At 41.0% G+C, this 144,179-nt stretch overlaps 1 protein-coding gene across 2 annotated transcripts; it reads right to left on the reverse strand.

The window, feature by feature from the left end:
• Window positions 1-42,330: 42,330 nt before the first annotated feature.
• On the reverse strand, window positions 42,331-110,564 carry ctif (CBP80/20-dependent translation initiation factor). 2 transcript variants are annotated; one of them, XM_053478650.1, is made up of 14 exons: window positions 110,427-110,564; window positions 95,449-95,667; window positions 93,764-93,835; window positions 90,799-90,921; window positions 90,637-90,710; window positions 90,154-90,258; window positions 82,899-82,974; window positions 72,899-72,975; window positions 65,364-65,432; window positions 58,728-59,223; window positions 58,335-58,634; window positions 55,348-55,503; window positions 48,170-48,223; window positions 42,331-44,103 (listed from the first exon to the last, which is right to left on the reverse strand). In XM_053478650.1, the coding sequence occupies exons 2-14, from the start codon at window positions 95,629-95,631 to the stop codon at window positions 43,888-43,890; spliced, it is 2,001 nt and encodes a 666-aa protein (XP_053334625.1). In that variant the 5' UTR covers window positions 95,632-95,667; window positions 110,427-110,564; the 3' UTR covers window positions 42,331-43,887. The 2 variants fall into 2 exon arrangements, with proteins under 2 accessions (XP_053334625.1, XP_053334626.1); XM_053478651.1 differs by lacking the exon at window positions 65,364-65,432.
• Between the last annotated feature and the right edge of the window lie 33,615 nt (window positions 110,565-144,179).

Raw genomic sequence — 144,179 nt, forward strand, 5'->3', positions numbered from 1 at the left:
AAGTTTTACTGCGGCTAAGAGTCTCATCACAGTACTGTGTTTGAAATCCTTTGCAAATATCAATTGCTGCAGTTTTCACATTTTTGTTACAGTGGAAACCATAATCCACAAATGGACGAGTGTGTAAATTCTGTCCTTGCTTTTATTAACTTGTCTGCCAGAATATACTTTGAACATAAAAGACGTTAAGCAATTTCAGACATTTTGACCTTGCTGTGACCTTCATACTTCATTTAAAAAAAAAAAATCAATTTCTTTCATTTTTGTGAAGCTGCTTCGAGACAATGACCATTGTTAAAAGCGCTATATAAATAAAATTGAATTGAATTGAATACTGAATAAATCAATTTCAAAATATAAGCAGTTCATCTGCTGGTCAGGATGATAATTCCATATAAATCTTATAAAAATCTTATAAATCATATTAACACTAGCTTGAGTATGGAGTCCTAGTGGTGGTCTCTTAATTTGTTTCTAGTTCCTTCAAACAAATTCATTAGAAAAACATACACAAGACATACATAAGCCATGCACACAACATACTCAAACTCAAACATGCATCTTCTGTGCATGATTTTCAGGATCTCTATACACACTTGTCTTACACACAGAAATTAACCACTTGTATCTTGCGTGCACACAATAACATTTCAATCGCTTAATGTGTCTGAAATTGAGATATAGAAAATAACAAAGAAGCTTAGACAAACAGATGGATGGATGGATGGATGGATGGATGGATGCACTGCAAAGTAATGTTAAAAATCATAGCCAGTGAGAAAAATGGGTGTGGAGTTCCTGACCGTGAAGGTGTGCATAACCTCTTTGTTTTCATGTTAGATCTTTGACATTTGCTGTAGCCTTGACGCCATATGGATTCAATTCCCAATTGTGATCCAGTCATTAAAAGAAAACCAGAGAAACAGAAATCAAATAAAATGAAACGATCAGTTTGCGAGCAAAACAGGAAGAATATATGAGAGAAAGAAAAACGCAGAACAGTAGTGATTATTGAAGTGTGTTGATTTTATTTGACGTTGCCAGATGTTAGACAGACAATAGCAATGCCAGATTATAGAAATTGACTCAGTGCTCCTTCATTTTGTTCCTGTAAAGTGAATAAATAGAGCAGCAGCTCCTACGTTCATCAAACCTCCCTATTACTCAACTGGCTCTCAAGCACACTAGAGCTAACTAACACACTATAAACCCACTCGACTCCTCAGCAATTATGATGCTATTCCTGTACTATAGAACGCAACTATATAGTAATCATGTGTGATGATTATGGCTACAGAAGTGTGAGGGAGAACATATGTGTAGGCTTCGATGTTCCTCCTCTTCTACAAGCCGTGTGGAAGTTCTCCCAGGGTTTCGCCATCTGCCTGATGGAACCTCGCTGGAAAATTTTCACAACCCAACGATCACATGCTCACAGAGAGAGAGAGAGAGAGAGAGAGAGAGATGGCACGGATTACATGCACATTTGTCTGTTTGATGGTGTAGGTGGAAGCTTCGGCTCTATTTTTATATTTAAAGATTAAAAACGATGTGGTGGAGTTGTAATCGCCGGAGCAGCACGATGAGTGAGGGGTTGATCTCAGACACGGTTTAAGACAGGAAAAAAGGAAAGGAATTACATTTTTAACAAGTAGGGGTCCAATTATTACAGTTTCCAGAGCTATTAAACAACATAAAGCAAAACACATTGAAAACAGAGGTACTGTAACCACCCCATTGTTGATTATATTCCCAAAATAAAGTCTCCCAAAGTCTTTTATTTCCTCCACCACAATGATTATCCAGTACATTTTGACATTTAATTATTTATTAATTCATTCATTCTTTATACCACTGATCCTGTACAGGGCTGCGGGGGCCTGGAGCCGATCCCAGAAGACTTTGGGCACGAGGCAGGGTACATCCTGGACTAGATACCAAACCATTGCAGGATTTACACACAAACACAAACACACACACACACAATGCCAATTAGCCTGATCTGCATGTATTTAGACTGTGAAAGGAAACCAAAATACCCCGAGGAAACCCATCAAGCGCAGGGAAGAACATGCACACTCCAGACACACAGACTCGAGGCGGGAACCGAACCTTCGACCCTGGAGGTGCATGGCGACAGTGCATTTTTTTTCTTCTTCTTCTTCATTATATAATAACAAATCATTTAAGCCCATTTAAACGTTCTGGACAAACACTAGTTAATAAAACAACAACAAATTTATAATTTAAGTTTCCGTCATCTTACCCAGAAAGACTGTTAAAAAAGTTACAGCTTTATCTCTAATACTGGAGACTCCTTCCAAAAATGCACCATAGAGTCAATTAGAACATACAAACAAACACGCACGAGTCCCCTGCAGAAGTTCCACTGTAAGTCGTTGCTATGGAAACCATTCCAATATTAAAATCATGACATTATTATAAACCTGAGATATTTCGTGTACCTGAACTACGGTTATAGGAAATTAACCGACAGTTTAAAAAGCTATAAGTTCCCCAAGCCTAAATGCATTACTTTTTGCAAATCTATCCAGCCCTTTTTGATTTCTTCATCGCTATTTTAAGTATAACCATTCCCCTGTACCTCATCAGAACCTGCTGACTTATCACGCAAAAAAAAAAAAAAAAAAGATAGGAGAAGCCGCTCAGTAACAGCAAACCGCCTGCCTGAATATGTGGAAGAAAACAAATTGAAACCTCATGAGATTTAAGTTTTTTTTTTTAGCAAAAAGGTAATGAAAGCCAGCAGTAGACACGTTAGCATTTTTTTTTTAGCTGGCTATCCTTTTTAAGTTTGGGAAATGAGACTGAGTAATGAGGTAGGGATCATCTTATATGCATCTAATGTCCATATCAGCAAAAACAAGGGCGTTTCAGGGTTCCTGAGAGGCTCCGCTATTAGGGAGTCTAATCCTGAGCATAACACACGTGTGCGAAAGCAATGTCACGATTGAAGCACCATAGCAACAGTGAACAGATTTGAATTTTTTGTCGACGATAATGGGAACTAGACTAATTAGCAAGAGGGGAAAAAATACATTAAACCAAAAATCTGATTGATATTTCGTAAGACTGATATGATTCTACATTAGCACTTGTGCTAAGAAAGAAGACAAGGCTAAAGCATCAACTTTAAGGAATTGTTGTTGCACAACAATCATGAATCAGTATAATCAGAGATGATTTATTTGGTTTCATAGTCATTTCTATAAACACACAATGTCACGAGAAGTCACGGGATTGGGACTAAACAGCTGTGGGTCCATGAGAAAAAACACTTCTTAAGTAAACTCATCAGAAAAAAAGTCTTTGGAGCATAAAGATTGGACTTTGGAGTAATAGAAGAAAGGTCATGTGACCTGATGAGTCTAGACTGAGTCTATTCCAGAGCGATGGGCGTGTCAGGGTAAGAAGGGAAGCACAGGAAGCGATGCACCCATCATGCATAGTGTCCACTGTACAAGCCTCTGGAGACAGTGTTATGATCTGGGGTTGCTCCAGTCGCTCAGATCTGGACTCAGCAACGTTATGTGGCTGCCGAATGAAGTCAGCCGACGACCCGAATGTACTGCTACATGTTTTGTTTCTGCCATGTGGTTTCTGTTTCCAGTCCTGGTTTGCGTATTTATATCCTGTTGTCTCCACTTCCTATTACAAACCTTGTTAATTGTAAGTGTGAGTCTGAGTCTGAGACGTATTCACTGTTCATGTTTCTCATGTTCAGGTTTTATTCTTCTTTAACTCTGCTACTTTGTTTTAATTATGCATTTTCCTGACCTGATGTTGCCTTCCTGTTTTTTGTCCCGTGCTACCGACACTCACTGTAAATAATGGAATGCCCACAATAAAAACACCCTGAGAATACACCCTTGCGTCCTGTCTCATTTTGCTTTTTTAAATGCAATGTGAATTGGAACAATGTGAATTAGGAATCCATTAGTTCACATGTTAGAATGAAAGCATCAGCGATAAGCAGTGTTCAGGATCACGTACGTGCACCAGATCAGATTAGGTTTTTTTTTTTTTTTCCAGGAGCTGAATGAAAATATAAACTGGCTTCTGTGCCAGAATTACTGCCCCAAAATAAACCCTAATGCTTATTGTGTTAATGACAAGTCCCATATAGGATGTGTGACTCACGTGATCTCTCATGGACTCTGAGGTATTGTTCTGTACTGGACACTTAACGCGCTTGGCAGCAAGAACGTGCGGCTTGATCAGAAGCACGTACACATACACTAGACATGCATAAAAGCACATAGACACAGAAGCAGCAAACAGGACAATATGTGAGAGCAGCGAAGGAGGGGGTGGGAGGGCGAGGGAAGCCGGAGATCGGGTCAGCACTGGAGACAATACGGGACAAGAGAAACAGTACAGATGAGTTAAGGTGAAGTGAGGTGACACGGGGTATTTCTCTCTCTCTCTCTCTCTCTTTCTTTCTCACACACACCCACACACATACATACACAATACAATACAATTATTGTTGTACTTGTTGAACTCTACAAGAGTGGCCGGGTCCATTACTGTTTCGTCGTTTTATCTTAAATTTATCAATTGGTTAAATAAATGCTTATGTGCATATATGGACAAAACATAACATGTAAACACGTAAACAAGTTATTAAAGCCGATTCCACAACACTGTACACCTATATAAACAAAAAAAAAATTGTCTGTTCTTTGGTCAGAACTCCCTCTTTTAATGATATCTTTATGTTTCATACATTGGTCTGTCTGTATGTCTGTATGTCTGTATGTCTGTCTGTCCAGCCAAATTTTGTCACAGCATCACGCAAAACTGGTTAAACAGAATTTAATGAAACTTTGCCAGTCTGTCTGTATTTGCCTGAAGTTAAACCTGCAACATACAGGACATAAAAATGTTGAGTAGAAGGGATGTTATGAGCAGTTTTGTGTCAGATTATGTGTCATGGCATCTAACGATTGTTTGGACAAATTTAGCACATTTGTCCTAGAGGTGGATGTGGCTATAAGCATTACTCAATAGAGCCAATCAGTGTGAAAGTTTATCATGCATACACAGAGTATGCGGAAGACACAGAAATGACCGCAAGGCACCGACAGTGAGAATTATCCTGGCCTACTCCAAAAGAAAATGGTATGAAAACTTAACCTTAAAGCGCCATAATTTAAATCAAAATGTTGAGCAGAAGAGAACAGTAATAAGCAGCTCTGTGTCAGACGCTGGTCAGCTTATTTTTAGCTTTAAGCTTGTAACTAATTTTACAAACTCCTTCCCCATCAACGACAGGTCCGTACAAAAGTATTCTATGAGTGAATAAAAATTAGGCTGCTAAACTGAACTAAACTGAACTAAACACTGCAGTAGCTAGCATTGATCTGCAATACTGTAAAGAATTTGACCTTGTAGCTAGTCACATTCACTAACTTCAGCAAATGTTTTGCTAACTATTACAACACACTGCATAGTTAAAACTATCGTTAGTATCACCAGGCTGATATATTTATTGTTTAATTAAGACACATAGTCAAATTCTCTAACAAATCACTAGCTAGCTAACGTTTTTTGTAGCTAACATTAGCTAAACTATATTATTAGCCGACTTTGGATTCTGTGATAGCGTGAGCACGAGCTAGCGGGTGAACCTGACTAACCTAGACGTTAAGTGTTTATGTAGAGATTAACATAAGAACTCTAATGAGGAAAATAAAACGATACACTAGTACACAAGATGCGAGGGAATCGAAACCCCCGGCGTCTCCGCCAGCAGCCTTTAGCCAGCCGGCGATCGACTCGGATCGTCTTTTTGCAACCTAGCAAAATTTAAACAGATTTTAGCAGCTTATATTGGTCCCCTTTCATGGCCTGGAGCATGTTTTTAAAAGCCATTTCTGTTTTGTCCCTTTGCAGGCGAGTCTGTAAAAACAAAGTTATTAAAGCGGGAAGCGATGAATGGCTCCAGTGTGCCAGGCAAAGCAGGCGTATAAACCAGGCCAGATCAAAGAGCAGCAATGAACCCATTTCCTGAACCTCTCTCCTTCTCTCTCTCTCTCTCTCTCTCTCTCTCACACACACACTTGTTTACTCTCCCTGACTCTCTTTTTCCTCAAAATCTCTCTCTTTCCGGGATTGGCCTTTCAGCTTTTCGCCGGATAATTGGTTCTGATTTAGCTTTAGCCCGAAGGGGAATATTCATGCGTTTCTGACAAGTGCTTGCTGGTCTCTCTCTCTCTCTCTCTCTGTCTCTCTCTCTCTCTCTCTCAGTCTGTCTGGAAGACAGTAAGAACTATAACACTGAAATATATTTGCAGCTGATTAGGGCTTCATCATTAACAGGATGTTAGTACATTTTCTCTCTCACACACACACACACACACACACAAAGTGTGTGTGTGTGTATGTGTGTGTGTGTGTGTGTGAGATCAAGTAATTTTTGGCCTATGCAGAGTCTTAAATAAATAAATAATCTGTGGTCTAATTAATTCACTTTCACACACACACACACACACACACACACACACACACACACACACACACACACACACACACACACACACACCCAGGATGAAGAGACTAATAGATAGGTAGAGAGGAAGTCGGGCAGACTGATACATGGACAGACAGACGAATAGATGGACGGATAAATGGAGAGATGTAGAGACAGTCAGATGTATCAGAAGTGGCGAGGCGGACAGACTGATGGATAGAGAGATGGAAAGATGGACACGCAGATAACTTTGAACTTGAAGGAAAGACAAATGGATCGATAAAGAATGAGGGAGACAGACAAATTGATGGATAGATGGAGAGATGTAAAGGCAGACAGATGAACAGGTGTACAGAAGGCAGACGGTTAGACAGATGAGGGCGGAGAGATGGATACACAGGCGTGTGAATGGTGAGATGTGTGGACACAGTGATAGACGGACAGACAGACAGATGGAAAAAAGAGACAGACAGATGAACGGTTGTCGGTCACATGGAGAGATGCACAGAAAGACAGAGAGATAGATAGATAAAGAGATTTAAATGGAGACAAACAAACGTGGATGGTATAAGGACCAGACAGACAGACAGACAGACAGACAGACGGATAGACAGACGGGTAGACAGATAGTGCAGATAAACAAATTTATCTGCTTGGATTATTTATTATACTTTAAAAAACAGGTATTAACATGAAATTGTATGTGTGTGTGGGTGTGTGTGTGTGTGAGAGAGAGAAAGACAGATAGACAGATAAATAAATAAAAAAATCATGCAAAGAAAGCGAGTGTGAGACTTGACAGGAAACGCTCTAGCCGTCGCCATGCGCTTCACGTCACTCGCTCGTGTACGACAGGAAGTCGAGGTGCCTTCAGACCGTCTGAGGTTCCTGTGTGGGCGGGGCTTAACACACCCACTCAGATCTCAGCTTTACGAATAACGCACTCTGTAAAGCTACAGCATCACACTCACGATTCTTCTAATGATTCATCCCACGTATTAACCACATGCAGCATAAATAAACCATCAGAAAGACATCAAATCAGCTTCATTAGAATCAATTTAGCTAACGATTCTGCTACAGACCTTTTTATACAGTAGGTTTTACAACACAAGAAAAACGTTTTATAAGAGAAGATAGAGTAATTAGAGCGCACTGTGGGACTGAGTGAACAAAGACAAGATGCTATTCATTCAACCTCGGCGTGCCTTACTTTTTATCGGTTTAGAGTCACACCCATGAAACAATCCAGGTTCCTGTTATCACTTTTGGTTGAGACTTTTTTTTCTTATAGTTGAAGGTAGTAAGACAAAGAAATGTCACCATATCTTACAAATCTATAACTATAAATCAATATAATTAATTTATAATGATATTTATTACATACTAACGTAAGTGCACGTCATTGACGGTTAAAGAGTTATAGTTAAAAGAGGTTAAAGCCCACGTACATGTCTGTCTGTCTGTCTGTCTGTCTTTCTGTACGTCAGAACTCTCTGTCTAACCTATTAATACAAAGAAATCACATTCTTGTAAACGCCTTGTTTACACTAAGTTGTACGTCTCTTATCGTCGGACAAATACACTCCCTGTTCGGTAATCGGAGAGTGAATCACGGATGAGAAATGAAAAAAGTAGATCGGCTAAAGATGGAGTTTTGTCTTAAAACCACTCCAGCGTGTTAAAATTCACTTATACCACATCAGCGCTGTTATTTCAGCCAAAGTGAAAATATGAACTAATCCCAGTAAAAATATTCACTTTATCTTTTCTAATTAATATCTATTGGTGCATTAAACTTCAGGCGGATATCTAAGTACTGGAGAAATTTCATTTAATTCAGTTCAGCCAGTTTTGTGTAATGCTGTGACATAATCTGTCTGGACAGACATTCAGACATACAGACATACAGACACACAGATAGAGAATTTTCTGCGACTGGTTTCAGGTCCTCTAATGTATAAAACGTTCAGATAACACTGAAAGAGCGAGTTCTGACCCATGTACTGTACTGACAAAACCTTTCTTTTATTTATAAAGATTTGACTTTTTGTCAAATTGCTTTAGTTAAAAAAACAAGCAAACAAACAAACACGATCCACCTCGGGGTAGTAACAGTGCTCTGCTTCAGGTCGGGCTGCGTCACACCACCCCAGCACGGGTTATGATTGTACTGTATAACCGTATGGTGTGCAATGTGTGAGTGTGTGTGTTTTTTTTTTTTTTTTTTGACACGTCAACATAATCTTACACACTATTATCACACCCAGCTGTCAAAAACACACTGTCAGCTCAGAACGCTTCACAACTTCACAAAGCACTAATCATCCAGCCAACAACAGAAATCCATAAAATAACTCAAGAAGTCATTCAAGTGAATAACAATTAAATAAATAAATAAATAAAACAAAACAAAATAGGAAAATCAGTGCAGGAAGAGATTTATTTTAATCTCTGGAAAAGGAGACAATTAGCAGAGAACCAACGTGAGATTCCGGGCGCTCCGGGCTGCACGGTTACTCCAGATACTGATGAATGCAGCAGGTTCATCGTTAACGCTAACTTATAAATGTTTCAGAGGTATTGATCTATGTGTGTGTGTGTGTGTGTGTATGTGTGTGTTATGGGCTCCATGTCATTAACACTCATTGTTATTTCATATTTTGCTTGCCCTTGTGTGCATAAAAGGTGATTGATTATTATGCACATTTCTGTGTGTGTGTGTGTGTGTGTGTGTGTGTTAAGTGGTCCCAGTTGCAAACTGGTTTAAATAGTGCATGTCCGTGTGTGTGTGTGTGAATATATGACACCTTTCTATCAGAACCTTTTCATCAATATGATCTACAACAGCGATTCTACTGGAACGGACTAAACGGGCCAGAATTCATTTCCCATGTGCATCAGTGAGCCCTGGCCACCCACGACCCTGTCGCCACCCATGATCGCTGTTTTTCCTTTAATGGATCACGTTTTGCTAGATCCTGACCACTGCAGACCAGGAACATCCCAGAAGAGCTGCAGTTCAGGAGCTTCTCTGTTCCAGTCCCCTAGACATCACAATCTGGCCCTTCTCACAGTGACCCAAATCCTTACATTCGTCCATTTCTCCTGCTTTCAACACTTCTCCTTTAGGAACTTGCTGCCTTATATATCCCACCCATTTTCAGATGCTATTATTATAAGATATTGTAACTGTAGCTAATGTGAGACGGGACAAATCGTGATGTCTAGACGACTGGCTCAGAGCATCTCCAAAACGGTAGCTTTCGTGGCATGTTCCCAGGCTGCAGCGATGCAAAAAAGGGCTCCAAGGAATGAAAACCAGGTCATGGGTGGCCAAAGCTCACTGATGCACACGAGGAGTGAAGGCCGGCCCGTGTAGTCCGATCCTGTAGAAGCGCTAATGTAGATCGAATTGATGAAAATGTTAATGCTGGTTCTGATAGAAAGGTGTCAGAGCACACAGTGGACCACTGTTATAGTGGCAAAAAGTGCTCAGTATTAAGTGGGTGGTTATAAAGTTATGGCTGATCGTTGTATACGTGTGTCTAAGGTGTGTGTGTGTGTGTGTGTGTGTTTGTTTTTATATACATAATTTATCCTGGCCTCAGCTGCACGCTTGTTTTTACATTAGATTACCGTATTTGTCTGCTGGTTAAATATTAAGAGATCAATTTGTTCCACACTATGCATGCATGAGTGTGTGTGTGTGTGTGTGAATGTGTGTGAGTGGTAATGTAAGCGTGCAGCACTCCTGATCTGCTGAGAATCGTATGTGTGTGTGTGTGTGTGTTGTGGTTTTTCACAGTAAGAACATGACCTGTTTTGCATGAGAAACACAACATGTACTCGTGTGAAGTGTTTGGTCTGATATTATGAGGTGGGCTTTGTATAAAGTAATGTGTGTGTGTGTGTGTGTGTGTCTTTAGTTTACACAGCTGTGTCATTTAAGATACACATTTTTAGAAGATGCAAAAAGCCGAGTGATGCATGTTTAGATAAGATTTTCCAGTACCAGAGCTTTGCGAGAGTATTGAATATCTTTATTGTCCTTACATGCTGGTTATACAATAAAATTGAATCTCTTATTATGAAAGGGATTTAATAAATACGCTTCATATGTATGTAACATATTTAATCTAGGTTGTCCACTAAAGCAAAGTTTTTACAGGCTGTATTTTTGCCTTACTAAATTAAGGAAAGAACGGAAGACAGAAAGGAGGTATGTTGGCGTAGAGGTTAGCTCGTAGCTCCAGGGTCGAGGGTTTGATTCCCACCTCTGCTCGTGTGGAGTTTGCATGTTTGCCCCGAGCTTGATTGGTTTCCTCTGGATATTCCAGTTTCCTCCGACAGTTCAAAGACATGCAGAGTAGCGTAAGTGGTGTATGTGTGTGCCGAGTGATGGATTGGCACCAGGCGGTCCACCTGATCTGCACACAACTTGGCACAGGTTTACGCCGGAGGCCCTTTCCGATGCACCCCTCCCATTGTATGGGTTTTTACAGGCTTGGTATCGGCACTGCATCCCTGGGCTGGGGTTTGGTATCAGACACTCTCTCGCTCTAACTCACTCACCGTCTATACCACTTTATCCGGTATACAGGGCACACACACACACACACACAATCACACACTGATTCACACACTATGCGCGATTTGGCAATAATTGGCAATTACCCAAATAAAATCTTCAAGAGAGTGTGGGAGGAAACCGGCGTATCCGGAGGAAACTCACCAAGCACAGGCAGAACATGAAAACTCTACACATAGACCCGTGGTGGGAATCAAACCCAAACAGTGTTGGGGGACGTTACTTTTTAAAGTACAAAATTGCTGTCAAGAGTAATCAGTTCGATTACAGCGTTACCTTCTGATAAAAGTAACTAGTTAAAGTACTTTTCCATTGCAGAAAATGAAACCTCCTTCTACAGGCATGTTGTTTTAGTCAAGACCTTTATAATTATTCTACCATCATCACTCGGCCCTATTTCACCTACGCGGTTTCGCGCGGTGGCTGTAAGTACGCTTCATCATGATTTACCGCGAGTTTTGGCGCTGTGATTAGGTTTCCATTTTTCCGCGCGTCGGTCCTCGCATAGTCAAACCGTATAGGTGAGATAGGGGTACAACAGCAGGAATAACAGAAGGGGGCGGGTTATCGGGGGCGGGGCTTGTAGGACGAGTTTCACACACATGTGTCTGCATAACGGATTATATAAATTGTCTGCATAACGGATTACATTTTTGAAAAAGTAACTAAATAACTGAGTACTTAAATGGCGGACCTAACGCGTTAGATTACTTTAGCGTATTACTTTATAACGCGTTACACCCAACACTGAACCCGGACCCTTGAGGTGCAAGGCGACAGTGCCAACTACGCCACCAGGCCAAATAATATCAGACATATTAGGATAATGAATGACTCAGTTTCTAGGTGTTGACAGTAATTGTTGTTGACAGTAAACAAAAAATGTTTGAAGGCCTGGAGAACATCACAACCTGTTCATGAAGTTTGGTGGAAACATGGAATATTCAAGACTTCTAACCATCTAACTAGAAACTAGCAGTCTTAACTAGAAACTTAAACCATACCTGGTTCCTTCAGCTTACATCAGACGGTTAGTTTCTCCTGAAAGTACTGAGAGATTTCAACCAGTCCTGGGTGTTTTATGGGGTTTTATCTTCCTTCTGTTTTGTACTCGAGCCCTTTCTACTGTAATCCCTTCAGACCACAGGAGGACATCTTCCCCATCCTGTGTCTCAGTTCCTCTGAGTTTCTTCGAAAAATATTCTCGGGGAGTTTTTATTTGCCTCGGGTGCGTTCAGGCTGCTTTGTGAAACTTTATAAAGACAAAGATCTAGAATTTCCCAGGCACTGATTGTAACAATGTAGATCACTGTGTGGAATTAAAAATAAGGAATAAAAGACCTGAGTTGTTAAAATCGTGGTGTTTTGTACACTTTAACACTTTCGGGTTTATGACGAGCACCAGGATCAAGCTGAGTGTATGACGATGATGTGTAACGAGCGCTGCTTATACTGTAATTAGCCATTGTGGTTAACCGCCCGTAATGAATAAAAAGGAGATGGCTATTTTTATGAATGTGCATTTCTGCCTTTTGAATACAGGATACGGATGCATTCATAGTTCATTATAAATATGACCTTTATATACAATAAACATACCAGGCGTGGTTAACACTGCCGCCTTCCACCTCCAGCATCTGGGTTTGATTCCCAGCCAGGTTTAATTCCCACCATGGGGTCTGTGTGCATGCTCTGCCTGTGCTTGGTGAATTTCCTCCACATACTCCAGTTTCCTCCCACAGTCCAAAGACATGCAGATTAGGCGGCTTGGCGTTCCCAAATTGCCCGTAGTGTGTAAATGAGTGTGTGTGCCTACGATGGATTGGCACCCTGTCCAGGGTGTACCCCGCCTCGTGCCCTCCTGAGATAGGCTCCAGGCCCACTGTAACCCTGTATAGAGGATTAACCGGTATAGACGATGATTAAGTGAGTGATAAAGCTACCGATTTTTCCCATTGCAGATTTACACCCATTTAAAGGTCCTATATTTTACTATTTCTTTAGTAAGTTAGCACAGGTCTCAGAGCTTTCCTAAAGTGTGTGTGCTAATGGGCTACCTGAAATACCCCTCAGATAATGCATTTTTTTTTTTATATTCTAAACTCCCTCTGTTTCACTCCTCTTCCAAACACGCTGTTTCAGTGTCTACGTAAATGCCAAGAGACGCCCGTCCAGGGAATTGTAAAGCTATAGGAGAGGCTCTTCTTATATGAGGTCACAATATAGAGAAGAATTTGAAATTTTTTTTATACTTCAGGCCAAAACATAAATAGCAAAAACCTTTTTTTTTTAGTACATGCACACTAGAGCTCCAAATCAATGTCTTAAAATGACTAAAATGTTGATTTTGCATAACAGGTGCTTTTTAGATAAAAGTAAAACCTCTAAATTGATGTGAGGGCCTTTTGCAGCAAATACTGCATCCGAACCAATAGGAATGATCGTCACGATTCTGCTCAGAGAGCATAAGAGTAAAAAATTTACAGCTTGTGCAATAATAAATACACCCTGGAATATCCTCTCCATGGTGCTTCTATAAAAGAGAATGGAAAAGTATTTCAGAGATGGTTAAATGGTTGTGTAAAGCAGCGCAGGACTGATGGACACCTTGTAAATCTGTCCAGGTTTTATATTTACACGTGTGTGTGTGAGACCTCGCAATGACCTTGAATAAAAAAAGCCGGGTGAATGTGCACAGATGTGCCTTGTGCATTGGTGACAACTGTGCATATACGGTACTGTGCAAATGTCTTACACACAGGTAACGAAATGAAATGGTTTCTGTGCAGACATGCGAAAAAGTACAAGGGGCGTTCAAATCAAACCAGGACTTTTGTGCAGAATAACAGAATGAGATTGTTATGAGAGTAAAAACTCCCTTAGTTTCTCTATAAAATCCTCTGCTACATTAATGCACTTATCCCCATGTCTAAAACGCTGGCCTCCCAGGAACTCCTTTCCTGGTCCAGACATGCGGAAATGGTTTGGAGTGAGGTCAGGACTGTAAGAGTGTTTGTGGTAATAACTACCAGCCGGGTTCCTGTAATGTGGTGTTGGTCAATGATTGTGTGTTCAGTTCCCACAGACAGAATCGTCTCTTCTACAGGGTGCTCGCAAGTTATCCGTTGATTTTAAAGCATTAGCCGTTTCACTCACTGAATGTTCACAGGAACGACTGCAGTGGGGCTTCGAGCCACCTCGGCCGCGCTCGTCATTCACACATAATGGCCTTCTTTAAAACGTTCGCACTTGAAAAGTTTTACTGCGGCTGAGAGTCTCATCACAGTTCTGTGCTTAAAATCCTGTGCTAGAAAAAGTCCCTGTTTCATTTGAACGCCACTCATATCACATCTACGACATCCTTAAAACATGCAACAGTGGCAGAAACCATTTGTGATTCTTTAAAGGTCCAGTTTTCTTCTGTGCATGGTTTTCAGGATCTCTATACACACTTTGCTGCAGCTAAGAGTCTGTGCAGAGCTTGGCGTCTTCTGTAAATGTCAGTCGCTTTTACGCCTTGACGCGACATTTCATCACCAGGCCTTGATGACACATGACCTTGATGACTTAAACACCCCTCGTACAGAGAACAAAAAACAAAAAAACTCTTCTCCTGAGATGGGTGAGAGTGTATAGTATATATATTTATATGGGGCAATGTAAGATCTGTCACTGCTAGACAAGCACTCTTTGTTTTTATAATTCTTTGGAAATTTCAAAATGATAAAAAAAAACTATGTTCAGCAAGTTTCGGTGCGAGATGCAGAAACCCCGCCTCCTGTGTTATGATTGGTTAGAAAACTAAAGCACGAAGAGGGGGTTTAATCCTTATGCTTTTAGAACAGTTTAGCAGATTATTTATATTAATTAATTAATTAATTATAAAATCTTAAAATTAGACCAAACCACAGTTATATATAATTAAGCGATTTATAGGTAATGATAATAATTATTGGAATAAGAGCGATTGTAAAACTTTGTTATGATTTGGTACAAAATTTCAGTCTCTTTTAGTGTTGGTTAGAATCCTAGAGGTTTAACCCTTGTCTTTGCCAGGTCAGTGGTGTCACATGATCAAAACCCCATGTGCCGGTCCCTCCAGAATATTTCAAGTAAAATAAAAAGATCACAACTTTATATTTTTAATATATCTTCATACATTAGTAGGCTTAACAGAATGGAGGAAAAACAGCGCCGGAGTTTAGATTAATGCTTAGTGCCTCGTCCAAATTTCCAAAGATTATAAAAAGAAGAAAATTTCTCTCGTTTTTGTCCCTCTTCATTTAAAACAATATTGTGCTGTTGAGTGATGGGGCTACTCGAAAACCTTTTACATCAAGGTTAAGTAAATTATAATCATTGAAGCAATTCTACAGAATGTCCTTCCATTCATCCATCCATCCATCCATCCATCCATCCATCCATTCATCTAGGAACCTCCAGTTGTGACCATTGTATTTTTATTACCATTACTACACTTGTGGTAGGACCTCCAGTCAACATACACACATGCATACACACACTACGGGTTAATTAGGGAACGAGAATTATCGTTAATCTGCATGTCTTTTGACTGTGGGAGAAAACCGGAGTACACAGAGGAAACCCACCAAGCATGGGGAGAACATGTAAACTCCATGCACACAGAACCCCAGGTGGGATTCGAACCCTGACCCTGAAGGTAAAGGGTGACAGTGTTGAACCCCTACGACACTGCGATGTCAATAGAATGTCCTTAATTTCAAAAAGGGCATTAACAAGCTTTTTTCCTGTTCGCTAATGTCATTCTTTAATAAGAGGAAACCAACAGAAAAAAAACAAAGTGCTGTGATGCATTTAAGTGCCAACATGCAGCATGTTTCAGTCTAAAAACACTGACGTTGGAGTTTATTAGAGTAACCAGGCTTTAACAGCACCAATCATGGAATTACCCTAATACTTCCCTTTTGTTTCGCTTTTTGGTTTCAACACTTAACAATCCCTCTGTGTGTGTGTGTGTGTGTGTGTGTGTGCACACTTTGCCTAACCTACCTCGGTGTTCTTACAGTCGCTTTGCTTTCGAAGACATTTTTCTGTCTTTAGGTCGTTTGTTTTTCCATCTATTAACGCGTTCTTTAAAGTTAATTACCCACAAAAACGCAGTCACGGTCTGAAGAGCTCGCTCTTGCTAAACCTCTGGCAGTAATTTGACATGCTAGCTATTGTTTAGCGGCGGATAAGCTTCAAGCAGGACGTACTGTAAGGTTGTGCCACTCTGATGGAGAACATGGCCAAGGAGAACAGTGCGCGATGACACACACACACACACACACACACACACACACACACATACCTCAGACTCAGGGGACATCGGGTGAAGACTAGATAAAAGATAAATGAAAACAAAAACACACAATGTATAAATGTATATAACTGTATGAGGGGTGAGAGGGAGACGGAGCAAAAAGTCTATTGTCTTTTCTTTCTTAGGACGCAGCGGATTGCAGTTTAGTTTTAAACAGCTGTGTTTGAGATCTTCCCAGACCAGCGAGTCGACACACAAACACACTCACGATTCGCGGTGTTCTCTTGGAAGGAAGTCCCACGTTAATGTGCCAACAGCAATCGAGCATCCTGTTCCTGATTTACCCTGAAGTACTGAGAGAGAGGGAGACAGAGACGCAGAGAGACACAGAGAGACACAGAGACTAAAGGAGAGAGAGAGACACAGCGAGAGAGAGAGAGAGAGAGAGGAATTCAGGGGAAATTCATAAAGAAAACCACGACTTCACTGATCTCTTTCTTATTAATCTGTATTTGGTCGTTTGTGCGTGTGTGTGTGTGTGTGTGCGTGTTTATGTGTGTGTGAGACAAACTGTCAGTAGTGTGTGTTCACACCTTCCTTTAACACCTCCTTATTCCGCTTGGTCGTTAGACAGTGTAAAAAAAGAAAAGAAGAAAAGGTGAGAAGAAAAATTGATTTTATTAAATATGTTCTGATTGGTTTGAACATTTCTAACATTTTTTTTTGGTCCATTCATCAGCAGGAAAGCAGGTGCGCTAACATTTAGCTGTTTCTGCTTAACTTAAGTGAGTAAAAGTAAAAGTAAAGTAATGTGAGCTGATTCCCAAAACAAGATCTTTTTTTTTTTTTTTTGCTTGTACACGGGAATGAACAATGTTTTTTGAAACATTTTTTAAATGTAAAAGCACACCCAAAGGACTCGCTCTTGTGCTCACTTGGAGCAAGGTCGGTTCCACCGAAACGCTGAGCCCAAACCCTGCTGCTGCGCTGCGTTATTGATCCTTCGGTTTCTTAAGTCTGATTTCAGCATTCCTTGAGATCATTACTCATCAGAATGTTTTCAAAGTCCAAGTCGTATCTATAAAAACAGAAGATCGGATAATGTGCGTTTTTCCACATAAAGATCCTCTAACGATCTTCGTTTCCCACAAACGCAAAGGAACCGACCACCGTCTGCACCTTCAACACGACTCGGAAATCAGCTTGTGAGTGAGTGACGGCAGAAAGCGAGCTCGGCAACAAGCTTGTTTCTAAAACACTTTAACAAAGTAAAAAGACAAAAGCAAATTCAAAATCAGTGACACACAATGAAACACAATATATGAGTCACTTTCTCATCGTCTATACCGCATTATTCTGTATAAAGGGCCTGGAGCCTATCCCGGGAGACTTGGGGCACGAGGCGGGGTACACCATGGACAGGTTGGCAATCCATCACAGGCACTACAGGGAAACACACACGCACTACAGGGACATGTGGGAATTAGGCTAGCTTGCACGTCTTTGGACTGTGGGAGGATACCAAAGAACCCGGAGTAGACTCGCGAACTCCACGCACACAGACCCGAGGCGGGAATCGAAACCAGAACCTGAAGGTGCGAGTCGACAGTGCTAACCACTAATCCACCGTGCCGCCTATACAATGAATGACATCAATTGAAATTATAAAGTGTAGGATCTTGAAGAACATCGTATGCTGTTTCAGATTGGCTACAGCATTTGATTTAACGTCATATGCACACGTCATATGCACACGTTCCTAAACGGCTACAGGGCTCTGTGTCCAATCAGAAACACGCATGCAATCCTTTTGTTCAGAGTTACTGTCATTGTGTTTCGCCGCTGCATTTGTGCTTTGGATGTGTTGTGGCTTAAATATTTTGTGCGCGTGTTTTTGTTGTTGCTCTTTTGTTGCTTTTGTTGATGGACTTTTGCATTGTTCTGCTTTTGCTTTTGTGCTTTTGCACATTTGTCTTTTGTTGCTGCTGCTTTTGTTTGCTGTTGTGTTTTTTGTTTTTGAACTGGTGCTTCTGATGTTGCACTTTTGTTGCGCTTTTGCAATTTTTTTGTCGCACTTTTGCTTTTGGTGTTGCATCTTTTTGTTGTGTTCCGCTTTTGGTGTTGCAGTTTTTGTGCCTTTGATTTTGCGTTTGGCACATTTTTTTTGCGCTTTTGCTTCCGGTGTTGCACCTATTACACTTTCGTCGTTGCTCTTTTGATGCTGCTATTGTTTTGTTGCTGTGGCACTTTCGCGATTTCACGCTGTGCTTTTGTGTTTTTGCTGCTGCACTTTTACTTTTGAATGCTAGCTTGTGCGTTTTTTGCCTTTTGAACTCGCACTGCTGTGTGTATGCAAGTTCATTTTTTGCCCGAGACATATCCATGCTATATGCAAAACACAGGTCCATATTGCAGGTCCATCGTTAAAGGATCTGTATAACGAGACAAGGAGACCACGCATTATCGCACTCCCTCTGATAGCACTCGGCTAATATGTTTTTAAATCTCGTGCGGTGCGGTGAGGATTAATCTTAACTCTTCACACGGCAGTGTGGGATTTCTTCTGATTCTGATTCCACTAGAAATCTGCCACTGGAAATTCACAGTGAAAACGCTTTGTTTACAATAGCACTCAATCGCCGGATGTTGAGAACATGACATTATGCATTCTGAGAATGTGAAAGATTTTTTTTTTTTTTACGATGTGTACCCATTAGCGTTGTCAGTTTAAGGGGAAAAGCAAAAAAATCGCTCCGTTCATGTGAGCAGGATAAATGTCTCTTGGTCTAGTTCACACGACAGATGAAATTCCAGCAACCGAGACGACCTCTGCTTCACACGGAAAGAGACTGTCGATGTAAGCGACTGCCTTCAGCCATGCAGGAGGTTAAGCGCTGCACTTAACATGCGGGCAAACTACAAGAGAGAGAGAGAGAGAGAGAGAGTGTGCGAGAGAGAACATTTCTACTGAGGAACATTAGTATGACAATAAACTACTTTATTGCACTAGCTCTATTACCATATATATTGCGCCTGTGGCATTTCTTGCCTGCCCTGATGTGCAAGGGTGCATGGGTAATGAATGAATGGCATTATTAAACCATGCATGTTTCCCAAAACAATCAAGAGAAATGAATCCAGCATAATTATCGCTTATTATGTTCATAAAATCAATAGCAACGTCTGTAGCACTTTGTGCGGGCTCCTGGTTGTAAACTCAAACATAAACTTTTTGGAAATTTGCATTGTTTTTTTTTTTTTTTATTGAGTTCAATTCATTTAAAATTAAGTTAAACATATTAGCTTCACCAGAGACATGAAAGATCCCTGATATTTCCTTGTAATGTTTTTTTTTTTTTTTATTCCAGATTTTTTAATCAATTTGAGTGGTTGAATATGGACAGGATGACATGAAAGTGTCATGAAGTAAGTAGGATTTCGGGGAGAAAATAAATGTGAGCGAGTTAAAGAACTAAAGAAACATCGGACACCACGCTCGTGTCCCAGGAATCATTCGGACCCGGGGCAAGGCTGGTGCTGCCAGGTTGTGGAAACCCACGCACATTTTATCACGTCATTGGAAATTTCAACCGAAGTGTAAAAAGTACCTAAAGATTTTCCTGAAGTGAATTTAATTACTCATGGGAAAAAAAAAAAACATTTGATGAAAGGTGAAGTTTCGAATTCATCAAGGCTTCAAAGATTCATCAAAGATCACAGCTCTGAATGAGACAGTGAGAAAGTGTGAAAGAGAATCACAAAAACAGATGATGTCTGCCTTGGTTTCAAATTGTGCACTGATTTAAATTTACTCAAGGTTAAGTCCAAAGGGCCCAACGCTTGTGGGAGTTGAACCTGGGATCTTCCAAACCATAGTCTAATACATTAACTACTGAGCTACCCCATCCCTATCAGGCTATCGCAGAACTGTTTTTCTCTTGGTAATGTTTACAACAATAGAGCTTTTTAATTTTTGTTTTACTAGAAATACTGAAACTATAAGCATTAGCGCAACAACCGCATCAGATCTTTGTAGAGTACGCTGGCGAGATTGAGCCGAGTGCACTAACTAGACAGTCGGACGACATGATGTAAAGAAAAAAAACTCATCCACTTTCATGGTTTTGTCTTATCTTTAATATAACATTAAATAAAACTGCAGAAAAGCAAACAGCAGATCGAATTATTTACTTGCACCAAAGCAAAGTTTGGTATTTTTGCGATTCTGTTTAGTTTATTTTCATAAGCACCCACAAAAGCGCCCACCAACAGCGTACGAAATCCTGAAGCTTCTGGTGGCTTTAGTGAAACGGTGAAACAAGTAACGTGTAAAAATGTTTCCAGCACAGGTTTTCAAAGATGAATAACACCTTCAGTTCTCCAGAGCCATGTTTCCATGGTAGAACCCTTTTCAAGAATACAGGAACTTTGTCAGGAGCTCAAAAACTTTAGGTTCCACCTGAAGAAACTCACCTTGAGATGCATTTTTTCCAAAGCAGCTAGCAGATTTTACTTCCTGAGTCATGCTTTAGTTACTTTTATTTGGTACTTTTCTGCCAATCAGGTTCTCCTTGGGGTGCACCATGCAGCTCTAAGTTAAAAAAAATGGTTTCATAATAACAATTGTTCACCTTTATGTGAAACAATAATATACAACCGGAAAGGGATTATCCACTATTCCACCCAATCATCAATTTATTTTACAGGTAGTTTTGGTGGTTCTCATTATTAAGAAGAAATTGTTAGAAAATCTGGGCCTGAATTCAGATCATTGCAGATCCTGCTTTCTGCAGCGCAGATGGAGATTATATTGAATGTTACCAATAGACCGTATTGCACCTCCAGAACCCTTTTTTTTCCATCTCTATTTTTGCACTATTTGAAAATGAGGTGATGTGTTGAATGTCACCATTTGGTATTAAACATTTTCAGAAGCTGTTTTATCCTGGTTAGTATCACAGTGAATGTGGAAGTTATGCCAACAATACTGAACGGAAGGTCACTCCAGATGGCAGACAAGTTCATCGCAGGAAACCATTCACACATTTCAGACTTTTGGGAGGTCAGATGAAACCGAAGAATGAAAAGGAAACCCAGTGAGGTAACCATGCAAATTAGTGGGGTAACTATGAAATCCACCCCAGAATGAGTTCCCTTAATGTCACTTCAAGAACCAGAGAGTCAGCAATGCTCACCACCATGCATATCTCTATACCAGCTTTGGTCGAACCAGCTCTAAAAAATCCAGACGCTCTTGTGTTCCAAGGCCTGTTCTATATGTCACTAGGAGCACCAAGGAAGAGTAAGTGATGGCCACACCTCGGCATTCACACAAATAAGCAGTCAAAATTCTTGATTGAAGTATGAACCACATCCCAAGCGCTTACAATCACATAATTATTCAAAGTTTGCGACTTCCTCTTTCAGAACTTGATTAGTTCCTGACATGCATATACAGACAAAGACAATAGAAGAGAATGCTTTGTGGGTGGCGGTTGAAAGAAAATAAGGAGTGAGTGCATGTTTTGGCTGTGGATGCTGCAATTGTTGCAATTGTGCCAGAATCCATCATTCAATCTAAGGAAAACACAAACAGGAGAAAGGCTGACGCCATCACCTTCACAGCAAACAGACAAAGTGAGGATGAAGAGACGCGAGTGATGGTTATCCGCCTGTCCAGCTGCCCTTCGGCCCAGGCTCCAGTGCTACTAGGTGAGGGAGACAGAATGAAGCATTGCAGTCTGGCTCCAGGACAGAATAGCACACACGTGCCCCACCAAGACCAAGCCAGCCACAGCGTCACCAGACCCCCGCCAACACACTCTGCTGCCATTGTGTCGAATTCAGCCACATCTGATACTATAGTCTGCCCTGTCAGAAAACAATGAGGCTCCAGCTGGTATGTCTGCGTACATGTATGAGTGTGTGAGAGTGAGACAAACTGACGCTACTCCTGACACGTGGTTGGGCAAGCTGGACAAAACTATGAGTCACAGAATGCGCCTTTTATACAGAGGGAACGCACCGCATTAGCTAACAAAAAGCATGGATTAGCAAATGGCGCTGATGACGCCTAGACTGCAGGGCAAATAGGAAAGCCACTGAGTTTTCTATGTTAGCTGTTCAATTGATGTATTAAAGGTCACGGCTTTAAGGATCAAACGCATCTAACCCGTGATAGTTTTCACATACAGTAAGAAAATATGAAGTAAGTGAAAAATGAATGCCAAAAGCAAGAGTGCCACTGTTACTAGGATACAGGTCTATATTATTCACATGATTGCAATGCTTTAATAGCCCTTCTGCACACACTTAAGTGTGAGTTTGTGTGTATATCTGTGGTTTGTAGGTCAGAAGTAAAACGTTAAGAATACCACCATGCTCTACGAGAGTTTGGGAACAGTGTGGAAATTTTGCTTTATTAAGTAAAGTGTAATTGTCGAGATTGCAAATGAGCCACATCGTACCAGCCTGGAACGTTTATCAATTGTTGTAGCATTTGAAGGAAATGTGTCACCAATGACTGGGAATTTTCATGCTAGCACAAGCCAACACATTTCATGCTGGTGTCATTCAGCCATTTTGGAAGATAAGGCAATCCCCTTCATTATTGGTGGCTCGGTGGTAGGTGTCTCGTCTGCCATGCACAAGGGTTGGGTTTGATTTCCAGCTAATGCCCGGACCCCCGCCGCTGGATGCAGTGCCTGTTCCTGAATGAAATGGAGGGGTTGTGTCAAGGAGGGCAGCCTGTATAAAACCTGTGCCAATTTGTGTGTGGTTCAGATTATGGTGACCCCTTGATGGGAGCAACCAAAAGCACAACAACAACAACAACAAATGAAATGCCCCATTACATTACACATAAAAAGGTTGGCCTTCAGAATTTGTTTAAATTCTTCACTGCATGGAGGACCAGCAGGACGTTCATACTAGACAAGTCCTCTGCATGTTTGAGTCATTTCCGTACTGTCTTCTTCTTTGTCTTTCGGCTGTTCCCTTTCAGGGGTCGCCACAGCGAATCATCTGCCTCCATCTAACCCTATCCTCTTCTCTCACACCAACTTCATGTCCTCTCTCACTGCATCCATAAATCTCCTCTTTGGTTTTCCTCTAGACCTCCTGCCTGGCAGTTTCAACCTCAGCATCCTTCTACCGATATATTCACCATCTCTCCTCTGAACATGCCCAAACCACCTCAATCTGGCCTCTCTGACTTTATCTCCAAAACATCTAACGTGGGTTGTCCCTCTGATGAACTCATTTCTGTACTGTATATAAGTAAAAGATAAGGAACATGGACTGGTTTCGTGTTTTCAATCGACTGTTCGAAAGTTGCTGGCAGATTTTAAGGCCAGGCAACAATAAAGTAATGGATGTCGCTGTGGCTGAATTCAGAACAGTTAGACGGAAATTGGGAATTTGGTCAATCAACTCTTCCGCTGATAATAATTACTTTGACGCCTCAACTTTAATAAAGGCAAATATATTTCATCAAAACTTCATGAAATATTTTTTTATTTAATCTCGCCTTGCCTTGATTTCCTGCATATATCCTATTGAGTAAGGTTCCATTGGCACAACAATCAGTAGCCTAAAGCTGTCTAAAACCCTTGCTAGTTAAAGTACGATTACCTCACACGGTGAACCTCATGATTTGACCACATTGCTGAATAGCTACATGTGATGATTTGTTTTTGTCTTCCAGACTCTTGTGGTTTTCACAACTTTGCATTGCTGAAAAGTGTTTTCTTCAAAATATCACTTATTCCTATAGCATAGTTTTGGTTAATACATCTCCCAGGACTGTGAGTACAAGGTCAACATACTTTCCCTTGAGCAAGCATATTTTTATTAGTAATTTCTTCAAAATGAAGCCATACATGTGCTTGTCCATGTAACATAGGTAGAAAAGTAGAATGCAGGCGCTCAGCCATCAGCTGTGAACTTGGGGTTGTAACCATTCTTCATGGAGAGCTTAAAAATCATGCATACCCCAGGACTTGGAAAAGCAGCCAAATGCCTTGTGGTGGGCGGTCAAAGCCAAGAAGTTACTGGTTCAGGTCTGGCGTGGTTTCTCTTAGAATTGCTTTTGGGGTGGTTGGGGAATATGGGCTCCAGGGAAATAGTTAGGGCTCTGTCAGAAAGCCAAGACTGAGGAAGCTTAGTTGGTCATGTCTTGACTGATGACACACTATAACAGTTTGCTCCACATCCTGCAACATATTTTAGTCCTGTGTCACTGCAGTTAATAAGCAAGATGGTCAACCTGTACATGCTTCGTCTGGCTATGCTAAGATACATCAGCTTCCTGATAGGCAGAAATAAGAAAATTCATGGAAGTTTTTTTTTTTCCTGCATCTTCTGCTACAGTACAGTACAGCTGCCGTAGATATAGTGTAAGTAATATGCTTGTGGTTGTGACATCATAGCCTTGAGTGGCTGTTCTGACAGATTTAGATTTGATACTAAATCTATATAGTCTGGTACCCACAATGTAATATGTAATAACCCTGCGCACCATCACCACCACGACCGATTTAATAACCCCATCAGGGTGGTCCATAAACCAGGTTTACTATAAAATCTTACAGCATTATTACTTAAGATTTCCTAACCGGTCATAATCTTGTCTTTCTAGCATTCTTAATATGATAGTATGCATGTGAGTTTCTTCCCATATATAAGACCGCATGGTGGTATGGATCATCTTCATGTTTCGTTAGTATTGACTGGCATAATGTATTTATGAAGCATTTGATTTGGACTAAAACATGCTTACTGACATTGGAAACGCAAACTTTTTTTTCCATGCCCAGTCATCTTCACTAATCCTGATCTATTAGGATATCTATGGCCTTTAATTGGTTTTAGCTGGTCAGACTGAATTAAACTTGATTTTAACCCCCAGGTTGAATTAAGTGTTGTTAAACAGGTGGAACTCCAGAATGCCACACAAGCACAAGTTCAGTCATACGTCGGGTTGTATACTCGGTCTGTAAGTGGCAGCTCAGTCCAGGGACACTCTGACATCGCTGTGAAGGATCGTTTGGAAAATGAGTTGTTCTTGATGTTAAGTGACATTTTTACAAACCAAAGGGTAGAACAAACTTAGCATGTTGAACTGGTTCTCCAGGCAAGGATTAAAGCAGAACCTTTGGTTTCAAAGCATCTTTAATGGAGAATCACTACTAACAGTAGTTTATACAGTTGGGTGTGTACATCTAGGAATGTGAACATGACAGCATCTTAAACGACTCAAGTTTACACTTTAGTTATAATTTATAGTTGTTTGTAAGCTGCCTGCACCCCCCCCCCCAATCACTTTTTTCAGATTTAATTCAGTCACCTTCAGCTTTAATTACAGCACACAATGTAGTGTCCAGTTCATGTGTGAAAATAATTCCTTATGCTCCCAGAACTGCTCTTTCACAATCCAAGTGCAATCCAATGCAGAAAACCTCCATGGATGTGATAATCTGGTCATTCAGTACATTCAGGTCATCGACACATAACGTCCCTGAGTTTAGACCCGAGCAACCCCAGATCTGAGAACTGAGTTATAAGGAGACCATCCTGGTTTTGATAATGTGTTGAAGGATTCTTAACCCAGTTCCAGTAATTACAAATCTTCTTAGTTGTTTTCTTTGCTTGATGCAGCATCATAATTTGACTATTCTGAAATGGTGACTTTATTTATTTATTTATTGGGCAGTGAATATATATAAAAGTGTTTAAATGTACAAACAAAATAAATGATTTTCCCACACTTTTAATTGTGTAAAATCTTTTTAAGAGTTACATATTGAAATGATTTCTGTTTTGACTGGTTGGAATTTCTATATGTAAAATGGGAAATACCCTTAACTGCAGATTCAGATTCAGTATGTTTATGACTGTGTAAATCCAGGAAATGAATTCTGATATCATTGTACGTTTGTATTAAAAGGTAACTATTTCAGGTGTTAAACCACTCTACTTACAATACTACAAAAATTATTAGTCATTTAGTTTGTTTAAGGCATATTTTATTAGCTTCCAGATCCTATGGTAAGAAACATGGTCAACTTCATGCGGTTGTGTTTGAACGCGACTAGCCAGCTAGTTACCCTCAAATTATGGATGTTTTTTTATTATTTATTTCTTATTACTAGCATTTTTTCCGGCGCTGTCATAAATGTCAGGATACATGGAGTGGGAACTGCAGATGAACAGAAGCATCCAAATTGACAGCCAAGACCTCGAGAAAGTTGGCTGGTACAAATATCTCGGCTCCCTTGCCTGTCCCTTGCAATTGCAAGATCCATGTGAAGGTCAAGACATACAAGGTCATTGTGCGCTCAGTTGCCCTGTATGGATCTGATGGCTGGTCGACCACCTTCAAGCACAAACAAGCACTGTCTTTCAAGGTGGTTTCAGATGCTCCACTTTGTCTAGCATCAAAAATGAAGACGTGTGAATGGCTATGGGAGTGTCGCCAATAGCAGAGAAAATGCAGGAGGTCTGTCATGCGCAACAAAATGTCCCTGTGCCTCAACCCAGAGCCCCATGGACGACCCAAGAAACAGTGGCTTGACCAAGTCAAAGAAGACATGAGACTCGCCAATGTTGCCCCAAAGAAGACATGAGACTCGCCAATGTTGCCCCAAAGAAGACATGAGACTCGCCAATGTTGCCCCATATGATGTTCTTGATTGGATAAAGGAGACCTACTGTAGGAGGGACAAACACTAGAAAGAAGAAGAAGATTGGAGCTGTCATAAAGGATAGGTATTTCATGTTGCTATGATTGGTCATTGGATGTTGACGGATTGCTACTTAATAAAATCATTAAAATAACAAATTAATACTACAACTGCCTGGCATCGATCCAATTGCTAATCAATTAACTGTACAGATCAAACTGGAATTGATTTCCTGGCCAAATCTGACTGAAATATGGCCCTAATCATCAATCTTTAAATTGTTACACTATACAGTATGTAATACAAACATAAAATACTACTGTTCTAATATGATGCCTATAAATGTATTATTCACATTAGCAAAGAAGGAGCTAACAGGCTTGCGTTATTTTTCAACTGTCTTTTTCCCCCTGAATATTTATACTTAACAGTCTAAATACAGCCAAAACATGAAATTTTGGACTACTTACAGTCTGGAAGCTGGTCAATTCCAATCAAGTTGTCCAGCAGGAACATTTTGGTACAGGCTGCCATATTTGAAACATGGTTCCAGTGAAATGTGCTGAACAAACCCTTATGCTCAGACTGAAATCCGCAGGGACATAGGAAAAAGAAATCAACTTCAACCGCTGATTTCGGATGCCTGAACCTTCTCTGGCTGGTTTATGCGGATATATTTTCTTTCCCACAGTCAGGAACAGCATGTTTTAAGCTGGATCCCTCTCCATCCAGTGCTCTAATATTGCTGTGATTCATTGGTTTATTCATCCGTCTTCAGTAACCACTTTATCCTGGACAGGATGGCGGTGGATCGGAAGCCTGTCGCAGGGAACCATACACACAATTTCTCACACTCAATCACACGTGCTAGTAACAAGTCAGCTTGTTTTTAGAAGCTGGGAGGAAACCAGAGAGCCCCAGGACCTGAAAGAGCTTAGACCTGAAACGAGGGAGTTACTGTAGGAGCTCTAATATGTAAATGTTCATGATAGTGACATCATAATCATAAGAAGAAAAGTAGTTTTTTGGAGCTTAGTTTTTAACCTTAGAAAAAAGTTTAGCTTATGATACTTTAACATTGTCTTCACACTACATTTAGGTTAAAAGAAAGAAAAGAAAGAAACTTTTCTTTAACTTGTAATTACAGGATGAATAATGCCTCAGCAAATCACATGGCCTCATTCATTCCTCAGCAAAAAGAAAACAAAAAAAAAAGAAAAACACGAAATGAGCAAGAGTCTCGAGATGAGAGCGACTCATTGGTGTTTTTCGGCTGAGGTTAAGCGTTTCGCATAGCGGCGCTTTGACAGCGTGATGCCCTCCGAGCCTCATCAGAAGAACTGTTTGTACTGTTTCACAAGACGCATGAATTGCGATAAAGATCTGTCGTCTCTTTGTTACAGGGTCGTGAAGTTTCGTGCTCGCGGAGCCAGGTATTGTGTAAAAATGATTGCAGTGTGGAAAGACTTGGTGGTTAAAAGGCGAAGCGTGATTGCAGACAGATGCCGTCTGCAGAACTGCGGCCGAGCCAGACGTCTATGAGGAACTCGAGCGGCCGCCAAGCGAGAGTAGTCGCTGACGGATCCTCTTTGACCACACGTAGACAGAAACTGACATACACACCGCACACACAGATACACACGCTGTCTGACACATGGGAAGACCACAGGAACTGAAACCAAAGGTTTTTTTTTTTTACAAGTAGTCAGTGTCAGATGTGCTTGCAAGACTTCTGTGAAATGGAAGATGTATAGAACTGGAAAGAGTGCCAGTTGATGAGCAGGTATGACATTAAAAGAGTGTACGAAAGCAATGAAATGCTCACACGTACATACGTTCATATGAATATTGACCTGCTGGAAAATATTTGGAGTACAATTTTACAAGAATGATACTATTACTCATGTATTACTAAGAATAAATACTTATTCAAGTACGTGTACAAGATGGGGAAAAACACGCTGCGTAACCTATTATGTTTTTAATTTAACCTTCAGAGTACTCATTACGAATCTCAAAAACTTGGCTCAGTTGTTTCGCTATTCAGCTGTTTTCTTGCTCATTTCATTCATTTTTTTCTTTTGCAAGAAATTAAATCAAATTCACAATGATGACAAAGATGGTGCAAAGGTGCTACCAATGATTCATGCACAAGGACATGCCTAAACTAAATTTGAACAAAAACCATATTAATTTACTTTTATATTTGGTAAAATTGCCAGCAGGTTTAGTTTTTTGGGGATTTTTCAGTCACAGTTTTAATGCCAGCTTATTCATCAAAACATTTATTTCTAACAGGATTACTAAGAATTTCAACCTTAAGCTTCCAAATGATTTTATTTGATGAAGTTTCTTAATATGACGATTCGATATTTGAGAATATCTCCAAATCTTCTATGATAATATTTCAACCTTTCAACAACTTGAACTACAGAAGCTGGTGTTTTTTTTTTCTTTTTTTAATTCCTCATGCACTAATGTAAAGACAGACTGTTAAGCATCAGAACATAATAAGATAATGCATGAGCTCCAAAAACTGACCCTTAGTTTTAATTGGATTTTTTCTTAAAGCAGAGAGAGTCCTCCGCTCCGCTCCGCTCCGCTTCGCTCGCTCGTTTACACCAGCCGCCCCTGTAACTGTGTGCTTTCAGGTGGCACAGTGCATTAATGCTATTTTAATGCTAACCAGACCCCTCAATACGGTGCACGAATATGACCCCTGAAAACTCGGTGTGTGTGTGTGTGTGTGTGGGTGTGGGTGTACAGAGAGGCTTTCAGCACCTCATTACCCCTGTGTAACGTAATGAGGCTGTAGACCCCCGAGGGTCAGGGCTGAAATTGTGTTCTTGTTGAGGTGATGAGAGCTACTAGAGACACACCACCAGCGCCGCCGCCGCCGCCGCCTCGGCGCTTAACGTCAGAGAAACATGGTGTAATTAAAGATTGTACTCACAATTAAGTGGCTTCCTTTTAGGCGCGCTGCATCAAGGTTTGAACATGACCAAGCTTTTGGACAAGACCGACCAGTGAACCGCGCTCAGTGAGGCACCAGAGACATAAACGATTACAGTAAAGTGTAATAATGAAGTTCCTGGAACACTTTTGGTTATCAGCGTCTCCCCAGTGCAACCACATTTCCAAACAAAAGCTGGAAGTAATAGAGAAAGGAGGGAAAAGTCTCAGTGACAGAAGAACAAAAGAAAGGGTAGGAAGGAAGGAAGGAAGGAAGGAAGGAAAGGAGAAGAAGGAAGGGAAAATAAGAGGAATTGAGCAAAGAAAGGAAGGGATAGGAGATAGGTATGGAAAGAAGGAAGGGAGGAAGTAAGGCAAACAAAAGCATAGTAAAGGAAGAAGGTAGGAAAAGTAAGAGGAGAGAGGAGATGGAATGGAAGGGATGAAAAAAGGAAGGAAGGGATGGTGGGAAGGAAGAAAAGAATGATGAGGGCAGAGCAAAGGAATGGAAGAGGGAGGAAAGGGAATAGGAGAAGGGAAGAAAGGAAAAAAGTGTGGAAGAGAGGAAAAGAAGATAGGGATGGAAGAAAAAATGTTGGATAAAAGGAAGGAATGAAGAAGACAGAAAAGAAAGAAATATAGGAAAACGAGTGGGGAAGTTAGGAAAGAGTTGGGAACGAAGGAGGAAATTAGGAAGGATAAAGGGTAAAAAAAAAAGAAGGGTTAGAAGAAAGAAAGGCAGGAAAAGAAGGAAGGCAAGGGAAAAGATGAGTGAAGGAAGAAAGGAAGAAGATAGTAAACAGAGAAGGGATGTGGAAGGAAGGAAAAAGTGTAGAAATTAGCAAAGGAAAGGATATATTGGAGAAAGAAAAATGTAGAGGAGGAAAGAAGAAGGGAATTAAGGAAGGATGCAAGCAAACAAAAGAAGGAAAAGAAGAAAAATGAAAAAAAATGAAGTGAGGAAGGTGTATTAGGAATACAGGAAGTAGGTAAGGAAAGTAAGAAAAGGAATGAAACTGATAAAGCAATCCACGGAAAGAAGAGATGAAAAAGTTTGGTAATGGGGCTGTTTGGTAATGGCTGTTAAGCCAGAGAGCTGTATTCTAATCTGGCACTTTTAATGTCCTAGGGCTATGTCCTAACCCTTATTCAAGTGTTCAGTGTCCTTTTTTCAAAATATAATGGAGGAGGGCTGTGCCCCAATGTCATACTGTTACGCACAAGGGCTGTGTTCTAATCTCATGCTGATAATCATGAGGGCTGTGTTCTAATCTCACACTGTTAAGCAGGAGGGCTGTGTTCTAACCCCTTGCTGTAATGCATGGGTGCTGTATACTATTTTCAAAATATAATGCATGACGGGTGTGTTTCAATATCATACTCTACAACAGGAGGGATGGGTCCCAATCTCACACTGATAAGCAAGAGGGCTGTGTCCTAATCTCATCCTGTTAAACAGGAGGGCTGTGTGGTAATCTCACATGGTTACACAGGACGGCTGTATCCTAGTCGCGCACTGTTAAGTAGGAGGGCTGCGTCCCAATCTCACACTGTTAAGTAGAAGGGCTGCGTCCCAATCTCACACTGTTAAGTAGGAGGGCTGCGTCCCAATCTCACACTGTTAAGTAGGAGGGCTGCGTCCCAATCTCACACTTTTAGGCTTTGAATTGTATCCTAATCTACCAAACTTGTGAAACTTTCACAATTTCTACTGCCTAGCAACAGGGTCAGGGTACAGGGCAAGTTTCTGTGGTGACAGTTGCTAGACGGCAGCTGAATCTTAGCAACCGAGATGTCAGGCGCTGCTTCAGCTGTGCGTCTCATCGCACCTTCCACTGAGAAGACGTTCACGCAGGAGGATTTTACACACGTGTGTCTAAGACTACATTTCTAAATATAGAGGGAAGAAAATCATAAATGTACTGTACTTCAAAACACACACACACACACATTTCTCAATAAGAATCTCCTGCTATAACCCAGGCTCTTAACTCATCCAGCTTTCAACACATTAATGAAGGATCTCTGGGTGTTTAGTTTCTGTTTATTGCCAATATTCAAGTTTTTCCCATTAATGATTTGTACAGATTGACCGCTAGCATTAGCATCTGCCTGCAGCTTTTCCTGTAGCTTAGTGAGCTAAACTTCCCCAACAGGAAAAATCGATTAAATACAGCTAGCAGGAGCTTTGCTAACTACAGTAGCTAGTTAAGAAGTTACTCGACTCTTCTCATAAAGCTTTAGATTTTGTAATGGTCCCGTGACATTAAGTGACAGATTAGCTTTAAATAACTGGTTATGTTTTGTATCACACTGGTGATTCATGCTAACACTTGACTAGCGCCACAGCGTGTGAACTGAAACCATCTGAGTCATATGACGTCAAGAGAACGCATATTTCTGTCCCTTCTGTTCCCCCATGCAGACTTTTTTTTTGTTGTTGTTAAACATGCGTTGTCGTGAATTCACTAATCAGACCAGGTTAAAAATGATAGAAAATCGAATAAAAAGTGTGTTCGAATGTTGTGGAGATATACCTCGTTGCTAAGACTAGTCTGGTTCGATAATAATTTAATTTTTTAAATTTAAGTTTTAAAATATTTTTCGTTACAGACACGTGTTGCTTAAGGTTTAAAAAACTATTTTTAGACTCATTTACTTTTTCTTTTTAAATGTTACAGTGGTACCTCGACATACAAATGCCCTAATTTTGGGGAAAAAACGTTGCACGTACGCCGGGGAGCAGCTCAAAACAAGTTGACGTATTTTTATTTATTTATTTATTTTTTTGCTTTTTGTGCAAGATTTAGAGAAGACACAGCACCATGGATCCCAAGAATGTTAGCAAGAAGAAAAGGGAGTCGCTTTCAGTTTGGTTTTTGAAGCAGCCACTGCTAAGCGGAATCGTAAATAAAGGTAAAGTAAGGTTTATATCTATTTATTTCACATTTTACTTCATTGACATGTGTTTTTTTTATTTTTTGTTTTCATTTTTAAAAATATGATTATAGTGTTAGAAATTCGTAATATCGGTAATATTTTCGGGTGGCTGGAACGGATTATCTGCATTTACATTATTTTCTGTAGGAAAATGCGTTTCACTATACAAAACTTTGCCTTAAGAACTCGTCTTTGGAATGGATCAAATTCGTATGTAGAGGTACCGCCGTATATTAAATACGTAATAAAGATTTTGCTGGGGTTATCATGCTAATGCTAGAACTTTGCTATCTGAACAGATTGGAAATTTGTTTCAGATTTAAGGTCATGAAGCTGTTGAAAGTAATTACAATAACTCCCAATCAGTTTAATTATTTTCTCGGTTTAATTGTGCTTTTTCACGGGTAGCATTTAGCTTATCAGCAACATGCGACTAACCTTTTCCTTTTTTTTTCTTCCTTCCTTTTTTTATTTAAACAGACTCAAAGATTTAATCAAATGAAAGCTTTGAGCGTTTCATCAAGTTGAAAAGGTCATGGGAAGGTTTGTTTCTACGCTAACATGCACACACACACACACACACACACGCACAGACATACATACAGAGTGAGTTAGCAAGAGCTATTTTTTCTTTCAGCTCTGCACTCCACACACACACACACACACACACACACACCGAATAAAAAATCATGTTAATGAATTTCTCACTCAGAAAATAAACATCGAAGCCGAGTCTCACACCTCGTTCTCTTTCGTTCACCCCGTCACTGAGGCAGACTATTCAAACACCAGAGCTACGATCCCCCTCGTGCAGAGCCGAGGCACACGTTAAATAAATAAATGGTCTGGAGGAAAAAAAATAAAACACACGGTTGAGATTATATTGAGCTCGATTGTAAAGCTAATTAGTTTATTCAGTGCAAACACGACTCTGTGCACCTGCAGCACCGAGCGAGCTTAATGATAGTGCAGTGCTGAGGTAGAAGATTAGCCATTAAACCACCCCCGCCACCCTAACACACACACACACACACACACACACACACACACACCATATATACAGGGTGGGCCATTTATATGGATACACCTTAATAAAATGGTGATATTAACTTCCTATTTGTGGCACATTAGTATATTTGAGGGGGAAAACTTTTCAAGATGGGTGGCGACCATGGTGGCCATTTTGAAGTCGGCCATTTTGGATCCAACTTTTGTTTTTTTAATAGGAAGAGGGTCATGTGACACATTAAACTTATTGGGAATTTCACAGGAAAAACAATGGTGTGCTTGGTTTTACCGTAACTTTATTCTTTCATGAGTTATTTACAAGTTTCTGACCACGTATAAAGCAGTTATTAGCAGTTTACATACTAATGACACGTAAGAAGCGAATAGAAAACGTGTGTTGATGTCTGGTGAACGCAGTAACCGGGTCATTGCAGCAGATTTCAATGCAAGACACCCTACGAGACCACCCATCTCCCATGCTACAGTTAGCAAACTGCTAATAACTGCTTTATAAGTGGTCATGAAAGAATAAAGTTACGTTAAAACCAAGCACACCATTGTTTTTCTTGTGAAGTTTGATGTGTCACATGACCCTCTTCCTGCCATCATAACGGTGATCCACTATGTGTTCTAACTCCTTCCTATGACAACCAGCGTTAACCTTTTCCTCATTAGAACTTCTACCCAGTCCTCTAGCCATCGCGATCTGGCCCAAGTCACAGTAGCTCAGTTAAAGTGTTGGAATTGGCAAGTACAGTATAAGGATTCGAGTGACTGATAAGGGGTTAAATGGTGACGTCTAGACGACTTGGGTCAGAGCAACTCCAAAACTGCAGCTCTTGTGGGATGTTCCTGGTCTGCAGTAGTCCAAAAGAGATCCAAGAAAGAAAAAACGGTGCACTGGCGACAGGGTCATGGGTGGCCAGGGTTTACTGATGCACATGGGGAGTGAGGTCTGGCCCGTGTAGTCCGATCCAATAGAAGTGCTAGTGTAGGTCGAAATGTGTGATAGAAAGAAGTAAGAAGACACAACGCATCACTGTTATGGTGGCAAAAGGGGGACCTACACACTCATGATATGGCTGATTATTTATATATATATAGTATTCAGATTAAACCCTTCTCTTCCTTTTTTCAACAGCTCCTCTGGGGTAAAACCAGTGCCTCGTTCCTCTTCTGTTTTGTGTACAGCTTCTTAGGAGACCACACACACACACACACAAACACAATATTCATGTTATTCTACACCTACAGTGGCTTCTCTTCCCTATATCTACAGTTCCTCGATGATAAAAACCAGTCTCCTGTTCCTCTTGTGTGGCTCGTTACAACAGCCTCCACAAACCCCCACACCACCTCTCTCTCTCTCTCTCTCTCTCTCACACACTCTTACTTTAAACGGTCTGTTCATTCTTTTTTATATCGCACTACACATTGTCAGTCGTGTTCATACGTCTGCGTTACACCTACATAACTCCATCGTACTTAATTATGCTGTACATTTAATAAGGCTTATTTAAAGACATGTTTGACAGGCCGTGGTCTACTTAAGATTTGTCTGTCTACAAGGGGGTTTAAGTCAAAGTGGGACTTTTTATCGTGCAAGATAATAGAACGCAATTTTATTTCTTTATATAATCTCCTGCTACACTAATGTACTTATCCCAGTGTTCCACGATTTCTTGAATACCATCAAGGTAGAATATTTTCTCAGTACGCCAGAGCCATGATGAGACCTCCTGCTTCATGTCTGAGACGCTGGCCTACCAGGAACTCCTTCAATGGCCAGCTTCATGTGAGACTGGCTTGGATTGAGATCAGGACTGTATGAGAGACATGGCAATAACTTCCAATCGAGTTGGTGTTGGTAAATGATTGTGTGTACAGTTATCACAGACAGATTAAGGATCACACGTTCCACTCGCTGACTGTTCACGGGAACGACTGCATTGGGCTCCGAGCCACCTCGGGCGTGGTCGTCATCCATGGACTTCTTGAATACGTTTGCACTGTTTAATGTTTTATAAGAGTCTCATCACCACACTGTGCACTCATGAGCAATAGTGATTAGTTAAATGGCGCTACTTTCGATTAGCTTAAATTACATGGTGCGAATAACAGTAGAATATTACATTTAGTGATTGTTGTGGTTTTCAGCGAATGCAAATAACAGTACATTTGTGACTATTAGCTTTTTGCATTTCTACAGTTTTTTTTATAGTCTACTACAAAGTTAACTTGTAACAAATGTAATTTACTGTGGTTTTACTTAAGCATACATAATTTTATTATACAAAATTACATTATTTTAGCTGTTTATATCTTATCAACTGAATATATCAGTGTATTTTTTAAATAAATAAATATATATATATATATATATATACTATTATATATATATATATATATATATATATATATATATATATTTCATTTAAGGTTTATAATGTCAAAATTAAAGATCATTAAACTCTATGTGGCTTTTGCATTTTTAAAAGTTTATTTTTATACATAAATAATACCCTGATTTATTGTTTTTTTAATAGTTATAAGCAAAACATTAAATTAAAGAAGCGTTTAGGTTGTATCCGATTAGTCGAAGGAAAAAATAATCGCCCAACTAATCGATTATCAAAATAATCGTTAGTTGCAGCCCTAGTAGTGAAAAAGTCATAAAATTATCATTTGAAAATAATTATAAAATATACATAACTGTTATTACTATGTCATTACAAGTGTAATAACAGCAACAGACTTGAAACAGAATCCAAATGTTATTACTGATTTTGAAGCCCTATTTCCGTACAGCATCTTATTTATGAAGACAATTTAAAAACACTCAATATAAAGTGTGTCCAATAAATGTACATTCTTATGAAGTGCTATGGGTATCTTTGGCAACTTTGTGAAAGTGATGTTAGTAAAAATAATGTCAAAATAAAGGATACTAAAAACAAGTATTTTATATAAATATATGTTTTATATTAACCAAGTCCACCACAAAGACAACATTTTACATTTTAGTATAATTATACTTGTTATAAGGTTTTTATGATTATGATAATGAATGTGTTATAAAGGCACTATGTGCCGTACGTACACATCAAATATAGAATTAGCAAAAATGTTTACAAGCCAACAATTGTTGATATGTTAACTTTTTAATTATTTTAATTAATTACCTCTAATCAATTAACCTTATTAAAAAGGATTAGGGTACCTGATGACTGTAAGTGTTACTGTAAGTGCTATTCTACAGCTTTTTTACTGAGTTATGAACAAAAACTCAAGCAGCTTAAGACTTCAGACGGGAGTAACCCCAAGAGGAAGCACCGCGTCCTGAGGAGCGAGACAGGAAGCAGATGAAAGCAGTGGACATGATGGAGAACATGAGAAGGCGGCGAGAGAAAGCGGAGCAGGAGCGAGTGTTACAGTGAGCGCCGCAGAGTCGTTACTCCAGCCCTCCATCATTAAACAGTTCATTCAGGAAGTGAATGGGTCATGACATCACTTCCTCACAGGAAGGGCCAGGAAGTACGGCGACGGATCTCCAGTTCCTCTGGGGAGAGCGAGCAAAAACTGTGACTGTGAAGACACACACACACACACACACAGTATGAAGTTCCCCCAAAACTAGTCAAATTCACTAAAGTGTGACTGTCACACAGTCAGGGGAAAGCTGCACCTGCTGTTCAGCCACACACACACACACACACACCACAGGTAGGTGGCCGCTGCTTCCTGTCACCTATACAGCTGTATCAGAACTGCAGGGGATTTCAAGCATCCAGCTGCTGTGTGTGTGTGTGTGTGTGTGTGTGTGTGTGTGATGGGAGCGTGACAGCTGGAGTGTGCCTCTCCTGCTGGTTGGTGTGGCTCCTGGCTGGGGGCAGCTGTAGCTTTTGTTATAGGCAGATAATAGAGAGTAAGTAGTTGAGAGACAGAGAGAGAGAGAGAGAGAGAGAGAGAGAGAGAGAGAGAGAGAGAATCTCAGTAATTTAGAGAGAATGTGACAGAAAGACAAGTAAATCTGAGAGCATTCACAATGAAAAGGAAAGAATGAGAAAGAGAGGAAACTTTACAGCTGCTTCAGTTTTTTTTATATGTTTAACCTGTTAAAGCCATCGCTTATGAGAAACGCAGATAAAAACAAACAAAAAAGAAAATGCAAGAAACAAATGTTAGAAAGAAAGAAAAAAAGTAAGGCAAAAAAGAAAGAAAGAAAGGAAGTAAGGAAGAAATAAGAATGAAGAAAAAATAAATGAAAAAAAGCAAAAAAAATAAAGAGAGGAAGAATGGAAGACAAACAGAAAAGAAAGGAATACAGAAGAGGAAGGAGTAAAGAAAAATAAAGGAAGAGGATGGAAGAGAGGAAAGAAGAAAGAAAGGAAAGAAAAATAATGTAAAAATAAAAATAAAATACATTAAAAAGTAAAAGTAGAAATAAATAAAGACAAATGAAAAAAGAGAGAGAGAAAAGAAAGGAGAAAGAAGAAAAGAAAAAAGAGAGAAAAAAGCCAGCAATAAAGAAAAAGGGAAGAAACAAAGAAAAGAGAAGAAATAAAAGACCACAATAAACAAAGCAAAAGAGAAGAGGAAAGAATAAAACACACGCGCACACAAAGGACCTGTTAGTTAATTAACTGTAGTGATGATGATGATCCTAAAGAGAGACGAGAGAGAGAGAAATAAAGACACACAGACGGGACGTGTTTCACTTCTCATCCCAGTTTATTTGTAACTGCAGAAACAAAACCAGAATAAAAGAAACGGCTGAAGGCTTTCAGCGGCGACGTCTCGACTAAACATCAACGCAAACAGAGTGAATCTGCATTCAGCAGTCTCGGTGAACGAGGAGGTCAAAGGTTACAGCAGTCCTGCCATGTGTGTGTGTGTGTGTGTGTGTGACATTGCTTAGAAACAAAAGTAAATGTACAGTTCTTCTTCTCTGGGAGATCAATGAGAAGCGAAGGTAGATGTCAATTAAATAAAAGCCTAAAATTATACAAATACAAAATAAAATAAATTGCTTGTTTGAAGACGAGCATGTGCAAGTTCCGTGTTTTAATCCCCTAACCCACCACTCCCCCCCACGCCCCCTTCCCCCCCTCACACACACCCCATAGACCCCTCGCTCCCCACACACACATGCTCATCTTCAAGGCTTCGGTTCTTGATGCAAGACAGAAATTATACAAACACAAACCTGCAGATTCGGAAACATAAACCTTGGAGGTTGTGTGTATGCATATACATATATAGTATATACGGTATGTGTGTGTGTGTGTGTGTGTGAGAGAGTACAAGTGAACACGTTTTCCTCAAATAAGAAAAGAAAGCAGCTGAAGACTACAGTCTACTCCCCGTGTCTCAGGAGACGCCTCCTAACCTTCCTCTGGTTGTCGTTATGTTTGTATCTGCTGTGTATATGACTACATGCAGACGACTGGCTCGCGTAGAATCCGATATCGTTACACACACGTTTGCAAAAAGCCCAGAGTAACGGACGAATATTATTAGCTAGATACGATTAAGACATCTCGTTATCTGCAAAGAAACCCAATTAACCTCTTATGTGTTTTTTTTTAGTTTTTTTTTTTTTTTTAAGATATTTTGAGTAAAAAGTCCACCGCAACATGCCAAAACACAAATTAAAGCCATGCTCCTATCTGGGTTTTTTTTTTCTCCCCAAACTTCTACTAGGAAACTGCACCGCAGAACAAAACGTTGAAAAAAAAAATCCAAATGGTAAAATCTTTAAAAGTGGAATTTCGGCGGAAAAAAACAACAACAACAACAACAAAAATCCAACGCACACGATTTCAGCTTGGTGGGAATGCTTAATTCTGATTGGTCGGAAAAGTAAAATTGCATCAACACGAACAGGGATACATATATACTGTACGACAGATGCTTTACAAAAAAAAAAAAAAGAAGAAGGTGGGATTGTTGATGTTTTTTTTCCTCTAAGATGAGGTTTATTAATGTGAGAAACATTTTTGGAAGGAGTCTCCTGTGTCGGCGCTTTGGAATGATATCAGGTCTTTACATCTTTAAAGATATTTAGAACAGAATTATTTATGAGTGTCTGTTAGCCTTTCTTTTGTGAGCAGGTGATAGTGTTAGTCTTCGCCCCCTCTCAGGTGGTAGCTGGCACCATCAGTCAGTAGGCGTCAGGTTGACTAAAACTTTGGACTTTGATTTAAAAAATTTTATACAGAGTTCTGAGAGTCAGACTAGCAGACCCTGATACCGCGGCTGGCAGTCGAGCTACTCCTGCACGTACACCTCGGATACAGAAGTAGGCCTGGGCATTATGTACGTCCTCCAATGATCGCGTCCTGGAAAAGTCTAACCAAATGACGTAACGGCGGAAGAAACCGCCAACAATCCGACGGTGTCATCTACCTTCGGATAACACCGTGACTATAAGTCATAGCGCGCACCTCATGTGTACAATAAGTAAGAGCTAGAACTAGTTTTGACGTAATAAGTCAACCGGGAACACAGTAACAAGCTAAAAGGGGGCATATCGCCACCTATTGTAGTGGCGTCAGACTGTGCAAAAGTCTTTTTCCCAATTATGTTGGTATAGTTGGCCATATATCGCCCAAATGGGTCACTTTCTACTGCAAAATCCTGAGCCCTATATGTTTATCAGCATAAAAACAAACCAACAATAGAAATAATAGCTAAATTAAAAAATGGCTAAAATGCTGTGGGTTTCAAGGGCTTCCCTTTAAAAGCCCAAACCTATTTGGAACACATTAAAAAGATAAATAAATATAAAAATGATGGAATTTTCCATGAAAAAGGAAGGTTTAAACACCCTATGTGACATACAGTGTGTTAGAGTCATTTTCTTAATTAGTTTTATATGAATTTCCTCAAGGAATGTAGTAGATTAAAAAAAAAGTTAAATATGCGGAAACTTGATTTCAGTAACCAAATACAATTTTTTAAAAACGAGCTAGATGTGTTCCACGTGCTACTCATCGACACCAACATTTTGGAAATGATGCCACGTGTACACAAATTCACAGACTGTCACATCTAATGAACATCCTGGTGCAGTCGCCTCACTTTGCGACTTCGTGAGTTAAAGTCGAGGATGAAGCTGAACAAGAAAGTGTTTGTGACACCCGTGTCAGGTTTACTGAAACAAGTCAATGACTGGTGTGACGAGCCCTTGCTTGAAATATCGTCTTATGTACAATTTGTACAAGTTTATAAAGAAAGGAGTTGTTTAGTGCTCCTTTCCTTTCATGCAGCAAAACCCAGGAGGTTTTTTTTTTCCTTTTGGTCAGAAAAATGCTCTTTTACATGATATGCTGCTTTCTTTTCTGGCCCAAAGATAATTTTCTGCAAGATGAAATCATGAAGTCATAAAATAAACAAACATGTATAACACAAGTTTGTTCCCCACACAGGGTGCCTAAGACTTTTGCACAGAACTGTACTTCTGTCAATAGATCAATTCTCCTGCCGTGCCTGTATAATGGGACGAGGACAGCGGTCGAATACAACGGCTGTACCCACTCAACATTAAACAGATAAATAAAGAAACATTAAAAATGCTTTGGTCTTAAAACAATACATGATGCGTCTACATGAATTTGAATTGATGTGGATGTTTTTACAATCTAAAAGCGTGCAACACTAGTTTTAGTGTTCAATAGTAGATAAATTCGGCAACTTTGGCGTGCGTTTATCGTGCGCGGTAAATCTTTTTTTCTGCGGAATTACCCATTTTAGTGCCAGTACTCGCCAGACGATAAGACAACCTCCATCAGTGACATGACTCGTCTACTTATCCTAATCCTAAGCAGGCCGATGTTGTGTGTGTGTGTTATAGTCTGAAAAATACTACACAAAACCTTACCAAATTTTGCACAGCTTTGTAACTCATCCATCGACCATCCTTCACCAGTTTTCCTTCATGTTTTTTTTTTTTCAGTGCAAAATATTTCAAACCTGTGCAATAGGTCTAGCCCTAAACCATTTTCATAGGTCAAGTCACATGTACTGTGTATACTGCTTTTAAATGTACATTTAAAAAAATCAGTAAGATATATCATACATTACAATAACATTACAATAAGTATTATACACGGGGGTCACTGACGCAGAGCAGCGGGGCGGGACGAGCGCTGCGGCGGGAAATAAAATAAAAAAAACTGAAGAGGAAACAAAAAGGACGCGCGGCAACAAAGAGGCCGGCGCAGCACGCCTGATGCTTTTATCTGCAACCTTCTCAATACAGACACGTGCGCGCTCTCTCTGGGTTGGACAAGAGGACGAGGGCTGTGTGTCTGGCCTTATAGTCTCCAGTGGCCATCTGCCATCCAGAGTCAGGCTGTGGAGTGTGTGTGTGTGTGTGTGTGTGTGTGTGTGTGTGTGCGCACGCTGCAGAGACAAAAGCAGGCTAAGCCCTCTGCAGTCTGTCTGCTTGACCTCGGCTAGACAGCGCTGATGGGCGACAGCGTGCTCCGGGGACATGATTCGCCAAACAATCACACACACACAGGTCTGGAGAGGGGGATGGAGAGAGGGATGAGGACAGAGAGAAAGGCTGGATGGTTGGCACAAAAGAAAGCGAAAAATTGCATCGCTCTCCCCTGTGTGTTAGCGCTAAAATCTCTCTTTATACAGGTAGCGCGCTCATTGGCTCCTTCATGTGTTTACATGTACGTATTTCTGTGTGTTTATTTCTTCATGGCTCCTGACAATGCTACTTATGTTTATGCATGTAGCATGTTTACTAATGGAACAGCAGTCTGGCTTCATGTCTGAAAGCGCATCATTAACATGCGGCTGCGGAACGACGAGCGCATACATATTCCCTCTGATCTGCATAGAGTTAACCTTTAACCTCTGAACCCTAGGACAGGGCCCAGTCACAGCTGCACTATCCAACTGCTTTCCATCGCCACCATCCATCCAATTACACGTCAATGTTATTAGACTTATCCGTACGCCCCGTCCGTTTCTCCATCATTACACACAGCCATTTATACCGTCATACAATTGGTCACCCACTTATCCATCCATCCATCCATCCATCCATCCATCCAGTCTTCACTCTATCCACCTAATTATGCATATGTTGACTAATCTATCCGTCAGATTAGCCATTCGTTTATTCATTCACCCATCCCTCTATCCACTCATACACACACACACACACACAATGTTTGAGTAATATATAAATATCGGATTTATCCATTTGTCTATACAAATTCTATCTATCCGTCCAGTCATTCATCTATCCATCTATTTTCCCATTTATTAATTCATCCACTCATCCATTCAGTTACACATCCGTCCATGTATGCACTTATTCTTAAATTCAAATAATTAACCCATTAATCCAATCATGAACCTTCCACTTAAATCTTTAACCCATTTATCCATCCATCTTCCCATTAATTTAGTCATTCATGCACTCATCCATCCATCCATTCATCCATCCATCCATCCATCCATCCATCAATCCAGGTATGCCCTTATTTTTATACTCAAATAATTAATCCATTACCTAATTCATCCATCCATCCATGCACTCATTCATACACTCAAATTATTAATCCATTTATCAGTCTTTCTTTACATCCATCCATTCATCAAAATGGTTACCCATTTAATTTTTTATCCATCCACTTATCTACCGAGTTGCCATCCATCCATCCATCCATCCATCCATCCATCCCATGAAGCAGACCTTGCCTTCTTACACATGAATAAGTGTTACTTTTACCACACTATCTCTTGTAGCACTAAGTGGCGATGGCCTCCAGGGGGCTCCACCTGTTTGTTCATGTGCGTGTGGGTTTGTGTAAGTATGAGGGTCATGCGGTCAGTTTCTCATGGAGCACTGTGGGATGAGGGTCTCCCTTTTGTTCCACCGGTGTGTCTATATACATGTGTGTATGGGTCATGCGGTGAGTTTCTGGATGGTTCTGTTGTAGTACTGCGTGGTGACGGCCTCCAGGGGGCTCCACTGATGAGCGTGCAGCTCGATGACCTCCATGAGCAGCGAGCGCGTGAGCGGAGACTCGGATGGACTCAGCATCTTGTCCCTCACTGCGGCTAACAGCTCCATCATCATCTCCGGCAACTGCTCCTCCAACAGCCATCCTGTGCTGTGCAGCTGATACGCGGACACACACACACACACACACACACACACACACACACACACACACACACACACACAAAGAGAGAAAAAGAGTCATTAGGCCAAACTATGATGAGGAAAATAACCCAAAAAAATAGGAAAGAGGGTGTTAATGTAACAAAATGAAACAAAAACTAAAAATTTAACTAAAAATTTAGCAATAATTAAAAAAAAAGAATGAAAGGGGGAAAAAAAAATCATATGATGGATAAGTGAAATTAGAGTAAAAAAATAAATAAAAGGAAATATAAAGGAAGTGATGCATACAAGAGAAAAGAGGGAGCAAAGCATGGTAGAGAAAGAGAGAAAGAGGAAAAAAAGGGAATGGGTTGAGGAAGAATAGAAAGAGAAAGGATGGGGTGAAAGGTCACAGGTCATGCCTGCATGACGGATAAGAGCAAGCTAGACTGTTGGAGGTGGGAGGGAGGGAAGCTGGGAGGCAGAGAAGCTGGATGAACGAGGGTCAGATGTCAGCACTGCAGGAGGAAAAGAAAGGGAGCGTCAGTAACAGACGCCTGTCTAAGAGAAAGACGGAGAGCAGCAGATGTTGGTCTACAAGCGAGTGAGTGGGATAAGCGAAAGAGAGAGAGAGAGAGAGAGAGAGAGAGAGAGAGAGAGAAAGCTTGAGCCTCCTGTTAGCCAGACTGTCTGTCTCCTTCTGATCCAGTTTACTGGCTTTCTTTCTCCTGTGAGAAGGAGGGATGTGAAGACGCTCCTCTGTCTGGAGCCACACACACACGCTCTACACTCACCCACACGCTAATGGCTCAAGCTTATTGTCTTCTTTTCGTGCGTGTGTGTGTGTGTGTGTGTGTGTGTATGTGAGAGTGTAAAAGTGCAAATACAGTTATATAAGAGCTAATTTGGAGATCACCCTTTGATAAAGCAGATCTGGATAGATTTAGGAGAAACGCCATCACAGACACAATCGCATGAGGCACAGTGCACTCGAGGGTGTGCTTTTATAGGAAAATGATCAACGACAGGTCGGTGGGTGGTGTCGTGCGTCAACCCATCCTCATGAAGTTGATTATTTTCCAGGAATGACAGCTGGCTGGGAGTTTGCCGAAAAGCCCTTGAAGGACTCCCTCAGACCATGAGAAACCGAATCCTCTGGTCTGATGGCACCAAGATGGATTCAGGTGGAATCAGGAAAGTAAGTACTGAGCATCAGCTTGTTAAACGCATCGCTAGAGTCAGACACGGTGGTGGCAGCGTCACACACAACTCACCACAGTATTCCTCATCAGTTTGGTTTGTCTTAGATATTAAGCTAATTAGGTGTCTAAGTTAGCTGGTTAGTTTCTTTTCATTTACTGTATCTAGCACCTTGGTGCTGGAGGAACGGTGTTTCGTTTCACTGTGTACTGAACTGTATATGGTTGAAATGTCGATAAAAACCTACATGACTTAACCTGTATGAAAGCTTTTCCGCGTCAGTGGGGACAGGTAACATCAGTGCCTGGACGATACGATATTCTCACGATACTTCGGTTTTGATTTAATTTGTATCGCCATTTTATCCAAGTATCCAATTTTCTGAAAATATTCTGATTCTATATAAATAATTATTTTCTTATTTGAAGCAAAAAATTTGCTTCTACTACACAGTATGCAGTGCTGTGTGAATAGTTTAGTGTGCACCACCTGTAGGATTATAGAGGAATTGCAACATTTACATAAATAATAATAATAAAAAAATTAAAATAATTAAAATAATGAATTATATCCTATAGTGGCTCAGCTAGAGTCTGGACCAAAACCCAATAGAGCCTCTCTGGAGAGACCTAAAATTTTGCTGAGCACCGACAGAGTTGAGTTTGAACAATTCTGCCAAAAAAAAAATAATAATAAAATGGAAGAAATGTCCAAAAGGAAGGTGTGGCAAACTTGTAGAATTATTCACAAGCAGACTTGAGACTATCAGTGCTTTAACCAGGTACTAAGAGATGAGTCTGAATATTTATATTATGGAAGTCTGAAAACTTTCTGTCGGTGCTGTATATCAACCACAGTAAATACGAGTAGGCTGCGTTTTTTTATCCTAGCTAGTTAAACGCTAAAACTGAATCGTTTTTCTTGGTATAAACAAACACATCATGTCGTGAGCTTGTCATTATTCTCACGTGTTTATGAAAAGATGAAAAGACAGCTGAATTACTGTAGATACCTCGGCATCTGAGAGACTGCCGCTCTAAATGTGGAGTTTTTTTTTTTTTTTTTTGCGAGACGTCACCTCATACCAGCTAATTACTGCAATTCCAGCGGGTTAAATCGCAGCTAAGTGAAGGCTGCACGCGGCCCTCGTCTCGCTCACACTCCTGATTACGGGGCCCTGAGTTTTCATGCCTAATTACACGATGAGAGGGGATCAGACCAAATGTTGGAGTCTTCTGGAGATCATGGAATGCTCAAGACACCAAAGGTGCAGCATCTGGACGGACACGTGGACTGCGCAGAACAATCTCAAGTTACCTTAAGTTCAAAGTGCTGGAACTGGAGACTCCTTTTAAAAATGGAAGAATGTGCTTTGTGATTGGTCTTACCGCTAGAATTACTGCCTGAACACATATATTCAGAAGCATATATAAACCTCTATATGGTTATATATACTGCTCAAAAAAATAAGGGAACTTAGTCCTGGTTTGACTTGAACCTTACATACACATATGAGGGGTGTTTAAGTTAAACCGGGACTAAGTGTTCATTTATATTTTTTGGGCAGTATATAACAATGTTCTATACTTTTTCCGCCTCTATTTTTTTCTCGCTCCATCACTTTTTCATTATTTCTCTCTCCGTTTCTCGTTCTTTCCTTCTCATTTCTCTTATTCTTATATTATTCTCCTCTTCATTCACTCTCCTTCTCTGCTTCATATTCTGTCTCTCTTTCTCCCTTCTTTCTAATTATTCCCTCCCAAACGTACTTTCTTGTTCACACTCATTCTTTTACTCTCTTGCTCTGTTTCTCCCTCTTTCATTCTGTTTTTTTATTATGCATTCCCTCTCATCCTTTCTCCCTCCATCTTTTTTGCCCTCTCGTTTTCTCATCATTCTCCCTCTCGTTTTCTGTATTCTCTCTCCCCTCTTGCTTTCTTATTCTTTCACTCCTTCTCCCATTTTCCAGCACTATCATTCTCTGCCTCATTCTTGCTCTCTCGTTCCTTCTCTCTTCATCTTAGCCGTTTCGTATTCGCTTACTATCTTTCTCGCTAACTCTCTTTAATTTTCTTCCTTTTTCCTAATTTTCATTCATTTTCATTCTTTTCCATCTTTTCCTTATTATTATTCTCTTCCCCCATCTCCCTCCTATTATTCCGTCTTTTTCTCATCCTTTTTCTATCATTCTCATTCTGTCTCCCCTCGATCTTTCTTTTTCTCTCTCGTTCTCTTTTATCTATCTTATTCTCATCTTCTCGTTCTTATTTTTTCACTCATTTTTCAGCACTATTATTCTTATTTTTTGCCTCATTCTTGCTCTCCTTTTTCTTCTCTCTTCTTCTCACCTATTTCGTATTGTCTCACCATCTCCCTCTCTAACTATTTCTCTCCAACTCTCTAATTCTCTCTCTTTCTTATTTTCCATCATTCTCATCCATTTTCTTTCCTCCTTCCATCACCCTCTTATTATTCCCTCTTTCAACCATTTTCTCTTCCTCCCATCTTTTTCTTATTCTTTTTCATCTTTTTTCTTTTAATCCTATTTCCTTCTCTCGTTTTCTCTCTCTCACTCTTTCCTGTTCTCCCTTGTCTCCCTCATCTAATTATACATCTTTTCCCATCTTCTCTGTTATTGATGAATCTATTGTTCCATGTCCACAGTTCCTCTGTTCTGCTTTCTGAAGTGTGTTTGTTTCTCACTAGACCCCTCTCCCAGAGTGTATTAATACTGATCCTACCGCTGCAGCCTTATACATACAAAAAAACTTTATTTATTATCAATATAAGAATTGTTAACCTATATATATATATATATATATATATATATATATATATATATATATATATATTTTTTTTTTTTTTTTTTGAAGTCTCTCACCTCCATCGAGCAGCAGAGCACGGCGTCTTCCTTCACCTCCGCCGACTCCAGCAGCTGAAAAACACACAACACGACATAAGGGGACGAGTTTAACAGAGGAAACGTTTAGCCAAGTAATAAACACGACTCGAGAAACACTCCAGAGAGAAAAAAAAAACTGACCTCAGGTGACCTTTTCTTCTGTGTGTAGTAAAATCAGCTTTAAGAATGCTACACACACACAGAGCACTTCCTGTATAATATACAGTAATGCAGACTGCAGCACCAGGTGCATGCACGAGATATATACACACACACAGCACACACACACACACTGCAACTGGTTTTCAGCAGATAATGTAACCCGAATGCAGACCCAAGTCTTCACTGATGATGAGCACTTCCTGTAGACTGAAGCTCTTTACAGTAGAACATACTGTACATATAATTAGTTCCTCAGCAAGACTCTGAGAGGAATCTGACTGGAAAAATTCTACAACTTTTCAACCTTTTCTACCACCTCCAGTGTCTACCGCAATTACAAACACACTTGCATCATCTGAAAACAAGGCTGCTTACACTAATGTACAGCGTAACGTCAAAAAAGTCAACAAAAAAAAGCAAAGAAAACAACTAAGGAGATTTAAACTAAATGGAGTAATAATAACAGGGTTAAGAAAAATGCAACAGATTATGAAAATATTAAAACCTAAAAGGACAGTGCTTTAAATGCTTGGTGAAGTTGTTTGGGAAATTCCATGAGAGTGAGAGAAATTAGGCTTTAAGTTGCTAGTGAGCATAAAGATTAGACTTTGGAGTGACTGATCCTATTCCAAAGCATCGGAGTAAGAAGGGCGGTGCATGAACCGATGCACACATCCACTGTACAAGCCTCTGGAGTCAGTGTTATGATCTGGGGTTACTTTCAGTCGCTCAGGTCTAGACTCATTACATGGGAATAAAATGAAGTCAGCTGACCACCTGAATGTACTTAATCACCAGGTTATCACATCTATGGAGGTTTTTCTTCCTTTTTCAAACTGCGAAAGAGTGGTTCTAGGAGGAATTAACAGGAAACCACAGTGTGTGCTGTAATCAAAGCTAAAGGTGACCCAATTACAGTACATCCCTTTGTTTTACCTGAATGTTAAATAAAAATGCTTGAATTATTTATTGTTTAAAAAGAAAAAAAAAAGCCTGAACAGGAGGACAAGGATGAAACTGAGACGGAGAAGCCGAGTCTGGCCGCGCTCATATGTTCCTGCTTTTTCATGTAGGAGTGAATGTACATCGACATTATTCCAAGGTTATTTTGCTCAGAATGAATATTTCATAAGCCGGGCTGTATAAGAATCACTGAATACGCTTGTGTATATGTGCGTGTGTGTGTGTGCGTGTGTGTGTGTGCGAACTAGTCCACATGGTGACTAAAACCTTATGATAAACATCAAACCCTTAAGATGCTAAACTGGCAAGACAACAGGACGTGGAAGCAGACAGAGTGCATGAGCATCAAACACGAACTCCCTGCTGACTGAGAAACACAAGGAGAGGGAAGAAAACTGGTCCTTTTTCTCCCCCCATCCCTCAGTATAGCTCTTACCATCTACACCCCCCCATACACACACACACATACACACACACACATCTGTATACTGTTTATAGTGTTACTGCACCCTGCTGCTACACCGCGTTCGTTCAATTCCATAAATATTAGCACACGTCAAAGGGAAAAACAATTGTTTTTAAATAAAAGGATTTTAACATTTACTTTTTGTTTAGTTTTTGACAATAGTATCCTTCAAAATAATATAATCCATATTATTTTTTAAACCTCATCTCAGACCTTTACTGTCTCCTATAGCCCTTTCCCAGTTCCATATGATATAAACATAAAGCCAGGGGGAAGTTTGAAGCCCATGGAGGTGTTGTCTTTAAATCCCAATTTCATCAGAATCCCAGCGAACACCAGGACATTATGGCCTCGAAAAATGTAAACCGCTGTTACGAAATGGATGGAAGTCAGTGAGCTCTTGTGAATTATAATAAATATATATAAATAAATTAAAATCTAAAAGCATTACTTTATTATTGCGTTTACAAAAAAACTAGAAGCATTCTGTGAAGAAAGAGAAAATGTGGATCATCACACGATGATAAGTATTTTATGAATATTTTGTCATCTCTGTCTCTGGATTTAAGCCTTATTTAACGGCTGTTGTCTGATTGAAAGAAAGAATAAAACACCCCTACACACACCTACACACACCTACACACACCTACACACACCTACACACACCTACACACACCCTCATTCTACTCTTTTTTTATATGAACAGGCTCTATACTAGCTGGTGAAGCACCTCTTGTAGAAATAATTTAATGTTTAGAAATGGATCATTTATTACACGTGTACTTATTCAGTTAGAAGTAAATTTAAATGTTTGTTTACATGCATCATGTCGATGTCTTTGTGCCAATACTTATGAATACAGTCATCTCTGTCTTTAGATTTAAACCTTATTTAAAAGCCCGTGGTCTGAATTAAAGAATTCAAAATCACACACACACAAAGTAAAGCTGCTTAAAAAGTTTAAGAAGTCTAAAATTCCCTAGAACTTTCTCTCATTGTCTTTAGACATCCTCTCAAGACTCAGTGCTGTTAAATTCCAAAAAGAGGAGCTTCACCAGATGATTTTAATTGTGCAAAATGTTTAGGAACGTATCATTTATTGCACAGATTATGAAAAGAGTGCCAATACTTATGCAGTTACTTTCAGTCCAAGGATTTTGAATGCGCGGGACAGATTAGTCTAGTGAAGAATAAGCACAGCCCCGGGACGGTACGGTCATGCCCGGCTGAAGAAGCTTTGGGGTGCCAAAACATTTAAGCTCAGATTTTAACGAAACGTGCACACAAATAAAATGTGAAAATGTTTTTAAAGCGAAATTAAAATGGCTTTTTTTGATGTGTGTCATATCGGCGTGTTTGCGTAAAAAGGGCACCAATACTTATGGAGCTGACCTCAATTCTATGATGTTCAATAAACGCGCAAAAAAAAAAAAAAGGGGAAAAGGAAAAAGATCCTCTGGAACAAAACGGCAAAAGCGCGGCGTGTGGTGAATTAAACTCCATGATTCATTTTTCTTGCAGAGTGAGAGAGCGAGGTGAGTAATGTTTTCCCACGACTATGTTGTGTGTCCACGGCTATGTGTGTGTGTGTGTCTGTGTGTGTGTGTGTGAACTAAGTCAACTTTTTGTGTTTGTGTGGCGATGGACGAATTCAGGGGTCGTAGTGTGCGAGCATGTCATTTGGCTGCCTGCCATTGTATTATACGAGAACTCTTTTGCCTTAGGGTAGAGGGGGTGGCTGGCTGTGTGTGTGTGTGTGTGTGTGTGTGTGTGTAAAACACTGAGATGACTTACAGAGTGCTGAGCAGGAAAAGCACTCGGGTACTGATACAGGCAGCTCTTTGTGAGAGCCGCGGCCTGGCGCTCGCCTACGATCAAAGCCGAGACGCCGAGGCCTGGACAGCGTCTCGCAAAGACGTCTGACAGCAGCGGGGGTTCGTTAAAAAGCTCGGCGCGAACCCGGCTGTGCACTTTATTTCGCGTCTCAATCCGCTTAACGTGAGACCCGAGGAAACCCGAGTGCCTACGTCTGTTTGCGATCACGTCCGGAGGTTAAATTTGTCGCTATGAACGATGGCTTCTCTACAAATCGCTCTTACGGGTACACTACCCAGGATGCTTTGAGGCAATCTGTCCTAATGACGTCGCAGGTAAACGAGGCCGCCTTGATTGTTGAGGTATTTTTACCCGACCGATTCAGAAATCTTTGGGAGCTTCTGCAGCTGCACAAAATAGAGAATATAAAACATACAGAACATAAAGATCCCAGCAGTGTGCAAGTGTGTGTGTGTGTGTGTGTGTGTGTGTATTTGTGTGTGTGCTGGACTTCAGAGGCGAGATCTGCAGGTCTGGTGGTCTGTGTGGTGACTGAAGTGGTCTCTCGCCTCCGGTCTCCAGGGAGACGGCTGCTTTATGTCTGCCTGGAGACATCCCATAATGATGTCCCAAGAGTGCTGGGCCGTGACAGGTACTGGCTCGGGTTACGCAGGCACGCACGGGCGTACGCGACGCGCTCGGCGAAACGAAGACCAGGACTCCCGGAATGGGGAAAGCAGGCACAATTCCTACTCGTTACTTCTTGAGGCGCGCCGACGTTGATGTTTCCTTCATTTCCATGCCATATTCGGGCCAAACTTAAAGAAACACATCACAGGCTGAAAACAAAAAACAGGATTCCAGTGAATCCATCTATCCATCTGTTTGTATTCTCCCTGTACTTGTTGGGTTTCCTCAGGGTACTCGGGTTTCCTCCCACAGTCCAAAGACATGCACAGTAGATTAATTAGGGGAGGGGCTTTGCCCCGAATTGCCCCAATTGTGTGTGAGTGTCTGTGTGCTTGTGCTCCTGGAATATCGGTCCTCTGCGTTAAATCCGAAGTTTAGACTTCGGCTCTTCAATAAGCGTCTCACTGTAACGAGCGCCGTTGATTGTCGCACCTTTTTCCTGATTATGTTCCAATACTTCTGGCCCTCGAGAATCAAAGAAAACTGTAAGCGATGATGAATTTTCCAGCTGATTGTTCGACTTTTTTACTTTTTTCCCCAGTCGGTGATTGAGGATGTTTCCGTTCCAGACTCTGCCGTTTACTCTCAGGCTCGCAGTGATGAATCCGTGTCTCGTCACCGATAATGATTCTCTTTAAGAAACTTTCACCTTTCCTTTTTAGAGTATCGCTCCGAATGTTGTTCGCTAATATACAAACACTTCTGTTTATGCTCTTCCATGAGTTGTTTCAGATCACTGCTCTTTTTTTTTCGCAAATCACAAGTTGGGCAAAATTTTTTTTGCTCTTACTGCAGTTACAAATGAACTGATGATGATGTTCACATGAAACGGGAAGCACCAACAGAATTTGTAATATAACCAGAGTGCGGATCACTTTTTGCCTCCCCCTTGTAGTTATAATAAAAATGTGCAGCGAGAAAAAGCACATGACTCGTGCATAAAGAAAAGAAAAAAATTCATCAATGAATCAATCAACATATCATGACCTTCAGAAAGCGCCGTCACATGGGGCGACTGGATCGCACCGATCCCTCGATTGTATTTTTTGAAGGGCTAATTATCTATCGTGGGCTTCTTCAATTAAAAAAAAAAGAAAATCACCAAAAAAAAAAAAAAAACGCCTTCGCCTTATATAAAGCATCAGAAAGCGTTTTTATTACAGATTGCCTCGTTTCTCAAGATGGTGTTTCAACACCCACGCTTCTCTGGAATCACCTGCCATGTAGCTACACATCAGGAGCGCACACACACCTGTAATTAACAAACCTGTCCTGCCACTCGCCAAGCGTGCGCGCACAAACACACACACACACTGCGTGCATACACACACTCTGCACACACGTTACACCTGGCTGCCTGACAAGATGACATGTAAACATCATGTAATCTCTCTCTCTCTCACACACACACACACACACACACACACACACACACACACACACACACACACACACACACACACACACACACACACACAGCGAGTTTGTTAGAACAGCCACGGCGAATTTGGAGCCAAACGCTAATCTCAGTTCGAAAGAAGTGCACACACACACACACACCTACACGCACACCTACACACACACCTACACACACACCTACACACTAGTGCATCAGAAGTCCCAGAGGAGAGAAAGTGTTTTTATTTATTAGAGATGTTATATAATTAATGGAATTAACTTCCAGACGATTATACCAGAATTCCAGGAGGTGAGGATTAATTTTCCATCGCGAGCGGCTCTGGCGGTTGATCCGAATGTCACTGTTAATAAGGTAAGGTTCTCTAAGATAATGTTTAAACATTTCCTGCTTTTTCTCTTTTAAACTTTAAAAACAAGCTGCTTTTACACGTTAATTCACGTGGATTATTTTCCTATAACAGCATGCCATGTCGCTGTTTACTCCCTTAACACAAACGTCCCGCACAAAACCTTTTCCTTGACCGCTGCACCTCAGGTACGTTTGGACGCCCTCACATCAGGCTGCACTGCAAAACGTTTGTACGAGTGAAAATCCTTTCTGTTATAAAAGCACTTTATTTTGAGCGTGCTGCAGATGCTCTGCAGTCGTCGCATTTTATTGAGTCGAAGCATCTTGCCAGAGACGTTTATGATGATTTCTCAGCTTGACGCCTTCATCCAGTTGCACTCTTCGTGTCTGTGTGTGTGTATGATAGAGAGAGAGCATGTGAGTGTGGGTGGGTGTGTGGGGAGGAGGGGTGGGGAGGAGGGAGTGCTCTGGGATTATATTTTACAGCTCTTCGTGCCACCGTACCCTTTGCTCTTGGAGAAATCCTCCAGGGGTCTGCTGGCGTTAATGGTGTTACACCCCTTCCACTCCCCAAACAAGCTCCCCCCTCCCCCCTCCGGAGGGATGGTACTTGGCGCCTCTTGGCCTGACCGATAAATCCCGGCTTGGATCGCACCAAGATCGCTGGCTAAAAAAAATTCTTTCGGCCAGCATCCTGTCTGTCCTAATCACGCCTGTTAGTCTAAAATATTGCTTAAAAAAAAAAAAAAAACACTGACGCACAGGAGCCATTTACAGGGAAAGAGGAGGAGAAAAGGATGCCTTTGTGAATCATAACACAGTTGACATATCATCCGATTCGACCACAATGCGATTTCCTAATTTGATTCGATTAAATAGTCCGAAAAGTTTACAGATTATCTGCTCAACCCTCCAGTCCAGTAGGTGGCGATATTGCACCAACCGTCCACAAACTCAAAAGAAGAAGAAGCAGCGATACACGTACCTGATACTCTGCATTTGTGGAAGATGCAAGCGGGCTTTATTTTTAGCAAAAGTTGCGTTTTTAAAGAATTGGTCAAATTTAAAAAGTATGTTTTTAAATAATTTGTCAATTGACCGTATACGACTTTACAAATTGTGAATCTAATCAGTGAATTATTTAATACTTTATCAAAATGGAAGTAAACTCCAAAGTGATCTTCAGCAGTTAACATGAAACCGACAGGGACCGGTTCTGAGTCCCTAGGCCCTACAGAGTGCACACCGTATGTCCTGCGGCGAGTGTTAGTGATAATGCCATAGTAAGTGCACCTCTCGTAAGCAGGTGTAGATGGGGCACACGAGCACCCTGAACGGCTCTCCTGTGTTGCTCCTCATGGTGCTGAAGACCTCACACAGGAAGGTGATGAAGCCCAGCCAGCTCTCCACATCTGACTGCTGCAGCTCCTCACGCCGCGTGAAGTCCCTCTGCAGAGACAGAGAGACAGAGAGAGAGAGAGACAAAGAGAGAGAAGAGAAGAACAGTACATAAGAAGAGAGTGATGATGGCATGCGTGATCTCTGCCATTGGTTCTGAGTTCTGCATTAACGAATTAAATGATAGTTCCACCCCTACTACCATGTAAGCCAATTAAATCGTAATTTCAATTCAAACCCCAGTTTCTGCCCCAACATCATTTAAAAATAAGGACAGTTCCAGTCCTTAAACACACTAATGTCTTAATTATTTCTTTTGTCATTATTTGTAAAGTATTGTTTTTCCCCACTTCTTTTTAATTTCCTTTCTCTTAAGACCAGTTCAAGATGTTCTCAGAGGCTCTCCTAACAGGGAGTGGCCCAGGCTTAAAGACACCCCATCGGCGTTTCTGCCACTTCCTGAGTGTGTCACGGGCTCACACTCGAGATGGAGTGTGTGTGACTGTACAGACTCCGGCACACACTGACTGGAGCAATTATCCGAATTCTGGGCTTATACGGTATGTGTAAGAATGAATGGAAGTGTGTGGGAGTGTGAGAGACCAGGAGGGTTAGGAGAGAGAGTGTGTGTGTGTGTGTGTGTGTGTGTGTGTGTGTGTGTGTGTGTGTGTGCAATCCCTACTGAGAGCAGTAAGTGGGATCTGGCTAGAGAGAAGATGGAGGCTCTGGTGTGACACTACAGTGAGAAACAGGGCTCACACTCACTTCCCAAAAACACCAGACATTTAGCACCCAAACTCCATGCCACGGAACTGGCACGCCGACCCATCACGCAGACACGAGAGAGCGCGAGAGAGTGAGTGAGAGACGGAGAAGTGAAAGCCAGAGCAGGGCAAGCATTTATTTTTATTCCATTAGGGAGCAAAATTCAGACCATTTCAAGCCCAGATGATTTTTAAAAAAGCTTCCTGGAACGCTGGTATTTCACAAAAAAAGGACAAAAAAAAAAAGATTTCTATTTAATAGGTGCTTCTTTCTAAGTGCTGTGACTTTTTTTGCCGCAAAATAACCATGCTTTTTAAGAAACACTCAACTATAATGTTTTTTTTACATTTTCTCCTAAGTTTTTTGTACTTTTCCAGACTTTCCCGTATCTGCACAAGAACCCTGTACATATACACGTCTGTCGCTTGACCCAGTGACCTCTAGCTTGTTTATTTAAATAAAAATTCTACTAGCTGTAATGCTGCTTTAAAAATAACATTGAAATAAAACAAAAAACAAAAACAAAAACAAATAGAAAAGGAAAGGAAATAAAAACCTGACACACGGGGAAAAAGTGTGAGAAAATGAGAACACCCTCGTTTGTGATGGCGTAGAAACAATGCTGTGATCTGAGAACACACTGCTGTCCCCGAGCGTGCGGCTCTGAGGGCTGAGAGAGACGCCGCCGTTCCTTATCCTTGTGCCGACGCTGTCTCTGATAAACGCTCTGTGGGGAGAACATCCCTCGTTCTTACGCTCGGCACGGACGGGCTACGGGTTCCTGCTGCTGGGGCAAAAATCACATGCAAGGAAATGAAACATTCCTGAGAGAGAGAGAGAGAGAGAGAGAGAGACAGAGACAGAGACAGAGAGAGAAACAAACAAACTGAAAAAGAGAGACAAAATAAATAGGAAAAGGAACAGAGACACATAGAGAGGGAAACAAATAGGAGAAGGAGAGAGACGGATGGAAATAGACAAAAAGAGATAAAGATGCAGACAGACGAAGAGACAGCGACAGACAGACACTCAGAGGGACATAGCAAGACCGATGGACAAAGAAAACGACAGGCACACAGACAGACAGACGGAAACACACAAAAAGAGACAGTGACAAACAGTCAGACAAAGAAACAGACACAAAGAGAGACAAAAGAAAATACTGACAGTGACAAAAAAAAGGGGGGAAATCTACAAATTCAAAAAGAAAAACAGCAAACGACAGACAGGAAAACATTGAAAAAATAAACTGGAAGAGATGAGAGACTGACGGCTAGACAGAAAGACAGACATACAGACAGACAGACAAACGGAAACATATAGGAATGGAGACATTGTGAGAGAGTAGGAAAGAGAGAGAGATGGTGGAAAAAAGAGGAACAGAACAGACAGACAACAACATATGACAGCGCGACAGACAGACGAAGAAACAGACAGCATGACAGACAGAGACAGAGATGAGGGACAAATACAAAGACCAAGAGAAAGGGGTAGACTCGATGAAAAAGAGAGAAAGAGAAAAAAAAAAAGAACTTAAAAAGGTAGAATAAGTCTGGCGGCGCAGCAGGTGGGGTGACATTTAGTGCCGCGCGCCGGCCCAGGAACCCCTCTGAGACAGACGTCTGTGTGAAAGTAAGCAGGAGAAAGAGGGAGGGTGGTGCAGAGAGGGTGCGGGGGGGGGGGGAGAGGCTGGGAAAAAAAGAATGATTCAGTCTGTCTGAGTGTGTGTGTGTGTGTGTGTGGTAAGGTGTAAGACCATGTCTCAGATTTCTCCTGATCAGGACACACACACACACACACACACACACACACACACACACACACACAGTATCATTAGCACTGAAAGCTAAGAGGTCACAGAGTACACGCTTGCTAATAACCCAGACAGGAGGATGTGGGGACGAGAGCCGCGGCTCTGCTCTGGCTGACGCGGCTACCAGAAGCACATGGCAGACGTGCGTGCGGCACCGTGATCCTCTCCACACGCCCGTCTGCCAAGCACGAGCCGGCACTTCATCTCTACAGGCACGTTTCCACGATCCGGGCTGTGATCCATAACCTTGCTTCGGTGTTCGTGCCTTGCAAGAAAAGGATAATCACCTGTAACACCTACACACCTGTAACATGTTGAGGAGCAGCGAGCGGAATTTGGTGCCCTCCACCATGAAGAGCGCCATCTTGTAGCAGAGCTTGGCGGCCGTGGCGGCGAAGCCTCGGTCGCGGACGGCCTTGCCGTAGATGGTGTGCACGATCTCGACGAGCGTCTCCCCGGACTGCGCCGAGCTCTGCGCCTCCTCCATGAAGGACGTGAGCTGCTCCTCGACGCCGCTGCTGTTGCTCCTCATGCTGTTCAGGATCTCCAGCAGCTTGTCCATGCGGTTACGCTGAGGACCCGGAGTCGCCACGGGAACGTCGTCCTGTCGAAAGGGGTGGGTCGGGGTTGGGTTACACGGATCATGTGACTATGTTTAAAACGTCCATGCATCGACGTCAGGAAAAACTCGACTCACCTTCTCCTTCAGCCTCCTCCTCAGCCTTTCTTTAGACGACTGCAGCAGACTGACTCTTCCTCCCTCCACCTTCTCCGTCTTCCCATCGTTCTTGTTCTCGTCTCCTCCGGCGTTGTCCGTCTTACATTCCTTCACCTCCTCCTTCACGTTGTCCGTGTCTTTGGCGTTCCTCGGGCCAGGCTGTCTCTGCTGCTGGTGCCAGCGTCGGTTCTGGCTGTAACCGTGGTGATGCCCGCGGCCCTGCTGCCCGATCTGGTAGCCCCGCCCTCCGTGTCCGTGCTTGGGGTTGAAGCCTTCTGACTGGAGCTCGGTAATGAACTGGTGCGTTTGATTGGTTGTCTGTTGCTGCTGCTGGGAATGTTGTGGTACCTGCTGATGCTGATGATGCTGATGATGCTGCTGCGGCTGTTGCTGCTGAGGATTGTGGGATTTGGGCCCTCCACCACCACCACCACCAACTCCTCCTCCACCACCTCCTCCAGGGCGCTGTTGTCTCCTGGAAGAGAAACAGGAGTATGTGTGTGTGAGTGTGAGCAGAGAGGGACGTGCCAGAACATGGGGGGGCGCTGGCGTGGAGGCTCCGAGCGACGATGCCCATCTGCTAAGCCTCTCTAAACGACTAAATACACACTTCCTCTCTCTGCAATAAATTCCATACATAACCTTAGTGTTTTTAATTAATTACTTTGATCCTAAGTCTTATTTTCTATTTCTGAAAATTTTACAAGACAGCTTTATTGTAAATAATAATGTTTTGCAATCACGAGGAGCATTCAAATCAAACGCAAATAAAAAATATGTATATTTATTTATTATTTATATACACACATTTTTAAAATAGCTGATAGCTAGTTTAGTCAGTTAGGAGCTATTCATGACAAAAAACAACTAGCAAAAGAATTTCCTCTTCCAGGAAAAGGAAATTGTGCGCAAAAAAAAAACATTTCATAACTCTTTACATAGAGATATTTTTCTATGTGTTGTTTATTACATTGCTGCCTTGTATTGATTATCTTAGAACAAATTAAATTAACGGACACATTGAACATTAATTGTGTTAATAAAAAATAATAATAATTCTGACAATAATAATATCAGTGTCTTGAGAAACCAAACTGATTATTTAACTTTAAAAAAAAAAAGGCTAGCTGAACTAAACATTACTGCGTTATGTATATTCCGTGTTTACGGCCTCGGCGATAAGTCGCTGGCGAACGATTCCGCTACGAGACGTCGTGCCGCCCTTGCGTCGCGAATATTTTCGTTACGTGATCCGAAGTCTGAACGGAAAACTGTTGTTTTGCTTAAGTTAACAAATTCATTTCTTTCTCTAGTTGTTCGGAGATCCCCATCGAGCAAATCCAAATACCAGCTGATGTTTACGTTTGTTGTTTGTTGAAGTAAATATAATTATCGGATTTACGCATATTTGAATGTGCAAGTTTATTTAAAGGATCGACTTGAAATATTTTAAACTTCGCTCCGTCTTCAAAAAATAAAAAAGGAAAACAATCAAGGGCAGATGTGAACGCCATTTCCAGTTGTGCACTTCCTGTTGAATGCAGTTTAAGGAACTAATCAAAAGCCGTACTGAGCTACACAAAAGAGACAAATAATAAAGACCTTGTGTTGCACGGATCGTTTAAAAAAACAGTTTGGTTTTATCATTTGATTTCGGTTCTTGCGTTCGGATCCCAGGACCCCAGGCTTTTTTCTCCTGGACTCCGTGCTGTTTTTGGGGTGCTCGCGCCCCCACTTACAATGATTTTAAGGTTATGTTACAGAATTATGATACGATGTCTCAAGGCTTCAGGCTCAGAAACTTTCCATTTCATTTATGCTACATTTTGCATTTCACAATTAAGTGTCTGAGGAATAATAATAAAATCTAGAACTATATTTTAATATTTTTTTTTTAAGAAGAACCCTGAGCCAAACTAAACCTAAAGATCTGCGTCCAAACAGCCGATTAGGTGACGCTAGTGTAAAACATGGAATCATACGGATCCAGGACAAGACGTGTCATGGTTGTTGGTGTCTACAGGTGGGCAGAGCCTTGTCTCAAATCCTGACATGTTGAGATGCTTTTCTGTCTAACACTTTTGCAACAGGTGATTATTTGAGAACTGTGGCTTTAAACCAATCAGTCTAATCAGCAAGGTGGTTTCACTTGCTTTTTTTTTTTTTTGGTGAAAGAATACTTCGTGAGAAAATCCCAGATCACCCGCATGTTTGGATTGAATTTCTGGCGCAGATTTAACTTCTGGCAAACAAAGTTGTATTAAATTCTGTTCAGACGGTTTTGCGTGAGGCTGTGACAAAATCGACTGGACACAAACACACAGACAAAATTTAAAAAGACTAAAGATTTCATTGAAAGAGCGAGTTCTGACCAATGTACAGACAAAACCTTTCCTTGATTTATATATACACACCATACTATGATTTAGAAAGTTAAAAGAAGAAGGTGGGCACAATAAGAGAACGCACCAGTCGGAGAATGGGGGTGGAGCCAAAACCTCAAATCATGTTCATGAACGAAAATCAGACTTTGTGACTTTGTGACAGTTCTTTGAACCGAGCCGGGAGAAATTTTGTCAATTTGCTGTGCAACATTTTTCTTTTTCTACACCATTACGAAAACACCTCATGTGCTGACTGCACGGCCTCTGAGGACCGCGCTCAGCTCCAACATGTGGCTCAGGAAAAAAAAATATATATATATATATATAATAAATCCTGTAAAATACAACAGGGGTGTTTTTTTTTTTGCTGACCATCTGGGACTTGAAGTAGGCCGGTTCCGTTTGCGGTGCTCGTTTAAAAGCCGCTCGTTTTCATTAGCGCAGACGCAGCGGCTACGCTGTGGCTAGCGTGGGGAAGCGGATCAAACAACAGCCTCGGGGTGAAGCAGAGACTCCGTGCCCTTAAACAGAATCCAGTAACCGATCCACACTTAACCTCTGTAGTTACTCCAGCGCAGGAATTCCCCGTACACGCGCGCTGCTCTTAATGGCACAGTGGAAATAAGACATCAGGACTTCTGAACGTGACAGTCTGACCCGTTGACTGGGCAGAAAATCTCTCACACACGTGTGCACACACACATTTCAGTTCTCGGATTCCACCTCGCTCTACAGCATGCTGGACTGATGCTACAGATGACCACGCCCTCACATGAATGGATTTATAAATGCATAAATTCTTAGGATTAATAACTAAAAAGCCCTACGACATCACACACACACACTCACAGCAATAGCTACATGCATCCTGAGTGTGTGTGTAGGTTTGTCTCATGCTTGTTACAAGAGCTGTCATAAACCCCACGTTACTCAGACGGGCGATCTGTCAAAACAGCGAACGCACAGATAAAACAGCGCTGTTGTGTATTCACGTTCCGTTTCCTGTTGTTTTTCTTTAGAGTTTACTCTCACTGCGTGTCACGTTACTCCTCCGTCAGCACTTTGTAACGGTCAGCAGGTTTTCCGTCACGGGAAAGTCCTTCCGGTTTCGGGTAACGTGACGAGCTGCAGGTTATTTGTCGAGCTTATCGCTTTTATGTCTTGTGTTTTTCTGTTGTTTACAGCTTCCGGGTAGCCAGAGAGGTTTTAATAATGTATCGAGGACTGGCTTTAAACACGATGATGTCACTAGATTAAAACACACACATTGGAAACCTACCTATCAGTCATTCCACTTCGCTGGAGCTCGAGATATTCATGTATTTATTATTATTATTATTATTATTATCAAAGCAAATATAATAATAATATTAAGACCAATAATTTTATCAATCAACTTATTAATAATTTCTCTGTATATAGTGTAAATATATTACATTCTTCATGAGTTGCACACAATTCAGTAGTATATATTTTACAAATTATTATTATTATTCATTATAACATTTCCATAGTGTAAAATTTCCACAGTATGCTTATGTAACCCTGGTAACGCACGGAGGAAGTGACGTCCGCTAAGGTGACGTTGCAGGGTGTTTCGAATTCTGGAATTTTGTCGATATTCCCAACACATGGAGCGGGTCATAGTGAGTAGGGCAGAGGGAGTAGGGAGCACCCTTTAAAGTACACTGTGGAATGGGACACAGCCGATGACTCTCTAGTGGCTGGAGACACGAAAGATTTAAATAAATTATAGAACCGGGATTCGGGGAAAGTTCTGGGAACAGTTTGGAATCACAGATTCGCTGGTTTAATCTAACAGGCCGCTGATTCAGAACCGTACTCAGAACGTTTTTTTGTTTGTTTGTTTTGCGCGTCTACGACTTCCGGTTGCAGAATCGGCCTGATCAGACGCGACGGGGATTAAAATTCACTTTTTTAAGTTGTGTTAAGTTGTACTGACAATGCAAGCTAGTGTTCGTTACCTCACATATTCACTCAAGTTGGAGATTCCAACTTGACTGTTTACACGGACGCTGAGCTGATGATAAACATTTAATCAGAATGTCATCTTCTGATAGAAGGTACTTAAACCTGCCACGATAAGAAGAGGAGAAAAGAAGGAGAAAAAGAAGAAGGAAAAGAATATAATTTCTCTCCACCTTTAAGATTAGCTCACACTTGCCATATTTTCCAATAAATCCCGCCTTCACCATTAGGATTGGTTACAAGAATTCAGCCATGATTGGTTAGATGCTTCACCATATGTGAAACGTGAGCAAATCAGCCAGAGTGGATAAAACTCAGTGGGTAAAAGTATGAATTAAACATCGGTGAGAGAGCGAGAGAGAAAGAGAGAGAGAGAGAGAGAGAGAGAGAGGTGTTTGTTCTCACAGCATTCACTCATCAGGAACGGACGCTAAATTTCCTTATGAGAAACTTGCCGCCTCGACTAATATTACCTCCATGCGGGGCAAACCTGCGCAGACAGAATATATGATCAGATGAAGCGTTTACACGGATAATATTTACCTACTGAACGGATTATTAAAGGTTTACTCTGGCTGAGGCGGAGTTTTTATTAGTGGAGTAATTACACACCTACACGGGACCTTGGACTGAACCCCGCTCGTCACTCGAGTGGATACGGTGCAGGAATTTTGCTTTACTCATGTAAAGTTAACTAAAAACCCCGATCAATGGCTCCTCGCGTAGAGGCTGAGACGCTGCTTTACACAATACGCTCCACCTCTTCCCCGTACCTTTAGTTCAGAGAAACCTGGCAGACATGAAGCAAGGACAGATGTGTCCTAAGATAAAAAGTGGAGGGAAAAAAAAAAGTTTCAGCATTACCTTGCTGTGGGTGATTAAAAAAAAAAAAAAAACGAAACAAAACAAAAAAAAAAAGTAAACCAGACAGCCTTCTTTTGATCGGCTCCAGTCAGCCTCGTCTGAACTCTGCATTCTGATTGAAGACGTCAGGGAATTTGTGCAAATTCTGCATCATCATCTTCAACCTTGTAATATAATAACTTGGTTTTACATAAATCTTAAGCGCGCACACACACACACACACACACACACACACACACACAGGGGTAGGGTATTAACACACGTCCCTGAATGTTCTCCAGGAGCAGATGCCCACACTACAGATGAACAGTTCTGTTCAAACATTTACAAGGACACTTAAATAAACGTTGGAGCTGAAATTCTCTGAATGGAGCAAAAAAGGAATAAATGTGTTTTTTTTTTTTTTTTTTTTTAATGTTGATTTTGTTCTGCGGCTGGACAGAAAGGAGACTTTACCTCCAAGTGAGAAGAGAAAACGAAAGGAGAAGAGAGAAGAGGAGAAAAAAAGAAAAGAAGATGAGAGAGGAGGAGAAGATGACGTCAAAAGAAGGGAGGATGGGGGGAAGAGAAATAGCAGAGGGGTGAGGAGTGACAATAGGAGGAATGAAAAGAGGAAGGAACATGAGAAGAGATGAGAAAAGAGAAGAGAAAGGGAGAAGAAATAAAGAGGAGAAAAAAGGCGAAATGAAAGAAGAGTAAAGAAGAAGAGGGAAAACCAGAGGTGAGAAGAAGTGAGGAGAGAGGAGAAGGAGGTGAAAGGAGAGAGGACATAAAACCAAAAGATGGAAGAAGAGATGAGAGAAAAGCAGAGAAGAAAAATGAAAGGAAAGGAGAGAAGTAGAGAGGAGCAGAGAAGAGGGAAAAGAAGAGGGAAAAAAATGGAAGGAGAGGAAAGAAGAAGAGAAAAAAGCAGAGAGGAAGTGAAAGAAGAGGAGAGAAGACAAGAGAAGAGTTATATAAATGATAAAACTGATCATTAATGAAGCCATTAATCTCTACACCAGCTCTCGCCGCCGGAGTGTTACCTCACAGCAGCTCCCCCCTCCCCCCGCTGACGTGATGGAGCACGTGTTTAACACTACGCTGTGCACGAGCGCGTCGTTAGCGATCTCCAGCGTCTGAATGAGGAGAAGCTGCACTTCAGTACAAACCTTAAACATTCCTCTTTACACCACAGTGACGCCCGCGATTCTGCCTCAAGTGCACTACAGACGCCTTGAATGGAACTACATTTTACACACACACACACACACACACACACACACGATAAAGCAGCTTTATTAATCAGATCCTGACTGTGCTCAGGACATCTTTGTAAATAAGTTGACGTTGTGCAGAATTTGTTCTCATGAGAAACCCGTGAGCTGGAGACACTGACCTGGACACTTGGCGTTTCCCGTCGCAGGGCAGCAGCACGGTCAGCGTGTCCTGCGGCGACTCGGCGTCTCTACAAGCACCAGAGTGAGGAGGAGTGTGAATGACGGATGGATGAAAGGAGAACTTAACAATGAGAATTGAACCGAGAGGACAATGTAAATGATTTGACATGTCACCTGGAAGAAAAGAAGGAGGAAAAGGAAGAGGAGGAGAAGGAGAGAAAAGGAAGAGCAGGGGAGACAGAATGAGTGAAAAGACGTGTAGAGAAAAGGAGAGACCACGAGGAGAAAACAGACAAAAATGAAATGACGACAGAAAAAAAGAGACCATAGGACAGAGGATTAAAGGAGAGAGGGGGAGAATAGGAGCAAAGGAGAGAGAAAAAATGTGAAGAAGACAAAAGAGAAAATGAGAAGAAAAGAGAAAATGAAATGGGGAAAATAGTGGGAGAAAAACTATGAGGAGGAGAAAGAACAAGAGAAGAGACGAGATGAGAAGTCAAAAGAAAAGTTGCAAAAAGAAAAGTAAAACAAAGACAGGGATGAAAGGATACAAGTGTTAAGATATAGGACAACAGGAACGGAACAAGAAAAGAGCAAGAAGATGATGAGAGAAGAGTGGAAAAGAAAAGAAAAAAAAAGGGAAGAAGAATATGAAAAGAGAGAAGAAGTAATGAGATGAAAGAATAATGAGAAGCAAAACAAAAAAAAAAGAAGCGAACAGAAGAGATAATGAGAAAAGAGAAGAGGGGAAAAAAGAAGAAAAGTGAAAATGACATGGGAAGAAAGGAGAGAGGAACACTACGAAGAGAAAAGAGGAGATGAGAAAGTTGCAAAAAAGAAGGCAAGAAAAAGGGATGAGAAGATGTGTCGAGATATAAGAAAAAAGCAAAAAGAAGATGAGAGAAGAGGGAAAGAAGAGAACATAAGGGAGTGAAGAAGAGAAAAGAAAAAAAAGGGGATGAGAGAAAAAATAAGAAGCAAAGAAAAGAGAACAGAAAACATGAGAAAAGAGAAGAGAAGAAAATGAGAGGTGAAGATAAGAAGAGAAGCAAAGATGAGAAGAGAAGGGGAGAGTAGAGCAGGGAGGAGAGGGGAAGAAAGACAAAAGGAGACAAGAGAAGAAGAGAGAAAAGGAGAGGAGAAGGGAGAAGAGTGGAGAAGAAAGGGGAGGAGATTAAAGAAGAGAATAACTTGAGAAGAGAAGAGAAGATAAATGAAGAGAGTAAAAGAGATGACAAAAAAAAAAAACCCACAAAGATATGGTGGATGTTTATTATATAGATTTAGATGCCTCCTGTTACTGGTTGTCTGAGAAACCGTTGATCCACTGGTTAGAATCACACACACACACACACACACACACACACACACACACACACACACACACACACACACACACACCTAAATACACACTGTTTGAGCTCAACATACGATTTTCTCAAGCTCTTTGATGGAGTCTGATCTCTGGCTAAACTTCTGCTCGGTAAACACCATCCCGTCAGACAGAGGACATGAATATTCATGCACACACACACACCACCACACACCCCCACGTGTATTTGCTCAGAGCCTGAAACAAACACACACACCAGGATTTGGATATTTCCGCCGTTAATCCAGAGAACAAGTGGCCCGTGTGGAAATGAGGCTCTGAGACAAACAGCCTGAAACCAGAGGAACGTTAAACACAAACATTTGGCTCGCGGTCTAACGTCTCGGATTAGAGGCGCTGATATAAGATCCGGTTTAAGCCTTCGGCTGTAATGGATCGGATCAGCACAGTTACACACACACACACACACACACACACACACACACACACACACACATATATGTAGAAGGGAGAGCGATTTGTTGAAACTCGCTCTCACCCTCACTGCTCCAGCGGGTATCGGAAATTACTCTGCACGATCGGACCGAATCCTCCTCCGGGTTGATGATATCAGAGCTCTCGCCCGTCTCGGCCGGCGTTTATTTCAGCGTTCAGCTAGGTGTTGAGTAATTCGCTGTTCACACGAGGAAGTGCACGAGGGACAAAGCGAGACGCGGAGGACTGATAAGCGAACCGAAATTCTGAAAAGAGAGACGAGTTGCACTAGTTTTCTAAAATGAAAAATAAAATAATAAATGATAAGGGAGAAAAAAAAAGGAGCACAAAAGGGTAAATTGTTTGCGGTTTGTTGAACCTGATTAATTGGGCATGTGAGGGTGAGATAACGTAGGAAAAGTAAATAAAAGAAATAAAAACACTCTTTATAAAAGACCTCCATCTGAGTACTGCAAAAAAAAAAAAGAAAAAAAGCTGGATATAGTGGGATATAGTGGTATAAAAATACAAAAATATGAGAAATATTTGCCTCTTTGCCCCTCACACGGCTGGATTAAGGCGAGAATATTGTGACGTTTTCACACCTTGATGTTCTGAATGAAATTTAATGACTTCTGAGCAGTTGAGGGTTTAGGGGCCGTGCTCAAGGGCCCAACAGCGGCCTTTAATCCGGGAGTGCAATCGAGGGTTACGTTCCTACAGCTCTGGCAAATTGTGAAAGACCACCGATTTTTGATGTGGTAAAAAAAAAAAAAAAAAGAAAACAAAAGCCTATAAAATGCCTATTTTTTTATCATTTAAACTCCAAATATTCTCTCGGATTAGAGAGATATCTGTCTCGAAACAGATTTATTTTACTTCAAACATTACCCTTAAAAAAATAACAATGTGAAGGAACACCCGTATACTGTACAGTACTGTACTGTTGTGTCTCCCGCAGCGCTAGAACGTGAAATACAGATGTTACCCCTCTATATATACTGCTATTCAGGCAAACGTGTTTTCTTTGGTAGGTGTACTGTAGGGTAAATACGGTAATAATTCACCATCACAAGCTGCGTTTCCCCCCTACGGTTGCTTTGTGTTCTCTCTACACGACTCAAAAATTTGTACATCATATATTTTATACGCAAATTTAGCCAAACTCACAGTAATATTGGTGTTACAAAATTAGTCAATTATATTGTTCTTAATAATCTAGCATTAAAATGTGAAAACTTATATATCGCCATGAAAATATTATTTTTAGAGGATATTTGCAGTTTGCGCAAAATTGCAGATAAGGCTAACTGGTGTTCCAAAATTGCCCAGATGTGTGATCAATTGCCACCCTGTCCAGAGTGTTTGGGCCTCATGCCCAAAGTCTCCTGGGATAAGCCTCAGGCCTCTTCAACCCTGCAACCAGGATAAGCTGTACAGACGATAAAAGAATGAATGCCAATTTTTCTGCCAATCTTTTGCACAACACATTTGTCCAGTAGGTGGCGGTATTGCATCGACCGCACATACATTCAAAAGAGGACGTGATCCTCTTGCAAAACATGAGTATTTGCAGAAAAGGGGAGTCATTCAGTTTGTTAGTCAATTTTAGACCATTTACCGTTCGGAAAAGCGTTTAGAAAATGTGAAGTCGAAACCTGACCGAACGAGTCACTCAACCTAACCGACTAACGATACACAACCGATTAAACTGCACAGCTCTAATTGCTTAATACAAACATTATACTGCGTCAGACACACTCATTACCTCATCACCACATAACATTGAAATGCGTCATGTTGTTGCGTCGCCACTTTGTCGCTCTTGTTAGCATATTTGCACGTGACCTTTATGTTGTCTCTTTTGTAGAGGACTTAAAAAATGTCATCTGTCTTGTCTCAGCTAGTCAGCTAATTAGGTTTCTAAGTTAGTTTTGGTAATTTATGTTGTTTAATTACGTTGTATGTAGCACCTTGGTCCTGGAGGAACATTGTTTCGTTTCACTGTGTACTAAACTGTGTATGGTTAAAATGACAATACAATACTACTCAACTAAAGTCACGAACGTATACACTCCTGGAAACGAGAGGCAAAAGCATTGGAGGAATAAAAAAAAAAAAAAACAATGGCCTATAACAAAAGGCCTAAAAATTGCTGTGAATCAATAAAATGATTCAAATGAGTGAGTCAAACCATTAGGAATTTATTAAAAATGCTGCTTGCACAAAGCTAAACTTTACTCACTTTACAACACGTACTCATTCTTTCACACTCTGCTCAGATATCGGATCCCTAACGATCGAGCCGCGGTGCCAGCACAGAGATGGTGCTGCTCGTCTTTACTACACCGAGTGTGATGAAATGTTCAGATTGGGAATCCTGGGATAAGCAACAGGACGTGTTCACGATCACAGCAGCGGGTTTTTATATCTACAGCATCGGCGCTACAGTGATGTGAAGGCGAGGCTTTGGGGAATCTTCAGGATGTAAAATCCTCTTTGTAGCTGCGGGGCAAACCCAAAACACCAAACGTGTCTTAAAACATCGACTAGATGGAGGCGGTTTTCACACTACGCATGATTCTGCTTTACATCCGGAAAAATGTATCGGACTTTGAGTTTGAGAGTACGTGTATCCATGCCTGAGTCCCTAGACTGAAAGCATCCTTGAGCTTAGAGTTGAAACTGTTTTTTTTTTTTTTTTTTTTTGGCTAAATCCCTTCCTTTTAAGCTTTGTGCTAATAATTATTATAGGACACTGGGACCTTCGGGGTGGATCGAACGCTTGGCTCCGGGCTGCAGACAATGCAGCAGTTTGTGGGACGTCAAAAGCACGGGGTTGTGCTGAAGAGGCAGAAAAGGAAAGAGAGACAAGAGGAAGGGGGGGGGATGATTTAAGATTGGAATAAGGCCCACTGTCAGACCTATAGGGGAAAGAATGAGAGGATGCCAACAAACAACAAGGCAAAAAGAGGGGGAGAGAACAAGGGAGAGAAAGAGAGAGAGAAAGAGAGCGATGATGATGCCAACAAACAACAAGACCGCAGTGTCCTCCGTGCCAGAAGCAAAGCATTGTGGGTGGCCAGTACACAGCAATAACAGGCTGGAAAGCCTTCTGTCAGGGGGATAAGCACAAGCGGGAGAGAGAGAGAGAGAGAGAGAGAGAGAGAGAGAGAGGGAGGGAGCGAGGAAGTTGGGATGGGGGGCAGAAAAAGATTCTGCACCATGTTGTGCTATGAAGTTGGTTTCAAACTGACTGCAGGTCACATATGCCCCGCTCGTCCCCTGTCTTGTCCTGTCTTGTCTTTCCTCCTCTCTCTTGCACATTTTCACAGCCCATTAAGCAGTGCCTCTCTTTTCCCCTCCACTACACACTGCCCTTTTCCTGTCATCTCCTATTATCCCTTCCTTCCTCTCGTGATCGTTTTCCCCCTCGTTCTCTCCGTATGACTTCCTGAACGCCTCTCTGTTGCATTCTACTTTCCTCACCTCTCGCTTTTCCTACCGCCCGCTCTAAAGGTCACGACTGCAGGGGAACCATAATGGAGAGCACGGTGTGTTTTTTTTTTTTTTACGGTCCCGCTCCTGTTCGGCAGATTAAGAGAAATCGGTGGGGTTAAACGTTTGACTTGGGTTTCCTCCGGTGCCGTTAAAGTCACAGCGCTTCCTTTTTCCTGGAATATGACCTAGAGAAAGAGCACACGTTTTCTGAAGACTGCAGGCAGTCGTTTACAGCCAATTACAGCCTTAAGCGGTCCAAAACCAACACTTCAAGCCCTCAGTCTTAATCAAAACCAGATATGATGTCTTGTAAATTGCACAGTACATGAAAAAAAAAAAAAAAAAAAGGATTAAAATCTATCAAAAATCTGATGAATCTATTGTGTACATTATGGTTTAATTTAGTGCTGATCAATAACCGTGAAGATCACAACACCTTCACTTGATGTAACAGACCCAAAGACCACGCCTCCTTTCCTGTGGCCAAAGCCACACCTCCTTATTGTTAATGAAGAATACAGAGACCACACTGCTTTACAGTGAAAGACCATACATCCTTACTGCAAGTGACTGACACAGAGGACACAGCGCTTTATGGTGAGTGACAGCAACAAAGGCCACACCTTCTTATAGTGAATGACAGGTAAAGAGGCCACACCTCCTTATTGTGACTGATGGATACAGAGGCCACACCTTCTTATTCTGTCTGACAGATACAGAGGCCACGCCTCCTTATGATAACTGACAGATAGAGGCCACACCTCCTTACTGTGACAGATACGCAGGCCGCATATCCAAACGGTGAATGACAGAATAATAAGCCACACCTCCTTACTGTGAATGACATATGCAGAGGCCACACCCCCTCATTTTAAATTACATACTTAGGCCACAACTCCTTATTATAAATTACAGATACAGAGGCTACACCTCTTTATTGTGACTGATGGATACAGAGGCCACACCCTCTTACCGTGACAGATACTCAGGCCGCACATTTAAATGCTGAATGACAGATTAATAAGCCACACCTCCTTACTGTGAATGACATACAGAGGCCACATCTCCCTATTGTATATGACATACTCAGGCCACACCTCCTTATTATAAATCACAGATACAGAGGCCACACCTTTTTACTAAAAAAGACAGATGAAGAGGCCACACCTCCTTATTTTGACTGACACATCCTCAGGCCACACCTCCTTATAACACCTTGGAGAGGCCACACTTTCGCCAAATTGTGACAGAGATTCAGAAACCACACGTAATTGTAACAGAGATAAACAGGCCACACCTCCTTATAGTAACAGAGGTACACAGGCCACACCTCCTTATTGTGTCTGACAGAGACAGAGGCCACACCTCCTCCTTTTCAGGGACCGAACATCTCCATGATGAAGACGGTCCACTGCACTGACTCTGCGCTTAAGACTATCAGTAATCAGTGAGTCATTACGCCCCCTCGGGTAGCCATGAGGATTTGGGATGTAACACGTAATATTTAGCGGCGCTCATGTCCTCTGTGGTCTTCAGGTCACGCTACTGCATCTGAACGAGGACGAGTCCCGCATGCCTGAACAACAGCAAAAAGAAAAGGAAAAAAAAAAAAGCCTTCTCTTTGCTTCTGTCTCCTGAGTCTCTCTTCGTCCACACGGAGACCAAAATATTTTCTTTTTAAGCTGTTTCTTAGCAACGGCAAACTGCAACCGACTCAAACTTTCCGGTGACATCAACTTAAAAAAAAAAAAAAAAAAAAGAGAGAGAAGAAAATAATAATAATAAAGCAATATTAACAACAACAGTCACATTTGTCGATGAAAGCCACGGATTAAGTGGGAAATAAAGCTCGACGGAGCTCGGAGCTGCGGACGCTGCAGAATTTAAACTGTACTTTCATTCTCACGTTACTAAATTCAATTAAACCTCTTAATCCAAGCACAATATTTCCACAAGCGGCCTGTGGAAAGTGTTACTGTGTGTTTGATGTATTTCCTCTTCCTTTTTTTCTCTCTCCCGCTCTTTCTCTCTCTCTCTCTGCAAGACCAAAGCCAAAATTCCTGTTTTAAATGTTTTGGCCGGGGAAAAAAGCGGGTACGGGAGAGAACGGGCGATGGGAACTCTCTGTTCTGTCAGACTCACTTCGGTGAGACGTAAGGCAACATTGGCACTCTTGGTGAGGTGAAACGAGTGCCGAGTTGTGCTTTGGGGAAGGTGCGGACTCACCGGCGGTCGTTACGGCGGCGCCGGAAGAGCTTTTTGGTGTGCGCGATCTCGGCTTCGTTGGGCAACGGCGGGAAAATCTGTGAGAGAGAAAGAAAGAGAGAGAGATTAGCAAAACATAAATAAATTGATTTAAAAAAAATGCAGAAAACAGTTGGTGTGTCTCCAATATGGCTGTCTCTTTCACATCACGTCGAGAGATTTGAGTACTTTATTGTTTTCTAAACCACATGGGGAATGTTGCATGACATCACTGAGGAACTAAATGGAAAAGACTTTGGGTGAGATTACTTTTCAGTACATGTCTTTTCTTCAAAAGTTCCTCACACACACACGCCCACACGCACAAAGAGCCTTTATTTCCTCGGGTCGGAGAAAACGTTTTATTTCTGGCCGAACCCGAGTTCTCCCGTCACTCAAACGGCAATGCGGACACGCGCAAGGAAGCCGCTAATGCGAGTAAAGTTCCACGCTGCTTTTCCAGTAACACTCTAGCACGCTTATTTAATCAAAGCCAGGAGACATAATAAGTCTGAGAACTCATCTCTCCGAGTCTACTTCAATCTCTCGCTCTTTCTCTCTTCCTGTATCTGCCTCGTACAGAAACGCTACGCTTTCTGCCAAACCCGCCTCTCAACCCGGAGCGCAGATAAAGCGCAGGAATGGAGGCCGCAGCGTTCCAGTGCAAATGTTTGGAGGAAAAAAAAAAAAAGAAAAAAAAAAAAAAAAGAAACAGCCTGGAGGGAGGTTTTCCGCTCTGCCAGGCTCATCGGCTGCTGGTGCAGACGTGCCAATCAGGCTCAAACCGGATGGTGCCACCGGGTTTCCACGGGGACCGAAACACCAAACAGTGGAGTAATGAACAGGACGTGTGTGTGTGCGCGCACTTTTTCGTCTGTTATGTCTAATACATAAATGAGCTTGAGTCAGAGGTTAATTGTTTAACGCCAATTTAACTCATTTACACCAGAATGGAGCACCAAAAAACAACTATGCATAGGAGCACGGTGTGTGTGTGTGTGTGTGTGTGTGTGAAAGAGAGAAAAAGAAAGAGAGATTTCTCTCAAAGTGGCTCACACATACATACATGCACGGTTTCTCCTCGGGGGGAATTTCCCCCCCTTCTCTTTTCTTACTGCAGCCAAACCGCTGGATGCTGATTGGCTCGCTCTGATTGGACGCAGATGCGGAGGCTGGCCGCTCGCGCAATAGGCCGCTTTGCCTCGTCGGCGCGGTAATAAGGGCTTTTGACGCAAAATCCCACCCCCGCACGCCAACGAGGCCGATGGGGTACACAAGAGTGGCACGGAACGACTGAGAAGCAACCAAAAAAAAGAAACACAAAAGACACAAAGTACACCGAGAAAATGGAAAAACTGAAAGTTCTTGACTTCGTCTGATTCATTTGTAATATAAAGAGCACAACTTCAAAGAGGAAAAGAAGTAAGAGTGAGAAGGGCAGGCAGGAGAAGAAGAGTGTAAGGTGAGGGGAGGGAGAAGGAGAGGCTGGAGTTGCATGTTTAGCTACTGTTGTTTTCCTGTAGGATATCATTAGCTCTAATCCGACTCGCTAATGGAGTCCAGATGAGAATCTGAACTCCGCCGCGTTCGCTCCCCGTCTTCAAAGCAAAAAAAAAAAAAAAGTCAATATTTGCCCAGAGCTTAAAAGAAAACGAAAGCGCAGAGCGGGTGAGGGGAACGCCTGGCACCGGTACAGCCTCGGCTTTGTTTTTGGGAGGAGGCGAATAAACAAGTCTGTGACCTACATAATCTGCGCTTATCTGTACGATAACTCGTACACTCGAGTGAGAGATGGAAGAGACCCAGGAGACAAAAACGAGCTGTGTCTAGGCACGGCATCGACACCGCACAGGGCAAAGGACGACGCTCATGCTCAAACACACACTTATGGATTCATTTAAATAATGGTGAAGTTCTGGTTTTGCTTAAAGACAAGATACAAAATCACAGCTTTAGATTAAAGCGTTCATTGGAAGATGTTCATCTCTATAGCAACAGCTCATACACACAGACCTGTATTTAAAAAAAAAAAAAAAACAACAACAAAAAAAAAAAATCCTTAGAGGATGGTCTGGGAACAGACTGTTTATACAGTCGGGGATATAACGGATATAGGGAACGAAGCAGAACACTTGCCCTGTTGTCGGAAGATTATAGGGTTGAATCCTGATGATACATCTTCCAGGAGTCTAGACAGCAAAACTGTCGATGTTCTCTAGGTGGGAGGAACGCTCTCCTTCTGCAGTGGAACTAGCCAACTGTGTGAGCTCAGGGACGTGGACAAGGGCAGACGGCTCTTTCCTCGGACGCAGAATTTCATGTGTCTCTTCTAGTCCGATATACCATATGATAAGCGTTACAATGAGGGAATCGACTGAAAGAGAAGTTCCTCATTGATAGCAATCATGATGGCATCAGCCCTAAGTAGCCAGGAAGTAGCCAGTACTACTAGTCCAGTAGTAGCCATAAGGCCCCAGGAAGTAGCCATGAGTATCCAGGTAGTAGCTATGTAGAAGCCATGACAAGTAATAAGTAACCTGGTAGTAGTCACATAATCACCAGGTAACAGACATAAAGCCATGAATAGCCAGATAATAGCCATAAGTATCAAGATAATTGCCATGAGTATCCAAATAGTGGCCAGGTAGTAATCATGGGTAGCTGTATAGTAGTCACGAATAGTCAGATAGTAGCCATGAGTATTCAGCGTGAATAGCCTGGTAGTAGCCAGTGGTGGCTCAAAGGCTAAGGCACTGAGTTACTGATCAGAAGATCGGCGGTTCGATCCCCAGCTCCACCAGGTTGCCACCCTTAACCCTAACTGCTCCAGGGGCGCTGTATCATGGCTGACCCTCTCTGACCCCAGTCACACTGGGATATGCGAAGAAGGAATTTCACTGTGCTGTAATGTATATGTGACAAATAAAGGCTTAAATTAACTTAGCAGACAAAAGTAGCCAGGTAGCAGACATAAACAGTCAGATAGCAGCCGTGAGATCAAGATTATAGCCTTGAGTAGCCAAATAGTAGCGATGAGTATCCAGGTGGTGGCCATGTAGTAGCAATTATCATGATTTGTCTGGTAATAACCATTACTATCATAAGTAGCTACGTAGTAGACAAGAGTAGCCAGGTAGTAGCCATTAGTATCGTGAGTAGTCATGTAGCAGCCACGTTGTAGACAAGAGTAGCCACGGGCAGCCAGGTAGCAGCCATGAACAGTCAGATAGTAGGCATGAGTATCCAGCTTACAGCCTTGAGTAGTCAAATAGTAGCTATGAGTACCCAGTTAGTAGTCATTACTATTATAAGTAGCCTGGAAGAAAACACAAGTAGCCAGGGAGCAGACATGAACAGAAGACAATACTATCGTGAGTATCGTGAATACTACACGTAGTAACCAGGTAGTAGCCATTACTATCATGAACAGCTAGGTAGTAGCCATAGGGCCAGGGGTAGCTCAGTGGTTAAGGCATTGGACTACGGTTCAGAAGATCCCAGGTTCAAACCCCACAACCACCAAGTTGCCACTGTTGGGCCCTTGAGCAAGGTCCCTAACCCTCAACTGCTCAGATGTGTAATGAGATAAAAATGTAAGTCGCTCTGGATAAGAGCGTCTGCCAAATGCCTAAATGTAAATGTAAACGTAGTAGCCATGTAGTAGCCAGTTAGTAGCCATGTAGCAGCCGTTACTATCATGAGTAGTCAGGTAGTAGCCAAATGGTGCCAATAGTGTTTGTTGTGAGAAAAGCTCTGGGCACTTAAAGAAAAAAAATATATTGTATGCTTAGACATTAGTTACTGTTTAGGTAATAAATGAGAAGAGAGTGAAGTGCAGGAACCTGCATTCAGGGAAATATAGAAATTATTTGAAAATCACTTAAACACTTTAGATAAATCATCTGTGCTGCTTGAATCAAACCCTGCAATGGACACTGGGATATGATCAAAGCAGGAACACGATATACTGCCAAGACTCTGGAATGTTATCCAGAAGTGTGTGTGTGTGTGTGTCGTCCCATGCCCCCCTCTACCTTCTGTGCTATGATCTTCATACATTTAAGGACATTCACACATGTCTTGACTTCCCATTGTTCTTGCAGTGGCTCTTCATTCAGGCTTCCCATCTGCACTGCATCACCCTGCTTCTCTCTCTCTCTTTCTCTTTCTCTCTCACACACACACACGCACCAACAAAAACAATGCACACCTACAGTACACCACAGTGTGTGTTTTTTTTTCTGCAAAACTATTCCCTGTGACTTTCTTCAGGCATTTCCGCAACAGAGTCAGAGGAGCGGAAGAAATGCGGAGACACCCAACTCTCTGAAGCAGGAAGTGGGAGGAAATGCTTGTGATGTTTGACCTCTTGAACAATCTTTTCATTTTCTTGTCCTCTGTCTACATCCATCCGCGGCGAGTCGGAGCAGGCGGAGGGGGGAGAGAAGAAAAGGGAAAAGGAAACTACATCAGATTAGGCCAAGGAGAAGAGGATAAAACCGTGTGTGCGAGAGAGAGAGAGAGGGAGAAAAAGAGAGAGGGAGAGAAAATTAGGAGTCACGTGAGCGATGAGACGTGTAAATGAAACTATAATTTCCCCGAAATCTTTGGACGCCCCACGCTGAGCACCCGAGGAGGTGAAGCGTGCTGCCTCCGACAGGAAGGAAGGAGACGTAGGTGTTTGTGGTTTGATAAGGCAGGCGAGGACGAGAGAGTTGTTTAACGAATTCTTTCGCCCGCCTGCTGTCTCTCAGAACCCTTGGGAACCCGAACCGTCTTCCCTCGCTCGATCCGTTTATGAGCTAACCTGGATTCCGTTTGCTCCGAGTCAGAAGGCATTGATTAATATTCAATAATGTGTTCTTACTTAAGAGAGGGAAAGCAAACGATTGCTGGAATGTTAGAGTTGTCTGGATGTACGGAAGGAGTCGCCAGTGTCGGCGCTGAAGAGGGACAGATGGACAGAGTCACAGTGACACAGCATTCTAAATTGGTATCGTCTACGAGGAAGAAAACACTTCTTGTTGTTCCTGGGACTTCCTGCCGCCCGTCATCTCCCTAAATATTATAAATATCATATGCTGTTACCTGAATCACTAGTTACATCACTAACTCCGCCTTTAAACTATAGGCCACACCCCCTACCTGGGTCCAGAGCGAAGCTTACCATCACTGAGCAAGAACAGCTCAAAGATGGTGTGTGTGTGTGTGTGTGAGAAAGACAGAGAGAGAGGGAAAGAGAGATGAATTTTAAGCGTCCGTTAGTTCATATTTATAAATAACACTGTGACCAAATCTCACACACACACACACACACACACACACACACACACACACACACAGGAATCCGTTTGAGACACTAAACTTGACATTTGCAAAAAAAGCTACAAGGAACAAAGAATGTCCTCAATTAAAGACAATGGAACTGACAGAAATAAAATGTGAGCGCACTCTCTTTTTTCTGTTCTTTTTTCCCCTCTTTTTGTCTCTCTCTTCTCTTTGTCTCTCTTCTCTCTCTCTATGTCCCCCTCTTTCTGAAAGAGAAGCGTGCTGGAACTCAGCACCTTTGTAAAGCAAATTGTCCTGCCAATTGGCACTCACCCAAATCCCAGATGTCCTACACACACACACATAAACAAACACACACGCATACACACACACTATGTGACCACAGGGGGTGAGAAACAGCGTAGGTCTTACGTCCCAACCAAACAGGAAGCTCAGAGGAATGTCTTCAATGGTGAGCAGGTAAAACACACACACACACACACACACACACACACACACACACACACACACACACACACACACAGAGACAGACATGTTGGTTGTTTCCTAAACTGTTTGAGAGGCTGTGTGAGGTGTGTGTGTGTGTGTGTGTGTGTGTAAGAGAGAGAGAAAAAGAGAAAGAGAGATGTCTTAGGGGGTACAAGTCTGTGAGGTGTGTGTGAGACTCGCTGACGGACAGGAGGACACGTCCACAGGGAGGACACAAAGATGTGGGTGAAAGTGCACGGAGAAGAACAAGTGTGGGAGGATGCAGGTATGTGAAGGTGATGTGTCAGAGAGGAGTGTGTGTGTGTGTGTGTGTGTGTGTGTGTGTGTGTGTGTGTGTGTGTGTGTGTGTGTGATTATCAGCCTACAGTAGCTCTGACAGAACGCGCAAATCTCTCACAATCACAGGATAAGGACTGGGGTGTGAAAAGGGGGTGGGGGGGACACGGTCTGACATCTTTATTGTTTTGTAATGTTTTATCTTCTCTCTCTCTCTCTCTCTCGCTCTCTCTCTGTCTGTCCATCTTCTAATGTCTCTCAAAGTCTCTCTCCCAAATTCCAATTCCCTCTCTTTCTCTCAAGTTATCTCTCTCTCGTCTCACTATTGTTTTCCCCTCTCTCCCTCTAAAATTCTCTAAAAGTCTCTCCTTTTCTCTCTCTCGCTCCTCGTCTCTCTTCTCCGTCTCCTTCCTGATGTCTCTCTCTCAAATTTACATCACCTGTTCCTCATCTCTCTCTCTCGAATTTAAATTCTCTCAAATTTAAATCTGTCCCTCATCTCTCTCCCTCATTCGCTTAAATTTAAATTGTCTTTTCCTCTAATTTACATCATCTGTCCCTCGTCTCTCTCTCCCTCTCTCTATCAAATTTAAATTCTGTCCTTGTCTCTCTCCCAAATCTCTCGCTCTAGCTCCCAAATTCAAATTCTCTCCATCTGTCTCTCTCCTCTCCAAAATTCAAACGATCTCTGTTCATCTCATCCCTCTCTTGCTACTTGTCTCTCTACGCCTCATCTCTTTCTCACGCTCCCAAATGCTCTATGTTTTTCTCTTAAAGTCAAAAACTGTATATCTTTCTACTTCTCTCCTTCACCCAAATGTCTCCCTCTCTCACGTACTTTCCATGTCTTTCCCTCACCTACACCCTTAGGCCAAGCACTTTCCCTGAAAAGCGTTATTCCACAATGTTCTGCCATCACAAAAGCACTGATGCGGATTTTACATCACATTATTGAATGTATGCACAAGTCTCTCCCTCTCTCTCTCTCTCTCTCTCACTTCCACAAAGTCTTTTTCTCCCTCTCCCTCTCTTTTTTCCCCTCTTTTTCCCCCTCCCTCTCTCTCCCTTTCTTCTGAGGGTCCTGCCTGGCTGCACGTAGCTCGGTGGGTCAGAATGGTCATCGCTTTTGTTCAGCAGGAACCGGACACGTCCTTGTAGACTGGCCTATCGCACCGGAGCCGCCGCCACACACACACACATAGTTGACATTGTTCAGAAAAAAGGACACACACTTACAAAGACATTGAAAATTATGATAGAGTGATAATTATTCCCATGGTCTCACAGGAGTACATGAGGAAAAAAAGAGAGAGAGGTGACGTGAATTTTAATCTTTACAAATTGTAGTCAATCAAAATGATGAGGTGAAAAAAAAAAGACTTGTATATAAAGCACACATTCACACATTGGAATTAAAGGTCCCATATTGTACACATATTTCTTTACCAGGTCAAAACAGGAGCTCCTCTTCAGTGTGTGTGTGTGTGTGTATATATCTATATATATATATATATATATATATATATATATATATATATATATATACACACACACATACATATCTTAACATACATTAATTTACATCTTAAATTAGAGAATAGCCGAGGTGAGGAACAAGCCGGGGAAGGGTATCTTCTTATATGAGGTCACATTAGGGGGTGGAGCTTATTAGCTTGTTTAAACCCCGGCAAATTCAAAAATGTGAAAAGTATAAAAGGCAAGAAATGCATTTTTTTTACCCGTTAATTTTTTGTTTGTTTGTAGACACATATGAATGCATTGAATTCTGCATGAAGGGGGACCTTTAAACACACTCCTGAGATGGTAGGACCGTAGGAAATTATTAAAGCGAATTCATCTATAGTGCTACCTGTATATAAATACATCCCAGTGTGAATGTGGCGACGCTTTGGCCTTGAACGCTCAGGTTGGTCAAGATTATAGGAAAATGTGTGTGAGATAGAGGGAGAAGTGAATGTGGGGAACTGGTTGAGGAAGGGAGACGAAGAAGAAAAATTTAATGTCATGGCTACGGCTAATTGCGTCGCAATCGCTAACACCGGTCCCCGACCTTAACGTTTCAATTAAGCCTCAGATAAAACCAACATTGTGCTGAGGGACGGCAAGTCTGAGCTTTTGAGATTCTGGGCAAACCTCAGTTGTGTCATTTAAACGAGTTAGTGTGTGTGTGTGTGAGTGAATCGAGCTACTGATTTTAACCGGCAGATGTTAAGGATATAAAACAAACATTAAAAAAAAAATCTTTAGTGTCGCTTTAATGATGCTGATGTGCCGAGAGAAAAAGTGGCGTTTTTCCCTTTTTTTTTTTTTACTGGTGTAAGTTAAAGATGCTCCTGAGTAGAACGACACAACAGAGCTCTCGAACTAAAATCCAGCTAAAGTCTTCCACAGTCGGGAGTCTAGGGAGCAGACCGACCGTGATCTCAGAGAGGAAGGGCGGCACTCTTGCATCCACGAACAAGCAACACTAAGCCAATTCGCTCCCACGGATGGTGCCTTCCTCCCGCTCCCTTATGATGAAGAGACGCTGGTGTCACGTGTCCCAGGGGAAGCATGTGATGGTCCTTGGCCTGCCAGGTTGCTAGGTATGAACTCACAACTGTGACCGACCGGCTACGGCGCTTCCATCTTCGGTTATGGCGAGAGATTCAGCCATCATTACACTTTTGCGCAAACCTTTGGCCTTAAACGCAGACTTGCTGCCGGCGGACGTGTGATTACTGTTTCTGCCTTCATGGCCACAGGACCGGCCTGCCACTGCCACAGCTCACCGGCCTTGTGCGGGGGCGTTCGAGCCAAACTGGGACTTTCGATTGTGCAGGATCACAAACACTACACTGAATGATGATTTGTGAGAAAATTTAGACATCCATCTGGAAGAGCTCACAACACACGTTTAATGTACATACAGTACACACACACACACACACTGTAAGCTCCTGTGCACAATGTTCAACCTCCAGCAGTAACTAAGAATATCTTAATCAACACCACTCAATCATAACAGGGATTTTGATGATGCAATCTGGGCCTCTTACACACACACACACACGAGAGAGAGGGGGAGAGAGAGAGGGGATGAGCGTCACTCTGAGGAGAACAATGGCTGGCGTTAGCACGGCTGGGCAGACTCTGACGTGGGTGAGGTGTAGCGAGAACACACACATGCACACAAGCACAAACACAGCCTGTAGGCACACACCCAGACACTTACACAAGGATTAGGACCTTAGATGCCCTTTTACCCTTCCAGTGCCATGCAACCAGACAGGATGTGCTTGTGTGTGTGTGAGAAACAGTAAGACATTGAAATGAATGATGTCATAGTGGTTTGTGCTGAAGGAGTGGCACAGGACGCTCCTCCTCACACTTGTGATAAATCTTATCTTATTCATACTAATCACAGGAGAACCGTGACTGGGGGCGTGACCGACACTTATCACCTCCGTGTGTGTGTGTTTACATACTTTAAACTTGCACACCAATGACATGATGAAGCAACACAAATGTATGAATCTACACTCGACTGTATAATTCTTTAATTCTGATTGGTAACAATCTTTTTGTGCTACAGAATTCTGGGTCCGAGTATGGAGTCGGCACTTTATGCCATTTAACATACTTTCTGCTGTCGATTTACACAACATTGATCTTTTATGCGTACAATCTGACACCAAAATATATATTATGATTAAGTAATAAAGTAATATCATAGCCTGCCACAAGATGTCAGTATTGTACAAAAAAAAAAGATATAAATGCTGTTTCAGTTTTATCCACCAGAGGGAGACAACTTATTGACATTTCATGCACCAGTAAAAAGCTGAGGAAAATACTGGAGATCTCTAACTTGCATACAGATAAATGTGCGTTAAATACATCATGCAAAAACAAAAGTCAGACTTACAGGGAGGCCAGGAAGAAACTTCTCGATGTCATTCAGATCAATTCCATCATCATCTTCAAATCTACTCTTCATCACCCTGAGGAAAAACAAAGTGTTAATATCCACACATCAACACGACTGATCACATGATATTCATTGAGTGTAATCGACAAGAGTTGAGTCGGAAAACATGAACAAAACCAAACTCTGAAAGGAAAAGTTTTATTTTTTGAAGCAATATTCAGCTTTGGTCAAAAATTTAAAACCCAAATTCAAAGCAAGTGTAAACACACCAGCCATATATGTAGGTAGGGCTGATTAATCGATTATTAAAATAATCGTTATTTATCTGCCGATTATTATTTTATTTGTATATTTTTTTTGTGAATTGTACATCGTATTCCAAAATACACAATAATCTCTTTTGAACAGTTGATATAGAGATGTATCTTCTACTTCTGCTCTGTAAAGCTTTATAACGGGTCTGATCTGAGGTGCTGGTTGTTAATTGGTGATTTCTAAGGCTGGTGACTCTAAAAAAACTTTTCCTTTGCATCAGAGGTACGTTTTGGTCTTTCCTGGAAAGGTCTTAATGAGAGACAGTTTCATCATGGTGGTTGATGGGTTTTGCAAATGCACTTGACGATACTGTTCTTGCAAGAACTGTTCCACAACAGCTGACCTTTATGTCTCAAAATAATCACTGACTTCTTCTACTTGTTACTTAATTACCCAATGCCATATGTGTTATTTCATACTTTTGAAATCCCCAGTATTGTTCTAAAATGTACAAAAATAAATGATTAAAAAAAATATTGAACTAAAAAGTGTGTCAAAATTTTTGACTACTAGAAGTTGTGTGTGTGTGTGTAACAGTATGTAAGCATCGGAGGTATTAAGTGGAACTGACTTTCAGAACCTTTAACTGACGTAATAATTTTTCATTTGATTATTTTTTTTTTTTTTAAAGATTCTGTTATTTACATATTGTGGCGTGGGCGGGGCGGCGGCTGATGACCAGCATGCTTTGCGGGAATGTCGGTGTGTTCACCATGATGGGGAAAGGTGTTTGGGTTAGTGACTTCGGCCCTGTTGTGTGTGTGTTGGGTGTAACGTGTGAAATGTGCTCTAATTCAGGCTGACGCTGAATTAGAGGTAGGCTCCTGAGTGAAGGTGCTGCTCATGCCATACCGGCTGTGTGCTAAATAAAGTACTCCCAGCCATTGCATTGGGTAGCAAATAAGCTCACTCGTCTCTCCAGCATTCTTCTCGGCGTAAAAACGCTACATTGGTGTCAGAAGTGGGATGGAGAGTCACGGGTTTGAGCGCACAACGGAAGATCTATTGAAAATCCAAGCGGGCCGCCGAGTAGCGGAGCGACTACTCGCGAAAAAGAAGCGCTTTCCCGACGGCGCTAAAGCGAGCACACCACGGCAACCAACGCGGAGCGGCGAGGTGAAAATCCCGGCGCTGGATCTCGGGGCGGAGGCTGGCGCAGCGCAAGCGCCGGAGCAAGAGACAGCTCCGCGCGCCGTCAGCCGGCAAAGCGACCTGCCGCTGCGCGAGGCCGAGCGCGCTGAGCCCATATCGGCGGTACATCACGGCGGAAGAGCCGAGCGACCGCCCGCAGCTCAGTGGCGCTCGGTTCGTGAACCTAGCCGGGGACAGGGCTACCCGTCGCGGCTAGGCAACGAGCAACTCTCCGATGTTTCGCGGCGAGGCCGAGGCACGGGACAGCGTACACCAGCAGCCGCTAGACTAGCACCGGGAGGACGCGTGGTAAGCCGCGCTGGGCTTTACATTGACTGTGTGCTGGATGGCGTCTTACTGCGGGCGCTCGTGGACACCGGCTCCACTGTTTCGCTGCTGCGCTCTGGAGTACTGGGGCAAAGCAAGCGTGTTTGCGGACGGCCTGATCCTGCCTTCAGCATCTGCACCGTTGCTGGGGGCTACGTGAAGGTAAGGGCGTGTCGCACAGTGCGAGTCCAGGTGGGTGGACGAACTTATTCCCACGGGTTCGTTGTGGGGGACGTCGAGGAGGACTGCGTTTTGGGGTTGGACATTTTGGATAGATGGGGTGCGGTGCTGAACTTGTCCAGCGGAACTCTGCGTGGTAACTTCGGGGTAGCCAGGTTGCTCGGACCCAAACCACAGCCGGACAGGTTAGCAGCACACCGGGAAATCAAACTCCCGGTAGCCGACGTAGAACCCTCGACGCAGGACGTTTCCCCTGTGCAGCCCTCCAGACCCTCTGGTGGTGATCAGCCGTCCAAGCCAGCATGCAGCCGTCTTACTGCGTCACCCAGAGCGTCACCCGCAGTCGCTCCGCCGGTCTCACGGCTGAACTGTGAACCGCTCATCGCCAGGCAGAAGGGCCCCACCCAGCGCTCGCGGGCACCGCTGCAAGACTTCCGGGTGGGGGCACCTATGGGGCGAATGGGCGTGGACACTCACAGCCAGGGGCGAGATTTTGCTGCTGGCGAGCAGGTGTGGGTGTGTTCCTCCGGAAGGAGAAGGAGGGGGCTCTCGGCCGGGCGTGTGTCTCCCTGGGTGGGCCCCTGTACGGTAATAGCTCGGCTCTCCGATGTCATCTACCGGGTGCGGTTGGCGGGGCGGGCACGAGTTTTGCTCCACCGGGACCGTCTTGCGCCTTGCCAGCCGCACGCCGGGGAAACATTGAACTCTGTGGAGGCCGGACCGCCTCAGGACTACGTTTGTGTTCATCCCTCACCTGCCAAAGGACGCCGGCGTTCCCACCGCCAGCGCCGACCGCCTCCACGCCTCCGAAATGGAGTTCTTCATGGTGACCAGGGACGGTCACAGCTCGGGTGGGGGCAGTGTGGCGTGGGCGGGGCGGCGGCTGATGACCAGCATGCTTTGCGGGAATGTCGGTGTGTTCACCATGATGGGGAAAGGTGTTTGGGTTAGTGACTTCGGCCCTGTTGTGTGTGTGTTGGGTGTAACGTGTGAAATGTGCTCTAATTCAGGCTGACGCTGAATTAGAGGTAGGCTCCTGAGTGAAGGTGCTGCTCATGCCATACCGGCTGTGTGCTAAATAAAGTACTCCCAGCCATTGCATTGGGTAGCAAATAAGCTCACTCGTCTCTCCAGCATTCTTCTCGGCGTAAAAACGCTACAATATTTTCCCCCGCTGTGTACACTTATGTACTTTCCCTGCTTAAAAACATACTACTGCATGAATGTCACATGACATGGAAGCAACATGGAGGAAAACTCAAAATCCAGGTTTTAATAGATGAGCATATTTACAATATAAACCTTTATCAATGAACTATGAAACCAAAAAAAAAGAAAGTACGATATTGATTTAAGGTCTTATCTCAAAGCACAATTGATGGTATATGAGCAAAGTGCAGATCCTAGCTGTAACCTTAATTGCACTTAAAATAAAAGTCACCTTTCCCTACTGTAATATAAATAAAGTGAAACGTTGTTAAAAAGAATACTAACGGCCCCCCCGCAAAAAAAATTAATCTGAATACTAACAATAATACATAAAAATAACTAATAAGTAGCCCTTGTGCATCTAGACCCGATTCGGGATTGTTGCCAAGTAAATAAGTGAACTCGTGAACGCAGCGAGATCTGAACTAACTTTCAGTATAATGCACATAGACAGGATTAAGTCCAAGTGGCAGTAAAGTTAGAGAGACAGACAGTAAGAGTTGGTTAAAACTTTTTATGGCCTGTAGGGAGAAACTGTTCTAGAGTAAGGATGCTGCGGTGACATCGTGTCTGGCGCACCAAGTGTAACAGAATCGAACTGAGAATAAAATACAGATATGAGGAGAATGGATCAAACTGTACTGGTGTTTCCTAACATTCAGACCGAGACCTTCTTAATCTTACACCTCTTTCTGAGACCGGACATTTCAATCAGTCTCTTTAAAGAACAGTGCTGAAGTGAAGAATACACCTGGGTTCTCATTAGAAGAATATTAAAACACTCTCTGATTCCACCTGAAGCAAACACACCGCATTTTTTTTTGTGGGTGTGTTTGTAGAAGCAAGCTGCTAAAGTGAGACAAAAGACAAAACTGAAGTGCTGTAGGAATGTAGTAGGGGAGAGAAAGGAACAAAAAATACTAAATGTAACACACTTTTGTTATTTATGATCACTTTGTTAAAGGTTTGTGTAGCTTTTTCATAAACAAACTGAATAAAAGAGTTTTACAAGGACATTCAGATTTTTTTTTTCTCTGCTTCTGGCATTTTTGAAAAAATTGGTGTGAAACCAAAGGGAACCAAAATACCAAAGGATTCAAAAGGTGTCCAGACTCTCTTATCGTAAACAGATTAACTTTAACGACTTTTCAAACGGCAAGATATTTCAGAGTGAAAACTAAAAGAGCACCAGGGAGCGATTTAACCGAAAATTGCCTTGAAAACATCTTTTACTTCCTAATTTATTTATTTGTAAGTCATTTGTTAACCACCAGTCCTAATGCTAAACAACTAGCTGTTAACTATTAATCAGTTTTTTAACTTTAACTGTTTAACTATTTAACAATGTAATTGTTTAATTAAACCATTAGTCTATCCAAGGTCCATCCCAACAATGAACTGTTCTCTCTGTTGAGGTCAGGAAAGCGATTCCGCTCCCTCAAGGCCAACACGGAGAGACTGAGGAGGAGCTTCTTCCCGCAGGCGAAACGGTCTCTTAATCAGTACACCACACAGTGCTGACCCACACATATGGTTTTTTACACTCACACTTTGGACATTCGTTTACACTAGTGGCCACTGCACAACTACACTTCGTGGTCATTAGTTAAATCACTCTATCACAAGCCACTTTAAATAAATCACTTTTAAACATATTTGCACGCACAGGACACTTTAAATATGTGGATTGCACAACCCTGGACATTACCATTTACATCTAACTTCATTATACACAAAAATGCCATAAAATCTATATCTACTTTGTACAGCTGTTTTTCTTATTGTTCTATATTTCTTCATATATTTTCTTAAATTGTGCATTTTTGTTGTACAGTTATTTTATTTATATTTTATATTTTATTTTATTCTTTCTTAGTTAAATTTACCTTCTATTTTATTTTTTATATTTATTTCCTATTCATAGTCTTAAAGTCACGAGCAGTTGTCTAAGCATTTCACTGCATATCATACTGTGTATGACTGTGTATGTGACAAATAAAATTTGCATTTAAATTTGAATTTAAATTAATGAATTTTAAACAGTGGGTTAATAAAACCATTAAACAGTTGTTAACATTTAATGATTAACAACTGATGTAAAAAAATTATAGTAAAAATAGGAAATGGATTGTAAACTGGACCACTTGATTAAATTTCTCTCTCCGAAACACTGCAGTGGTTCGGAAATTGTTAAATCTTGGACATGTCTCTCTCATCTTTACAGTATATGCACCATTTTTCTCCTCCGCAACCTCTTTCCTGACCACTAGAGGCCAGTATAAACTAAAAGATGACAACACTCTACTTGGAGATAATATGATGGACTGCTGCGTCACAGCGCAGTAGAGCTCTGCTCACCACACAGCGTGTTCGCACCACGGACCTCACGGGTCATTTTTAAGAAGCTTAGTAATGTGATTTCTCATTCGTGTGGAGCAGGATTAGAATAAAAGCCGGGTGAAACAGGAAATCAGAGTGATGAATATGAAAATGGTTACGGTGACAACCGTTCTGTAAACACTGGTACACATGGGGATGAAGTAGGGCTGGGCGATTTTGCCTAGAAAAAAAAATCTTCGATTTTTAATGAAAAATTCGAGTTTCGATTCGATTTTCGATTTTTTTTCCAATGCACTTAAAAAATGGCTGCAGACATCAGATATAGTGTCAAAAGTGCAACTTTATTGCTATGATTGTCCTCAAAACAGAATCTTAAAACAAAAAGTAAATGAGGCTCTGTCATTCAACAATTTCAAGCTTTAACCCAGGTTTAAGCAAAAGTGCAACAGCTTCACAGTAGCTTGAATTTTCTGTTCAAGAAATCAGATAATTACAAATTTTGTAACATAAAATTACAACTAAAAAAATAAACTCTTCTCAGTTTAGTGTGAATATAAAAATAAAACAAGCCTGTGGCAGACATAAAGCCTACTCAAAGAATGAACAAATGTAAACTTTTACCTATAACAACAAAACACGTGCTTTTTAGATCTCTGAAAATTTGTGCATGCTCATTCTAAACATTTTTTGCAAGAAAGATGAGCCTGTCCACAACCTCTGGCTTAAGGCAGGCCCGGTTACAGGTAACTATTCCTCCACCCACACTAAATACCCTCTCTAAGGGGGCACTTGTGGCTGGAATAGAAAGATATTTTTTAGCCAGTAAGCTTAGCCTTGGAAAGTTCGGCTGATGCAGCTTCCACCATTCAAGAGGATCTGTGTCTGGCTCGACTGGGGACAACGTAACTCGCATCTAACACTTTCAGCATGTGATTAAAGTCCGCTTTTCAACAGAATAAATTGGCAGCATGTCTGTGGCAATATAAAATGTGATCGCCTGAGTAATCGCTTTCCATCGCGTTTCGTTCTTGTCATACGGTACACAGTTTGTAAAGCTCTCGGGAAGTGTAGTTTGCTTTTTAGCAGGTGTGCTGGAGGAGCCGCTTTCGCTACGGAGCCGGCTGCACTTCTCCCATTCTTCGGGATGTTTATTCCTCAGGTGCTGGAAAAGATTTTTTGTACTGCTGCTTCCAGTAGCAACAGCCTTGAAACATATTTTGCAGCAAGGCTTCGTCTGTATTTCGTCTGCTGCATCAAAACCAAACCAGTTCCAAATTACGGAATTACTTGTGCCTTTCTTTGGAAGTAGTTCTCTGCTACACGCTGCAATGTTATTTTGACTGTGTAGGCGGGGCGGCGGCTGGCTCATATCGCGCTACGGCAACCAACAAGGACGAAACGCGGAAAAGTACGAAAAAACTATTGTGTCAAAAAACTCGAGTTTGCAAAATAAAAATCGTTGTGAACTACAAAATTGATAAATAGATTAAATCGATTTTTTACCCAGCCCTAGGATGGAGCGATGTAGTGATTGGAGGATCAATTTTTAAAGGATACGGCTGTAATTACTGATTATCGAGACTCCCCCCCCCCCCCCCCCACCCCCCCCCCCCCCTCCCCTTCAGCGCCTTTAGGTTCACAGTACACATGTAAAGGAGTTCCGAAATCTGCTTGGTCATAAACACGGTGGCATTTTTCTCGTTCTGTAAAGTTCTTTGCGCCCGTGTTTGTGTGTATAACGTGGACTCACCCCTCGCGGTCGATGTGTGGGAGGTGCTTCGGTGTTCCTCTGTACTGCTTCCTGTGGAACTGCGAGAAATCCAGCTTCTCTGGCTGCAGGTCCCATGTTGCACCACTATAACACACACACATTAAAATAAGCAGTATTCATTGTACATCAAGATAACTATACGTATTTTTCCATTAAAGGTGATACGCTAGGAAACAAGATCATGTGACTTCAGTAGCTGTAACTATTATAATACCCATAACTTATAATTAATAAATAATTTTCTTGAACTTGTCATGTCTTGTCAAGTGCCAGTGTCTAGACTCTTTCGCCACGTCGGCTAGCAGAGTGAGCTATGAGCAAAAGTTTGCGCACCCTTACCACAAAAAGAATACACTTCACAAATCCTTGAAGAACAAAGAGGTTCGTTCGTCTTCCATTCTATGAGCTCATCTTAAGTGTGTATAATCACAGAGAAGATGATGATGATGATGAGAACATTACCCGTGCGAATCCATGGTGTTGGCAGCCCATATGTCCGTCCCCAGTATGTCGAACGAGCCGTCTCTGTTTCCATTCTTAACACACGAGAAAGGAAATAACGTGTCACCCCTTTCAGTCAGTAGATCAGATCAGTATGTGTAGAAGAGAGAGTGTGTGTTGTACCTTGGATGGCGCACAGAACTGTTTGTTGCGTCCTTGGCTACCTGATCTCGAGCCGGAACCGGGCCGAGAACCCGAGCTGGGTCTGGAACCTGTGCTTCCGTTGCTGCTGTGTTCCCACTCGTCCTGTACAAACAGAAAAGATGATGTGAAGAGAAAAACAAGACGCATGACCGGCACTAAATATTTCTAATCTCTTTTTGGATAGCTACTTAATATCAATACTAGTGATACGTGTGGGCGGGGCTTATGTCAGCGATGATACTGCTTACAAAATGTACTGGCCTGTCTCAAGCAAAAAATATATAACTATTTTACTATAATTACTAACAAGCTCTGAATGTAAGGGAACTGTGTTAGAAGCTGCCCAATGTGTTATTAGAGATAACTTGAACAATTGGTGAAGTTGCGACATGAAAGAAATAAAGAGTAGAAATCAGAGCGATGTGTAATTAATAGGGAAATTAAGGGCATTTCTATACACACACACGATATGTCACATGATTGAGACTAAACAGCTGTGTATTCATAAGGAAACCACTTGTTAGTGAGACTCATCAGAAAAAAAGGCTTGAATTTGCTTGTGAGCATAAAGATTAGAGACTTTAAAGCGATGGAAAAAGGTCATGTCCAAATTGAGCCTATTCCAAAGTGATGGGCGTGTCAGGGTAAGAAGGGAAGCACATGAAGCGATGCTCCTATCATGCATAGTGTCCACTGTACAAGTCTCTGGAGACAGTGTTATGATCTGGGGTTGATCAGGTCTAGACTCAGCAACGTTATGTGAAAATAAAATAAAGTCAGCTGACAACCTGAATGTACTGAATCACCAGGTTATCACATCTATGGAGGTTTACTTCCATGCTGGCCCGGGACTCGAATTGTGAAGGAGTGGTTCTGGGAGCTCGAGGAATCACGACCACACATGACACTGAACACCACTACTTTTGTTGTGGCCTGGTAGTGCATGGTGTTGCTTCACTCCTCACCGTCCTGCCATATGGATAAAGGTACCAAAGCATTCGGGCACTCACATCCAGACTATGTAACAGGTTTTACCCACAAGCCATCCGTCTCCTCAATACAAAGGGACTGGACTGATAAACACACACACAAATCACTCAGACGATCTAATTAACATCAGGACTGAACTGATAAACACACACATGCACAAACACTCTGATCTACAACCATCTTACAATTTGTTCATACCTACCCTACATTCTCTTTTGCACAATATTTATTTGTTTATATATTTAAGTATTTTTAAAATATTCCTGATACTTCAAGAAGGTCAAATGTTTACCGTCTCTCTTTTCACTACCCCAACTCATTATTTGAAAAAAAAAAAAAATGTACAGCGCCATCTGTTGACATTTGGAATTAAATAAGAATTAAGTTAAGTTTTTACACGTTACTGTGAAGTGTGTGGAATATAGGCATGAGATCGTGTTTATTGAGTGGATTTAAATTGCACACTCATAAGCGCATCGGAAAAAATGTACAGCCCCATCTGTTGAATTTTGAGATGAACTAATCTTTTTTTTTTCATAGTCAAAGTCAAAGATTTTTTATTATAAAAGGCGTTTTCTTTTCAATTTCAAAGTAGAATGTCTTCTCTTCTCGAGGGCCGACTGCTATGAAACAAAACCTTGTTACAGACACGCCGACTTCAGAGTTTTATTATATGTATAGAATAGATTATGATTTATTGTTTTGCGTTGGCGACGCGACAGATCATGTGATCGATTAGAGATGAACAGATTTCCTAAAAAGTATTTCTTGAAATATTTACTCGACATCTTCATGTGATAAACAGCAACACTGTAGAAAGTGTTTAATTACCTGCCATTAAATGGGTCCTCTTCGTGTACAGTAACACACACACGCACACAAAATGCTGACGGGGTGAGTAACTCATGGCAACCAGAGCTCCTGGTACCACATCAACTTAAGCTTGGGATGAAACAGCATAATAGAAATGTGCAGTGAGGCTGTTCATTCTCTCTCTCTCTCTCTTGCTTTTTTTCTTCCTGTTCCCTTAAACACACTTGCATCAACATAACCAAAAACCCCTCGAAACATGTCGTGAGTGTGTATTATTATTATGTTATCATGTTTGAGGTCAAAAACATAAAACTTCAATAGTTTTAATGCACCTGTTCGTAATGGTCCTGTTTGGAACCAAATCTAATTACTTTATATGATTTGCACTGGTGTGTGTGTGTGTGTGGGAGGTGTGTGGGTATGTGTTTTTGAACCCACACAAATAGAAATCCCTGCACGGTGGCATAGTGGACTCGGTTGAGAGTACCGCTGAGCAAAAGAGCGCTTCGAGAGCCCGCAGAGAGAAGCGTACACACAGCTATGCAATCCCACTCGGCTAATTTAAAGTCGGTTTAGATCAGCTGTGCTGCCAGACTCGTTCTTAAACATCACGCGGTGATTATTCTCCAGGATCGTTGTGTGGAATACGTGGGCGGGGGAGAATAGGGGGTCGGGTCTTCCATAGTGTGCATGCTTAGATCTAGAATCAACAATTTCTTTCTTTCCTTCTTTCTTAACGCCATGCCAGCTTCTACTGCTATATTCATACCAAGAGTCATTTTTTTGTTATATGAAATTAAAACTAGATAAGATGTTTAAGAGTAATTTTTCGAAGAACAGTAAAACTCAAATTGGCTTTCAACTTCTTCAAAACTGGGTGGAAAGTTCCTCACAGGAGTAAAAGAACTACAAATCAAATCAAATATGTCTGATGGACAGGAGGGGTCCAAACGACGAACACCACAGTGAATTTTCCCAAGATGGTAAAATCTATGAATAGAATTTCAGATAAACTTCCAGGATTTCAGCATGTTATTATCATCATTATTATTACACTCATTTGTTTATGTTTATCAAAAGTGCAGTAAATTCTGAGAACGTAATCAGTAGCTTGTAGAGACAAGACGTCCAGATGACTCACCAGTTTGCACAAGCCCCTTCCACGTGAGGACGACCAGCTGCCATCTATTTTATCACTGCAGTCCTCCGTCCACTGAAAGAGAGAGAGAGAGACATGAAGATGGATGACTGGAGGAAAAGCAGGGTGAGAGGATTAAGGGAGAGGAACAAAATAGGAAGGAGAGAGAGGACAGTGAAAAATGACCGAAACACAACTTCTTTATAGGGGCACAAACCAGAGGTTAGGTCTTTAACCAGAAACACTAGACTGAGTTTATTCTAGTTTATATACATGATGGTTACATAAACCTGTGAGAGATGCTGGACTGGGTTTATACTAGTACTGATATACTGTAGGTTCTGGTTATATAAACTTAAAAGAGAGATACACTATACTTGGTCTCCACATAATAGTTTACATAGATTATGGTTATATAAACCTGCGAGAGACCCACTAGACTGGGTTTAGTGCTAGTTTTATATACACTACCGCTCAAAAGTTTGGGAACACTTTCAAACTGGTCTTTCTAATGGTCGTTTCTGATTTGTATTTATTTCTACACTGTAAAACCAGGTTGAAAGCATCTTAAATTATTCTTTAAAAAACTAAGAAATTTGCAAGTGATCCCAAACTTTTGAGCGGTAATGTAGGTTACGGTTATTTAAACCTCTAGACTGTGGTTTTGCTAGTTTATATAGATTATGGATTATTTTAGACTGAGTTTATACAGGTTCCAGTTATATAAACCTGAGAGACTTTGGACTAGGGTTATCCTTGTTTATACACAGCTCTGAAAAAAAGAAATCAGTTTCTTAGGTTTCCTTTCTTAAGATGCATCTGTTGGCGAGATGAAGTTTTGTTAAATTGTTTTGTGAACTGCTGATGACATTTCTCCTAAATTCAAAATATAATTATTGTTATTAAGAGTGTATATTTAAAAGAGATGACATCAACACACAACACATCAGAATAACACAAAATAAGATTGTGCACCATTTGCAAAGCAAATAAAAGTCAAATAAAACAAAAGAATGGGTGGAATAATAGCCCCAATGTGTTTTGTCTCTCCACCAGTTTTTCACACTGCTGTTGGGTAACTTTACGCCCCTCTTTTTGCAGCAAAGCAAACAGCTCAGCTTTGATTGATAATTTGTGACCCTCCATCTTGCTCTTGATGACATTCCAGAGGTTTTCTGGAGTAAATTGCAGTGGTGCTGTAGGTTGTGGTTAGCTGTAGGTTGTGGTTATATAAACCGAAAAGATATGCTGGACTGGGTTTATTATAGTTTATACTGTATAGATTACAGTCATATAAACCTGAGAGAGACATTAGACTGGGCTTACCCTAGATTATATAGTTTACAGTTATATAAACTTGACAGAGATGCTAGACTGGGTTTATACTACTTTTTACAGATTACAGCGATATAAACCTGAGAGAGACATTGGACTAGGTTTATCCTAGTTTATATAGGTTACGGTATATAGACCAGAGAGAGACTCGGTTTATATTAGTATAAACAGGTTACAGCTGTAAAAACCAGAGAAATATTGGACTAGGTTTTTTTCTAGTTTATATAAACCTGAAAGACATGCTGGACTTGATTTATCTTAGTTTACACAGATCATAGTCATATAGTACACCTGAGACATGTGCTATTTATAAAGTGTATATAGGTCACGGTATAGGTCATGCTCATATAGACCTGAGAGATGTTGGACTGCGGCTTGTCAGCGTTGTCGTTCTCATTGTCGTTCTTGTCGTTTAGAAGTCCCTGCACTTGATACTCGAGCACGTAGCTGTCGATAAATCGCTCCAGCTCTTCGATCTCCTGTGAGCGCGTGCTTCCCGCCTCTGACGACGCCGACGCCACCGAAGAGCTCTCCATGGCAACTGAGGGGAGGGAAGGAACGAGGGGGCGGGACTGTGAACAGACAACAGAAAAAGAAGGCAGGGTTTGTTAGTATACGATAGGTTTCTATACACATTTCGACATTTCCATAACTTTAATCAGATAAATGAACGACAAACATCTTTTCCTGAGCTGCAGTATGGAAAATGTTGGGCTGTCTGGAATCATGTTGTGATAGATGGGCTGATACTCGAGCGCGTCGACACGACTCCCAGGTAGTTTTACAGTTTATTTGCAGCTGGTTCACCTCCTCACAACAGTTAACAGCCCTAGTCTGACATTCAGCGTTTTATTTATAACCTCAGCTCGCCCTCTTCCTTCCTTTCTTCTTCTCCATTCCAGTCTGTCCCGTGTTATTATATATCCACAGAGAGACTCTAATCTTCTGTAAGACTCTGCTTCAGTCCTAGCGAAGCAAAAAATAAATAAAAAAGTGCTATTCAATGCCCTTCCATGAAAGTAGTGTTAGGTTCAAGGGTTTATTTACTCAAACCTTACATCCATATAACACCATCCTACTTCCTGGTTCTCCTTTAAAAAAAAAAAAAAAAAAAAACAAAGCCTCTAAATGGTGTGACAATCAGCACTGGTGATGAGGAAACGCCTGGTTCCAGACAGATGTTTGCTGCTCCCTCGGTCCCTCGTTTGCTGCTAAAAGTGGAAAAGGAAGTGCAAACGTGGCGTTGTCACGAGTCATATCCTGTACGTACTGTGTCTCAAACACATGGACCTCTGAATAACCGCTAAATCTCAACCGGCTATTGCAGCATATCAACATAAACCTGTGATTTTTTTTTTCTTGAAGCTGGATCTACGTTCAAAGCTTAAGTAAAGGTTATCGAAGAGGTCTTCTGACCAATCAGGATTAGGAATGCAACAGTGCTGGGTTTTAAACTGAAGACACACACACACACATTCATGCTTCTGTTTCTTTGTGAGGACCTTCCGTTAGCGTTGCTACTTAATGTTAAGCGCACAGATATTAACTAAATCTAGGTTTACCTCACTCCTTAAAGTTAAAGACCTTGGCTCTTATCTACTATATATATTTTTTTACATTTTATTTTAAATAAATGTACTATTTCATGAGGACCAGGTAGTTTTGAGGACATATGACTCTAACCTATCATTGTGGGGACTTTTGGTGGTTGTTTTTGGTCCTCACAGTAGTTTGTGTTTATACACACACACACACACACACACACAAATGTGCACCTGTGGAATATAATACAATGCAGGCTTTCCCACCGGAGTCAGTACTTCAGACTGAGTGCTTTAAAACACAATATAGCACTCATGGCTTGGCAATGAAACCGGCTTTTACACAGCTCTATTTAAGGTCCTTATAAACCTGCGCCATCAGTAAGAGCAGAACCCAAACGCAGGTCTACTTACTCAATCTCCGGCAGACATGAAACTTGAATTTCTTCTCAGGTTTATCAGCGTCTCGCTGCGGTTTTCTTAAACCTTCCACGATATGAAGATAAACACTCATATCTCCGTCATGTTGCTCTGTAGAACATGACCTGCCGCATGACCAGACACATCAGATCACCTCGGAATCCAAAGAATCCCACCTGATATGGATCTAGATTCTAGAACTGTACTACAAAGAATGCTTTGATGATCTCTAAAACTGCACTCTGTAGTTACACACCTCCGTGTTATGACTATACTTTATGTTTCACTCTTACAGCTGCCGTCATTCCTAAACACCATATCTGTACCCTTTTATAGTTATTATTTTTAAAATATATATATTTCTCAGTATACAAATAGACTTCGCACATTCTCTGTAACTTTTATATTTCTATTTTTATTGTTAATTCTGTAAATCTGTAAATTTGTACATTGAATGTCTTTTTTTTTATTTATTTTTTATAAATAATCCAAATTGTAAATTCTTTCTTTAGTTTATTTTTCTGTCTCTGTTTATTCTATCCCGTCTTTCCTTTTTATGTCACGGACAGTTGTACAAGCCTTCTTGTGTATTGTTGCGTATGTGACAAATATAAAAAGAGTACACCCAAGTAGGAGGAGCTGGATCTTGCCTGACTCCACCCCCTGGACTTTGGGTTCGAATACACCCAAGCAGGAGAAGCCGGATCATATAAGACTCCGCCCCTTGTACCTTTTGCTCGAATAAACCAAGAAGAGGTGGACCATGACCGACTCCACCTCCCCCCTAGGCTTTTGGTCTAACTTTAGCCAAGTAGGAGGACATCTGGTTCTCCAGCAAGAAACAATCGAAAGGCTGTTACTTCTGCTAATTATTTTCATTAGAGTTTGGCAGAATTCGTCACACCTGAGCATGCACGCTGAATACGGTTACTTAAGTAAGTGCTCAAGGACGGAATGTTAATAGTGAGTACTGTCACATGGGCACGTCCTAATTAACGAGTCTAACTGGAATCTTCATCATCCAGCTAGCGTAAAGGACAACGTTTAACATTTGAACATAAGAAAAACGTGTAATAAAAGAAACTTGTGCTTATGATGTTTGCATCCTGATCGAAGGTAAACCCAACATTCCCCAGAAATCTCCAATGGATTTCCTGTACACACTGTTTGCACACTACATAGGGCATAAAACAAAGAACATGAACGCTGTAACGAACACGAACCGGAGAATCAGCTGTAGAAGATGCTTGTGTTTGGCTTGTAAGATTTGTTCTGTATTTTTACTTCATTCCTTTACTTCTCTTCACTTTTTACAATTCCACGTTATATCCGTGATAACTCACCGCGTTTCATGTTTACTTTTAGTGAAGCAGCGCAACACACATTGTGATCTCTCTGCGTGTTTTGTTTGAGATCAGTGGCTCGGTAAACCTCCCGAGCAAACCAGAAACCCGAAATCAAACAAATACTGTTGAATGAACACAAAATTAACATGGGAGGCGTTGGGCTTTGACATAAATTCTCACTTGGACACATCTGAATCGCCAACCTCGCACTTCTGTAGGAACCCCCGCGGCGGTGTATTGATCGGCAGCAGCGCGCTCGGTCGTGACTACGCCAGCTTGTTGCCCTGGAAACGGCCTTCACGCACGTACATCATAGGCACGCATGCCAGACAACAAACCCCTGTATAGTTTAATCACATAAAATACTTGGGAATATCATTCCTCCTGTGACACGACCCGTCAAAACAAAGATGAGTATCTTGCATCTGAAAGTGAGTTTAAAGGGTCATGTGACAAGACACGAGACAGGAAGAGAGAGACACTTAACCCACGAAGAGGTCAACAACTTGTTCTGCTTCGTGGGAAAAGCAGAAGTTTTAGTAAATATGTAATGTGATGACAGAGAGATGGATGGATACACATACACACACACACAGTGTGTAACAACAGTGCTGTTGTTTTCAGATGACGTGTGCAGTGATGGAGAGTTCTGCGTCTCTTTGGTCTCCACATATTCAGTATTGTTTTGTTTCGTCCCGTCTGTACCAATGTGAGGCGTCTCTGGAACGATGAAGAACGTTCTACTGAGGTATATTCCTCAGAGAGCTGGGTAATGAAATCTCTCATATGTACATCCAGCGGAGGAGCTTAAGGCTCAATGATGAGAGGAGTAGGGCTGAACGGATATGAACGAGGGACAAAAGTAGTTGATATTGGATGGGTTTCTTAAGAGCGATGAGATTAGAAAAAAGAAGCTGAGGGAGATCAATACGAGAAGGTGGTGGTGATGCAAAAATAGTAAATAAGACAAGACAGCAGGCTTTAGGCTTGTAATGAAAAACAAAAAGAAATTCCGCAAAACAGTCACTGTTATTTTGTTTTCTTTATTTGTGATATGGTTCTTTAAAATGTTTATTACAGTACTATATAAATTTTTTAATATACAGGGTAGGACATAAAGACCTCCGACATTTTGAAGGGATATAAAAAAACATTGGAAAACAGTAGAAAGTTTTCCACCACTCTCAGGGTCAACATTAGGTGGGATGTCACCGATTTCCTGTCTGATCCTTTCCTTCAAATCTTCAAGAGATCGAGGACGATGTTTAAAAACTTTTTCCTTTAGGTATCTCCAAAAAAAAGTCACATGGGTTTAAATCTGGTGACCGTACCGGCCACACCACGTGTTCCCTTAAAGAGATCAAACGTCCAGGAAACAATTCCCCTCAACACTCAGAGCGTACGTTGTGGCCCAGTCCTGTTGAAACCACAAGTGTTTTGTATCCACATCATCAAATCTGGGGCACAGAAAGGTCTCCAACGTTAGTGTTACGTCCAGCTTGTTTACTGCTCCGCTGATACGGATGTGACTTGATATCACGAGTGCCATGGCATGTTTTGATGAGCGGCTCACCTTGGAGATCGCTGAATGGATGCTCCTACTGCTTCCACATGTTCTGGTGTTCTAACGCTCCTAGGTCTGCCAGATCATTTTCTTTTCAGTGTGGATCCAGCCACTCAAAGGTTAGATATCCATAGCCAAATCTTTTTCCGATCTGGTACGGATGCAATCCGACCCAGCACGAGGCGTGTACGGAACGCTCTCTGTGACATCACAGAACGGTTCTTTTCATTATACGCTTGAACAACAAAGCCCCAATGTTCACCGGGCCAACACATGATGGGTAACTGAAAACAGTAGAGCCTAACCTACCGGATCCGATCTACACCACCATGGAGCCACTTTTCTACCACCATAACTACAGCCTGAACAGTGCACATTTAATAGGTGGGAGATCTTTTATCCCCACCTGGTAGAAAACTTTGTTTTGTAATTTTTGCTTTGATTTTTTTAAAATAAGTTGTGTAAAATATGTAAAAAAATATTTAAGTAAAGCATTTAAAAAAATATATTTTATCCACTTTTCAATTATTTATATTCATTTTTATTAAATTAATTATTAATCAATGAATTATTTTAATTATTTAATTCTTTTAATGGTAATTTGATTTTTTTTATGTAGCTATAAATTTTTCATTTAATTATTATTTTATTAATTTTAAAACATATAATTTACTTTACTTTTATATATTTTTAAATAATTGCAAATTCTAAAAAAGCCAACATGACCATGATCTCAAAAAACAACTTGTGACATAATTTATTACATCATCTTATCTTCCAGCTCTTATATCTATTCATAACAAACACAGCCAGTACAGTAATTAAAAGCACAGCCGTGTTTACACACACACACACATACTCGGCATTGTGTGTTTATCCACGTGAACGCAAGTCCTTTATGTTCACACAATGTCTGGAATGCAGCCGAGACTTGACACAGAGCACCGACACTGGAGACTCCTTCCATAAGATGTAAGAAACTCTCTCCTTATAGAAAACTTAATCAAGCAGGACTTTCCTGAAGCCTGAGCGACTTCTCCGTGCTCCAGCTGTGTGTTCAGACACAGATTAATATCCCGTGGAGACCAAACGCCCGAGATCTCATGTTTCAGTGGAGCGCAGCAGTGAAGCCGCCGCTTAACACCAACCACATCACTCACTTAGAGATCATTACTTAATACCTTAACATCACAGCTGGCCTGGGTGGTTTCACAGAACACACACACACAACATCGTTCGGCTCGGCTGCTCAGCCACAAGGAATATCTTTTTTTTTTTTTTTTTTTACATTTTAAAAATGTTAAAGGTGTGCCGACAGACAGGGAGTCTTAGATGACAATGTTTTATTTATTTATTTTTTGTTAGTGTCAACACCTACAGTATGTAACAGGTGGGGGCGTGGCTTAGTGAGAGTCAGGAAGTTGAAGAATGAAGTAGGTGAATGAAGCACGCCTGTACTTTGTCAGATGCCTTATTTACGTTTTCCCTTCTGTGTGTGTGTGTGTGTGTGTGTGTGTGTGTGTGTGTGTGTGTGTGTGTCTGTGTCTGTGTGTGTGCGCGCGCAGTGATTGCATCAGACTCAGGCCACTTTTTGTTTATTTAATTTACTTTTATGTCACTGCCAAAGCTCAAAGCTTTCTTACCTAAAAGTCCACACACACAAACACACACACACGTCCTTCTCTCTCTCTATCCTTGACCCCATGTGGAAAGCCTCAGATGTTCCCAGCAACCAATCACTACTAATAATCACCATGAGCAATTTCTACTATCCATCTCTGGTCTATTATGCTACAACTCTATTCTATTCCATTCTACTATAACTATATCCTCTTCTATAAAGTTAAATTATTATTTTATATTCTCTTCTATGCTGACATATTTCTATTCTATTCTTCAGTGAATCTTCCTTCTTAATATACGAATGTTTAATATGTAAACATTCACAATGATTTAGTTATTATGCTAAATATTTTATGATGTCACCCAGTCTGCACCTGGCTTGTTTTTTCTACTTTCCCCTGAAGCGTGCAGGCAACTCTGATTCCATGACCACATCATGCAGCCAGGGTGTTATGGGCTTACATCCCTGCATCTAGAGATCTGAGGCTGGGGATAATGCAGATCTAACAAAAGGAGAGAGGGAGGGATAGAGAGAGAGAGAGAGAGAGAGAGAGAGAGAGAGAGAGAGAGACATACACACACAATGTGCACGTCCTAACCAATTACATTACACTTTAGCATCACAATTGTTCAGGTAGTTGTTGTTATTATTGTTATGATTAAGTTGCTGGTGCTGATGTTTTTTTTTTTTTTTGCTCCTTTATTATTTACTATATTATTATTTTATACTTAATGTTTATAATGTTTATATATGCTCATTAATTCAGATTGATGTTATTTAAAATATAATCAAACTTTCATAACTGCACTGACAACAATGCCATTTTTTTGTTAACATTCATGCCGATAAAACCTTTCTGTACTGAGAGAGAGAAAGTGAGAGAGAGACAGACAGACACGAGAGAGAGAGAGAGAGAGAGACAGACAGACACGAGAGAGAGAGAGAGAGAGAGACAGACAGACACGAGAGAGAGAGAGAGAGAGAGACAGACAGACACGAGAGAGAGAGAGAGAGAGAGAGACAGACAGACACGAGAGAGAGAGAGAGAGAGAGAGACAGACAGACACGAGAGAGAGAGAGAGAGAGAGAGACAGACAGACACGAGAGAGAGAGAGAGAGAGAGAGACAGACAGACACGAGAGAGAGAGAGAGAGAGAGAGAGACAGACAGACACGAGAGAGAGAGAGAGAGAGAGAGAGAGACAGACAGACACGAGAGAGAGAGAGAGAGAGAGAGACAGACACGAGAGAGACAGACACGAGAGAGAGAGAGAGAGAGAGAGAGACAGACACGAGAGAGACAGACACGAGAGAGAGAGAGAGAGAGAGAGAGACAGACACGAGAGAGAGAGAGAGAGAGAGAGAGAGACAGACACGAGAGAGAGAGAGAGAGAGAGAGAGACAGACACGAGAGAGAGAGAGAGAGAGAGAGAGACAGACACGAGAGAGAGAGAGAGAGAGACAGACAGACACGAGAGAGAGAGAGAGAGAGACAGACAGACACGAGAGAGAGAGAGAGAGAGAGAGACAGACAGACACGAGAGAGAGAGAGAGAGAGAGACAGACAGACACGAGAGAGAGAGAGAGAGAGAGAGACAGACAGACACGAGAGAGAGAGAGAGAGAGAGAGACAGACAGACACGAGAGAGAGAGAGAGAGAGAGAGACAGACAGACACGAGAGAGAGAGAGAGAGAGAGAGACAGACAGACACGAGAGAGAGAGAGAGAGAGAGAGACAGACAGACACGAGAGAGAGAGAGAGAGAGAGACAGACAGACACGAGAGAGAGAGAGAGAGAGAGACAGACAGACACGAGAGAGAGAGAGAGAGAGAGACAGACAGACACGAGAGAGAGAGAGAGAGAGACAGACAGACACGAGAGAGAGAGAGACAGACAGACACGAGAGAGAGAGAGACAGACAGACACGAGAGAGAGAGAGACAGACAGACACGAGAGAGAGAGAGAGACAGACAGACACGAGAGAGAGAGAGAGACAGACAGACACGAGAGAGAGAGAGAGACAGACAGACACGAGAGAGAGAGAGAGACAGACAGACACGAGAGAGAGAGAGAGACAGACAGACACGAGAGAGAGAGAGAGAGAGAGAGAGAGAGAGAGAGAGACATACACACACACACAATGTGCACGTCCTAACCAATTACATTACACTTTAGCATCACAATTGTTCAGGTAGTTGTTGTTATTATTGTTATGATTAAGTTGCTGGTGCTGATGTTTTTTTTTTTTTTTGCTCCTTTATTATTTACTATATTATTATTTTATACTTAATGTTTATAATGTTTATATATGCTCATTAATTCAGATTGATGTTATTTAAAATATAATCAAACTTTCATAACTGCACTGACAACAATGCCATTTTTTTGTTAACATTCATGCCGATAAAACCTTTCTGTACTGAGAGAGAGAAAGTGAGAGAGAGACAGACAGACACGAGAGAGAGAGAGAGAGAGAGACAGACAGACACGAGAGAGAGAGAGAGAGAGAGACAGACAGACACGAGAGAGAGAGAGAGAGAGAGACAGACAGACACGAGAGAGAGAGAGAGAGAGAGAGACAGACAGACACGAGAGAGAGAGAGAGAGAGAGAGACAGACAGACACGAGAGAGAGAGAGAGAGAGAGAGAGACAGACAGACACGAGAGAGAGAGAGAGAGAGAGAGAGACAGACAGACAAGAGAGAGAGAGAGAGAGAGAGAGAGACAGACAGACACGAGAGAGAGAGAGAGAGAGAGAGACAGACACGAGAGAGACAGACACGAGAGAGAGAGAGAGACAGACACGAGAGAGACAGACACGAGAGAGAGAGAGAGAGAGAGAGACAGACACGAGAGAGAGAGAGAGAGAGAGAGAGACAGACACGAGAGAGAGAGAGAGAGAGAGAGAGACAGACACGAGAGAGAGAGAGAGAGAGAGAGACAGACACGAGAGAGAGAGAGAGAGAGAGAGAGACAGACAGACACGAGAGAGAGAGAGAGAGAGAGAGACAGACAGACACGAGAGAGAGAGAGAGAGAGAGAGACAGACAGACACGAGAGAGAGAGAGAGAGAGAGAGACAGACAGACACGAGAGAGAGAGAGAGAGAGAGAGACAGACAGACACGAGAGAGAGAGAGAGAGAGAGAGACAGACAGACACGAGAGAGAGAGAGAGAGAGAGAGACAGACAGACACGAGAGAGAGAGAGAGAGAGAGAGAGACAGACAGACACGAGAGAGAGAGAGAGAGAGAGAGACAGACAGACACGAGAGAGAGAGAGAGAGAGAGACAGACAGACACGAGAGAGAGAGAGAGAGAGAGACAGACAGACACGAGAGAGAGAGAGAGAGAGAGACAGACAGACACGAGAGAGAGAGAGACAGACAGACACGAGAGAGAGAGAGACAGACAGACACGAGAGAGAGAGAGACAGACAGACACGAGAGAGAGAGAGACAGACAGACAGACACGAGAGAGAGAGAGACAGACAGACAGACACGAGAGAGAGAGAGAGACAGACAGACACGAGAGAGAGAGAGAGACAGACAGACAGACACGAGAGAGAGAGAGAGACAGACAGACAGACACGAGAGAGAGAGAGAGACAGACAGACACGAGAGAGAGAGAGAGACAGACAGACACGAGAGAGAGAGAGAGACAGACAGACACGAGAGAGAGAGACAGACAGACACGAGAGAGAGAGACAGACAGACACGAGAGAGAGAGACAGACAGACACGAGAGAGAGAGACAGACAGACACGAGAGAGAGAGAGAGACAGACAGACAGACACGAGAGAGAGAGAGAGAGAGAGAGACAGACAGACACGAGAGAGAGAGAGAGAGAGAGACAGACAGACACGAGAGAGAGAGAGAGAGACAGACAGACACGAGAGAGAGACAGACAGACACGAGAGAGAGACAGACAGACACGAGAGAGAGAGACAGACAGACACGAGAGAGAGAGACAGACAGACACGAGAGAGAGAGAGAGACAGACAGACAGACACGAGAGAGAGAGAGAGAGAGAGAGACAGACAGACACGAGAGAGAGAGAGAGAGAGAGACAGACAGACACGAGAGAGAGAGAGAGAGACAGACAGACACGAGAGAGAGACAGACAGACACGAGAGAGAGACAGACAGACACGAGAGAGAGAGACAGACACGAGAGAGAGAGACAGACACGAGAGAGAGAGACAGACACGAGAGAGAGACAGACACGAGACAGACAGACAGACACGAGAGAGAGACAGACACGAGACAGACAGACAGACACGAGCGAGAGAGAGAGAGACAGACACGAGAGAGAGAGAGAGAGAGAGACACGAGAGAGAGAGAGAGACACGAGAGAGAGAGAGAGACACGAGAGAGAGAGAGAGACACGAGAGAGAGAGAGAGACACGAGAGAGAGAGACAGACACGAGAGAGAGAGACAGACACGAGAGAGAGAGACAGACACGAGAGAGAGAGACAGACACGAGAGAGAGAGACAGACACGAGAGAGAGAGACAGACACGAGACAGACAGACAGACACGAGACAGACAGACAGACACGAGAGAGAGAGACAGACACGAGAGAGAGAGACAGACACGAGACAGACAGACAGACACGAGAGAGAGAGAGAGAGAGAGAGACAGACACGAGAGAGAGAGAGAGAGAGACAGACACGAGAGAGAGAGAGAGACAGACACGAGAGAGAGACAGAGAGACAGACAGACAGACAGACACGAGAGAGAGAGAGAGAAAGAGAGAGAGACACGAGAGAGAGAGAGAGAGAGAGACACGAGAGAGAGAGACAGACACGAGAGAGAGAGAGAGAGACAGACACGAGAGAGAGAGAGAGAGACAGACACGAGAGAGAGAGACAGACACGAGACAGACAGACAGACACGAGAGAGAGAGAGAGAGAGAGAGACAGACACGAGACAGACACGAGAGAGAGACAGAGAGACAGACAGACAGACAGACACGAGAGAGAGAGAGAGAGAGAGAGAGAGAGAGACACGAGAGAGAGAGAGAGAGAGAGAGACACGAGAGAGAGAGAGAGAGAGAGAGAGAGAGACACGAGAGAGAGACAGACACGAGACAGACAGACAGACACGAGCGAGAGAGAGAGAGACAGACACGAGAGAGAGAGAGAGAGACACGAGAGAGAGAGAGAGACACGAGAGAGAGAGAGAGACACGAGAGAGAGAGAGAGACACGAGAGAGAGAGAGACAGACACGAGAGAGAGAGAGACAGACACGAGAGAGAGAGACAGACACGAGAGAGAGAGACAGACACGAGACAGAGAGACAGACACGAGAGAGAGAGACAGACACGAGACAGACAGACAGACACGAGACAGACAGACAGACACGAGAGAGAGAGAGAGACAGACACGAGAGAGAGAGACAGACACGAGAGAGAGAGACAGACACGAGACAGACAGACAGACACGAGAGAGAGAGAGAGAGAGAGAGACAGACACGAGAGAGAGAGAGAGAGAGACAGACACGAGAGAGAGAGAGAGACAGACACGAGAGAGAGACAGAGAGACAGACAGACAGACAGACACGAGAGAGAGAGAGAGAGAGAGAGAGAGAGAGACACGAGAGAGAGAGAGAGAGAGAGAGACACGAGAGAGAGACAGACACGAGAGAGAGAGAGAGAGACAGACACGAGAGAGAGAGAGAGAGACAGACACGAGAGAGAGAGACAGACACGAGACAGACAGACAGACACGAGAGAGAGAGAGAGAGAGAGAGACAGACACGAGACAGACACGAGAGAGAGACAGAGAGACAGACAGACAGACAGACACGAGAGAGAGAGAGAGAGAGAGAGAGAGAGAGACACGAGAGAGAGAGAGAGAGAGACACGAGAGAGAGAGAGAGAGAGAGAGACACGAGAGAGAGAGAGAGAGACAGACACGAGAGAGAGAGAGAGACAGACACGAGAGAGAGAGAGAGAGACAGACACGAGAGAGAGAGAGAGAGACAGACACGAGAGAGAGAGAGAGAGACAGACACGAGAGAGAGAGAGAGAGACAGACAGACACGAGAGAGAGAGAGAGACAGACAGACACGAGAGAGAGAGAGAGACAGACAGACACGAGAGAGAGAGAGACAGACAGACACGAGAGAGAGAGAGAGAGACAGACAGACACGAGAGAGAGAGAGAGAGACAGACAGACACGAGAGAGAGAGAGAGACAGACAGACACGAGAGAGAGAGAGAGAGACAGACACGAGAGAGAGAGAGAGAGACAGACACGAGAGAGAGAGAGAGAGACAGACACGAGAGAGAGAGAGAGAGAGAGACAGACACGAGAGAGAGAGAGAGAGAGACAGACACGAGAGAGAGAGAGAGAGAGACAGACACGAGAGAGAGAGAGAGAGAGACAGACACGAGAGAGAGAGAGAGAGACAGACACGAGAGAGAGAGAGAGAGAGACAGACACGAGAGAGAGAGAGAGAGAGAGACAGACACGAGAGAGAGAGAGAGAGAGAGACAGACACGAGAGAGAGAGAGAGAGAGACAGACACGAGAGAGAGAGAGAGACAGACACGAGAGAGAGACAGACACGAGAGAGAGACAGACACGAGAGAGAGACAGACACGAGACAGACAGAGAGACAGACACGAGAGAGAGACAGACACGAGACAGACAGACAGACAGACACGAGAGAGAGAGAGAGACAGACACGAGAGAGAGAGAGAGAGAGACAGACACGAGAGAGAGAGAGAGAGACAGACACGAGAGAGAGAGAGAGAGACAGACACGAGAGAGAGAGAGACAGACACGAGAGAGAGACAGACACGAGAGAGAGAGACAGACACGAGAGAGAGAGAGAGAGAGACAGACACGAGAGAGAGAGAGAGAGAGACAGACACGAGAGAGAGAGAGAGAGAGAGAGACAGACACGAGAGAGAGAGAGAGAGAGAGAGAGAGACAGACACGAGAGAGAGAGAGAGAGACAGACACGAGAGAGAGAGAGAGACAGACGAGAGAGAGAGAGACACGAGAGAGAGAGACAGACACGAGAGAGAGAGAGAGACAGACAGACACGAGAGAGCGAGAGAGACAGACAGACACGAGAGAGAGAGAGAGAGACAGACACGAGAGAGAGAGAGAGAGAGAGACACGAGAGAGAGAGAGAGAGAGAGACAGACACGAGAGAGAGAGAGAGAGAGACAGACACGAGAGAGAGAGAGAGAGAGACAGACACGAGAGAGAGAGAGAGAGAGACAGACACGAGAGAGAGAGAGAGAGAGAGACAGACACGAGAGAGAGAGAGAGAGAGACAGACACAAGAGAGAGAGAGAGAGAGACAGACACGAGAGAGAGACAGACACGAGAGAGAGACAGACACGAGAGAGAGACAGACACGAGACAGACAGAGAGACAGACACGAGAGAGAGACAGACACGAGAGAGAGAGAGAGAGAGACACGAGAGAGAGAGAGAGACAGACACGAGAGAGAGAGAGAGAGAGACAGACACGAGAGAGAGAGAGAGAGACAGACACGAGAGAGAGAGAGAGAGACAGACACGAGAGAGAGAGAGAGAGACAGACACGAGAGAGAGAGAGAGAGACAGACACGAGAGAGAGAGAGAGAGACAGACACGAGAGAGAGAGAGAGAGACACGAGAGAGAGACAGACACGAGAGAGAGACAGACACGAGAGAGAGAGACAGACACGAGAGAGAGAGAGAGAGAGACAGACACGAGAGAGAGAGAGAGAGAGAGACAGACACGAGAGAGAGAGAGAGAGAGAGAGAGAGAGACAGACACGAGAGAGAGAGAGAGAGAGAGAGAGAGACAGACACGAGAGAGAGAGAGAGAGAGACAGACACGAGAGAGAGAGAGAGAGAGACAGACACGAGAGAGAGAGAGACACGAGAGAGAGAGACACGAGAGAGAGAGACACGAGAGACAGACACGAGAGAGAGAGAGAGAGAGACAGACACGAGAGAGAGAGAGAGAGACAGACACGACAGAGAGAGAGAGAGAGAGACAGACACGAGAGAGAGAGAGAGAGACAGACACGAGAGAGAGAGAGAGAGACAGACACGAGAGAGAGAGAGACAGACACGAGAGAGAGAGAGACAGACACGAGAGAGAGAGAGACAGACACGAGAGAGAGAGAGAGAGAGAGAGAGAGAGATACAAAAAGAGGAGAAAGGGGGGGTGTTAAGTCAGAGCCATGCAGGATGCTGGATCTCCAGGTGAGAGAGGAGGGACAGGGTTGATCCACAACTAGCTTAGCCAACACCAAGGCTAATCATTTATCCTTAAATCCTAGATTAAAGCTAACGCCACCATTAACACGACCTCCAGCGCCGATCACAAACACGCGGCCACGTACGGCAGTGACGTCATCACCCAAGCGTCCCTACTAGCTAAAACCTCAGCTAGCAAAGACGGCTAGCAACATCACACTGTTATTGTTGTTGTTGTTATTGATGATCGAATAAAACACCTTTATTTTCACCAAGAAGCCAATTCTACTGACAAAATGATTCCAACGTCTCGAAACGTTTATAGAAAATAAATATATTTATTCACACAGTGACTAATGACAGTTATAGCTGGACTCGCTACACATTTTCCAGCCAACCTGTTTTTCTCCTATCCGTATTCCAGCCGTTCCTATTTTCCCTCGCTGCGATTGGTTACCACGCCCGTACTCGCGACGTATTGATCAATCACGACGCAGAACACGGACCGGATTGGCCTATCCCACAAAAGGAGGCGGGATTCTGTCGGAATATAGGTAGGAACAACTGACGCCCAGATACTACGAGTTTAAATTAAAAGGCAAATATTAAAACAATAAGAAACCATACTGACCGGAAACGTGACTCGAGTTGGTGTGCTGCCTCAAATCCGCCGCGTCATTGGGGAAAACGTGAAAGGAATTACGTGAAAGGGAGAAAGAGATTGAAAATGAGAGAGAGAGAGGGAGGGAGGGGAAAGTGTAAAGCTGCAGCGTAGAGTAGCCAACGCGCACGCGCGCACGCGCTCGAGAGAGAGAGAGAGAGAGAGACGGAGAATGCAGGAATGTGACGAGGCCGCGCGCGAGCACGCGCTCGAGAGAGAGAGGGACGGAGAATGCAGGAATGTGACGAGGCCGCGCGCGCGCGCGCGCGTGGAGAATGCACTGATGAATTCTGGGAAATGCTAATCACATGTCATGATGTGATTATACAGTATTAATATCGCGATATATTTTGCCGGGCATCATGAGAATCGTGCTGAATGAACCACTCCAGCATGTTAAAATTCACTTATACCACGTCAGCGCTGTTATTTCAGCCAAAGTGAAAATATGGACTAATCCCAGTAAAAATATTCACTTCATCTTTTCTAATTAAAATGTCTAATGTTTAGTAAAAGCCATGTTATGTGTTTATTTAATAATGTACAGGGTGGGCCATTTATATGGATACACCTTAATAAACTGGGAATGGTTGGTGATAATAACGTCCTGTTTGTGTCACATTAGTATATGTGAGGGGGAAAACTTTTCAGGATGGGTGGTGACCATAGTGGCCATTTTAAAGTCGGCCATTTTGGATCCAACTTTAGTTTTTTTTCAGTAGGAAGAGGGTCATGTGACACATCAAACCTATTGGGAATTTGACAGGAAAAACAATGGTGTGCTTGGTTCAAATGTAACTTTATTCTTTCATGAGTTATTTACAAGTTTCTGACCCTGTATAAAGCAGTTATTAGCAGCAGATTGCAATGCAAGACACCCGACGAGACCACCCATCTCCCATGCTACAGTTAGCAAACTGCTAATAACTGCTTTATAAGTGGTCAGAAACTTGTAAATAACTCATGAAAGAATAAAGTTACGTTAAAACCAAGCACACTATTGTTTTTCCTGTGAAATTCCCAATAAGTTTGATGTGTCACATGACACCAAAATTTGGATCCAAAATGGCCACCATGGTCACCACCCATCTTGAAAAGTTTTCCCCCTCACATATACTAATGTGCCACAAACAGGAAGTTAATATCACCAACCATTCCCATTTTATTAAGGTGTATCCATATAAATGGCCCACCCTGTACTTTAAAATAATCTACTAATGCGCTACTCGCTCAATTTAAACACACACCTGCACCAATAGATATTAATTAGAAAAGATAAAGTGAATATTTTGACTGGGATTAGTCCATATTTTCACTTTGGCTGAAATAACAGCGCTGAAGTGGTAGAAGTGAATTTTAACACGCTGGAGTGGTTTTAAGACAAAACTTCATCTTTATCCTTTTATCTACTTTTTCCATTTTTCATCTGTGATTCACTCTCCGATTACCGAACAGGGAGTGTATTTGTCTGAGCACTAAAGAAGGACAACAAAGATCCTCAACCTTACAGAATGGGATTTCTTTGTATTGATAACTTAGACAGAGAGTTCTGCTGTACAGAGAGACACACAGACATGTACGTGAGCTTCAACCTGAAATAATAATAATATCACTGATTCTCATCAGATTATTATTAGCTTTAACCTTTTAACTAACCCTAGAGATGATACAGTATATTCATATTGCGATTTACTTTCCTGACCATCATGGCAAATGTACTTTTGTAATTATCTGTTAGTAAAAACAACAAGTCCAACAACATGCAGATTAGTCTTACTGGTGTTCCCAAATTGACCGTGATGTGTGAATGAATGTGTGTGTGCCTCTGCGAACCTGAATACAGGAATAAATGATATAGATGATGAGTGAGCGAGTGAATGAGTGAGTGTTAAATAGCTGTTGTTCCACTATGATCCTGCAGGTGGTGCACTTTTAACTATTCATGCGTCACAAAATCCCATGTAGTGGAAGCAAATTAATTCCTAAGTTTGTTTAGAATTGTAAGAAAATGTGATATGTATAAAGTCATTCATATTTATTTAAAATTATTATTTGAAATTATGCATTACATGTATTTCTTTTATAATTTTTTACTAAAATTTTTATAAAACACCAACTTAAACCTGTCATGTATTGTGAGATCTACAGCGATGATACTCTATATTCTGCATGTTGCTCATTTTATTGTCTTGAATGTAATTTTTCTGTTTTATTTTTAGAAACATTTTCTTTTCGTAAAGCTCTAAAAGACTTTTACAGTAAACTAAGCTTTAAATGTAACTCTTGCCTGTCCTGATTTTAAATGAACTTATACAGAATGTATTGTATATAGTGTATACAATTAAAATGAAGTTACGTAAAACATATGATGTATCTGTATTATAATACTGTAATTATAATATGTTTTATGTAACTTCATATTAATTGTTCATAGCCCTCAAATATCTGATGTCTTTTAGCTCTGGCTCTGGTCATGTGACCAACTCCATCTCTCTCTCTCTCCCTTTCTCTCACACACACACAGTATATACAGTATAAGTTCATTATACATCCGTCTTTTATTATTTATTTTTATATAACTGCATAATAATGCTAATATGCTTTTATATATATATATATATATATATATATATATATATATATATATATATATATATATGTGTGTGTGTGTGTGTGTGTGTAAATGAGTAGCAAAACATAAAATTATCATAAATGAATAAAAACATAAAATCTTTATTAAAGTGTAAGTAGTTTGTGTGTGTTTTTATGAAAAGTATGTTTGTAATGTGTCACATCGGTGAATTGACCAGAAATTTATAAAAACAAATAAGTTAAACATGCTAAGATATAATAATAATAATAATAATAATAATAATAATAATAATAATAATAAATTATCTTTACTGCAAATATAAATATTTTTAAACATCATACAGATTTCTAAAATGTACAATTATTCCTTAAATGATTATGAATCAAATAGTGACAAATCTTTACATTTTTATCATTTTCTTTTTCTAGCTTTATTTTGTGCTGCTATATGGCGCCCCCTGGTGGGGACCTATTTTTTCTCTCTTGATTATCTTTTCAGCTTGAGCCCCCTAGTGGCCACAAAACTATCAGCAGATGTTTCATTCTAATAAAAAAAAACATTTGAAATGACTGGTTTTAATGCTTTAATTACTATTTAACATAATTTGTTATAGTAAACTACTAACATAACATTTTCAAATCTGTATTATTGAGTTCATGTACTAATGTAATTTGTTCATCCCTCCATCCTTCTCCTCACCACCTCTCACCCACACTGGAGTACCTGACACCAACACAGTCCTCTACACACACACACACACACAGGGGATACTTACATTTGAGTTTGCTTTAGTTGTTTATTTACTTTCTTTGTTTGTTTTTTCTTAACAAAAATACAATTAATTTTTTTTTCTCAAGAAGGAACAGACTATAATGTTTTTTTTTTTAGGTGATGACACATATCCTTGTGGATGTCCTTGTGGGGACATTTGGTTTCAAACCAAATCCTCACATCCACACCCTGACACACACACACACACACACACACTTTTCCTGCGGATGTCTCTCTCTCTAACACTCTGCAGTCGCTTTTTGCATTTTTTTTAAGAAATTTTCATATCCACAACAACGGTGCTACAGAGCCACACACACACACACACACACACACAAAACAGTTTCAATTCTCATAAGCACGCATGAACACACACACACACACACACACAGTCAGAAGTCTCCTGAAGTTCCACACTCTCCAGATGGCTGTAACACTTTAGCTGTCGCTGTCAGAGACTAATTAATCTTCCTGGTGAGAGCCATCTTCCCGCGGACTTCCAGCACCTAGCCACAGCTCCCACCCTCCTCTTTCTTCATCCCTCCATCCTTCCCCTCACTTCCTCTCACCCACACTGGAGTACCTGACACCAACACAGTCCTCTACACTCCTCACTCACACACTCACACACACTCACACACACACACCTGAAAGCAGCACCCTCTCTTTCTCAAAAACGCATGTCTTAAAAGCGCTAGCTCGTCTCGGATGGCTGATCCTGATGATGTAACATGAAGCTGGGGCAGAACTGTTACACCTCGCTGAAACACTTTTAAAATGACAAATTTATCTTTACTTATGTATAAAAAACTCATGACACACACACACACACACACAAACACTCATGCTCGTGTATTTTCTACCAACACGCCATCTAAGCTAGTCAGACGGCTAATGTGGCTAATGTTACTATTAAAAAAATAAATCTCCATTCTTATTAATAACAGTGATTTTTCTTTCTTTGGCTGGTGTTTAATTAATCGGTAAACTGATTGAGACTGAGTCACTACACTACAGTAGGTGCTTGGGTTAAGCCCGTTATAAACCTAGCCTAACGTCCTAGCGAGTAACTAGCCGGCTAGCTAAACGACAGTTCTGTGTTTGCAGGTTATTCATGTGATTCCGACAGACGGTGAAGGTGTAGAGACGTTCATGAGATGTTTTGAGTAGATTTGGGGAATTTAAGACATTTCTAGATGAAATAAGTGGCTTCGCACCTCCGCTGTCGCGGGTTCGATTCCCGCCTTGTGGTCTGTGTGCATGGAGTTTGCATGTTCTCCCCGTGCTTGTGGGGTTTCCTCTGCATACTCCGGTTTCCTCCCACAGTCCAAGGACATGAAGATTAGACTAATTGACCAAATTGTCCCATAGTGTGTGAGTGTGGATATGTGTGTGTGTGTCCTGCGATGGACTGGCACCCTGTTACGGTTGTACCTTGCCTAATGACCTCCTTGGATAGGATCCAGGACCCCTGCGACCCTGAATACAGAATAAAGCGGTACAGACGATAAGTGCGTGAGTGAGTTAATAATTTAATAATTAGGAAATAGCTGTAGGTGGCAGGATGGCTTAGTAGGGTGTGGGTTCGAATCTCACTTCCGGTCCGGTAAGCATTGATTTAGCATGTTCTCAGTTCTGGTGCTCATCCCAATTCCTCATACAGACATGTGGTGTACGTTCTAGATTGCCTCTAGTGCTTGTGCCCTATATAAGGTTGGCACCCCATCTAGGGTGTACTCTACCCTTGTGCCCCTGGGATATGATCCAGGCCCCCATGACACCTACCAAGGATTAGCAGTTTAACTAAGATAATGTATCAGATGAATGCGCTCTTATTTCTCACGTATACATTAAAGCACAGAAATTTGTTCTTAAAATACTGTATGCCAGGGGAACAAGGTGGGGTACACCCTAGATAGGACACAAGCACCACAGGCAATCTAGAACGTGCATCATATGTGGGATGAGCCATGATACGGCGCCCAGGGTTAACGACGCGACAGTGGCATCTTGGTGGAGCTGGGGCTTGAACCTCTGACCTTCTGATCAGAACCCTTAAGTTCCATTAAGTCATGAATTTCGGTTTCACATTGCACAGCGTCACTTAGAAGATGCCTTTGTTTAACTGACCTAACTAACTGAAACACGTTCCTGTTATCACTTACATTATCGCAGCTATAAAAACTTACGAAGCACTGATACTGGAGACTCCTTCCATTAAAGATCCATTAAAAAAGTCAAGACATGCACAGGATTCTGCAATGAGCTTCTATTATTCGAGTTCCAAGTTGTGTACGCTGGATACCAATCTCAGAGATGCTGAAATGGAAAATGACGTTAAGGCTCTGGGTTACTGATCGGGAGGTTGCGGGTTCGAATCTCAACACCACATAGCTGCAAGTGTTGATTGCTTGAGTAGGACACTTAACTTTCTCTGCTTCAGGGCGGCCGTGTTATGTCTGACCCCAGCATTTTAACAAAGATGAATTAAATGTGTTACTCGACATGTTTTTTTTTGTTTGTTTTTTATATTCCAGCAATTAAATCCTTTTTTTTTTCCCCATGCTGGTACATTAGGTTAAGATTTTGTTAACAAAGCCATCTGCTAACAAGCATCAAAACAACCATATTAAAGCCTGAGTGTTGTACATCTGCCATCTGAACGCCGTGTTTGTTTCGGCATCATTCCTGACAGTTTATTGTAATATCGTCTCATTAGCTGGGTGAGTCACATGGGCTCGGTGCCAGGCGGTGTGTGGGCAGCAGAACCACACGATTCGTTGGTTATTTTCAAGCGAACGTGAATGTGTTTCTTTCTAATTCTGTGATCCTGTTACCCTCGCTACTAAAGAAGACAGAGAACTAGCACATGTGGCCAAAGATAGAGCGCGAGATGGAGAGGGAAGGATGAAACGCAGGCTAAAAAAGAAACTCTTTAGAACGTGCTGTTCCAACAAACAGATTTTCAATTAGATCAGATTCTGCGCTTGGTGCGAGGAAAGCGACGCGCGCAGAGACGGGCTGAGTGGAGGAGAGTTTGCAAGAAGCGAAAGGAAAGGGGAGAGCTGTTGGATGGGACGGTAGACGGTAATTAGTAAGAGAGAGCCAGTGTGATGATATTTCCGTGAGGCTGCGGCTTGCGCTTAAAAAAGGTCAAACTTTAAACATGGAATTAGACAGCACGGCCCATTCGCTGCTCAAACCCGAGGTCCTTCTCGCTCTGAGACTCATGAAAAACACACTAATACACTGTCATACACTGCAATATATACGTACTATATATAGCATTCCACATAGGCCTCCTCTGACACCATTTCACACGCTAACTCCGCGCAAATGTGTGAACATGCTATCACTCAATGTGTCCCAGTGTGTGAAAAAAGAGAAAAGGGATTCTTTTTAATATTTTTAAAAGGAACAGGATGTGTGAAAATATAAATGCTCTATAAATGCATTTCCTGGAGACATCAAATAGGTTCAACACTGTGAATCTAAAGGATTCCCTACTTTCAAATATATCAGCACCCCTACGATGTAGACTGTTTGACGGCTCGTCTCAAGGCTCGTCTCGTACTGTCTAACAAGACTGGAGACCTTCGTCGAGGACCTTGGACTCGTGCGTGCAAAACGTTTTTTTTTCGGCTCGGGTTATATTCTTAGGTTTGTGCACGTGGACTCCAGACCACAGGTTTTAAGTAGGGTTCAGATCCGGTGACTCGCAAAACAACATGAGTTTGTGTCCTGTGTTTATTCAGAAGGTTTAACCTCCTAGCAGAGGCAACCACGAACGCACTCTTCCAACCACACATGGGGATTTTCTTGAGTTTTGCGGTGGATCATGTATCTGTGGGCTTATTTCTATTCTTCAGGTCTTTTTTAAAACGTAATCTAGTGGGTTAGCATTTTTACGATAATGCTAGTTCATATCTGATGCTAGTCTGTGGGTTACCTTTATTTATTTATTTTTTCTTTCTACACCACTGGTTTTCAGGCTATGTGGTTTATTTTGAGGGTTTGTTTGTTTATTACGCTTCTTACGAGTCTGCTTGAAGGTTATCTAGTTTACTACAGTATAATGTACAGAGGTACAGTAGAACAAGGTTAGTTGTGTGTACGGTGGCACGGTTGCGTAGTGGTCAGCACTGTAGCCCTGCACCTCCAGGGTCGTTGCTTCGATTCCCACCTCGGGGTCTGTGTGCATGGAGTTTGCATGTTCTGCCCGTGGTTGGTGGGTTTCCTTCAGGTACTCTGGTTTCCTCCCACAAGATCTGCAATTAGACTAACTGGCGTCCCCAAATGTGAATGAGTGTGTGAGTATTGATTGGGGTTCCTACCACTTTGGCAAAATGGGAATAAATACAATGGTCACCATTGGCGTCCACATTGGTCCCCAGATGAATGGATGGGTGAAATTCCAGTCTAGAGTCAAATCTTAATCAGGGTTTGAACTGAAATATCTCAGAACCTAATATTCTTCAGTTGGCCATCAGGTGTGTTTTGTACAGTATTCAGGAACACCTCTTGAGACCCTAACCCATCAGTCCAATGCTGAAGGTCTCACCTGACCACAAAACTCAAAGTCTTGACATATGTACTGTAAGGTTTGAAGTTCAAGAGCAGCATCTTGTTCGGTTGGTTGCTCTCACAGGAGGCACAATTGCTCAGTGGTTAAGACTCTGGGTTACTATTTAGAAGGTCAGTGGGTCAAACCCTAGGACTGCCAAGCTGCCACTGTTGGACGCAACGTAATCCTCTCCGCTTCAGTATCATAGCTGAGACTGTGATCTTACCCCAGCTTCAGAAAAAGCTGACATATGTTGAGATGAAGAGGATGAAGATTTTACTATGCTGTAATGTGTACCTTCATCTTCTTCAGCTTTTTCTGTCTCACTGTATGCAAAGTGTTTATATTTTCCACATCCATTTGACTCGAAAGCATTGCTTTATTCCCAAATTCTGCTTGCAAAATTTTTGGCACCCCCTACAATTAGCATCGTTAACTGCCCTGAAGAGAATAACAACACTGAGTAATGTCTAGCAAGTCTGGAGATGTTCGTTGAGGGTTTTCTGGAGTCTGTATTTTTTTTTATGTGTGTGTGTGTGTGTGGTCTTCCCTGTTTAATTCAGAATGATAGATAGAGAGACGGCACAGGTGTTGCTCAGTCAGGTGAATACACCTTCACTAGGAATTTGTCTCTTTAGCCAGCAGGTGGGGACAGTAGGCCAGCCAGGCCATGTGTGTGTGTGTGTGTGTGTGTGTGTGTGTGTGTGTGTGTGTCTGAGCAGACAGCCTGTCAGTGGTGGTGAGAGCTCGTTTTCTCACAGCTCTGCGCTCCTGCATTAGCATTCATCATCAAGTTCATCATATCCGAGCCTTAGGGGAAATTTCAGTTGGATCCAGTAGAGTGAAATAACTGGAAGCTACAGGGATAAACAGGTTGCTAATGGCTTCCCGTTTCAGTGGGTTGTTTTAATGGACTGTTCCACATGGGCAGGTAAAACCAGTCTGGGATCGTCACCAGTTAGCAGTTGAAAATAATTAGATGTTTACACCTGGTGTGACTTGTTTGATTTGCATGATTTGGCTTTTGCTTTGGAGATGGGAGGCTTGGACGAAAAGCGCATCATTTATTCATTGGGGAGAAGCTTAAAAGCACAATAGGGTCCAGTCCAGGGTTTGATGTGCTCGTCGTACTGATCAAACAGAAAAGAAGGCAGAGTTACAACTAAACAACACGGCCGAAGTGAAGATGTGTGCAAAACAAGAACTAATTCAAAGATTTATTTCTTTTTTCTTTTTTTTTCTTTTTTTTTAAGAAGAGGAAAAACTTGAAAGATAGTGTGGACAATCACAGGCCTTTGTCTTATCATTGGTTTATTAGTTGAGATCAAATTTATTTATTTATTTTTCATTGTTTTTCCCTTTTTTTTTTTTTTTTTTTTTACAAGTCACAGAAATCTTAACATGTTTTTGTAATAAAAACAAACTTAACAATTATTGACAAAGTGGTTGAATAAATGAAAAATGAATTAATCTTTTTTCATTCTTTTGCAAATAGACCATGTTTAATGGAAAAAATAAACACAAATGTATTGATTACACAATTTTTTGTTTGTCATTTTTAGACAACATTTTAGGCTCTCAGGTGTGTGTGTCTGTGTGTGTGTGTGTGTGTGTGTGTGTCTGTGTGTGTCTGTGTGTGTGTGTGAGCATATGAACAAAGAAATGTAAAAAAAAAGAAAAAAATAAGCAACAATTATTGCCAAAATGCAAACATTTTTAATAAACTTTTTGTAATGAAATGATTGACAGAACATTATTTTTTTTTTTAACAAAGAATTGTTTGAAAATAATACCTCTAGTATCTACTGGCCAATAAAATTCCAGACTTGAAATTGATAAAGAGATCCTGAAAAGGGTGCAGTTGTCTAAAATGGTCAGAGAATGGTTTATTACATTTACAAACAAATATTACATTTAATATTGCAATTTAAATCAGTTTCAAAAAGAAACACAAAGAGCATCTACAGTATTACACTATTTCTATTTGTGGGTATGTGTGCGTAAATATATATATATATATATATATATAATGTGTGTGTGTGTGTTTGTGTGTGTGTGTGTAAATAGTGTGTGTGTACAAACAAATAAATCACTATTATTTTTTTCTTTTTTACTTTCTGCTGTTTAGACAAGCCAATGAGGTTTTCGCCCTATTGTGACCTCATAATGTGACCTTAGAGGATGAGTTGCATTACATTACCTGAGGGATATTTTAGCTGGACCATTAACTTCAGTGAGCTCTGAGGCTCCTGTTAACTTCCTGAAGAAACAATAAAATATAGAAATTTTAATTTAAACTAAAAAAGATGAAGTCAACATGGCACTTAACCACACTTAACCAGACACACACACATGTGCATCGATTGTTTTTCAATGAAATCACATTTAGAGAGTTTTCATGGTCACAAGGGCCTGGAGCTTATCCCAGGAGGGTGCCAATTCATCACAGGGCACACACACACACACACACACACACACACACACTTGTAAACACACCGAGCAGGGAGACCCTGAGGTGGGACTCGAACCCCTTGATACTGCTGCTCTCCCTTTTTTAAATGTATAATTAACTTTATGATAGATAGATAGATAGATAGATAGATAGATAGATAGATAGATAGATAGATAGATAGATAGATAGATACCTTATTGATCTTAAAGGAAATTTACAAAGTATTATAATTATATAACGTTAAACTTTGGATTATATTTTAGTTTTTTAAAAAAACTTATTAAACTTAAAGGAAATCTTCGAATGTTTATAATTATATAAACTTAAATAATTATATAAAATTTAGAAGTATAGTTCAGTAAAAAATATTGTATTTGTATTTGTATTTGAAGTTTTCATAGAAGTTATTATTATATAAAATATGCGGTAGTATTTTAAAACAAAGGAAAAAGAACACAATAACTTTTCTTCTTCTTGTGATCTTCAGGACACAACTTTCTTGTGGAACCTTTTTGTGCATCAGATATGTCATGGGGTAAATGAAGAGTACAATTTATTTTTATTTCTTATCCTGTGGTAGATAGATCACGGAAAATGATGTTTCAGTCACAACATACATGCACAAATTTTATTATTTGAAATGACGAATATTTGAAAAAAAATGTTTTTAATAAAGTTATTAATAAAAATACACCCAGGTTAATCTGAATCATCATAAGGAATCACCTACTTATTTTCCAAACAAAGAAAATTCCTTTGTGTTTGTGGCGAGCCAGGTGCTGCTGTGGCTCTGGTTCCGAGCTCCCCCTGCTGGCTGAGTGCAGTACTGCTAGGCCCGACCCCCCGCTGCGCGCTGCCGGTGCCGCTCGCTGGTTGAGCGTGAGTGTGCGAGTGTGTGAGTGAGCACCCGTTGAGTAGGTGGGTGAGCTGGAAGGGAGTGGGAGAGGTGGGAAGGGGGGCAGATGGACCGAGGAGAGAAGTTCGTGGAGGAGAGAGAAGGTGTCAGGTACTCAGGAAGGAAGGAGGCTGAAGAAGGACCACTCTTTCGAAACTCTTTTTCTGATGAACTTTGCGAAAAAAAAGAAGAAAAACTAATGCAAACTCTGACACATAATTTTTTTTTTTTAGTCGCTCCATCTGAGGGCCATCAGAAGTCACGTATTAAACAGAGTCTTCCTAGTGCCATATTGCGGCGTGTTTAATTTCTCTTTAATTGACACCAGAGGCTGTTCCTGAGAGTGTGATTCTCACTTTGGGTTGCACGTCACTGGACGGTCTGGTTTTATTAGCGGTTTTGTGTTGTGGTCTTCGTCTGGACGTCTTGTAATGAACAGGTCTCGAGTCTGTGTGTGTGTGTGTGTGTGTGTGTGTGTGTGTGTGTGTGTGTGTGTGTGTGTGACTGTAAAAGGCCCCACCAAGTTTTGACTTTTGACTTGCACGATAATTATTAGACGTATTCAATGTAGATGTGTTAAGTCATCAGTAGGATGCTTATATATATATATATATATATATATATATATATATATATATATATATATATATATGTGTGTGTGTGTGTGTGTGTGTGTGTGTGTGTGTAGTGGTGTATGGGGGAATGTTTTCATGTTTTTATCCTCATTTCATAAGCCAAATATCCCCATAGTGATAGACATACATGCTAATTTTACTTTATTGTGGGCACTTGGCTTCACGAGACTTATGCACCACTAAGGCAGGAAAATCGATTTCCTTTTAAGGACATGTCGAGGTCAGGGGTTACTTTTACTAATGTGGTTAGGATTATTTAGCTACAGTAAGCAACACACAAAGACATTAAAACCAACAAGTGTGTGTATGTGTATATGTGTGTGTGTTTGTGTGTGTGTGTGTCATCGTCGAGCAGTCAGACGTGAAACCTCAGCCCCTCGACAGCTCACAGACAGAGCGATGTGTCATCCACTTTAAATGTAAGAGCGACCGACTCCTCACTCTACACGCCTGACTGAGACACCCGTTAATAATTATAAAAAAAATAAAAAATAAAAATCACTTTAAAATCAAGATTAAACATGGGCGCCAATATTTATGCCTTATTATCAACATGCTATAATTGAAATGTTGCAGAATATAAAGTTACTCACTAGTAATATTAAACATTTCATTTATCCAAGGTGATTTTTTTATTGATTGATTGATTGATTGATTGATTTTCTAAAACGTCATCGTTTCCATAGTAACAGGTAATGCTGGGTTCTGTATAGCAGGTATAATAATTAAATTTCCACTTCTTATACAGTACATCTCAGCAGTTAAGGGCCTTGCTCAGGGGCCCAACCGGGGCAACTTGGTGGTTTTGGGGTTTGATCCTGTGACCTTCTGATCTGTAGTCCAATGCCCTAACCACTGAGATGCCTCTGCTAACACCTTCTCAATATAATCATTAAAATAAAAAATGCTTAAAGGTGATATGGAGACATATAAGAGTTTTCAGTGTCAGTCTGAGGGTGTTCAAGTCAAACCAGGACTTATGATGTAATTTCTTGTAAAAAAGATATACACAGTGTAAAAAGATCCACAAAGGAGTTCCTGGGAGGCCAGCGTTTCAGATATGAATCAGACTGACCGTTCGATGTTTCTGTAGGGAAACTTTCTACCTTGATGGCATCCAAAGTCTAGTGAAACACTGGGATGAGTGCATTAGTGTAGCAGGAGAGGAATAAAGGGAGTTTTTACTCTCGTAATTGTGTGAAGTCCCGGTTTGACTTGAACAGCCCTAATAAGGCTCAATCGATTAAAAATATCAAAAATACAATTATTCAGCAGGCGCAACAGTGATTGGATTAAAAGAAATTACATTATGTTTGATCTTTATTTCATAGACATTCAGTATAATATGATTCATCCAGTCGCCCAAGACTTAATCACCGCCTGCTGAAGTGAATCGTTCTGTTCATTCTGACTCCCCTATCCAAGGCATCTTCACCTGAGATTAGCGAAGAATTAGTTTAAGAAATACAACAAGTCTGGAGTTACACTCCACTGTTTTTCTTCCTCTTTTTTTTTTTTTTCTTCCTGTACCTGATGAAATAAAGTCCGCCGACTGAATCCTGCTATTTGCTGAACAATTCTCCACTCGTGAGCTCAGTCAGAGTTTAACTGACACATAACAGATCCCCAGAGAGCCTATTGTCAGTTTCCCGCACACACCCTATATACTGTGTGTGTGTGTGTGTGTGTGTGTGTGTGTGTGTGAGAGAGAGAGATGCAGTGAGAGAAGAGAAAAAGTAGCGTATGTGTGTATGTGGTGTGTACTGTATGTTGTGTGTATGTGGTGTGTATGTGGTGTGTGTGTGTGTGTATGTGGTGTGTGTGTGTGTGTCTGTCTGCTGCCCTGCGAGGGCGTGATGTCTGTACAGACAGCTGTATTTCGTCTGAAGGGGCTCAGGGAAATCAAGCCACACTGGATAGTCAAGGTTGCTCTCAAGCCACAACTCATCCCACACACACACACACACACACACACACACACACACAGAATAATGGCTCTAACACACTCATGAGCAATTAAAAGTAAAGCCCTCCGCTCCCTTTGTGGCAAGAAGGAGGAGGGAGTGTGTGTGTGTGTGTGTGTGTGTGTGTGTGTGTGTGTGTGTGTCTGGGGGGGTGGGATTGCAAAACTTTATATGCCTAATAAAAGTGTTTGAGTTCAGGCTCGAGAGAGTCATAGAGCCACTCTTTACAATCGTCCTCAGCTGAAAGGCATCTCAAGGGGATCGCGCGACGTTCGAGTCGGGGGATGGCGACGGGTTTATGTCCAGCGCGGTTGTGAAGCGCGCGAGGCCGCGGGTTCGACAGGTGCGCTGTGATGAATCTGTTTACGTCGCTCGAATCACCATAAACAGGCGCGAGTTCGAACCCCAGACTCGTAACAACCACCTCACAGTCAGTGGGCTGCGGTAGGGCTACGGGCGGGGTGCTTACTGTACGTGTGTGTGTGTGTGTGTGAGACTGGGTGTGTGTGTTTGTGGGTTATGACATTTGTGCTGGGTGGGGGTATGAGGCTTACAGTGTGGTGTGCCATAGAAAGCATGTGCGTGTGTGTGTGTGTGTGTGTGTGTGTGTTTTCGGCCTGGCCTCCTAATGAATGTCTTGCAAGACAGCGAGGGAGGGTGTGTGTGTGTGTGTGTGTGTGTTGGGGTGGGGGACACAAAGTGGATGAGTCAGAGACTACAGACAGTCTGGAGCGGGTTCTGCTTCACAGTGTTCGATGGTATGATGAGTGTGTGTGGCACGAGTGTAAGTTGTGCTCCAGAGTGTATTTTATAAATCATTAGTAAGGGGGCAGTGGTGATGGTGTTTGTGTGTGTGTAAGTGTGTGTGTGTGTGTGTGTTTAATCCCTGCTCTTGTTAGTGCATGTTTTGCTACACTCCTCTCTGATTAGCAGATTAACCAACCCACCTTCTCTACACACCACACCCAGCCTACAGGACTCGAGTGTGTGTGTGTGTGTGTGTGTGTGTTTGGAGGGGTATAGTATGCTCTTTTTAACAGAAAATCTAGCGTCCCGGATAATTTGCAATCTCTGTCTTTATTTGTACTTAATAATTTTAGAGTATATAATATTTAAATCATTAAATGGACGATTCAGTGAAGAAACACACAAACGCTCCTCCTAATGCAAAGTTCACTCCCTTATTAAGACATGTTAGTTTTCTTGTTTTTTTCCCCCGAAAACTTTTCACAAAAAATAAATAATAATAAATCTGTATGCTTGCTTTAACTGAAATCAATAAGCAATGTAACATCTCTCTTTCTCTCTCTCTTTATTAATGTTTGGATGATGTATAATGATAATGTTCTATCCCATCACTATTTAAAATAAATTGGTAATACAAGACTAAAATAACATTTAAAATCTGTTATTAAGTTCATTTACTAATTTAATTTACGTCGATAAATAAAAAAAAAGGTGAAAATGACAAATTTCAGTTTGCTTTATTTATTTATTTATTTATTGTTTGTTTGTTTGTTTGTTTGTTTGTTTGTTATTTTGTTTGTTTGCTCTTGACAAAAACAAAATGAAAAGAAAATTCCGTGAGTAGGGACGGACTATAATGTTTGCTTCTAAAATAGAAACACATTTTCTACATAGTGCCCTATTTGGACGGCATCCTTTACAAGTAGCCCAAAAATCTACTCCACTACAGGTAGGAGTACCACTTACATTTGTGCTCCAGTAGAAGTTCTACAGTAAGTACGCGCTCGTAAATGTACTTTAGGTACACAAGTACTTCACAAAGAAACAGATTTTTCTAGTTTTCTAGTTAATTCTTTTGATAACGTGTTTTCTACAGAAAGCCACAAGTTTAAATAAGTACTAATGTGATTTATTCAAATTACTAATAAATAAATAAATGCACACTGAACTGGCTGGGTTCAGACGATTTACAAATTCATTAAACCTTCTACGCATTACAAGAGATAAAATGCTTTAGTACAATTTAATAAATTATTTAAAATGAAAGACTTGATGTACAATGTATTGCATTAATGATTCGACAGGAAGGTGAACACGATGTCTTAATATAACTGTCCACTAATCATTCTGCGCTCTCAAAATCACCAGCCAGTCATTTCTGTACACTATAGAGGTGGTGGAACTGTTTTGTTCGTGTCTCTCCCACATGGGGTTGAGCTCAGATCACGGAAAGTGTCTAAGTGTGTGTGGCAGAATGAACGTTACTGATTACTGATTACTGATCACACACTTTTGTGTGATTGTCGTCTGAAAGTACATAAAGTCTCAATTTAAAATGTAGTGAGTTTAAGTGCAGGTTCTCATCACTAAGGGAAAGTGAAGAAGTATCACATACTGCATGGAACATACTGAAATAAAGTATTTTAAGTCAATGAAAAAATACTTGCGTAACAAAGTATTGGTATTACTTATCACCTCTGATATCTATCTATCTATCTATCTATCTATCTATCTATCTATCTATCTATCTATCTAATTTTTATTACATCCTATATACAAATATTTAATATAAACCAAATGTGTACTATATATATATATATATATATATATATATATATATATATATATATTATTATTATTATTATTACTTATATATATTATTATTATTATAACTATTATATTAATATAATATACATTATACTCTTTTTCTTTTTCTGAAGTGTGTAAACATTTTTGGATGACTCTGTATATATACAGTATATAGAAACAGTAATAGAACTATAGAAACTATTTTTTATATTATAATATATTTAATATAAACCAAATGTAGACTACTAGCATGTGGTACTGCCTATATACATATACACTGTATATAGTCAGCCAATAAAATATTTTTATACTAAATTCATTGCCATATGTTATATGATAATATGATAATAATGTGATAATATTATTACTATTATGTTAATATAATATACATTATACTATTTTTCTTTTTCTGAAGTGTGTATAAATTTTTTGGATGACTCTGTATATATGCAGTATATATAGACACATGCATGCACACACACACACACACACACACATGGCATTTGTGTACTACCTTAGTGTACCTAAGCATTATGTTATGTTATGTTACGTTACGTTACGTTACGTTACGTTATGTTATGTTATCAAAATCAAAACTTATACTACAATCATACATATGATCATGTAGTTATTATTACATTGTTATTACAGTTCTATTATGGTTATATCTATAATATTTTAACTAAAGAGGTTAAGCTTCTTGTGACCTTTTATTACTTTAATCTTTTCTCACTTTAATCCCAAGCTTAAAGGAATCATTTGTTTAAGGATTATTGATGTTTTCTGAAGGCTGATGGTTTCCTTCAGGTTAACTATATCTTAACTCTCTCTCTCTCTCTCTCTCTCTCTCTCTCTCTCTCGGTGCGTGTGTCCTCAGCTGAGCCTAACCTCTGCTCGAGCCGTTTGTAACTGCGCAAACCTGCAATTGTGCTGCAGGCTGAATATAGGAGCCGGAATGCTAGGGTGGGCTGAGTGTGTGTCACCACACAACAAAGCCGAGCTAAAGGGCGGCGCCCTCCGCTTAACATCCTCCTCCGTAACCGCCCTGGACCGGCTGCTGGAAAGCTGCAGGACGGATGGACGGGTGGCGGCGCGGCCTCGGTGCTTCACTCCGAACGCCGTCCCTCTGTCACACGACCGAGACATGCAACACGACAAACGGGCCGTATGTAATCAGACCCATACATGCACACAGAGAGTATCTTATTAAAGCCTGATATGATTTGTGTGTGAATCTATTTCCACTCCGCCCCAGCGTTCATTGGCATTCGTGCGTCTCCGTGACCTTTCGGTAAGACGTGACAAAGCCGGACGAGTGACTTTTCCGTATTGTTAACCACAAAAGTCACAGTGTGAGTATCTTTGTCTCTCCCGTTGCGTGCTACCGCTCCATAAAACGAACGAGAGCAGCCGGCAGAACAGACGGCAGAACAATGGAAGGACATGTCGCTAATTTGTGACATGAAAAGACAAAATCAGTCACACCTCTCTCTCTCTCTCTCTCTCTCTCTCTCTCTCTCTCGCTCTCTCTACCGCTCCACCCTGTGACTAGCTGGCTGAAATATGCAGGCCTCTTTCTACTTTGTGCTTTCTCTCTATTTCTCTTTCTCACTCTCTCTCTCTGTGTCTTTGTCTCTTTTTTTCTTTTTCCTGCTCTCCTTTTCTCCCTCCGTCGTCACGCGGTGGGTGACTGGGCCCCTGAGACGTTTGTCGTCTGTTTCTTCCCCCCCTCTCTCGCTCCCTCTGTCCCTCTCGGGACAGGAGCAAGGTGCAGTGCGAGACGCCTCCTGCCATCTTTAATTTTCACCTCCGCCTCGGCGCCGGTGCCATGGCAACTGGAGGGTGGCGACCTCGCAACGGATACCCTACGGTGTCCGCGCTTCACCCGGAGGAGCGATGCCCGCTCTGTGCTAACGTGAGATGGTGGACAGAGAGCGACAGAAAGAGAGAGAGAGAGAGAGAGAGAGAGAGAGAGAGCAGGACGACTTGGGAAGTTAAAATATAATCTAATTCAGTTAGCGGCCTGTGTTTTATCCCTCATCGTTTATCTTCTGTTCTGATTGGCCAGGAGGATTACATTAATAAACTTTCCCTCTTTTTAAGCCCTTTCTGTGACTATTATTTTTTTTTTAGCACCTAAAATTTTTATTGTAGATACTGCTATTTCCTCTACTACAGTACGCTACAGGTGTAGGTCTCTATTAAAGGGTCAGTCTGTTATTTTTAAAAGTGCCCTGTAACATTTATACACTTTTAAAGATACTTTAGAAAAAAATATTATTTGTCACGTTGATATGCAGCAGATCTCGGTATTTTCTGATTTTCAAGCTTCTTTTTCCACCATTTCTGGCCCAGAAATTAGCTCCGCCCCTTGCCGAAGAATAACTATACAACCTTAAACATTTATCCTTTAAAAACACACACACACACACACACAAACACAAATCTGCACACACATGTATAGTGTTATCGGGTGAGGAGATGTTGATGGTTTGCTTGTAGCGTTTTATTTGCGATTATATTTCACCTTGATGTAAAAATTACAAACTGCCGCTTTAAATTTATTGAATTTCCGGGAAACCAAAAAACAGGAGTGAGTAAGGGAGTGAGTGAGTGAGTGAGTGAGTGAGTAAGGGAGTGAGTGAGTAAGGGAGTGAGTGAGTGAGTGAGTGAGTAAGGGAGTGAGTGAGTGAGTGAGTAAGGGAGTAAGTGAGTGAGTGAGTGAGTGAGTAAGGGAGTGAGTGAGTGAGTGAGTGAGTAAGGGAGTAAGTGAGTGAGTGAGTGAGTGAGTGAGTAAGGGAGTGAGTGAGTGAGGGAGTGAGTGAGGGAGTGAGGGAGTGAGTAAGTAAACACTCTGGACCTCTGATAAATCATAAATATGTCATTTGTGCCCTCGTGCTAAGTGTGTACGTATTTAAGTGTGAAATTTTTAAATCTGCAATTTTTCGATGTAACCCTCGGACTGCATGCGCATGTCACTTTCTCTGTTAATGCGTCCTCATTCGCCTGCCAAATTCTTTATGAATGAGACAGACAGAGTAAGTGTGCATGCTCAGACGTGTGTGTGTGTGTTTAAATGAGTGTGTGTATTTTCTACAAGTGCTTAATGCTTAATCAGCTGTTGAGCTGTTTACAGCCCCCCTGTAGCCTGGAGGAGCCCTCGATGAGCATGATGATGTGCACACACACACACACACACACACACACACACACACACACACACACACACATACAGACACAGGGAAGCATACAGGTGCATATACATAATCGCACACACACACACACACACACACACACACACGCATGCATATGTACATAAGGTTCGTTATGCTGAAATTCATTTGCAATGCTGAATTACAACCCACAAGTGAGACTCTTAAAACATTCAGGTTTAATGTGATGGAGATGCTGCACTCTGCATCGTCCAGGGGATAGTACTTAAAAAAAATTAGAATAATTGTTTATTTCCTGGTGGAATTTATATTTCCTACACCATACAGGAACTGTAATAAAGCCAATCTGAAGGCAAAACTGTTAAAGCTAATTACAGAGATCAGATACTACATAATAATATTTAATACTTAGGCTTCATTTAAATGACTCATGTGATAAGTAAGAAGTTTAATAATAATAATAATAATTATTATTATTATTAATAATATACATTAATAATAATCATCTTTTCATTTTTAAGTTTTAGGTCATGGGCAGACTTTTATTATTATTATTATTATTATTATTATTATTATTATTATTATTATGAGTAAACTGATCCAGCAAGGATTTGTTTTTTTAACCATGTTAGAATTGTTTCTGAATTTCCTCCTTGACATTACAATAAAATAAAAAAAATCAAATTTTCAGTTTCCCAGCATCACCTATTACTTTGGCATGAATTTTTTTTATTTATTTCTGGATTATTCCAGATGTTCCAGGTGTTCCACCTAATTACATATATTCTTTAAATGTTACTTCAGTCGTTAGACTGCAATAAAAAGTCAATACAAGGAAATGCTTTACCAAAAAAAAATCTGATTTATGTATATTCTATTAAACATAGCCTGTGTTTGCATATTAAACCACGATGGATCCTTCAGTTTAGTGATGCAATAACATTTGGATTACATCTTCGACACGGTAATAAGGGTAGCAGGTTCTCTTCTTCTGCTTCTTTTTTCTTCTTCTTCTACGTTCTGTAATGCCACGAAACAATTTTCCCATTCAGTCGGTTGAGTAATTGTTAAAGAATTTCTAAAGAAAATATTAAAATTCCAATATTCCTCTATCGATATAATTTTAATGTCATGAATTCTTTATTGGATGCTGAATACTGATTAAATCAAATATTATGTTTAATGTTATTCAGAAAGAACAGCCAGTAAACATTATTGGAATGCCTTTAGACAGGCCAGACATTTTTATTCCGGCACAATTCAGGCAGTCAAGCCTGTGGAACACAGGAAGACCATGTACATGAACTCTGGGCACTTAATGATGGATTCACAGTTTCATTCATCCTTAGTGACTGTCTGGTCAGGGCTGCTGCGGATAATTAGATAATTAGATGAAATATTGTAGGAAAAATGTGTGTATCTGAAAGCATTTGTACTACTATATATATATATATATATATTTATTCATATATATAAACAGAAAGAAAAACTATCCAACTAAAGCAACAAAATTAAAATATAGATGCAGGTATTTAGAGCAATAAAATAAAAAAAATAAATTGTAGATTTTGATTTGATACCCAGTATCAGTATCTAACTGATAACAGACTGAAAAAAAATGTGTTTCTCATAGTTTTTTTTTTGTTTGTTTGTTTGCTTGTCTTTTTTTAAATATAAATGTTTATATATAAATTTTAGTAAAGGTTGTGGTTTTGTTTACTATTTTATTAAGACATTAATTCTTTTTTTATTTTTTTATTTTACTACTTTATATTAAAAATATGTTTTGTTAATGTCATGTCAATTTTTTAGCAAACATCTTTTTTCCTAAAATTTTTTGCACATAGTGTACACATAATTAAAAAATATTATATATATATATATATATATATATATATATATATATATATATATATATATATTTATTTATTTATTTTATTTTTTTTACAAATTAAATGTACGTAGAACTATCAGATGGATATTGACATCAGCTCATACTTTATGGTATTGATAACAACACAAAATTACTTTTACTATTACTAAGCACATTTTTATTCATATACAGCCCTTAACAAACAGCGCTGGCACTGAAGATCTCTACAGAGATATTAAATTCAGGATAAAAAAAAAAAAAAAAAAAAAAAAACATGATTGATTTTCAGCTTTATCAAATTCTCTGTGTAATGCTACTCCGGATGCTTCTGTATAACCGTGTACTCGTTGTATCTTTATTTAAGTGTTCTGATGATGAGAGATTTCTCAGGGTGGGGTTTTTGGGAGGAAGTGACACCATGACTCTCATCTGCCTCGTGTACAAGGTCCGGGTCGGGTTCTCACACTGATACCAAGATGAGTAGATGGAAAAAACAGAGGAAAGAAGCTGGGTGCCCACAGGGTGTTATCAGGCTACACTATGAAGCAGAAAGCAGGAGGGTGAAAGGAAGTCACGCCGAGTCCTCGTAGCGATAACCTCACTTCCTTTTCCCATCCAGTTAAATATCTACAGCTGGAAGTGTTCCAAACACAACACATTTTGAGTGTGTGTGTGTGAGTGCCTGTGTTGGGTCAGGTGGAAAACACACCTAAAATAGACTAAAGGGGAAAAATGCAAAAAAGTACATGTGGGCGTTAGGGTCAGACTGGACGACGGGAAGTAATGATGTCATTAAGCGAAGCACTCTGATCAGGTATTTCATCTAAATGGCCTCGAGACTCTTCTAACGAATCTAATCTAATATAATCTAATATAATACAGTATAATATAATATAATTATTACATAATGATTTATGTCCATATAGTAAACTAATAAAAAATAACATTTTAGATATTATTATTATTATTATTATTATTATTATTATATAATAAACAAAGTTTGAAGTCTTTTTTCCGATTAGACTCACTCATAAGTGATTTTTTCAAGGCTACACAGCTGTTTAGTCCCAATCCCTTAAGTTCTCTTCGCATCGTATGTGTGGAAATGCTCTCACTGTCACTAATAGACATACAGTAACTATGAATTCTACTTTATTTTTTTTTCACAAAAAAAAAACGACCACAGGATATGTCTACTGACATGGTTGTTTACGAAATTAAAAGTTACTCACTGCATCCCTTATGGCAAAATAACTTGTTTCCAGCTGAACCGTATTAATCACTGCAGTAATTATCCAACTATTTATTTTAACTCAGTAATTTTAACTCTTAGTTAAAGTTTTTGTTTGGCCAGGTAGCTCACAGCACTAGTCAAAAGTTTGGACAGACCTTTTAGTTCAATGTTCTTTGTTTAGTTCTTTATTTTCTATATTCTAAAACACAGAGGTGTCAAGTAACGAAGTACAGATACTCCGTTACCTTACTTAAGTAGAAATTTTGGGTATCTATACTTTACTGGAGTAATCATTTTTCAGCCGACTTTTTACTTCTACTCCTTACATTTTTACGCAATTATCTGTACTTTCTACTCGTTACATTTTTACGCAATTATCTGTACTTTCTACTCGTTACATTTTAAAAATAGCCTCGTTACTCCTATTTTATTTCAGCTTGTCATTCAAAAAACTAAACAAACAAAAAAACATCTGGATAAATCGCGCCATCCGGACGGAGCGAATTTGATTGTGGTTGGATGAGAAGTATAAACACACCATTCCGACACCCTATTGGTTGGCACGCGATCCATCGCACCTGCACATGACGTCACGTCAAACACAGCAAGGACGTTTGAATAAAATAGCATTTTCAGTTGATAGGGTTGTGATAAGTAGACGAAGATGTCCGTGATAGAGACTCAAGATTCGAGCGAGATGTCACATATACATTATATATACATTTTTTTGGTTAATCACTTGGATGAATCATTCATTCTGACAGCAGCACTAATGTTTATAGTAGACAACCACACAAGGGTAATTGTTACTAAGCCTGCCCTGGGTGCACTCATTTTCTTGTATGTTGCCCTCACAGATTCCTGCAGCTGAGCTTTATCCCTAATGCTTTCCCCCCCCCCCTCACTTTTACACTTTTACTTGAGTAAAAAGCTTGAGTTGATAATTCAACTTCTAAAGAAGTCTTTTTAAACCCTAGTATCTATACTCCTACTCAAGTAATGACTGTGAATACTTTTGACACAACGGCACTAAACAATACTGGAGATTTTGTATAATGGAGTCAGTTTTTAAGACACAAAGCTCAGCTGTTCTGGAACAGTTCTTGCAAGAACAATATAGTCAAGTGTAAAACCCATCAAGCACCATGATGAAACAGGCTCTTATAAAGACCTTCCCAGGAAAGCACAACCAGAACTTACTGTACCAGAACTCTGCTGCAGAGGAGACGTCCATTTCGAGTCACCAGCCCAAGAAATCACCAATTAACAACCAGCACCTCGGATCAGAGCCGTTCTGAAGGATTTACAGAGCAGAAGTAGCAGAAACATCTCAATATCAACTGTTCAAAAGAGATTATTGTGTATTTTGGACGCCTGCAGCCTTGTTTTACAGTGTAGACAGAAATAAAACTAAAATAAATCAAGGAACGACCATGGAGTTAGAAGGTGTTTCCAAACTTTTGACTGGTAGTGTACATAATATAAATATACATTTAATTAATGTTAATTGTATAACATTATTAATATATATAATTAATGTTAATTGTATTACTGTACATAAAACATTATATTTTTAAATACTCAATTATTAGTATTACATTTGTCTTTTTATTTTATTATAGTAATTTAAAGCAAATAACTCAGTCTGTGCTTTCATAAATATACATAACATTGCACACATTTTTTTTTTATTTACACATTTTAATTTTAAATTTCTTTTCACAAAATGCTATAAAGAACTGAGGGCATCAATAATAATATTATCTGTTTGCCATGTTAGACAGACGTATTTATTATTTAAACATCTGTCTGTCTGTTGTTTGTTTTCCGTTCTCTGTTTGGTTGCTTGTTTGTTTATATGTTTGTTTGTATGTTTTTCTGTCTGTTGCATACTTGTTTTTTTGGTCTCCCTGTCTGTTTGGTTGTTTGTTCTTCTGTTTGTCTGTCTGCCCATTTTTCTGTCTGTCTGTCTGTCTGTCTGTCTAAATCATAAGCCTGATGAATGGAAGCCCTTGCACCACCACACTACATGACTGAACCTGTTCACTCCTTCATCATTCCTAGTTTATTTAGTGGCTTCTCAAAGTCAGCACCTCATTAGTGAGAGAGCATGGATTAGAAGCTCTCAGAAGTGTGTAATATGAGTCAGAGGAGGGCAGAGGGGGGCTGTGACCGCCGAGGTGGGCACGTCTGTATATTTATCCTCGTGGACAGACGCAGGGCTAAAAGGGACTCGGTTGCAAAAGCTCCCCAATTTGTGACCACAAATTACAAGTCTGCTGCTCGGAGAAAACCAAGACTGAAATGAAAACGTAACAAAGTGCTCTTGTTTAACATTAAAACCTGTTAAAATAAAAATGCAGAAGCAGCTGTACAAACGCCAAACAGCAGCAGCACACAGGAGGAAGAGCTTGGAGAGGAGATACGTACAGCACACAACGGCGGTCAGAAAACACACCAGAATCGGTGTGTGAGCAATGCGTGCGTGCGTGTGTGTGTGTGTGTGTGTGAGAGAGAGAGAGAGAGCACAGTGTGTTTCCACATGAGCTACAGTATATACAATATAAATGCACAAGGTCAGGAGGTAAAGAAATTTACGATTTAACAGGAAGGAAGCAAAAGGGGATTAAAACAGCTCCAGTACCAAATCCTAATCTGTTCATATACTACTATTAATACTACTAATACTAATAATAATAATACTAATAATAATACTAATAATAATAATAATGCACACATTAAGTGAAAGACACATCACATGCACATTATCTGTACAGGTTTATATCAGATCGGTATATACAATACAGACAGAACACAGATTTTACATATTCTTTATCATTCTTTATACAGAATATGATAATAAATCATTTATTACAGTACCTTAGCAAATAATTCATTACCTTATTTCATTCATTACCTTAACTTGTTTTGTGTACTTACTAAATGAATTAATCACTCAATACTTTATTGATTACTTTACTTACTCATTTATCTAATTAGTTACTAATTTATTTATTCACTCATTCAATTTCTTAATGATTTTATTACATATTCACTCTTTCACTTACCCACTAACCTACTTACTCACTTGCTCATTTTTATTACATTTCTTACCAACTTATGCATTTAATTGCTTAATTACTCAGCTCCTTAACTCCCTCATTAGTTTAATTAATGCTTTGACTTTAACTAATTAGGTTTCTTTTTAATTAATTACTCAGTTATTCATTAATTTATTTATTAACTTACCAACATTTTAGCTTTCTCATTGCCCTACTGTATGTGCTGTTTATTTACTTGCAAAAAGTCATTTAAATACTAGCTTACTCACTAATTATTACAATACTTAATCTTTCATTTATTTATTTATTTATTTATTTTCTTACTAACTTATTCATTCACCTGCAAACTAACTCACTTCTTTCTCTTTTTGTTATTTTTCACGTACGTACTTTTTATAATGTACTTATTATTTCACTTGCTTATTACCGCTGATTAGATTATTCTTGTTTATTGACTTGTTTATTTACTTATTTGTTACTTATTTTCTCACTTACTAACGAATGAATTTTACGTGCTTGTACAACAATGTCTTCAACCATTTTTTTTTCTGATTTATTTACAGCTTATCAAATTATATTTTATTTTCTCAGCAATTTGTCTTGCTGTACTTGTTTATTGAGTGATTAGAGTATTTTTTAAAAAAAAAAACTGTCATTTAGTTCCTAATGGACTCTTGGCCTGCACTACACTACCTGACTGAAAGACGAGATTGTCGTTTTTAGTTCATCAGATACAAAACTTTTTTCTTCTTTTTTTTTTTTTTGGAAAGTGGCGTTTCATGGTGTTTCTAATCAAAGTGTTTGTACTTCAGTTGAAATTAGCTTCGCAAAAAAACGGAAAAAAGAGAAATGATGACCTTATCATCCCCCATGTAGCATTCTAAGAAACGTCCACTCTTTTCTTCTTCTTCTTTTTTTTTCCCCTCTCAGTCACAATGGAAATTGTGAAGTCCATCTTCTGCTGCGTGACCATATCTTGGAATCACACACTTTAGCTGCAGCTCGTATCTTTACCATCTCACGACTCTCACACGCAGTGCCATTAATCTAAACAGGTCATCTTTCCCTTGTGTGTGTGCATGTGTGTCGATCAGGGGCCGGTGTGAGGGTGGACAGAGATGCCAGTGTGTGATGCACTGCAACGCCATGAAGCCACTCCGAGTCTCTTTCTGATCGAAAGCTGCGGACGAGAAATGAAAGTGCAAACGCTGTGTAAAAGCCGGGACCCGGGAATTTCCACAGTGTCTTTTGTCGTTTCGCCCCTTATGTGCGGAATGAGTGCGATGGCGCTCTCACACACACACACACACACACACCTACACACCCACACAGACACACATGTATCTATTTCCTTTTGTTCTTTTACTTTGTGAATCATCATCATGTCGTCAATAAACTTGATTATTTTCCTACATCAATCCCACCATTTACTAACAATTACATTTTAGATATTTTTTATTTACTGCTAACATTAAGATCAAACATCCAAGACAAATTTATTTCTGCTCTCATCCTTATTATAGTAAATTAAACCATTCGTCCCATCACCAGTGTTTCATTTCATCCAAAGTAGGAAAATCACTGAGACTGGAGACTCCATCCATACATGATACATCACCTTAGAAAAGGTTACACTGTATCAAACGTTACTTCTTTTGTTTTTGTTTTTTTCAAACACCTTTATGTATTTGTTAATAGTTTTATATTTAGGTGTCATTGTAGAAAAAAAGCACACCAATATAAACTCATGGCACAAAATAAATGGCAAGCCTCCATCCCTGGGAACATTTCTAATATTTGTCAGACAAATAACACGCTTAATTAACTGATTTAATCAGGGACAGTGGTGTCTCAGTGGGTTAAGGCTCTGGGCTACTGATCAGCTCAAACCCTCAGCTGTAAGAACCATTCGGAGTATCTTACACATTATTTGTTTTGCAATTTTAAAAATGTACATTTGAGAAACTAAAACATTATGTTTTCATATTTTTATCTCATTATACTGTCCAACTGAGTAGTTACCAGCCTTGCTTAAGGGGCCCAAGTGTGGGGTTTGCACCTGGGACCAACCGAACCGTAGTCCAATGCCTAGACCCCTGAACCACACCTGGTCCACCGGTTTATAAATATATATACGGCTGAGGATTTTGCAGTATGAACTACCCAAACATGACCGAGCAAAAAAAATAAAAGTGAAAAACAAAAAGGGTCACATAGGCAGGGATACACATGATCACATGTTCTTCTGGTTGTTTTTGAATGTTTCTATGATCAATAATAATAATAATAATAATATGCATCCTCTTATTCTACATTCTGAATGTCTTTCCTATATTCCGTTATGTATGTATGTTTACGTTATAAAAACAATGATAACTTTTAGTCTACCTGACATATCTGAAAACCCAAATACACAGTTTGAAGTTAACACACACCAGCGAGGCTTCCATACTGTATAAGCACTGTGTTTTAAGGGTTTGAACCCTGTCTGCTTCAGGACCCCCGTATCAGCCCTGACCAGACCCCAACTTCCAAATAAACTCGGATATACAGACAAACAAAATTCACTGTGCTGTAATTCTGTGCTGCTCTTCATAACTGATGTAGGTGAGCTTGACGTTTGTATAAATCTGATTTGAAGTATCGCTGTTAAATGAGGTTATGGGAAGGTTTTTCTCTTTTTGAGTTGTCTTCCAAACGCAATCTGATTCACTTCGTCAATCTGAGATCAAGCGCAGCAGGAAAAGAAGCCACACGGCCGTATCAGTCTACAGAAATCTAACCGTCACATTCTCTTTCTCCCTCTCTGACGCGCCGGTCATGTCAGATACGTTCCGGCCCTTTTCTCCCCTTGTAGATAAAATCACAGCCTGTGCTCACTCACACCAATCACAGTGTGCATGTGCGTGTGTGTGTGTGCGCGTGTGTGTGTGTGTGTGTGTGTGTGTGTGTGTGTGTGGATGCTGACCTAGTTGTCATGGTCGAGCCAAACGAACACTGATTTAAGGGTTAGATATGTGCAGACTAAACCACCCCCACCCCAACCACGGTGTTTAGGTCAGGGTGTCAGTAATGACAGGGTTGTGTGAGGGGGAAGGGACAGGTTTTCATTGTGACTATGTTCAAAACAACACGCAAGCCAAAAAACACAAGCCATAAATCTGTCACGCTTCTCCACGTCTACTGTCTCGCAGTACTCCTCTCAAGTCGGGGGTTTTATTGTTCATAGAGACATATGGCATTATTATGTTTCATTATAGTTAGCATGAACATCTATAGAACAAAGTAGGTTTAAATGCAGTTTCTGTACAATTATACAGGATACAGTATATGAATAATACATCCCATCGCATTACATGAAAAACCCTTAATTATTTATTTATATATTGTTACTGTTTTTGTTTTGTGTGTTTTAATAAACTGTATAAACATTTTAAAGCAACATATTATTATTAAGTCAACACCAATAATAAACACTGCCCTTTGTTCTTTGCAGTATATATACACACACACACATATATATATATATATATATATATATATATATATATATATATATATATATATATATATATATATATATGATGTATCTGCTACTTCTTCTCTTTAAATCCTTCATAACGGCTCTAATCTGACGTGCTGTTTGTTAATTGGTGATTTCTGGGGCTTTTAACTCTAAATGAACTCCTCTAATAATAAAGCAGAGGTTTAGTCTTGTTCTGGTCTTGCTTTCTCAGGAAGGTCTTCATGAGAGACAGGTGCATCATGTCGCTTGCTGGGTTTTGCAAATGCACTTGACACAATACTGTTCTTATATCTGCTGAGCTCCGTGTCTTAAAATAACAGCTTCTTAATTACCTGATGCCATATGTGTTATTTCATAGTTTTGAAATCTCCAGTATTATTTTAGAATGTAGGAAAATAAATCACTAAACAAAGAAACATTGACTTGTGAAGTCGTGTCTAAACCTTTGACTGGTGCTATAGACTGCTTTATTATAGTGATACAGATACACAGATTTAGTGAATACAATACAGTATAAGAAAATATCTAATTATATTTATGTATAATTATATGACTGATGACCATCTTTTTTTTTTCTTAACTTATTAATGTGTTGGTCACTATGTTTAAAAGTTATGTGATGATGATGAAAAGGATGAGGATGAGGAGGAGGAGGAGGCGGAGGATGTAAATGTAGTATCGGCAATGTGTTTTTTAAAATGTCTTACTTGTTCCCAACAAGAAAGAGAGAAAGAGAGAGAGAGAAAGATTGAGAGGAGGGTAAAATCACGAGTCCTGGTGTTCTCTCTTTATCTTTGGGTGAGCTGCTGGGGTCTTAGATGTGTGTTACTGAGAGGTCACAGGCTTTCCCTGAGCTATTTATAACTAATGTGAACCTGAAAACACACATGAGAGGAAAGGAGCGACAATGCAGACCTCCACACTCAGCCCAGTTTCACATAAAGGTCAGTCTGGCTTACGAACGAAACGTACCACACTATCAGAAAATCGTACTGTACAATCAGAATGTACTGACAAAACAATCATTTGTGTACCAATATATTTATATAAAGGGCAGAATGTTAATGTGTAAGTTGAACCAAAATAAAGATTAATATGTTTAGCTTAAACTAATTAAAATTAATAAGTATATATATACTGTACCAGGGCGTAACGTTGCGTCCAACACGGGAGGTTGAGATCCCCACTCCATGAAGGTGATTTTAAGAGCAAAATACATACCAACCCTAGATATCCCAAATAATGCAAATAGCATAAAATCATTCCCTTTGTATAAAAGCACCAAATATGTAACACATCAGTTTGCTGCTCCAGTATAAGTGAATAGTGTAGTTCCTGGTAAGAAGATTTAAAAAATTTTTAACTTAAAATTGTTTTTTGTTTTTTTACTCATACTCTTGTCATTGTTTATGCACTTGCTGGTTTTAAGTTCTCAAGCCGAATTTTTTTTTTATTGCAAAATACATTTTCCCATAGGAAATAAATAATGTTATCTGTTCCAGCCACCCAAAATATTCCCAATATATTACAGATTTCCAAGAAAATCTTTTTTATTTTTATAGAAAAAACATGTAAATGAAATAAAACCTTACTTTAAGTTAATTTATGATTCATCTTAACTTTGGCTGGCCATCTAAAGAAAGTGGATCTGTTTTCGTTTTGCAGTATATGTACAAATATCTTCAAAAAGTGTGTTGATTTGCACCACTTGGCTTTTCACTGACACAGACAATTTTTGAACGATTTCCAAATGTACGTTCAACTTAGCCACCATTCGGTTCGATTTGTCCGATCAGATGCTAATATTAAAGTGTGTATAAAATTAGTGTTTAGTGTCCCTCATATGCCTTTTCCCCCTCATTCTCAAAGTTACTATAGACACCAGAGACTCCTTCCACAAACAGTGATTAAGCAGCTCCATTAAAAAGAACTTCAAATGACCAATTACACACGTTTTTCAATATTATGCTTAATCGCCAATCATACAACACCCTGGGGAAGTAGGTTTGCCCAGAAGCCGTGAACTCGTCTCAGAGCTGACGAGCTCTGTGTTTATTTCCACAAGTCCTGCAAGATGCCCAGGAAATTAAAGCAGTCACCTCTGCAAGAGACAACATTAACGTTCTACAGCAACAAAAAAACTAACTTCTCTTGTTAGGTTTTGTCTCTTACACAATGCCAGTGTGAACATTTTTGAGTTCACAAAAGGTTTAAAGTAGAACTTGAATAGAATATGTGATAAAGGAAAGCTGGGACCTTAAGCTCACTGAACATGCTCACTGTTTATCTAAAAAAATAAAAAAATAAATAAATAAAAACATCCGTCCCTGATCCTTATCCTTAAAAAGTTTACATTTTGAAAGTCAGGGTGGTGCAGAGGAATATGGAAAGAACACTTTGTAAAACCAAACAATTGAAAAGGCTTAATCAATACGGAGAGAGAGAGAGAGAGAGAGAGAGAGAGAGAGAGAGAAAGAGAGAGAGAAAGAGAGAGAGAGGACTTAAATGTATTGACAGAAGGGAGCGAAGAATCCTTTGAACAAATACAGAAAAATAAAATGAATATGACTCAATTTTGGATAAGAGAGAGAGAAAAAGAGAGAGGGAGAGGAGTAGAGGGTGGGATGACCAGACCAGAGAGAGATTGTGTACAGAGAGATGTCGTGATGGGAAAGCGAGCGAGGGATGGATAGGTTGATATGAGAGAGAGAGAGAGAGAGGTGTGAGGTTGTTTCACTGAGAGCAGCTGTATGGAGGACATGGTGGGTGGAAGTGGTGGAGGCCGTGGGTGATCTCTGGCTACAACTGCCAAGCGCCCATTAGTTAGCGCACCAACACGACGTCAAACGCTTCGGCTGCACCGAACACCTACTGCAGCTCGGGCGGAAAAACACACCGACAATATTCACACCAAACACACACCACAACCTTTTAAACACTCACTAATTACAAATGCATCCGAGTATCCTGAGTGTTTAGTTTAAAGGTGCAGTCAATGTTTTTTTTTTTTTTAGATTTTATTAATGTTAATGTTAATATTCCAGAAAGCTTGTTTGTTGAAATTTATTCTTGACGTGTATTGCTTTCAGTTTTGTTTGTTTGCATTTTGTCAACTACAGACATAATTGCTTGTACGTTTGTATGTTTGTTTATATGATTTTTGCAACTGACTGAAATCCTTGAAATGTATTTGTCTGGAGTTTTGTTTGTTTGTTCGCATTTGGCCATCAACAGAGTTTTGTTTTTAATGTTAAACTTTTTGTTTACCAGACATAATTGTTACAATTCATTAGAATTTTGACATCAACAAAAATAATTCTTGGAGTTTGTTTAATTGTTTATGCTTGTTTAAACTTTGCACTAGATAATTGACATTATTCTTGAAATGTGTTTGTTTGTTGTCAATCTGCTGGAGTTTGTTTTGTAAAATTGACCGACATTGTTGCAGTTTGTGCTATTTGTTTGTTTCTTTGTTTGTTTTTATTTTATCATTAAGACATCTTTGTTAATTTTTCTGTTTGTTTGTTGACATTTTGCAATCCAAACAACAACATTATTGAAATCTGTTGACCTGTTTATTTTTTTTAGATATTTGTTAGAATTTTGCACTTGACAGACGTCATTGCATTTGTTTTGTTGTTTGCTTCTGTAACAGACATTTTTGTTGGAATGTTGTGAAATTTTAGAGTTCGGCTCCACGTCCAGTTCACTTATTAAAACTGTTTTATCTCCAATGCTAATCATCACACATGGTCTTTAAGTGGGTTAGAATTAGATTTCATTTATGTATATTAACTTTAAATTACGACATTTGGACACACCCTTATCCAGAGTGACTTAAATTTTTATCTCATTATATGTCTGACACTTGGGGGGCACTTAAGGGCCCAACACTGTCAACTTGGCGATGATTGGGTTTAAACCTTGGAGTTTCCGGGTACTGGGCCGATACCTTAACCTCTAAGCTACAGTACATGATGCGTCTCCAGGGTGTGCAAAATGATTCAGAATTTTTTATTTTTTTAAATTTGTCAATTTTACTTTGTTTAAACTTATGCATAAGTAAAAAAAAAAAAAAACATCATGAAACATCTGCAGTAAAAACAGTAAATGTGTAAGCTAAACACTTAACATATATTTACGATTACTGTTTTCTATAACATTCAAAAACACTCTGTGAATAAATAATCAGTTTTACATATGAACCAAATCTGTCTCTCACCGAGACAGGCACACGCACAAACACACACACACACACTAACACTCTCACTTCATCAACCTCAGGTTCTCTCTCTCTCTCTCTCTCTCTCTCTCCTGCCCGGCTGTCTGGGTGTGTGCTTGATTGTTAATTCAGGCAAGTGCCTTGTGCCATGGAGAACTGGCTGTGGGGTTAGCGCTCTTGAAGTCTCAGGCCACTGGTGGTGC

The sequence above is a fragment of the Clarias gariepinus genome, chromosome 19, assembly GCF_024256425.1.
Source record: "Clarias gariepinus isolate MV-2021 ecotype Netherlands chromosome 19, CGAR_prim_01v2, whole genome shotgun sequence".
NCBI classification, from domain to species: Eukaryota; Metazoa; Chordata; class Actinopteri; order Siluriformes; family Clariidae; genus Clarias; species Clarias gariepinus.

Coding starts and splice junctions, on each gene's coding strand:
- ctif (XM_053478650.1), bottom strand. CDS start 95,631: ATGGAGAGCTCTTCGGTGGCGTCGGCGTCGTCAGAGGCGGGAAGCACG. Junction 90,922..93,763: donor GAAGGGGCTTGTGCAAACTG/GTGAGTCATCTG, acceptor CTGTTTGTACAG/GACGAGTGGGAACACAGCAG. Junction 90,711..90,798: donor AGTTCTGTGCGCCATCCAAG/GTACAACACACA, acceptor TCGTGTGTTAAG/AATGGAAACAGAGACGGCTC.